Genomic DNA, 144,179 nt, shown 5'->3' with positions numbered 1-144,179 from the left:
ATTATTTTTCATTTTTCTGAAGTATGTTTAATCAACACACACAAATTGTGAGGTAAGTCTTTTAAATAGAAATCACAAAAATAAATTCTAAATATTTAATTTTAAGATATCTTAAAATTTGCTTTCTTGCATTTAATTACATGCAGATAAAAATACCCATTTTAAACTTGTTTTTTTAGTAGAGGTCATCATGCTAAGTATATTTGGCCATTTAAAAAATTACATATAAATAGCTACTCCAAACTCTTTTTGGTAATTTTCTCAAGTCCTATGTCAGATTCTTCCACATCCACTTCAATGTGAATAGTTTTTGAAAAATACCCATTTTGACATTTTTCTTGTTTAAGTGTTGAAAAAGTATTAAGAAACCATTCCATTAAGGGTAAAAGGCTTATACCATCTATGCTAGCATCGCTACTGCATAGATGGTATAAAACACAGATACGAAACCCACATAATGGATACAAGCAATCTTCATAAAAACAAAGTTTACATTCTCCATCATGTGGCTTTCCTTGGTTGAGCAGTTCTCATACACCCTCCCTCACCTCCACCACCCTCAGAAAAAATGAGTATTGACAGGAACCATAAAAGCATTTGTTAGTAGAATATGATACTCTGTTAAGTTTATACTGCTACATGCAATTGTTTATTTTATTAGTCAGATGGTGAAAATACTAAACTTGAGTTCCCAACATCAACTAGGAATTAAAATTTTCCCAGACAAATCAAGGTCCTTGTTTAGGAATACGAGAGCAAATTAAGCATTTTAAGAGAGTTTAAATAAAGGGGACAGGGAATAAAAAAAATTCACACTAATGCAGCTTGATGTTCCCTTTTGACACTGCACTGAAATCAAGCTGTGGCAAGACAGAAGGAAACAAAAACATTTCCCTTTCATCCAGTGGCTTGATTACCTGACTTGAAGCTCGAGTTGTTCTTCAAGGCTCAACCAGAAGTGCAGTACAATGATTTTCTGTAAATAATCTAGGGATCTTTACAGGGTAAATCCTGGGAGAATGTTTCTTCTCATGGAAGACTCTTGGATGAGAGAGCATAATCACAGAATTCAGGAGTGTTGTTCAAGCCTTTGGAATTCTTTAGCCCAAAAAGTACTGGTGATTGAATCCATGAATATATAAAAAGCTCAGATAAATATTGAAATCATTAAGGGAATTAAAAGTTAAAAGGATGAGGACATTCAAGTTGAATTGAGGAATATATTCTCAGCTATGAACTTATTGAATAATGGAGCAGCCTTTAGAAATAATTTGGTAATAACTAGTAATAGGTATTACTTTAATAGTTATAAAATATTTGATAACTATTTAATAGTTATATTTATAACTACTTTAATGGTTATAAAGTACTTTAATAGTTATAGTGAATTTAGTAATAACTATTAAAGTATTTTATTTGCACGGATATAGTGAAAAATTTGACAAAAGAATGAGATTATTGGAAATCTATACGCTGATCCCTCACCTGGCACACCACAGAATGCAGTATTAGTTTCTTGGTCCTGAGAGTAGTAATCTTCACAGCTACATACTGCTTGTACTTTTAAAAAAAAGGTATCTGCTCAGGCTCTGCTGTAGCAGGAACTTGGCACAAACCCCTGGCCTCCAGACACTCCTGCAGCAATGATCTGGTGATATTATTGGCTGAAAGACTTGTGTGGAACTAACTACTGTTGAATGGCTGCGAGGCAGGCTGCTGTTGGAAAGCTGGGGGAGTGGTGCAGCATTGACGTGGAGTTCAGGGCTTCATGCTGCCAAGAATGTTGAGTTCAGGTCATTGTTGGACATTGCAGTTAATTCCTATTTTCTCTCACCATCTCCAGTTGAATGTAATATAATTGGTTGTCTCCCATTTGTTTGGCAGTGCAGCTTACCCCAGCCTACAGTTTTCTCCATATTAACAAACCTAACTACGGTCACTCCAACAATGTTGCCAATGCCAGTAGTCACCATAGCAGTCAAGGGGCATACCTGAGGCCCACATTACATTGTTGTGAGACCACACTGCTCATCAGCCTTCAGAGGCAAGCACTCAGTAGCACACACCAAGCCATACAACAATACAATCACTTTCACGGTTTCACAAGTTCACAGCACAACAGTAGATAGGGCAGGGCTTTATGCCAATACTTGATGCAGCAGAGTTGCCAGTAATGCCTCTCTATATTGAACATTATCATGACTGTTCTTAGCACCGAGCCCACTCACGTTTAGCAAGGTTCCAGTACACAAAACAGATTTGAACACAGAAACATATCCTCAGAAGCAACTTTTTTCTTTGGGAATGCTATGGAGGAGTCAAAAATCCATAAATTAAATTGGTGGCTAAGTAATTCAGACAATTAACAATACTTTCAGGCCACAAATACAATATACCCAGCTCTATCAACACACACAAAATGCTGGAGGAACTCAGCAGGCCAGGCAGCATCTATGGAAAAGAGCAGTCAACGTTTCAGGCAGAGACCCTTCATCAGAACTCAATGCTGCCAAATCTAAATAAGAGTCGGAGTTGTATAGCGTAGAAAAAAAACCTTTTGGCTTAACACGTCCATCCTTACCTATATGGCATTCCCACACCCGGATTAATTTCCTATTTATTTATGCCTCATTCATTCAAGTATCCATCCAGATGCCTCTTAAATACTGTTACTTTTCTCTTCTAGCAGCTCATTTTCACATACAAACTACTCTGAAAAATGTAACCCTCAGATTCCTTTTAAAATTCCTTCCTCTCACCTTAAACAAATGCCCTCTAGTTTTAGAGACCCTCAACCATGGGAAACAGACACTGGTTATCCACACTGTATACACTTCTCATGATTTTATATACCCCTATCATATCACCCTTCAGCCTCATTTGCTCCAAGGAAAACAGACCCAAGCTATCCAATTTTTCCTGATAACTCAAGCACTCTAATCCAGACAACATCCCTGCAATTATTTTCTGCACCCTCTCTAGCCTAATCACATCCTTCTGTGTATTTCAAATGTGGCTTAACCAACATTCCAAAATATCCTCAGCCACATGAAGTTAAATCTGGGACCCAAATTTGTAATTTATAACAATGGCAAAGCCATACAAATCAGGTACAGTAGCAGAAACTTCAGATGAGAGCCAAGTGGACAATTAAAATTTCCTACAGCTACACTAAAACTTATGTGCACACACAGGATGAATGATAGTGAATAAACGGATGTATAATAATGCCATCTATTTCAAAAGATTTGCCACTGCATGGGAGCTCACGGGTGGGGCTGTTGCAGGAAGACCAGCAAATGAAGACAAGAAACACCCCAGAGGCAGATGCAGTACATAGAAACCAGAACAGTTGAAATATTGGTTAGTGGATGGACACAAGTGACATTTGTACAAGAAGCTGAGGTGACCTTTATCAGGACTCGGAGGGGAACTATATGACTTTGGTGTTTGTTTTGGTTTGATGCAAGTATGTGACATGCAACAAGCCAAGAAGTATTTAGACCACATTACCCAGACTTGGACCTTGAAATTCAGGTGCTAGTTTTTAAATTTGATTGTATCAGTGATGACATTTGACCAATAAAACAGGTAAGGCACTTTACCTGCCCTTAGAATAATGTGAAGTTAGCAGTGATATAAATACTTGCAATCATTTGGACCAAGCAGCTTGGAGAGCAGATGTGCCTTTCCTTCCTGGCATATTTCTGGATCGAGGGAGTATATTTGTTTGAGCTTCCCTCTGAGCACATTTGCTCCTGGACTGCATGGACAGGCAAGTGACAGAGCAAATTGATATACATGGTACCATCAGACAGCTCACTTATGATTTCCACTTTGCAATGTGCAGGCATGAATGTAAAAGATATGTTAATATAGGAAGATAATGTAACCAGTGGTTCTCTAAATAATGTTAACTTCACAATCTCCTAATGACTGGTTAAGTGGTACAATTGTATGCTTTAGTCACAGTTCCACTTCCCTTGGTATTACCAGATCAACTCTTATTTATTAACATGTTCGAAACATTTAATCTCCCACACACAACACAATGGGTTGTGTTATATCTGGAAAGCATTAACTACAAGTACAGCTGGGAAATTTTAGGCTGGTCACCTCAAAGAATATTCTGACCTTAAAATCTGAAGCATGCTTGTATTTATGGTCAGACAAAATGATTTGCTAGCACAAAAACTGAAGAAGTTATGAAAAGTGAAGAAGGTTGTAAAAGGATATGGAAAGACAAAGATTAGTTCGAAGGTTGATTTGAACAGTGCCACATGAAATTTAATCCAGAGAAATGCAAGTTAGTGCATTTGGGACATTAAAATTTGACAGAATATATACAGCAAATGGCATGAACTTCAGGAACGGGTGCAAGTTTGTAGTTCCCAAAACTGGCAACACAAAGTACAGTAAGTGCTTATCTTCATAATCAGGGCCTTGAGTGCAAGAGTTGGGATATCATACTGCAGCAGTACAAAACATTGGTCAGACTGAAGTTGTAATAGTGTGTACAGTTCTGGTCAGAATTCTTATAGTAAGGATGTGGTCGGTGTGGAAACAATGTATTAGTACTGTAGCTTCCCAAAATAGATAGCTTTACTAATGAGAGATGGATAAACTGAGTTTATTCTTACCAGAGGTTGAGGGGTGATCTTATACATGTTTTTTTTTAAATGATGGCAAGCATAATTAGTCTTTTGCCTAGGATGGAAGAATCTAAAACTAGAGACATGGGTTTAAAGTGAGAGGAGAGAAATTTAAAGATAGTCAAGATTTTCCCCATACAGAGAATGGTGCTTATATGCAATGTGCTGCCAGTGGAAGAGGCATATACAGAAAAAGGCTTTTGGGCAGGAACTTGGATAGGAAAGTAGAGGGGCATCACAGTCAGCATGAATGAATTTGGCAAGGGAACTGTTTTGTTATGCTGTACAACTCTATCACATTCTATGACCTGACTAATGGGATGGTGCTGTCCAGTTTATCCATCAGTGTACGCCACAAGTTAATTTTGTTTTGTATAATTTTACCCCATTCCAATCTCTGCATTGTTTTTTTTCATGTTTCAACTAAATATTTGCAGCAAATTACTACAGAGCTCATGACCAAACTTGATCAAATTGAGCATAAAAAGACTTCTTTACATTGTTATAATTGAGCTTTTCATTTTTATTCCAACACAACTTTACTTCTTAGTACATTGACCATACACTTCAGAAAATAATCAGTTTAAATGGTGACAATGTGGATATCAGGTGAGTTGAATTGGGTTTTAAACAGGATCATGCTTAAGAATATAAATATCCTCTGCGAGTTGGGAGGTGGGGAAAGAGAGGCAGAGCGGTAGCAGGGGAAGAGAGAAACTGTCAATAGCAGTATTTTCCATAACACAAAGCTAGTTCATCAGTGGCTGTATCACGAAATGCAAACTAATTGAATAAAAATTGTATTTATTTACTCTCCCCTCACAAATTTTGTAAAAGCAAATTTCTATTGGCCAAAGTTACAGTGTCAGAGAACCGGAGACAATGTAGAACAAGTAATAAGCAATTAGTAATTCATGGAGAACTATGTGCAGTACAATTCGGAATCAACTGAAACTTAAGATATTGCAGAATGATAAACTGCCTTGAAAGCAACAAAATATTCAAGTCCAGAAACAACTAAAGCACAGATGAGGCTTTAGAGAAAGGTCAGCTTACATAAGGTGCTATTATAAATTATGGATGTAAATATTCTTAGGGATGGAAGGTTTATTAGGCCAAATAGAATGCCAAGAATGTAAATAGCGTTTAGTTCTGAAAGTGTGGATCTAAAGGATGGATAATGAGTTCGAGATTCATCTAAAGTTAAGTCTTCCTAACCCAAGAAAAATCCTCTCTTCCTCGACTGGGTAATGGTACTACAAAAATTTTTAAGAGTTAAAGGAAAACATAGAAAAATAGAGCTGGTGTTTTGGTAGAATTTTATTCATTTTAGTGGGGTGTACCAACATTTATTCAGCTATCCTAAACTGGCCTTGAGAAGCTAGTGGCATGCCACACATTTTACATTACTTTATCTGCATAAGGCATACCCAATAAAAAAGTTGAGTGAGGAACACCAAGATTTAGAGCCAACAACAATGAATAGGAGTAGCATTTCCAATTCAGGATAGCGTGCAGCTTGTAGGGAACCTGCAAATGGCCCCAAGCACCTGTTGTCACTGTCCTTCTTGGTAGCAGAGGTCACAGATGTATGAGATATTCACCTAAGCTACTCCAATTGCAACTGTTGTGTATTTTTGTAGATACTACATATAGTGTTGTGTTTTGCCTTTGCAATTATTCTTTAGTTACAGATCTTCTACAACATACCAAAATAAAATTATATTAACTCAATAAATTAAAACAATGCCATACCCCACCTGCAAGTTTAATATACTTAATGCAGATGCGGAAAATATAAACACTGCCACGTATAGTTTTTTTCAGTGTAATAGTTTATTTGCCTGTGGAATAAACTGAGTAAAGATGCTACTGCCACACTTCTATAAGCTGTACCAAAACATTCAGTTTATTTATGTAGAATAAGTACTGTAGTCAATGGTACAACTAACTATTTTGTAATACAGAATTGACTGAAAACTTCACTTAATAAGCTTTTGTTGGAATCTATGCAGGACTGCGTCAATAATGCAAAACAGAAATCACAATCAACAAATAGCACCAAGTGCTACAGAAAATGAAACAGCAATATTCTTATCAATTTATACCCGCCCTATTAGACAGAACACTAGTAAACTTTTTGCTACTATTAAGTTTTTTTATAGATCAATCTTTTAATAAGCGATCAACTTCTTAAAATAGTTATTTAAGTTTCATATACTAATTTTTTTTGCCAAAGTATAGGAATTAAGTTTTCCATGACCAGATTTAATCTGTACGTTTTTTTTGCAAGAATCATGTAAACTACACCATGTGAATCTCCAGCAATCCAGCTGCCTGTTTTCCCCTTTCTGTATCAAACAGTAAAAGGATTATTTGTTTCAATTAGTGGCTCATGAGGAAAAGCCTGAACCTTAAATTCACAATCTTAAAAGGATACATCCTAGGGGAAATATCCTAGAAAAAAAACAATCTTTCTCAAAATATAACAGAGATACATGTCAAGTGACTATGAAGTTCAATGCAACTGAAGTTTAACTGTCATCAAAATGTGAACGTGCTTGCGCTAATCAGAAAACCACTGTAACGATGGGCAAAACAAGTCAACAAAACCAATTCGCTTGGTAAAACTTTCACAAATGAGAACTTATTCTGACTTCATGGATTCTGCACCAGAATTAGGTTTCATAAAAGCTTTACAGACTTCCCACACAAAATGCTGGAAGAACTCAGGTCAGACAGCATCTATGGAAATGAATGAACAAAAAGACGTTTTGGGCCAGGACCCCTCTTCAGAACTGAAAAGGAAGGGGAAAGACACCTGAAGAAAATAAGGGGGGGGGGGTGGATAGGAAAAGTTAAGGTCTGCAGAGGAAGGAATCTGAGAGGAGAGTGAGCATTGGAGAACAGGAAGGAGGAGAGGCACCAGAGGAGGTAAGTGATGGGCTGGTGAGAAGAGCTAAGAGGTCAGACTGGGGAATAGAAGGGGGTGGGAATTTTTTTTTAAACCAGAAGGAGATGATGTTGTTCATGCTGTCCGGCTGGAAGCTAACAAAGGAAATTCTGCTTTTGCTGATGGAGCAGAGGTACTCAACAAGCAGTCCCCAATTTACACAGGTCTCACCAATGTAGAGGAAACCACATCAGGAGTACTGGACACAACAGAATACCCTAACAGATTTGCAGGTGAAGTGTTCTCTCACCTGGAAGGACTGTTTGGTGCCCTGAATGTAAGTGAGGGAGGAGGTGAATGGGCAGGTGTACCCCTTTGACCACTTGCAGGGATAAGTGCCAGGAGTGAGATTAGTGGGGAGGCGCAACTGGGGAAGGAAATGACGGAGGAAGCAATCCCTGTGGAAAGCGAAGAGTGGTAAAGTTGCTTGGATCCTATTGGAGATAGCGGAAGTTGGCCAAAAGCAGAACTCCTAGGTGGCCAAACTATTTTAATTCCAATTCCCATTCAGACACATGGGTCCATGGCCTTTTCCTGTGCCACGATGAGGCCACTCTAAGAGTGGAAGTGCAACACCTCATGTCTGGGTAGTCTCCAATGTAATGGCATGAACATTGATTTCTCCTTCTAGTAAAAGAACGTTCCCCCTCTGCTTCTATTCCCCACTCTGGCCTCTAACCTCCTCACCCACCTATCACCTCCCCCGGGACCCCTCCTCCTTCCCTTTCTCCTATGATCCATTCTCCTCTCTTATCAGTTTCCTTCCTCTCCAGTCCTTCACCTTTTCTACCCATCTGGCTTTACCCAGTCACCTTCTAGCTTGTCCTCCTTCCCCCTCCCCTCACCTTTTATTCTGGCGTTTTTCCTTCTTCCTTCCCGGTTCTGAAGAGATTCAACCAGAAACGTCCACTGTCTTCATTTCCATAGATTTTGCCCGAACTGCGGAATTCCTCCAGCATTTTGTGTGTGTTGCTTTGGATTTCCAGCATCGGCAGGTGTGTGTGTGTTTACAAAGACTTTCCCTGTTGCACCCTACCTCCACAGAGCTCTCGTCAACATTTGTCCCTCAATCGGGTGAGAATGCACGTCACGGGCTTTTTTTAAAAGTTGTCCATGGTTTGCTGCTGCACGAAGTGCCCAGATCGGCTGCGGCTCTCGAGTTGCCGCCTCCTCGGGCACTTCACAAAAGCGGCGTTACATTGTTCTGCCGCAGACACCCCGAACCGAGCTCCACTGCGGAGGCTGCAGCGAGGCCAGGGCGCGTTCCTCGAAGACACCATCGAAGCGCGGCACACAAAGAGGCCGAGAAGAAACGTCCTCCCCGCCGCCCCTCCTCCCTCTCCCCCCCAGCCCCCAACTCTCGCTGGCTGCCGCTCGAACCTCACCTCAACTTCACTCGCGCTCGCAACCGCCTCCCCCTCCCGCTAACTGCCGTTCATTCTGCTCGCGCTCCAGCCCCGTCCGCCGGACCGAACACAGCCTGGGGAATAGCAGGAGGCAGCCAGGCATGGATGGTGGGGGGCGTGAAGGAAGGGGTCGCGCTGCATTCCGGGAGATGGAGTTCCCGGCGGTGCCTTTGTTGTCAACTATTCCCAGAGTGCAATAGACAAGCGGCGCGGCGCGGCCAGTCTTGTCCCCTCTTCACATCCTTGTGGGTCTGTGGTTGAAACCGCAAGGGAAGTCTACACCCCTGCAATTGTTTCACTCGGTCGACAATGATTTTGTCATCCTGTGGTTATACGGTTCTCATGAAGATTGGACGGAATTTGTCAACTGCCTTTGTGGCAGCGTTACTGCAGCTGCTGGAAATCTGAAATAATTACGGGATTTTGTTACTCAAAACGAGTTTTCATCGAACAAGACAAATTCGAATGCAAGTGCAGAAGAAGCAGCGCTTGTCCTTGTACTGTACTTCGTTTTCAGCTTGCAGGCACTTTTCGGTGAAACTGCAAGTGCTCATGAGGCGTATTCAACGCTGTGAAAGAGGCAGAATCGGGTTTATTATCACAGACATAATGTCGTGAAATTTCTTGTTTGGTGGCGGCAGTATTACATAATAACAAATTAAAAACTGTAAGTTCCAATAAAAATGTAAAATAAATAGTGCAAAATCCATCGATGCTGTCTGGCCTGCTGAGTTCCTCCTGCATTTTGTGCGTGTTGCAAAATAGTGAGGTTCATGGGTTCATGGACAGTTCAGAGATCTGATGGCAGAGGGGAAGGAACTGTTTCTAAAATATTGAGTACGCATCTTCAGGCTCCTGTACCTTCTTCCTGATGGTAGTAATAAGAAGCTAGCGTGTTCTGGGTGATGACCCCTTAATGATGGATGCTACTTTCTTGAGGCACCACATTTCGAAGATTTCCTCTATGGTGGGGAGGCTCATGATGGAGCTGGCTGAATTTGCAACCCTCTGCAGTTTTCTTCGATTCCGTGAAGTTGCCCCTCCATACCAAACGGTTAGAATACGCACCACAATACATCTGAGTAAATTTGATAGGGTCTTCGGTGACATACCAAATCTCCTCAAACTCCAAATGAAATGTAGCCCCTGATGTGCAGCCTTTGCAATTGCATTAATATGTTGGGCCCAGAATAGACCTGGCTGATGGTCGACATGAACTCAGTTTGTCAAAGGACATATTTCCTTGATATATCTCTCTAGGGCTCTATATGACACCAAGCCTGAATCCATGCGGCATGGACACTTCATTGACTAATCAACTGCAAATGGAAATGGAATTGTTCAATGATCAGTAAATATCCCTGTGCTTGAACAAAAAAAGAAGGGAACATCATTGATCAAACAGATGCAGGTTTGGGTTTATGATATTTCTTTGGGAGACTGTTGCAGTAATATTCTGGATGTGAGATGATTGACATGTAGGATTGTAGCCATTTTCCTTTGCATAAGCTTTGCATCTAGCCAGTGAATAGCACATCAATGCTAAAACCAATTGCCAATGACATCTTCCACCTTTTTAATTATTAACAGTAAGCGATAGGGATGGTAATCTGTTAGTGTGAATTTGTGCTGCATGTTGTGCAGACACCTGTTTTATTGATGCATGGAAACTGCTTGTTGCTGGTACTCATGTCCTTTGTAAAATACAATACAATTGGCTGTTTTTGATATTATGGATTGAGTTGAAATGACAGGAGACTGGTTCCTCTGGTGTTCAATATGTTGGGGAGGCTAAGGTAAATTATCAAGGTGGTACTTCCGTTCTGACAACTGCACCCTTGCCTGTACAAGGATGTATGTACTGCTATTGAGGACAAGCATCTTCATAGAGCTCATTGCCTTGATAGTTATTTAATTGAACTGACAATGATTGTATTAGTACAAAGATGAGAAAACCTGCAGATGCTGGAAATCCAAGCAACAGGCACAAAATGCTGGAGAAACTCAGCAGGCCAGGCAGCATCGATGGCAATGAATAACAGGATGAACAGGATGGTTGAAGGGCCTTTTACCTGAAACGTCAACTGTTTACTCTTTTCCATAGATTTTGCCTGGCTTGCTGTTTCTCCAGCTTTTTGTGTGTGTTAATGATTATATGTTCCACAGCCACAGAGGAATGATGCCATTGCTTGTTTCTGTTCATAGTGAGCTGCCTTTGCAGTTTAGTAAGATTTTGATCCTGTGTTGTAGCATCATAAAATTAGCAACCATTTTTAGGTATGGCTTGCTCTTTCGCACTCCATTTGAAGCAGGATTTATTTCTTAATTTGTAGTAATGTGGAATGGAGATATGCAAGCCAATGAAGTTACAGACCATGATAGACCACAAATTTTCTGCTACCAGTGACCTGCAGTGTGTCATGGGTGTTCTGTTTTGAGAAGAAAATTTGTTTAAATGCACACTTGGATTAGCTAAGTGTATTCCTGACTTATGTTTTATATAGGTTCATTAATTCTAACACTTTTCCCATATATGGATTTGGTATAAAATGCAATCACAGTGTTTACAGAAATAAAAGTACAGAAACTCCTATTAAACCCAAAGAACTAGTTATTTATATTATTAAGTAATTAATGAGAAAGGATCTTGATTTTTGCTTAATGAAAATTAAACTGTTCTTTGGAGACAATATTGGTTTATCAGTAAATATGTTTCATCAGGAATATTATCCCTGTAATACATGATGGATGCTTTTTATGATGGGAAAATAAATTTGCTGATCTTCAAAAGCTTTCTTTATGGTTTCTTTTAAGTATAAAATATAGCTATTTCAGTAAAGTTATACTGAACAAAGATGAATTATGTGATTATTTGTGTAATTAATGGAAGGTATGTAGTGTATAATTAGGATTGAATCACAAATAATTATAGACATTATTCAAATTTTAAAATAGAATCACATGGTTACCAACGCATCTGTAAATAACTTTTCTTTCAATAACTGTAATATAGTTAATTTACTTAATAGACTAAAGTATATAGCTGTAAGTGGTAATCTCAATACACCACGCTACATCCGTAAAGCAAACAGCATTATGAAGGACCCTACGCACCCCTCATACAAACTCTTCTCCTTCCTGCCATCTGGCAAAAGGCACTGAAGCATTCGGGCTCTCACAACCAGACTATGTAACAGTTTCTTCCCCCAAGCCATCGGACTCCTCAATACCCAGAGCCTGGACTGACACCAACCTACTTGCCCTCTACTGTGCCTATTGTCTTGTTTATTGTAATACCTGCCTTGTTTTGTGCACTTTATGCAGTCCTGGGTAGGTCTGTAGTCTAGTGTAGTTTTTGTGTTGGTTTTACGTAGTTCAGTGTAGATTTTGTATTGTTTCATGTAGCACCATGGTCCTGAAAAACGTCTCGTTTTTACTGTGTACTGTACCAGCAGTTATGGTCGAAATGACAATAAAAAGTGACTTGACTTGACTAACACATTACAAAATGGTACTTTGCAATAATTATACAAGACAGGATCGTAAATCAAAATCTGAAAACGTTATAAAACCAGATTGACTACCCCGAGCTCTCTTTCTGGATTGAATCTTAATTCCCAAAAATGGATGGATCGATTCAAAAAAAATCACAGGTTTGTATTCCATCTGATCATGTAGCAAAAAATCTGTTGAAGGAATTGAATTGACAGATCTACCTCATTCCAGTTTTAATGAAGGGGCGAAGAAAAGGTGAAGAATCCAGTACTGAAAAGTGATGTGTCATTTAACTATCATTGCACAAGATCCTGCCTATATTTATATTCAGTAGCTGAGGGATGGAGAGGAGAGCTGAGTCCAAGAAATGAGTGTCTTTATGGCATTACTTTTGACCCAGGAAGAATGCAGTTTTAATTCCACGCTCAACAATCTCCTCTGTAAATTACCATCATCTTTTTAAAAATTTGCCACTTTGCATCTCATGAGGCCAAACCATTCTGATTTCCAACCACCAATCAGCTGCTACCAACTGCAATAGGGGAAATCTCAAATGGGCACTCCCCCACACTGAGGTCAAAGCCTCAGCAATCTTATCCCTATGATAAGAATTTGCATGTTTCCATAATTTGGATTTCTCTCACCCTCCATCTAGACGACATCTGGGATTACCTTCCTCCTGCCCCTCCTCAATCCTTATGGTGGTATTCCCAATATCCATCTTATTCCTATTTGGTTATTAGATGTAACAAAGTAGCAACATCCTAGGCAAAACTTCATTATAAAATTTAGATCTGATTTTGAAGGGTTAAATGATACCATGCATCTCTGAGAAAAGAATCACCTAGCATGATATCTTGTTTAAATTTTGGTAGATTTCATCTATATAATGGTAAAATTCCTGCACAGAAATATTGGTACTGACAGTGAGATTTGACCATTTACACTAAATGCTGCTCACGGCCTTTAGTAATCCAGCTGAATCTCCCATTATTTTGTGGAAGTACCACTAAAGTTAAGCTGCTGAGGTAAGATAAGTGTAAGGGGACAGATACATTCAGAAATATCAGTTGCATTTCCTATATAATTCTTGAAGTTATTTTGGATACATTTTTCTGATGTAGTAATCAAATTTACTCCATCTCAAATATATTTTGCAGTGTTTCGATGTATCAGCTTCTATGAGTGAGATGGCTCATTACATCTTTGCCTTTGTGAGTATCTCAGAATACCTATTATTATGGTGAAATTTCAACAAAGTTCCTAGAACAATTAATGTTGAATTGTTTTAACAACTGGAATTGCGGTCTGTGAAAGAAAATGTTTCCTTACATCAATTTTGCACATCAGTAACACTGTGGAAATGCTTTGATTGTCCACACATCTAAATTTACAAATTCACATCTACAGCCCTTCTAGCATTGCTGCTGCTTTTCGCTAAGGCCATTAGGTGTTGTGTTCACGTAAGAAAAGGACCAAATTATGTGAAGTATCACAAGACCCGAATCACTCTTATTACATCTTCTTTCTTTTACTGCTGGTTTCTCAGAAGGGCTGATTCAATTGATTATAAATGTGAGTTCATGGCAGAAATGTCTCTGTTTCCAAATAAATTTTTCCGTTTTTATTTCTGGTACCAATGAGAAGCTAACTCCTACAAAACAAAAGAGATTGTTAAACACTTCAAATAAAACCAATACAAAGGAAAATTACTGCCATTGCTGGAAGTGTGAAATTAAAAATAGAAAATGCTAACAATTGAGCAGCATCCATGGAGAGAATAGTAGGGTTAATGTTATGGGGTTTTTGACGTAACTTCAACGGACAAACAATGAATGTTGTTTTTTGTACCAATTTGGCATTGCAAACAATGTTGGCAATCAAAACTTTTTCAGTCAAGGACTTTTTGTTTTTCTTTTATAATACCAATACTAATTTTAAACTTGCGGTGTGGCAAGACACTTATTAAGATTATCCTTTCCAACGTATTACTAACAGAATCTTTCAGGACAATCATGAAAACCAAAAGACCTTAGAGAGTTTTATTTAAAGTGATGGCTAATAGAGTTTTTCAAGATTATTCATAACATACAAAATTTAGGGAAATAGAAATCGGCATTATTAGATGACTCAAGTAAAAAATTCAGGTAACAAAAATTTTTGATTAATGTACAGAACTGTTAAAATTATAACCACAATAAATAGTTTAAGTAAAAATCACAGACACTTTAAGGGGAAATTTGAAAAACATAATAAGAGAAAGGAATAGATAGTTTTGTTGGTAAGGTTACATAAGGAAAGGGAGGGAAATGGAACATAAACACCAGTAATGACTCCTTAGGTCAAATGTTGTATAAACAATGTGATTACAATTAGTTCGTCCAGAGTGTGCACCCATGTTTATGCACTATGTTTTACTCTTCTTAGTGTTTAAATAGTCCTGTACTTTTTGAGATAACAATGCCACCACTAGTATTTGCACCATGAGCAATTCCAATATTGTTCTGACTGGTTTCCCAACTTTTTGTCTTTCTCTTCTATCAACTTGAATTTATTTTTGCTTTGCTACCTTGATCTTAATTCACCTCAAGACAAATTACATTAAGCTGCTTTGGCTTCTGTTTGTCAAAATGTAGGTTTAATAATTCACTGTAGATCAACCCTGCACCATCATGTCAATGTAATCTAAAATTATGCTCCAAACCCTTCATTTTTAAAAGCCAGCACCGGTGCTTACAATCCTTTTTTTCAGAGATCAAGCTCTCACTGAGGCCAGGAATTGTACTGTATTCATAATAAAGTTAGATTCACAAAAACTTGGTTGCGGCTAACTGCATTTGCAGATAACTTGCTTTAAGTCATTACTTTTAAAAACAGGAACTACAGAGATAGCATCGAAGAAAATATATTTTCAATGGGAAATTAAAATATACTAAAAATAAAAGTGTTTATTCTGCTTTTGATAAAATACAAATACTGTAACATGAAAGGATGTGTGAACCTTAGGTCCCCGTTACAATCTAGAAGAAATGGCAACCACAATAAAACTTTGGCATCAGTTTTAAAAAGTAGCTCCATGTTGCAGGGAAAAAATGGGAAATGGTGTTGCCGTTAGCAGTAATGATCTCATGCCCCTTTATGTATTTGACAATTCTGTTCAGCTAGATTACTAAGTTAAATACTAGGACTCCAGCCAACTGGTGTTGCCAAAACCTCTTTCAAGTAATACAGATTTCCTGTGTGGCAGTTTGAGCTAAGTATGTTAGCCATCTGTCAACACCAAAGGAATGGGTCTCAAAATAGATCATCTTCCTAATTTAAAATGGGAAAAACATTCAGGTCATTTAAAAATAGAATGAAAGGTTAATCGTTTCTTCAAAAATAACTTTTAGCTGTTTTATTGGTCAGCTCAGACTTACAAAATTTTCAAAGCCGTCTGTAAAGCCAAGTGAAAAGAGTACTATTACTCCCAATACAGAAAGGCTATTTGTTAAAATTGAACATATGTACTGATTTTATTCCAGTATAACATAAAACAATTTACAATTTTCACTGTTGTGATGGTTACAGGATCAGCAAAACTTGGTGTGCCAATTTTACATGTTACTATTGATGTCAGTGGTTGCTTCAGAAATAAACAAGATGGCTTGACTTAAGCTATGTTCATCAGAGCCTAGCTAAAGATGAGTGGGAAATAAAATTGAAACTAGTGGGGGAAGCCATTCTAGAGATCTTTATTGTTGTTCTAAAGAGATAACAAAATATGTGAGAGTGAACACTAGTACAGCAGTGGAGGCCTTGATTTAAAACAAAAATGCTGAAGTGACGGAGAGTAGGTCTGTACCTGCTGGGTTAGGGTCCAATCCAGGTATATGTGAAAACAACAGTAGGAAGAGGCAGACCATGGTGGTGTGAGATAACCTTGCTTATGGTCAAGACCAGAGAATGCATCTTAAAATATTACGTTCCTCTACCTATGCATGCTGGTTATTATGTCAAAGATACTATCACTAGCACATCAATACTTTCTGCCAGTCAAGATTCAGGCCTAACTTTCATATGGTCTATTTTACTATCATACTTTTGCTCCACGTCTTGCACTCAGATCTAACCGTTTACGTGCTCGGCCTGCGATTACCTCCCCCACCTTCCCTCTCAATGCCCCACTGAAGGATGTGTTGACCCCTACTGGGGTGGCCATTACAGAATCTATAGCCATTGGCAGGGCTGAGGCCATAGAAGAAAATGGATTGTTTGTGACTAAAGCATTAGCCACATAAAGAATAAGTCAGCAAATACTACCATGGCCCTGATGAAAGTTCAGGACAAGCTGATGGACGGATGCCAGTCCCTTACATGAAGTGCATTGGTAGAATTTGAATGTACTTTTATCTGTCATCCTACACCAGTCAGAATTTCCTGAATGTCAGAATCCCAGTTGATTTATATGTGAATTCCCACTTTGTGGATTAGAGGTAGAAAGAATAAGTACGCTCTCCTCAACAAGGGCCTTACCTTTGCTCCCCTTCGCCCGCAGCTCAGTGAATTCCACACCTGCCATGACATCAAGCTCTTCTTCCGTTGCCTCATCTCAAGCCCACTTCTTTGGCACCGATGACCCCTTCTTATGTCTAACCCTTCTCGTTTTGGACGTCCTGCTCTGGATCCTTTCATCTGAAATTGCTGATGAGACATCAACCAGCTCAACTTCAGCACTCCTCTCTCCTCACACCTTACCCCCTCTGAACAGATTGCCTTCCATTCTCTCCGCACCAATCCAAATTTTACCTGCAGACCTGCAGACAAAGGGGTTGCTGTTCTAGTGTGGCGGACTGACCTCTACCTTACTGAGGGTAAGTGGCAACTCTCAGACACCTCCTCTTAATTGCCTGTAGAAAAGAACCCCACCCTAGACCATCGGCCTGCTGTCTCCCGCACCATCACTAACGTCATCAACTGGAGACCTCCCATCCATTGTCACCAAACTCAGAGATCCTTTACCCCGCACTGCTCATTTCTACCCCCTACCCAAGATCCACAAGCCTGCCTGCTCCTGCCCCACTGAACCCGCATCCACATACTTTGTCTCCATTCTACCCCCTTCCCACGTACATCTACAACACTTCACATTTGCTCAATCTCCTCAACAGATTTCAATTCCCTAGCCCTGACCACCTCATTTTCATCATGGATATCCAATCCCCATACACTTCTACTCCCCACCAAGAAGACCTTAACGCTCTCTGTTTCTTTCTTGACAAAAGACCCAATTGGTTCCCCTCCATCACCACCCTCCTCCATTTTGGCAGAACTGATCATCTCTCTAAACAATTTCTCCTTCGGCTCCACCCACTGTCTCCCTACTCAAGGGATTGCCATGGGCACCTGCATGGACCCCATCTCTGTCTGCTTTTTAGTTGACTACCTAGAAGTCCATGATACAAGCCTTCCCTGGTAATGCTCCCCAACTCTTCCTGCACTATATTGATGACTGCATTGGTGCTGCTTAATGTATCCACGCTGAGGGCGTTAACTTCATCAACTTTGTCTCCAATATCCACCCTGCCCTTAAATTCACTTGGTCTATTTGTGACACCTCTCTCCCCTTTCTTGATCTCTTTGCCTCCATCTCTGGAGACAAACTGTCTACCAATATCTTTCATAAACCTACTGATTTCCACTGCCATCTTGACTATACCTCTTCCCAAGCTGTCTGCTGTAAAAATGCTTTTCTATTTGCTTAGTTCCTTCATCTCCACCACATATGTTTCCAGGATGAGGTTTTCCTTTCCAGGACATCATTCAAAGAATGGGGTTTTCCTTCCTTCACCATTTCTGCTGCCCATACCCGCACTTCTCCATTTCCTGGACATCTCTCCATATCACATCTTTCCACTTGCTTAACAGGGTAGAGTTCCTCATCCTCACCTAGCATCCCATGAGCCTCTGCATTCAACACTTCATTCTCTGCAACCTCCGTCATCTTCAATGAGATCCTGCACCAAAAACATCTTTACTCTCTGCTTTCTGCAGGGGTTGCTTCATTCATCTTTCCTCACTAATCTCCCTCTTGGCATATATTCCTGCAAGTGACATAAATGCTACATCTGCCCATTTACCTTTCCCCTCACCTCCATTCAGGGCCTCAAACAGTCCTTTCAGGTGAGGCAACACTTCACCTGTGAATACAGAATGTTGGGTGTCTACTGTATTTCTGTGCTCCCAATGCTGCCGCCTCTACACTGGTGAGAACCTTCGTAGAATAGGGCCTGGTTTGTCAAGGACCTTCTGCCAAAACTGGAATTTTCTGGTGGCCAACTATTTTAATTTCTATCCCCATTCCCATTCCAACATGCCATCCATGGCTTCCCCTTATCACACAATGAGGCCACCCTCAGGGCAGAGCAGCAACACCTCGTATTCCATCAAGTAACCTCCAACTTGATAGCATGAACATCAATTCCTCCTTCTGCTAAGTTTTTTTCCTTCTCTTTATCTTTTCCAATCCCCCTTCCCTCTTCTATTCACCACCCTGACCTATTACCACTTCTCCACAGACCCATCACCCCCCCCCCCCGATGCTGTCCTTCATCCCTTTCTCCCATGGTCCATGCCTCTCTGGTCAGATTCCTTCTTCTCCGGCCCTTTTCCCATCCACCTGACTTCAACTATCACCTTCCAGCTTGTCCTCCTTCCCTTCCCCCCACCTCTTTATTCTTCCTTTCCAGTCCTAATGAAGGGTCTCACCACAGAAAGTTGACTGTGTTCATTTCCATAGATGCTGCCTGACCTGCTGAGTTTCTGTAGCACTTGATGTGTGTTGCTGTGGATTTCCAGCATCTGCAGAATCTCTTGTATTTATTTGTTTAATTAATCTCCTATTACTCATTGATGTGTTATTTTAATACATTTTATTTTAAAATTAAAATTTCATTTAAGATATTTGAATAACTTTGAAATGCCTCTGCATTATCAAAACATTTGAAAACCCTTACAAAGTTTATAATCTGTTCCCCATCAAAAGCTGCCATTGGGTTCCGGGAGCTGTGTCACAGTGAAATGCCAGCTGAAGCCAAATAGCTACTAAGATCTCATTATGTCTCACCACTCACTTCTAGGATATCCAGAAGGTCTGGACCTCTGCATTTGTAGCTAGTTACAATGAGAGTAGACTTTGGGGGGGAGGGAGAGAAAAGGGTGACCCCAGGTGGCAGAGCCAATTGAGCACAATTTAGCCTAATATCATATTCATACCAAATATTTTTTCTCAAATCTTACACACCCATTCCACTTTTTTTCTTACTTACAAGCTAAGCTGATAAACCTCATACATCGGGAAATAGGAAAAACATGTAAAAAGGGAAATCTGCGATAATCATGGGAGATTTCAATATGCAGATAGTATGTGAAAATCCAGGTGGCATTGGATCCTAAGAGTGAGAATTTGTAGAATGCCTGCAAGATGGCTTTTTAGAGCAGCTTGTGATTGAGCCCACTAAGTCAAAGCAATTCTGGATTGGGTATTATGTAATGACCCAGAATTGATTAAGAAGCTTAAGGAAAAGGAGCACTTAGGAGATAGTGATTGTGAGATGATAGAATTCACCCTGTAGTTTGAGAAGGAGAAGATAAAATTGAATGTATCGGTATTACAGGGGAGTAAAAGGAACTACAGAGGCGTGAGAGAACAGCTAACCAAAGTTGATTGGAAGGGGACACTATCAGGGATGATGGCAGAACAACAATAGCTGGCGTTTAAGGGAGAAATTCGGAAGTGGGTGTAGCAGCCCCTGTGGACATGATCTGGGTTCATTTTTCTGGACGTAGATGTGACAGGCTGCCACATGTGATTCAACCTCCCCAACTTTGCCCAGCACCAGAACTGCCTCTTGATGAACTCCACCATTCAAGTAATCCCCGGATGTCCTGCAATACGTGAAATGAATTTCTCCCCCACTGGAACATATCTGAACGGGCAGAGTTAGGGGTGAAAAGGTGACCCGGTGGGTTGTTCCCTGGGTCTGCCTCCTGCTGTTGTACTCTGATAATGGTCTCAATCTACCATCAGATCTCTGCCATGAGCTTAGGCTTCAGGAGGATGGTTTCTTGGACAGTAACCAGATCTGATTGTTCAAGCTCCCTGGAGAGGCATCCGGCTTCTGATTAGAAACATAGAAAACCTACAGGCTCTTCGGCCCACAAAGCTGTGCCGAACATGTCCTTATCTTAGAACTACCTAGGCTTACCCATAGCCCTCTATTTTTCTAAACTCCGTGTACCTATCTAGGAGTCTCTTAAAAGATCCTATCGTTTCCGCCTCCACCACCACTGCCAGCAGTCCTTTCCACACATTCACCACTCTCTGCGTAAAAACCTTACCCCTGACATCTCCTCTGTACCTACTTCCACGCAACTTAAAACTGTGCCCTCTCGTGCTAGCCATCTCAGCCCTGACTATCCACACGATCAATGCCTCTCATTATCTTGTACACCTCTATCAGGTCACCTCTCATCCTCCATTGCTCCAAGGAGAAAAGACTGAGTTCACTCAACCTATTCTCATGAGACATGATCCTCAATCCAGGCAACATCCTTGTAAATCTCCTTTGCACCGTCTCTATGGTTTCTATGTCCTTCCTGTAGTGAGGTGACCAGAATTGAGCACAGTACTCCAAGTGAGGTCTGACCAGGGTTCGAAATAGCTGCAACATTACCTGATTCTCTGAACCTGGATGGTAGATTTAAAAAAAGACACCAACAAGCCTGGTGCCAGGTTCTTGTTTCACAAATTGTTGTTTTGCCCCCTTCAGCCAATCTGCGTTCCTTCAAGGCTAATTTGACTTTCAACAGCTCTCATTTCCCTTCTGGGATCCAGCCAAATTGGCCAGAGGTTTCCTTAGTCAGCGCAGTAAGAAGTGCTGCAATGGAACTGAAATTGTGGTAAAAATGAGCAGACGTGAAAAACCACTGGAGCTACTTGATCATGGTGGGTTGTGGCCAATCACTGAAGGACTGGGTCTTGCTAAGGTCCATTTTCAGATTCCTCTTAGAGACAGAAAACCCGAGGAAGGAGACTGTGGAGATGTGGAATTCACTCTTCTCCAGTTTAACAAATAGTTGGTCTAGAGTAAACACTGAAGGACACATCAAACGTGTTGGATGTGTTGGTGGTACAGTAGGTCTTGGAGAAGATGAGAATATCATCCAACTACACGAAGACAAAGTGATTTAGCATCTCTTGGGGAACATTGTTGATAAGGGGTTGGAAGACTGCTGGAGTGTTGACTAATCCAAATGGCATCCCGAGATATCTGTAGTAGCCAGTGGAGGTGTTGAAAGCAGTCTTCTATTTATTACATGTCCCAAATGCAAACCAGGTTGTATGCATTTCAGAGATCCAGTTTAGTAAAGATAGTTGCCTCTTGACCCAACTCGAAAGCCATGGACGTCACTGTCAAGAGGCATCGGTTCTTCCCTGTGATCTTATCGAGGGCTCAATTATCTATACTTGGTCAGAGGCCACCATCATTTTATGCCACAGGGAAGAAACCCGCACCAACAGGGGATATGGGGGGTGTTGGGGGGGGGGAGGGAGGATGAAATCAGATGCCAAAGCAGCAATTGTGCATTCATAGGTTCAATGTGAAAGAAGTGTTGTGGCCTTTTTCTTACCAAGAACCAACAGCAGGTCTGCATACTTGGGAAGGACACAGGTCAGCCCAGGAGAGATGGGTAGACAGGTATTCAGCAACAAGAAGACCACCTGTGAAGTGCACCGGTGGACTAGTCAACTTGGGGTTGTGGAAGGCTAACCAGGGCTGTCCTAAGATCAACGGCAGCTGAGGAGAATGAATAAGGTGAAACTGGATACTCTCGCTATGCTGTTCTAAATGTAGACAGATGGGCATTATGAGGTGGCAGATCCTCCCAGGGTCCGAGATCTTCTGTCCTGAGCCATGGCCAGGGGAACACAGATCTCTTGCTAACCTGAAGTCCATGAAATTCCCTGCACCAGAATCCAGGAATGCTTCAAGTCAACGCTGTTGTTCCCCCCAGGAGATGGAGGTAGATGGCACAACCCAGGATGTAGCAGACCTGGGAGGAATGGTGGAACCAACCACCGACCTCCCTTCTCTGGAAGCATCTGGATATTTTCCCGAGAACGCAGGACAAGCAGAATGGAAATGTCCCACCTCACCACAGTAGAGACAGCATTTCCCCTTCATTTTGATGGCGCTGGGCCTATACTCACTGGAATTCCAAGAATGAGTGGTGACCTCATTGAAACCTGTCAAATGTTGAAAGGCCCGAATAGAGTGGATGTGGAGAGGAGGTTTTCTACGGTGGGGAGTCTAAGACCAGAGGACATGGCATCAAAATAGAGGCGTGTCCTTTTAGAATGGAGATGAGGAGGAATTTCTTTAGCTGGAGAGTGATGAATCTGTGGAATTCATTGCCATGGGTCTTACTAGGTATATTTGGGGTGGAAGTTGATAGATTCTTGATTAGTCAGGGCATGAAAGGATATGGAGAGAAGGCAGTAGATTGGGGCTGAGAGGAAAAAATGGATCAGCCATGATGAAATGTCAGAGCAGACTCGATGGGCCAAATGACCTAATCCTGTTTCTTTATTTTTTGGCGTACTCTCCCACTCTGCTGAGCTGGAGAAGGTTGAGTTCCGTCCAGTTGTATTGGCTCCTCTGGCGAAAGTTGAGGAGAGCTGGGGAGGGGTATGCATGACTGTACCGAGGTCAATAAGACCGGAGGTTTTTGGAGACTGGCAGCCCGGGAGGACTCACTACAGTACTCTCTTCTCCTTTCCTGGAGACGATTGTCAACCCAGATGGAGATATCGAGGAGAGTCTTGAGATCCTCAACTAAGTCTCTAGCTGCCAATTCGTCTTTAATTTCACCTTATTACCTACATTGGAACATGGCAATAAGGGCTTCGGTGTTTTAACCCCTCTCTACCACTAAAGTATGGAACTCGATTGCATAGTCAGCCACACTATGGGTACCCTGACAAAGTAGGAGTCAGTTGGCCACCTCTCATCCACTGACTGACTGCTCAAACACCTTCCTCCTCTCCCTGGTGAAGAAGGATACGTCAGCACAAGTTTTCCCAGAATACCATAGCCCAGTCGAGAGCATTGCCAGAGAGGAGAGAGATAATATCGGCAACTTTGCAGCAGTCAGAGGGGAACATAGTGAGTTGCAATCAAAAATCATGGGAACACTGAGTAAAAAACCCTCTATTGTTCCCTGGGTAGCCATGAAATCACTTAGGTTTGGGAGTTGGGGTGGCAGCAGGCATTTACTGGCACAACCGGATGATCTCAGTGAGAGCCTGCGGGGAGGACGAGATCTGCTGGAGCACACGCTCGTGTCCACTCACTGTGACTTCCTGGCTGGCTAGCACTGATCAGAGATTCTCATACTCTGTTGGGTCCATGTTGTAGCTCAGTTTGGCTGTCATAAGGGGAAACTGTCAGGCTGGGTTTGATCCAGGTTGTTCAGGGGAAATTCCATATCTACAACCAGTGCACTACCAGGAGAGGCTGAGATCAGCTGGACTGAAGCACAGAGGAGACCAGAGATAAGGATGGAGTTGAACAAAGAACCTTTAGTTATTGATTGGTTTATAGAGGACACAGGCTAGAACTCACAAATCACTACACACAGGGTAGATAAACTCAAAATTAAGCAATGACAATAAAATGGGGAACTTAAACAGAAAACCAAGGCAAGGGTGCACTGATAACTAAAACAGGACACAGGTGAAAATAATCAACTAGTAATCAGGGGAGAAGAAGCGTTGGTGCCTGGAGGACTCTGGTGACCAGACTAAAGCATGATGGATGCCTCTTAAATGCTGTTACTGTTCCTGCCTCCAGCAACTCCTTTGGTAACTCATTCCGGGTTCCAACTATTCTTTGTGCTGAAAACTTACCCCTTGGATCCCCTTTAAATCTAATCCATCTCGCCTTAAACCAATGCCCTCCAGTTTTAGACTCTTTGATGTCATCTGTCAGCCTCCTTTGTCCGGGGAAAAGAGAAATACCTGTCATGGCCCCGTCCGGCTATCCCCCATCTCACTCCTATCTCCTTGATTGTGCCTAATTCCCATCGTCTGATTCCCAATTGCTGCTAGTTCAATTAATTACGGCACACCTGGTTTCCATCAGAGAATGCAGGACAAGAACTCTGGCGTCACAGCCATGGGTCGCCAGTTCGTTGGTTGATTCCAGTGAGTGTTAACCTCATTTCCTGATCCCTTAGGGCTGTTGGTTCTAAGATTTGCTCTATTCTCTAGATATTCTATGAAAACCTCATCTTTGAGTCAAGACGCGCCTGGTTACCTGTTCCACGTTCGCGACTGTGCTAGCATCTCTCGACCCTGTCTCCGTGCCTGTGTCCTGCACTTGGGTTTATCCCCAGTCCCTCCCTTACAACACAATGAACCCCGCGGACACAAACCCCCTACAACAGGCCCTCGCCAGCCAGGGGTCCCTACTGGGCTTCCACGATCAACTGCTCAGAGCAGTCATGGAAAACCTGCGGGCCCTGTCTGAGAAAGTAAAGAAGGTCAGTGAGCAGATCGACTGGGTATCCACTCCCCTTACTCCGTCAATTCCGAGAACCCGGTCTGACCAACCTGCAAGCCTGGGATGACAACGCCCTGTGGGTCGGCAACACGATCACCAAGACAGCCGCATGTACCTGAGCTGGAACTGGAAACCTACGCTGGGGACCTAGGGAAATGCTGGACTTTCTTACTGAAATGCTCCTTGGTTTTTGAGCAACAGCCGTGTACGTACACCACCGACAGTTCGAAGATAGCGTACATCATGGGGTTGTTGCGAGGGATGCCTTAGCATAGGCCACTGCGATCTGGGACAACCAGCTAGAGACTGGCTTTTCTTTCTTTGTCTCTGAAATGAGGAAGATTTTTGAACATCCCATTCGCGGTAAGGACGCCACTAAGCACCTAGTGACTCTCCGTCAGGGCTCACTAAATGTAGCCGAATACTCCATAGAGTTCCGGACATTAGCGGCCGACTCGGGGTGGAATGACGAGGCACTACAGGAAGTATTTCAACAGGGTCTCTGTGACAAGATAAAAGACGAGTTAGCGGTAAGGGATGACGTTAACAGCTTAGACTCTATGGTCTCATTAGCCACCAGGCTCGATAACCGATTCCGAGAATGTCAGAGAGAGAAAATTGGTCGCCCCACTCCTCGGGTTCCCCCACAGCCCGTTTTACCATCTTCGACCAGCCCTAACCTCTCTCTCCCTTCCGCTCTTAGCATAGATCTCGCTCCGACTGTTCTGGTGAATCAGATGACACTCCCCTCAGTCCCCCAAACCTGGATGCACATCCAGGCTACTGTGAACTACCACCAACAGTCCCTGTCTCTATCCACCTTGCTGGACTCCGGTGCCGAGGAAAATCTGTAGGATGAGGACATAGCCTCCTGGGCCGGAATTCCTCGGGAACTGTTAAGTACCCCTCTGGAGGCTAGGGCGCTGGACGGGAGACTTCTGGCTCCGGTCACCCACTGTACACCACCCCTGACGATTTTGTCTGGAAACCATCGAGAGCAGGTACAATTTAATCTAATCCATTCTCCTCAAGCCCCTATAGTTCTGGGATACCCCTGGTTGAACCATCACAATCCCCACATTGACTGGTCTGCTGGGAGGATAGCCAGCTGGAGCCCATTTTGCCATGGTACTTGTCTGCAGCTGGCCCTATCCCCTAGGGAGGCTACCGTGACCTCGTCTGTCTTGGAACCCCCCCGACTTGTCCAGAGTTCTAGCAGAATACCACGACCTGGGACAGGTATTCGGCAAACAACGGGCTCTTTCCCTGCCTCCACACCACCCATATGATTGCGCTGTCAACCTTCTCCCCAGGGCCTTGTTACCCACCAGTTGCTTATATAACTTGTCCTGGCCTGAGAGAGAAGCCATGGAGAAATATATCAGTGAGTCTCTCACAGCCCTCATGGTCTCAACCCTCATCCTCCCCGGTGGGCGCAGATTTCTTCTTTGTAGAGAAGAAGGATGGGTTGCTTCGTCCCTGTATTGATTACCGAGGCCTTAACAACATAACCATTAAAAACAGGTACCCACTGCCCCTCATTAACTCTGCGTTTGAACCGCTTCACAGAGTCACCATCTTCTCAAAGTTGGACCTTCAAAGCGCCTGCCATCTGGTCAGGATGAGGGAGGGGGACGAGTGGAAGACGCCTTTAATACGCCACTAGGCCACTTCGAATACTTGGTCATGCCGTTTGGCCTCACCAATGCCCCCGCCATTGACAGGATGGCCTGATTGATGATGCGCTGAGGGACTTTATTAACTGCTTTGTGTCCGGCTGTCTAGATGACATCTTAATATTCTCCAACAGCCTCCAGAAACACATTCATCATATCCGTCAAGTCCTACAGAGACTGTGGGAGATCAAGTTATTCATGAAGGCGGAGAAGTGTGAATTCCACCTCCCCTCGGTCAGTTTCTTAGGTTACATCATCGAAAGTGGATCCCGAGAAGATCCGGGCGGTGGCAGAGTGGCCCAGACCCAAGACCTGTAAGCAGCTCCAGCGATTTCTGGGGTTTGTGGACGTCTATCGCCGGTTTATCAGGGATTACAGTCGGTGGCGGCGCCCCTCACCCGACTTACTTCACCTTCAACACCTTTTCTTTAGGACTCTGAGGCCGACTCAGCATTCGCTTAACTGAAGAGGCCTTTCACGTCCGCTCCCATCCTGGTCCATCCGGACCCATCCTGTCAATTCATTGTGGAGATCGATGCCTCCGACTCTGGGGTAGGAGCAGTCCTGTCCCAACGTTCAGGTCCTGACCAGAAGCTTTTCCCCTGTGCCTTCTTTTCTCACCGGCTGTATCCCGCTGAATGAAATTATGACATGGAGAACCGGGAGCTACTAGCAGTCAAGCTGGTGTTGGAGGAATGGAGGCACTGGCTGGAGGGGGCAGAACACCTGTTTATCATCTGGACTGATCATAAGAACCTCGGATATATCCAGACTGCCAAATGCTTGAACTCCCGCCAAACCCATTGGGCATTATTCTTTGGCCGATTCAAGTTTTCTCTTACCTACCGTTTGGGATCCAAGAACAGGAAATCTGACGTGCTCTCCCACCAATACAATTCCAAGGAGGACATTTCCAGCCCGGAGACCATCAACCCACCGTCCTGTGTGGTGGCGGCCCTCACCTGGGAAATTGAGTCCATAGTAAAAGAGGCCCAACGGGATGACCCTGACCCCAGCAATGGACCCACCAATCGCCTTTCTGTGCCTGATCCTGTCAGGTCTCAGGTCCTCCAGTGGGGGGACACATCTCAGTTCGCCTGCCACCCTAGGAGTGATTGGACACATTTAATGGCCTTCCATGGAGGCGTATACCCATTCTTATGTTTCTGCATGTTCCATCTGTGCCCGCAGAAAAGCCTCCCACCGGCCACCTGCTGGATTACCTCATCTCCTACTTGTCCCTAGTCGTCCTTGGTCACACATAGCCCTAGATTTCATCATGGGACTACCCCCTTCACATGGGAACACTGCCGTACTCACCTTGGTAAACCGTTTCTCCAAGACTGTTCACTTTGTAGCCCTCCCTAAACTTCCTTCTGCTCAGGAGACCGCAGACCCTCTTGTCTGCCACGTCTTCTGCCTCCATGGAATTCCTGTGGATATCATCTCCAATTGGGGTCCACAATTCGTTTTGCAAGTTTGGAATTCCTGATGTCAAGGCCTGGGTGCCTCAGTTAGCCTGTCACCTGGCTTTCATCCACAGACAAACAGGCAAATGGAACGGGTCAACCAGGATTTGGAGGCGGCACTATGTTGCATAACACAACCAACAACCCATCTACCTCGAGCGACCACCTTGCGTGGGTAGAGTATCCCCACAACCCTATGGTCAGTACCGCCACCAGAAGATCTCCTTTTGAATGCTGTCTTGGTTACCAACCCCCCCTGTTTCCTGCTCAAGAAGAAGATATTGCGGTGGCTTCTGTTCAGGCTCATGTCCCCTGGTGCCGCATAGTCTGGGAAGACACACACACGGCCCTGCTCCGATCGTCATTGGACTCCTGCATCTGAGTATTGACCTGGGCAGAAGGTGAGGCTCTCGTCCAAAGACATTCCTCTCAAGAACGAGCCAAAGAAGCTCGCCCCTCACTTCCTGGGACCTTTCGAGGTCGAAAGTATCATCAACCCCACAGCAGTTTGACTTAAACTACCTAAATCTATGCACATCCACCCTACATTTCATGTTTCCCAATTAAAACCAGTTTCTGTCAGTCCCTTGTGTCCTCCGACCGAACCCTCTCTACCCGCCGGAATCATCGATGGCCACCCGGCCTACACCGTACAGCGGCTCCTGGATGTGAGCTTTCAGGGCAGGGGCCTCCAATATCTAGTTGACTGGGAAGGATACAGCCCAGAGGAATGTTCCTGGATTCCCTGCTCCTTCATCCTGGACCGTTCTCTCATCCATGACTTCTATCGGGACCATCCAGACAAGCTTGGAGGATCGCCTGGAGGCTCCTGTTGGGGGTGGGGTACTGTCATGGTCCCATCTGGCTATCCCCCATCTTGCTTCTATCTCCTTGATTATGCCTTAATTCCAGTCATTAGTTCCCAATTGCTGCTAGTTCCATTAATTACGGCACACCTGGTTCCCATCAGAGAATGCAGGGTAAGAACTCTGGTGTCACAGCCATGAGTTGCCAGTTCGTTGGTCGATTCCAGTGAGCGTTAACCTCATTTCCTGATCCCTTAGGACTGTTAGTTCTAAGCTTTGCTCTATTCTCTAGATATTCTACGAAAACCTCATCTTTAAGTCAAGACGCCCCTGGTCATCTGTTCATGTTCGTGTCTGTGCTAACACCTCTCGACCTTGTCTCCGTGCCTGTGTCCTGCACTTGGGTTCATCCCCAGTCACTTCCTTGGAACAATACCATTTCCAATCTCTCCTTATAACTCAAGCCTACCAATTCAGGCAACATCCATGAGTTCCTTTCTGCACACTCTCTGCTTAATCTATATTGTGGTAATTAGAACCAAAGACAATACTGCAAGTGTGGCTTAATCTGCATTTTGTACAACTCTAGCATGATGTCCCAAATCTTGTGAATAATGCCTCAACCAATAAGGACAAGCATGCCATATGCCTTCTTTACTATGCTATCTAACTGCACTGTCAGTTAGAGTTTGGTGGTACCTGAAAACTTACTAAAGATTCCACCTGCATTCTTATCTAAATCATTAATATACATGACAATCACTTCCAGTAAGATGGTAGTGCACTTGGTCTCAGCGCCCTCTGCAGGTCAAACAAATGGTGCAAATATGAGGAAATCTGCAGATGCTGGAAATTCAAGCAACACACACAAAATGCTGGTGGAACACAACACCTATAGGAAGAGGTACAGTCGACGTTTCGGGCCGATACCCTTTGTCAAGACTAACTGAAAGAAGAGATAGTAAGAAATTTGAAAGTGGGAGGGGAAGGGGGAGATCCGAAATGATGGGAGAAGACAGGAGGGGGAGGGATGGAGCCAAGAGCTGGAAAGTTGATTGGCAAAAGAGATACAGAGCTGGAGAAGGGGCAGGATCACGGGACGGGAGGCCTAGGGAGAAAGAAAGGGGGAGGGAAGCCCAGAGGAAGATGGAGGGCAGGCAAGGAGTGATTGTGAGAGGGACAGAGGGAGAAAAAAAAAGGGGAATAATAAATAAATAAATATGGGATGGGGTAAGAAGGGGAGGAGGGGCATTAACGGAAGTTAGCAAAGTCAATGTTCATGCCGTCAGGTTGGAGGCTACCCAGACGGAATATAAGGTGTTGTTCCTCCAACCTGAGTGTGGCTTCATCTTGACAGTAGAGGAGGCCATGGATAGACATATCAGAATGGGAATGGGATGTGGAATTAAAATGTGTGGCCACTGGGAGATCTTGCTTTCTCTGGTGGACAGAGCATAGGTGTTCAGCGAAACGATCTCCCAGCCTGCGTCGGGTCTCGCCAATACATAGAAGGCCACACCGGGAGCACCGGACACAGTATATCACCCCAGCCGACTCACAGGTGAAGTGTTGCCTCACCTGGAAGGACTGTCCGGGGCCCTGAATGGTTGTGGGAGGAAGTGTAAGGGCATGTGTAGCACTTGTTCCGCCTACAAGGGTAAGTGCTGGGAGGGAGATTGGTGGGGAGGGATGGGGGGGACAAATGGACAAGGGAGTCGCGTAGGGAGCGATCCCTGTGGAAAGCAGACGGGGGGAGGATGTGCTTAGTGGTGGGATCCTGTTGGAGGTGGTGGAAGTTACGGAGAATTATATGTTGGACCTGGAGGCTGGTGGGGTGGTAGGTGAGGACAAGGGGAACCCTATCCCTAGTGGGGTGGCGGGAAGATGGGGTTAGAGCAGATGTGTGTGAAATGGGGGAGATGCGTTTGAGAGCAGAGTTGATGGCGGAGGAAGGGAAGCCCCCTTCTTTAAAAAAGGAAGACATCTCCTTTGTCCTGGAATGAAAAGCCTCATCCTGAGAGCAGATGCGGCAGAGACGGAGGAATTGTGAGAAGGGGATGACATTTTTGCAAGAGACAGGGTGGGAAGAGGAATAGTCCAGGTAGCTGTGGGAGTCTGTAGGCTTATAGTAGACATTATTAGATAAGCTGTCTCCAGAGATAGAGACAGAAAGATCAAGAAAAGGGAGGCAGGTGTCAGAAATGGACCAGGTAAATTTGAGGGCAGAGTGAAAGTTGGAGGCAAAGTTAATGAAGTCAATGAGCTCAGCATGCGTGCAGGAAGCAGCGCCAATGCAGTCATCGATGTAGCGAAGGAAAAGTGGGGGATGGATACCAGTATAGGCTTGGAACATGGACTGTTCCACAAAGCCAACAAAAAGGCAGGCATAGCTGGGACCCATACGGGTGCCCATGGCTACACCTTTAGTTTGGAGGAAGTGGGAGGAGCCAAAAGAGAAATTATTGAGAGTAAGGACTAATTCCACCAGAAGGAGCAGAGTGGTGATAGAGGGGAACTGGTTAGGTCTGGAATCCAAAAAGAAGCGGAGAGCTTTGAGACCTTCCTGGTGCGGGATGTAGGTATATAGGGACTGGACATCCATGGTGAAAATAAGTCGGTGGGGGCCAGGGAACTTAAAATCATTGGAAAAATCCGGAGCGTGAGAAGTGTCACGAACATAGGTAGGAAGAGATTGAACAAGGGGGGATAAAACCGTGTCGAGGTATGCAGAAATGAGTTCAGTGGGGCAGGAGCAAGCTGAAACAATGGGTCTACCTGGACAGGCAGGTTTGTGGATCTTGGGTAGGAGGTAGAAACGGGAAGTGGGAGGTGTGGGAACTATGAGGTTGGTGGCAGTGGATGGGAGATTCCCAGAGTTGATAAGGTTGGTGATGGTGTGGGAGAAAATGGCCTGGTGCTCCTTAGTGGGTCATGATCGAGGGGTAAATAAAAGGAGGTATCCGCAAGTTGTCGCTGTGCCTCGGCAAGGTAGAGGTCAGTTCGCCAGACTACAACAGCACCCCGATTATCGACGGGTTTTATAGTATGGTTAGGATTGGTGCGGAGGGAGTGGAGAGCAGAGCGTTCGGAAAGAGTGAGGTTGGAAATTGGAGCAAGGTGTGGTGAAGTCGAGACAGTTGATGTCCGTCAGCAGTTAGCAATAAAGAGATCCAGAGCAGGCAGAAGAGCAGAGCGGGGTGTCCATGAAGAGGAGGAGGGTTGAAGACGGGAGAAGGGGTCATTGGTGGGGGTGGGAGAGTCCTTGCTGAAGAAGTAGGCTCGAAGACGGAGCCGGCTGAAGAAGAGTTCAGTGTCATGGCACACGCGGAACTCGCTGAGGTGTGGGCGAAGGGGGACAAAGGTGAGGCCCTTACTGAGGACAGAGCGCTCTGCCTCCGACAGTTGAAGGTCAGAGGGGATGATAAAGAGCCGGCACGGATGAGAGCTGGGATCAGAGGGGGGAGGGGAGGAAGGCCGGTAGTGTCAGTGGAAAGGGGAGGGTTGGGGTGAGAGGAAGATGGAGCCTCTGAGAATCCAGGAGCTGACGATGGGACCTGAGGGAGACGGGGTTGCAGAGTGGTGGTGGGGGGGGGGGGAAGGGGAGACGGGAGTCACAACAGCAGCATGTGAAGACCCGGCCTGGATTTCCAGGCCGGAGTCGCAGTTGGAGGTTGCACAGTCGCTTTGAAGGTGTCCATGGTCGTTGGAACCCGCATTGATGGTGCTGGAGTCCGGGTTTTGAATATGCCCTGGGATGGTAGAGCTGCCGAGATCGATGGCGGGGGCCACGATCTAAAGTTCATGCCTGCTAGGCTCAGAGCCAGTAGGCTCTGGGGTCTGCAGATGGAAGATCTTGCGATCCTTGCCTAATATGACAAGGTCAAAGAAACGGTGATTGCACGCATGGATCCGTCGGAGGATGAAATAACGGGTAGGTCCATTACAAACGGCGAAAAAAGTGTCCCGGAGGTGTGGAAGGGACTTGGACAGGGACGCCAGGTACCTCCTCATGGCGGAGAGGGTCACCCTCAGAGCTTGATGGGAGAAGCAACGGGAGGCAGAGTCAATTAAATATGAGTACCTGGGATCCTCAGAAGGTCCAAATTGAGAGACTTGAAAACAAATCCTGAAGCCAACTGGAGTAAGTTGGCAGCGGAGACACGTTCCAAGGAAGGATATATGGCTGCAGTAATGAGTCTGGGTCAGGGTGTGGTCAAAAAGTTGAAGGGCTGAAGAAATTATAGATGGGGAGCAGTGAGAGGTAGTTTCACTAAACTCCCGTTGAAGAGAAGATTTAAACTTCTTCAGTGTAGGCATCATTGGAAGAGGCTTCGCAGTAGAGAACTAAAAACTCAAACATGAGAAAATCTGCAGTGCTGGAAATGCAAGCAACACACACAAAATGCTGGTGGAATGCAGCAGGCCAGGCAGCATCTATAGGAAGAGGTACAGTCGACGTTTCGGGCTGAGACCCTTCGTCAGGACTAACTGAAGGAAGAGATAGTAAGAGATTTGAAAGTAGGAGGGGGAGAGGGAGATCCAAAATGATAGGAGAAGACAGGAGGGGGAGAGATGAAGTTAAGAGCTGGAAAGTTGATTGGTGCAAATGTCGTTCTTAGATGTTTTCCTTGTGATTGCAAGATCCTGTTGGACATTGGTAATACAAACTATTGGAAGTCCAGCTCATTGGCGAGACTGCACGGACTCAGTTGTTGTTCAGACCAGGACCTCATGCCGTGCCGTCACCTATTACAGCCACCCAGCAGAAGAGGAGGTGTGAGAGAAAACAGAGGCAAATTGGAATCCATGCAGGTTTGGAGGCTGGCCCCTGCATGCCAGATCTCCTACTGGTGCTGCTCTCCAGTGTTCACTCTCTGGAAGGCAAGCTGGATTACTTTGGTCTACAGCTGACCCAGCCCCAGATGACGAACTGTTCTATGCTTGTTCTTGTAGAAACATGGCTCCAGGACAACATCCCATGCACCATCAATCTTCAGGACGTGCTACTCAGGGTCTTGTGCTAATATTAGTTTGTGACTTTATGTGCTTTTGCAACTACTGTATATATGCTGTTTGTGACTGTATGTACTGTGTTTTGCTCATTGGCCCAGCTTCATTTAGCTGTATACATGTGTATGGTTGACTGACAATTAAACTTGAATTGGAACTTGAACCAAATATGGACCCAGCACTGATCCCTGCAGCAAACTATTAATCACAGGCCTCCAATCCAGAAAGCAACCTTCCACTACTATCCTTCGCTTCTTCCCACCAAGTCAACTTTGTATTGAATTGGCTAGTTCACTCTGGATCCCATGTGTTCTAACCTTTCAGACTAGCATACCATGTAGAACCTCGCCAAAGGCTTTTTCTAATGTCCATGAACATAATGTCTATCTCCCTTCCCTCATTAACCCTCTTGGACACCATTTGAAAACGCTCAATCAAATTTGCAAAAAGCCATGTTGACTATTCCTAATTGGTTCCTGATTTTTCAATTCCAAATACATCTTGCCCTTCAGAATCCCTTCCAATAATTTTCAGCCCCCAACTCAGCGTGGGTGTTTGCTACACCACCTCTGGCATCTCCTATCCTGGACAGGCAAGCACGTGACTTGAGGCCCAGCCCTCACTGCAACTGAGGCCACACAGCTCTCCTGTCATCCGCCTCACCAATAAACAAGGGAAACGGTCTTGCAGTGTTTTACATTACCAATGTCCAACAGGATCTTGCAAGACAATCGCTCACTGTCAGACTGCACACTGCCTTTGTGCACCAACTCTGATACCTTTCTCTAGTGGACAGTGTCACGGTCCACACCAAGTCTATCTCCTCTATCAATGAGCAGCTCTCCGATGGGGTAGACTTGCAGTACTTGAAGTTCAGCATTAATGTCCAGCAATATCTTGCAATCATAAAAAAGATGTTCAAAAAAGACAAAAACACCCTTGGTTGACCCCAGAGAGGCTGCTATGTCTGAACGTACCACCGTCTCACCAAAAACTGGGCCATGGCTTAACCCCGCTGTCCTTCTTAGATAAATAAACAACACCAGTTATCCTCCAGTTTTATGATACCTTACCTACAGCTAATGCCACTATAAAAATTTCTGCCAGGACTCCAGAAAACCCTTCCCTTGTTTCCCAGGAAATTTAGGATACATCTAGTTAGGCCCTGAGGTCTTATCTATCAGTCGCCTCCAGCACATCCTCCTCCATAATGTTGATACAGATAAGAAGCATTCATTTAAAACCACACCCACTTCCCATAACTCCACAGATACTGTAATTAGCATTTGAGCCTTAATGGGACCTATTTTCTTCTTAGCTATCCATTTACTTTGAGTATACTTACAGAATCTTTAAGGATTCTCCTTATTCTTCTCTGCCCCGGATATCTCATGGCTCCTGACTGATCTCCTAATTTCCTTCATGGATGTACTACTACATCCCCCATAGGATTTGAGATACATGGCTAATCCCAGCTGCTCCTTCTTACAGGTCTCCTTCATTTTCCTGACCAGACCCTCAGTAGCTCTCTATCAACCAAAGTTCTCTTACCTTGCCAGTTTTCCCCTTTACTGCAATAGAAACATGATCGTCCTGAACATCCCCTATCTCACTTCTAAAACATTTCCATTTGGCGGGTGTCATTTTACCTGCAAACAACTACTCTCAATCAACTTTTGAGGGTTCCTATCTGATGCCTTTGAAATTATTGTCCCCACTTTAGGGTTATAACATGAACCAGTCCTATCTTTTTTTTCCCTTGACTATCAAGGAACTAACAGAATTAAGGTCCTTGGTCCCAAAGTACTCTCCCACTAATACATCAACCACCTTCCCAGCCTCATTTCTTCAGAGTCGGTTGAGTGTTGCCTCTTCTCAAGTCAGGTCCTCTACCTACCACTTCAGAAAACTTTCCTGTACACACTTAACAAGTTCTGCCCTATCTAATCCATTAGCAGTAAAGCAGTTCTGGTCAATGTTAGGGAAATTACCATAAATCCTATTAAAACCCTGCCATTCCTACACCTATCTGATTTTTCTATATATTGTATATGCTCCTGCAATTCCCACTGCAAGTTGAGGGGGCTTATGTTACTTGTTGGATTGTAAGTACTGCCATGATGTTCTCCCTAAACAAAAATACAAATCCCCTCCTTTCTTCCCTCCACCTGTGTCACTTTGGAAGAATTGGAAGCCTGGAGCATTGAGCTGTCAGTTCTTCTCATCCTTCAATTTTGTTTCAGTAACAGCAGGTAATGTCACAATCCCATGTGCTGATCCATGTTCTAAGTTTATTTGCCTTGACTGTGAGGCTTCTTGTATAAAAGCAATTGCAGTTTAGCCGATCAGGCCTTCCACACTCCATCCTCTCCCTGCCAAGTGTACTTGCTTGCTTTATATTCATCCGATACACTCCTGCATAGTCCCACCTCCCTGCCAGACTAGTTTAAACCTTCCTGAGTAGCATGGGCAAACCTCCCTGTAAGAATATTCTTTCCCTCCACCCCTCTCCAGTTCAGACACAGTCTATTTGTACAGATCACCTCAGTCCCAGAAGAGATCTGGAGGGTCTAAGCAGAACAGGGAACATAGCAGTACAGCAAAGTACAAGCCTTTCAGTCCACGAAGTAGTGCTGACCTACATAAACCTACTTCATCACCAATCTAACCCTTCCCTCCTACATAACCTATGGCCTCTAGTTTTCTTTCATCCATGTGCTTATCTAAGAGTCTCTTAAATGTCCTTAACATACCTGCCTCCATCACCACGACTGGCAATGCATTCCAAGCATTTGCCACTCCCTGAGTAAGAAAAGAAATCTATCTCTGACATCCCCTTTTAACTTTCCTCCACTCACTTGAGGACGATGTCCTCTGGTATTTGACATTTCTGCACTGGGAAGAAGACACTGGCTGTCCACTTGAACTATGCCTCTTATAATCTTATACACCTCTATCAAGTCATTTCTCAAACGCCTTCACTCCAAAGAGAAAACCCCTAGCTCAGTCACCCTTTCCACAGAAGACATGTTCTCTAATCCAGGCAGGTTGGTATAAGACAAAATGGTGTCAGCCTGCAATACGGGAATATTTTGAGAAGATAGTAGAATACTGATAAATCGACTTTAGATAACTGTGAAAAATATGCTTATTTTTGCAAAACCTGCTCTCTCGGTCTTTATGTTATGTGCTTAGGTTGAAGGCAATGAGAGATAAGAATGTACATCACCTAGTGCCATGGAAAAGTACGAGCGTAGGGGTTTTAAGGTTTGTGAAAACAGAATATTTCTTTTTGCAAATTGGAATCTTGGTCTAGGCTGGAGTTGCGGCCAGTGCTAAGAGAGACTAACACAAGGCAGAAAGAGAGAAAACCGTTGGATACCTGGACTTCCCTCTGGCATTGAATAAAGTCAGTTGATTGATTGATTGATAAGTATTCTTTCCTTTGTATTTTGGTGAGGTGGTTAATGAATAGTCTTTATATAATACCAATCATTTTTGATAAGCTCTAACACCTATATAGTGCTTTCTTTGTTTGCAAATACCTCTTGCTGCTGAAACAAGAAAGAAAAAGGAATTTTAAAATATTTTCTATATACACTTGGCATATTTGGCAGGATTCAGCACAATGTTTCTCAAACAACAGGAAATATCCATAGAGATAGAAAACTGAGTTTAGTGTATCAGGAGAGATAGACGTAGTTCTGGAGTGATGGTTAACACATTGTCTGTGTGTTGTCCTCCTATGTTTTGGAGAGCTGATATGTATCCTGGTTATGGTCAGTACTTTACAAATAGGTGAATAAGTGTATGGCCTTATTGAGCTTGCTGTGCTCTGTATAAAGCAGTATTAATTACCAGGTGCAGTGTGATGACGATGTCCCCATGGATAAATAAATAAATAATAATAAGGCATCAGTTAGTCTTGCGAAACCATGGATCTGTGCCTGGAAAGTCTTCACTCTCCAGGGCGCAGGCCTGGGCAAGGTTGTATGGAAGACCAGCAGTTGCCCATGCAAGTCTCCCCTCTCCACAACACCGATGTTGTCCAAGGGAAGGGCATTAGGACCCATACAGCTTGGCACCAGTGTCGTCGCAGAGCACTGTGTGATTAAGTGCCTTGCTCAAGGACACAACACGCTGCTTCGGCTGGGATTCGAACTCACGACCTAAGCAAAAAAATAAACAAACAAATAAATAAGATACATTCATGATACAAGTTAAAAAGTAAACAGTATAACACTATTGGTGCTTCATATGCGATGAGACCTGGGTGGTGGCAGGGAGTTCAGCAGTCTTATGGGTTGGTGGATGAAGCTGTTTCCCATCCTAACAGTTCTTGTCTTAATGCTAAGGTTCTTCTTGCCTGATGGTATGGGGTCAAATGGATTGTTGGATGGATGCTAAGGGACGCAGTGTATGCAGCACTCCTAATAAATATCTCCGATGGGTGGAAGAAAGAACCTAATTGTCCTCTCAGTAGCCCTTGCAATCCTTTGTAGGGCCTTGTGGTCAGATGCCTTGAAATGGCTGTACCAGACGGTGATGCAGCTGGTCAAGACATCCTCGATGGCTGCCAAAGAAGCAGTGGCTCTGGCCCTGAATTTTGCCTCTCACTGACCAGAGTGGCTATTCGAGTTAAAGATATCTGTGCACTGCTGAAACAAAATGGAGTGAACACTTTCCTAGGCTTCTGGTCTCACACCCTGCCTGATAGAGCTGAATGTTTCACAGCCTTTGAAAGGGAATAACAAGTCTGCTACTGGGCGTTAGTGGAGATAGAAACCTCCATAGAGGGCAGTGAGGTCACTTTGAGACTCGACCTTCCAATCATGAAAGGGGTATGCTCAGAGGACTCCACTAACAAGTGTGGAGTACAAGATGGTGCCAAGCTGTGACCTCCATTGAGGTTGTGCCTCAGTTTTAGTTGCTCTTAGTGTTGTTATTGGGTTCATGGAGATCATTTTGGGGACAGAGGGGAAAGTTAGGGGTCAGATTGGGTTTTATAGGCAGGGATGTGGAGGAGTTGGAGGACAGGATCCAGTTAGAGGGCCTTGTTCCTCCTGTCCACCTGGGTTGAACTAAATTGGAGAGGCCAGCGTTTGAGGCCTGTTTGGGGTCTCGTCATCAGTGAGTCTGGAGTTTGAGGCCTGGTGTTCAGTGATCAGCAGGTCCTGGGGTCAATGTTGAGGATCAAGGCCCGGGCTTGAATTGGAAGTCCAGAAGTTGAGGCCTGTTGGCCAGAGCCACAGATCTGTGAGTCCACTGGAATAGTCAAAGGCACAATGTTCGAGTCTGAATCCATATCTGCTGGATAGCCTGTCTTGGGTTTGGAGGACAGTGTATGTGTGTGGGTAGGAGGGAGGAGAGCCCACTGGTACCTCCTAACTCAGTGTCCCCCTCTCCTGTTGTGCAGGGAGACGTAAGAACAGCTGCCTGAAGCAGACAAACGCCACGCCCGGTCTGCAGGCGGCTGCAGTTGCTGGAAAGCTGGTGTACAGGGTGGAAGGCTACTGCACTAAACCCAGCCACAGGAATAACTTCACAGTAACAAAGTTTTAATTTCATACAGGGAGAGGATGGTTCCTGCCAGATAGCTGAGCTGGTGGCGGTGCCTTTGCCAATGCAGCATGAAACAGATTAGCTGCACATATACACAAACTCCTGGGCTGCGGTTAATGATGCTTTATGTATGACGGGCTGGCAGAAAAGGAACTGACATATACAGGGAAAGCCTAGGGGGACAGGCACTCGGGAAACAGACTTGGGAGACAGCTCAATGAATGATTGAATCTAATGTAGACACCCTCCAGAAAGACTCCTTTCCCTCCACTACTTTAAATAATCAAGTTGACCAGCTAGTCTGTGTAAACCAGATTAGTACCCCTGAATACTGTGCAATGGGACAATGGGCACGTATGGCGACTAGCCATCTGGGCGTGCATGGTACTATTGAACAGGCAAAGCAACAAGTTATATGAGTACCAGTGGACACGGCAAAGGAAGATGTTACTGCTGTAATGTTTGCCAACAGGTTAAAAGGAGAGCTCTCCCTGAAAGACTGGTAGCCTGCATTAGAAGGGGGAACGGCCCAGCCTCAGTATGGCATCAGACCCTTGCACAGCAGCAACAGCTTACATCCCCACTGTAGCTGACACATGCTCAGGCCTTTTAATGGCAAATTCCTTTACAAATCTGATCATGACCATACTCTGAAAGGGCTGCAGAAGTTAATCAGTTGTTATGGTGAATACAATCGGATTACCTGTCTCATTTTGCAGGACAAGCCGTGAGAGACTGAGCTGCCAGCAAAGGTATTAATTGGGTGTATTTCATACCCTATTACCGTCAGACTGTGGGGCTGATTGAGAGGATGAATGGAGCCTTGAAGCAACAAATCTGTCTGTTAACACTAACCCACATCCTACATTTGCTGTACTACTTCAAGCAAAGTACTTTATACTTTATTGTCGCCAAACAATTGATACTAGAACGTACAATCATCACAGCGATATTTGATTCTGCGCTTCCCGCTCCCTGGATTACAAATATTAAATATTAAGAATATTAAAAATAGTAAAAATTAGTAAATATTAAAAATTTAAATTATAAATCATAAATAGAAAATACAAAAATGGAAAGTAAGGTAGTGCAAAAAAACCGAGCGGCAGGTCCAGATATTTGGAGGGTACGGCCCAGATCCAGGTCAGGATCCATTCAGCAGTCTTATCACAGTTGGAAAGAAGCTGTTCCCAAATCTGGCCATACGAGTCTTCAGGCTCCTGAGCCTTCTCCCGGAGGGAGGAGGAATGAAAAGTCTGTTGGCTGGGTGGGTCGTGTCCTTGATTATCCTGGCAGCACTGCTCTGACAGCGTGCGGTGTAAAGTGAGTCCACAGACGGAAGATTGGATTGTGTGATGTGCTGTACCGTGTTTGCAATCTTCTGCAGCTTCTTCCGGTCTTGGACAGGACAACTTCCATACCAGGTTGTGATGCGCCCTAGAAGAATGCTTTCTACAGTGCATATATAAAAATTAGTTGGGGTTTTAGGGCACAGGCCAAATTTCTTTAGTTTTCTCAGGAAGTAAAGGAACTGGTGGGCCTTCTTGGCAGTGGACTCTGCTTGGTTGGACCAAGTCAGGTCATTTGTGATATTGACCCCAAGGAACTTAAAGCTTTTGACCTGTTCCACTTGCGCACCACTGATGTAAATTGGGTCGTGCAGTCTGCTACTCCTTCTGAAGTCAACAACCAATTCCTTCGTCTTGCTGACGTTGAGGGATAGGTTATTGTCTTCGCACCATGTCACCAGGTTCTTAATTTCCTCTTTGTACTCAAACTCATCATTACCCGAGATATGGCCTACAATTGTTGTGTTATCAGCAAACTTATATATTGAGTTTGATGGAAACTTGGCTACACAATCATGGGTGTACAGTGAGTACAGCAGGGAGCTGAGTACACAGCCTTGTGGGGCACCGGTGCTCAGAGTGATTGTAGAGGAGAGCTTGTCCCCTATTTTTACAGCCTGGGTCCTGTCTGTGAGGAAGTTGAAGATCCAGCTGCAGATCTGAGTGCTAAGGCCCAGGTTCTGGAGCTTAGGAATCAGTTTATTTGGAATGTTGGCATTAAAGGCAGAGCTGTAGTCAATGAAAAGGAGCCTTACGTATGCGTCTTTATTCTCCAGGTGTTCCAAGGAGGAATGTAGTGCCAGAGAGATGGCATCTGCCGTTGACCTGTTGCTCCGGTAGGCGAATTGCAAAGTGTCGAGGTTGACTGGTAGGCTGTGGTTGATGTGTGCCATAACCAATCTCTCGAAGCACTTCATAGCAATTGATGTCAGAGCCACAGATCAATAGTCATTCAGGCATGCCACCTTGCTCTTCTTCGGCACTGGGATTATCGTTGCCTTCTTAAAACACGAGGGGATCTTAGACTGAAGCAAGGAGCAGTTGAAGATGTCAGCAAACACTCCAGCTGGCTCGCTTGCACAGGCCCGGAGAACCCGTCCTGGGACGCCATCTGGGCCCGTCGCCTTCCCTGGATTTATCTTCAGGAAGGCTTCTAACGTCCTCCTCGGTGACGATGAATCTTGATGCCACCAGGTCCGGTTCATCCGGAGGGAGCGGGACGCTCCTCTTCTGTTCGAATCTTGCGTAGAATACTTTAAGTTCATCAGGAAGAGAACTGCCACAGTTATTGATATTCCCAGCCTTTTCTTTGCACCCAGTGATCTCATTTAGACCCTGCCATAGCCTACCAGCATCCCTCTGGTTAGCCTGGGCTTCCAACTTGGCTCGATATTGCCTCTTGGCGCCCTCAATGGCTTTCTGGAGTTCACGCCTGGATTCCATGTAGCGACTGGTATCCCTGGAACTAAAAACCGCAGCTCTAGACTTTAAAAGGGACTTGACCTCATAATTCATCCAAGGTTTCTGGTTAGGGAATACCCGGATTGTCTTGTGAGACACCAAGTGCATTTCCAAATAAAGTCCATGACTGCTGAGGCATACTCATCGAGGTTAGCTGCCGAGCCCTGGATACTAACCAGTCCACCGATTCAAAGCAGTCATGGAGGACTTCATCCGTTTCCTCCATCCAACGCAACACTACTTTTGACACCGTGACCTCCCACTTCAGTATAATCCGAATAACAGACTCTTACCCCTAGGATCACCTATAGCTGGAATAATGAAGCATACCCTAGCACCTGAGGAGGAAGTAGACCTGTGGAAATAGTTCCTATAGTGTGTGGGAAGGTACGAATGTGCATTCTAAGTTTTCTGGTTTGCAAGGGGAAGATTATGACAAGCGAAGATAGTAACACTTCTTGGGTATCAGTACAAGTGAAAGATAATTTAGTGTGTTTAAACAGGAAGAAATTGATGAAATTAGAGTGATCACGAAATTTCTGAAAAACTGACGACATATTTTTTTTCACTTTGGCAGAATGTGAGCGTTGGACTAACTCTGTCTATGATATGGACCCTCCTTCGGGTAGCGAGTACTGCCTGGATGTGCATGAGGACCTCGCTCCAACGTGAAAAGAGGAGACATCTTCCAATGCAACAACCCCTGCAATAGGATCCTTCTGCATCTTGCTATAATCCCAATATTGGTTAGGTTTGTAGTGCAGTTTATTCTAACTTGCGGCTTTAAGCAAGAGTTTCAGTGGTTGCACCGTCAGGTTTCTCCTGTGTTGTATCATTTATTACCCATATGGAACCTTCATTCTGATAATCCCACTGTTTAATGTAGTGTTTTATTCTTTTCCTTTTATTATAATGTTCTAATGAAGAATCCAGGAGTGGAGAGAAAGGCGAGAATTGAATTTTCCAGAAGCTATATTCCATTTACGCTTAGTATGTGCAAAACTATATAACACACAATGGTGGTTATAAAACAAAATGGTGTTAATGTGGAATGCAGGAATGTTTTGAGAACGTAATAAAGTACTGATATACATGGTGAAAAACATGCTTTTCTACAAAACTTCCCGTTTCTGTCTTTAAGTTATGTACCAAGGCCAAAGGTCCCGAGAGCTAAGAATGTATAGCACTTAGCTCCATGTAAAATTACTAGGGCTGGAGTTTGGAAGGGTATAAGAAGGGGCTACTTTGTGCAAATTGGAATTTTGCTTTGGGATGGAGTCACAATAAATACTGATATAAGACAAGGAGAAGTAGTGAAAAAAACTAAAAGAGACTGTTGGACATCTGAGCTTCCCTCTGGCATTGGATCAGTTCACTGATTGATTGATTGATTGATTGGTAAGTATTCTTTCCTTCTGTATTTTAGTGAAGTGGTTAATGAATAGTCTTTACATAATCCAGATAAAATAGTTTTGATGGTGTTTAACAATGTATTTGTTCCTTCTTTCTTTGGGAATATTTCTTGCTGCGGAATGAGTAAAGAAGAAGAAGAAATTGATTTTGAAATATTTTATTACAGAAACATGCAGTTATGCTTAATTCATCTTTCAGGAGAGACATCGCGTCCAGATACCACAGAAACAGAAACATTTCCAAGGGAACTGCAGCAACTCATTAAAAAAAGTAGCTTCTCTTCAAAGGAATCAATAATGGAGGTGAGGTGAAACTCTTGTTGTCCAGAAGTGGATATGATGAATCAGGGTCAGGGGAAGCACACAAATCAGTTGTCTTTGTTCCCCCTCTGCTAAACCTGAGACTATGCTCAGATGAGTAGCTACTTATTATGCAAAATGCCAGACCTACTAAAGAAGCAACCGGTAATCTTGTTAGACTCTTGTCTGGCTCGCCTCTTTGAACTGGTTTGGACCAGTAAGAGTTGGAAGACACAAACACATACTGTAAGGCTGGGCAGGACCATGATTGTAGCCCTGGACTAGAACTAGTAAGAAGGGGACCATGAGCCAATGGGATGGCAATCCAACAGTTCAACTGATGAGAAACACTGTAAGAGTCAGGAGCTCCAAATACGTAGGGGTGATAATTCTCCAGAAATCAGAGACCAACCATCGTGGATAAGGAGGACCCCACAGACATGTGGAGATCAGAACCACGAAGAATGCCTGGCCAGTGTAGACTCCTTTCCTAGTAATCTCTTTTCTCTTCATTGACTGTTCATGGAGGGTCAGGAATTCCCTTTTGAAGGCTAGAGCTGCGGCTTTTAGGTCCGGGGATACCAGTTGCTACATGGAATCCAGGCGTGAACTCCGGAAAGCCATTAAGGGCACCAAGAGGCAATATCGAGCCAAGCTGGAAGCCCAGGCTAACCAGAGGGGTCCCGGTATGGCAGGGTCTAAATGAGATCACTGGGCGCAAAGAAAACGCTGGGAATATCAATAACTGTGGCGCTTCTCTTCCTGATGAACTTAACATATCCTACGCAAGATTCGAACAGAAGACGAGTGTCCCGCTGCCTCTGGATGAACTGAACCTGGTGGCATCGAGATTCGTCGTCACCGAGGAGGATGTTAGAAGGGCCTTCCTGAAGATAAATCCAAGGAAGGTGACGGGTCCAGATGATGTCCCAGGACGGGTTCTCCAGACCCGTGCAAATGAGCTAGCTGGAGTGTTTGCTGACATCTTCAACTGCTCCTTGCTTCAGTCTAAGATCCCCTCGTGTTTTAAGAAGGCAACGATAATCCCAGTGCTGAAGAAGAGCAAGGTGGCATCCCTGCATGACTATCGACCTGTGGCTCTTATATCAATTGCTATGAAGTGCTTCGAGCGATTGGTTTTGGCACACATCAACCACAGCCTATCGGTCAACCTTGACACTTTGCAATTTGCCTACCGGAGCAACAGGTCAACGGCAGATGCCATCCCTCTGGCCCTACATTCCTCCTTAGAACACCTGGAGAATAAAGATGCATATGTAAGGCTCCTTTTCATTGACTACAGCTCTGCCTTTAATATCATCATTCCATATAAACTGATTCCTAAGCTTCGGAACCTGGGCCTTAGCACTCAGATCTGCAGCTGGCTCTTCAACTTCCTCACAGTCATGACCCAGGCTGTAAACATAGGGGACAAGCTCTCCTCTACAATCACCCTGAGCACCGGTGCCCCACAAGGCTGTGTACTCAGCCCCTGCTGTACTCACTGTACACCCATGATTGTGTAGCCAAGTTTCCATCAAACTCAATATATAAGTTTGCTGATGACACCACAATTGTAGGCCATATCTCGGGTAATGATGAGTTTGAGTACAGAGAGGAAATTAAGAACCTGGTGGTATGGTGCAAAGACTATAACCTATCCCTCAACGTCAATAAGATGAAGGAATTGGTAGTTGACTTCAGATGAGTAGTGGAGCACACAACCCCATTTACATCGGTGGTGTGCAAGTGGAACAGGTAGAAAGCTTTAAGTTCCTCGGGGTCAATATCAGAAATGACCTGACTTGGTCCAACCAAGCAGGGTCCACTGCCAAGAAGGCCCAACAGCACCTTTACTTCCTGAGAGAACTAAAGAAATTTGGCCTGTCTCCTAAAACCCTCACTAATTTTTATAGATGCACCGTAGAAAGCATTCTTCTAAGGTGCATCACAACCTGGTTTGGAAGTTGCCCTGTCCAAGACTGGAAGAAGCTGCCGAAGATCGTGAACACAGCCCAGCACATCATACAAACCAATCTTCCGTCCTTGGACTCACTTTACACCGCACGCTGTTGGAGCAGTGCTGCCAGGATAATCAAGGTCATGACCCACCCAGCCAACACACTTTTCGTCCCTCTTCCCTCTGGGAGAAGGTTGAGGAGCTTGAAGACTCATATGGCCAGATTTGGGAACAGCCCCTTTCCAACTGTGATAAGACTGCTGAACGGATCCTGACCCGGATCTGGGCCGTACCCTCCAAATATCCGGACCTGCCTCTTGGTTTTTTTTGCGCTACCTTACTTTCACTTTTCTATTTTCTATTTATGATTTATAATTTAAATCTTTAATATTTACTATTGATTTCTTCTCCAGGGAGCGCAAAGCGCAGAATCAAATATCGCTGTGATGATTGTATGCTCTAGTATCAATTGTTTGGCGACAATAAAGTATAAAGTATTCTCGTGGTGTGCACACAGGCAGTTAGTTTGTAAACCCATGTGTTTTTTAGCTGAGACAACAAAAGTTACTGTTGGTAAATACAGATTTTCTGTGCCTCACTGATCATTATTACAAGGGTTGGTTCTTGTAACACTCTCTTGGAGAGGAATATTATTATGTTTTGTAACTCCAAAACATTAAACTAACTTTAAGGAAAAGACAGAGAGTCTGAAATGTGAGTTTAACTTAGTTTTACCTTAAGTTAGGAGTACATACGCATCACATGGTAGAGTCATGATATATGCAATTCATTTATTTTTACATCTAAACAGCAATGAATTATTTAAACAAATAAAGAATAGTTAATCAACAACATATTTAAAATATTATTCAATATTTAATATTAATGAGATATTAAGTACACAGCAGTTCCCTGAGTTTATCTCAAGGAATGAGAAAACTGTTCCAGTCATTAATGCAGCCAAAGATCATCTTACTTATCTCCGTGAAGGCAATACATTGGGTGAATAAGTTTACGTGTCTCTTAGTTTACTACTTGGCATTTGAGGGTTCTGTAGGAATTTCCAAAAAACAAATCTTGCAAGGATGTGGTAATTGAAACAAGTTGGGATAGTGCCATTCTTCAAGAAATATATCTCATTGTTTTTCTCCACCAACATAAAATGTGAGGACTTTGACGACAGAGTCTAACTCACCATTAAATTTGCCTGAGGAACTCACAGACAAGGACTTAAAAGATTTGATACCTGCACCCTCTATTGAGACGTATTATTTAAAAGTCAGGTGGCACTGTCAAACACACCATTCAGGAAAATTGGAAGAAGTACAATATCAAGATAGCCGTGGACTATATTAGGACCTCTTGATGTACTGATCAAGATGATGCTGACTTGTGGTCTCCATCGAGATGTGAATTGCATAACACTTTTTTAAACTAAGACAAATATTTTAAGTTTGTAAGGATGGTTTTGGGGATAGAGAAGGGAGTTAAAATAAAGGCTTGTCTTGCTGTTGTTTTGCTGCTTGCTGCGTTCTGTTTTGTGCTCTGTGCTGTTCTGCTGAGTATTGTGGGCACATCATGTTGACGTTGGAATGTGTAGCATCACTTTTGGGCTGTTGCTAGCACATCAATAAGTGTGTTGGCTGTTAACGCAAAAACATCTTTACTGTATGTTTCCATGATAAATGAATCTGAATCTGATCTTGGGATGATGTAGTCCAAGCAATAAATAATGCTTTATGGAGGAAATTATGCTCAGAGTATGTATATCCCCCTGAAGAAATTGTTTAACATGGTTTGAATAACTAAACTAGGATAATATGGAAGCATCACTGGAACCTCATGGTGAAGAGTTTACAAGTGAGGATATGTTTATGTTCGAACAACAGATATTGCAAGAGGACAAGTTCATAGCATCACAACCAACACCAAATAAATCATTAGCAAATCAAATAGCCATTTTCAAAAACAAGATATGGAACAGAACATTAAATGCTGCTACTTCCTAGATGATTTGTGCTTTACTATAAGGAGCTTAATGAATGAAAAAAGTTCCAGATTTCCATTTACTTCTCCTTTCAGCCTCATTCGTCAGCCATTCAGAAACAGTCACAGGAAGATCCATCACCATCAATGTCACAAATTCCATCAAGCTTAGAGTCACAGCCTGCACTAATTAATGGCTCCATCTGTCTAAGTAGACAATGGATGCGCCTTTCGGGGCGCAGACCTGGGTGATGAATGTGGAGATCCTGGGCTACCCAGACATCAAGATCCCCCTCTCAGCCTTGCGGATGTGTTCCAAAGGAATGCGAAGCAGTACATTTGGCATCACCTTGGCTGCAGGAGCTGCCGGGAGGTGACGTGAGGGGCTCTACTCCGGATTTGTGTAGGGTTTTCTCCTTAGCCTTCTCTTCTCCCGAAGATACCCACAGGGCAGTGGGATCCATAACCCTGGATAGAGCCCCATACCGGGTACTGTCAGCCGGAGCCAGCTGAGCTCGGGACTCGTGTAAGGCAAGGTCATCACGCCCTGTAGTAGTGATATATGGACCCACTACCCACTACCCACAGCCTGCACTAAGCCGAGTGATAACCATCTCTTGTCTTCCCTGCTGCCACCTTTATGTGTGAAAATGTGCACTAGAAGCAGGAATATACCAGTTGGTCCCTTGAACCTGTGTCATCTTTCAGTAAGATCATGATTGCTCTGAGCACTACTTCAATGCTGCATTCCTGTCTACTCACAGTACATTTCCATCCCTTCATTGGTTGAGAATCTGTCTAAAAGACAATAATGCTTCAACTAGCCTTTGAGGAAGAGTTCCAAAGGCTCTTTGACAACTATTTTAAAGACATCCACAACATAATAAATTTTAAGTTGTCCCATTCAGGCCTCAAAATTTAATTGCTGTGGAGGATTTCCTACTCTTGTGGGATAGCATCTTTCCTGACAAGAGGGGTCACTCTGCCTGGCAGGTGAATCTTGTGGCTGTGAAACAATCACAGGTTCTTGAGCCTCCTCTGTTTTATTTGGAAGAGTTGACTTGGAGACTGCAAGGAGTGGTTCTGACAGCTCTAGACACCATCCTTCTCTAACAATTGACTCTGCTCTCCTCAACTGATCGATGTATACTCTCCAGATGATATCAGGCATGATCTCCACTGTGTAGGAGAGTGGTCTAGTTTGTTTTTAATCCTTCCAAGTACCCACTTTGATCACCTCTGTAGTCTCTCACCATGACTACTTGTCCAGGAGAGACACATCAACCCTCCTTGGTTTTACACCCCAAACCAGACTCAAAGCCTCTCTATCAATCTGCGCAATGGTAAGGGAATGTGATGCGAGGCTATCGGTTGTTCAGTTCCATCACTCATAACATGTAATATGACTGCATCTATCCATAAGGTGAGGCGTCACAGGCAAGCTTCACTGGGCAATGTGGATCAGAATGTGTGAGTACAATGTCTAATGTGACCATTTCTTTTGCCTTTTGGAAAACCACCTCATACTGCTTTGTCCATTGCCATTTCTTCTGGATCTGCAGTAAACAGATGGAACACAAGTTTAGCAGGAACTTGTTATAGTGATTAACATATCCTAAAAAGGACCACAATAGTGACACATCCTTTGGCCTTGGGGCATCCACCATTGCTTAAATTTTCTCAGCATACCTGTGCATTCTCTGTGTGTTGATGGTGTGACCACAGTAAGTAATGTTTGGTTTAAAGAATTCACACTTGCTGTGTCGTGCTCTGAGTCCATAATTTTCTAATCTTTTGAGAATTGTCTTGAGAATTTGGAGATGTTCCTTGTCATCTTCACCGATAACAATGATGTCATCTAGGTAACACGGACTGCCTGGTGGCCTCACAGCACCTGGTCCATAGCTTTCTGCCAGAGCGCAGGTGCAGATGCCTCTCTAAAAAATAAGCTTATTGTAGTGATAAAGCCCTTTGTAGGTGCTTATGGTGAGAAGCACTTTGAACTCTCCATCCATAGGTAGGCCTCAGTTGTCCACTTTGGTGAAGTGTTGCCTTCCAGAAGGGTTTGCAAAGATATCCTCTATCCTGGGCCGATGGTATTGATCTACTTTCAGTACTGGGTTGACAATGTAATTAAAATCACCACAGATCCTGTCAATCCCATTCTTCTTGGCTACTGGGACCACAGTCATTACCCATGGGTTCCACACAACCTTGGAAAAAATTCTTTCAGCCTCCATGTGATGTAGTTCACTGGCTACTTTATCACAGAATCTTTGTAAAACTTGGGTGTGGCATTTTCATTTAACACTATTTTACCCTTGATATGTTTGTTTTCCAGTGCCATCCTTGAACAATGCTATAGCATCAACCAGTACCTTTCTTAATTCGCTTTCAACTGACTCTTATTACATAGGATGTGGCATGCAAATGGTGCATGGACCTCCAATCAAGTTGTAATTGTCTCAGCTAATCACGACCTCACAACGCTGGCCCTCCTGGTTTTACCACATGCAAGCTCAATGTGCTTTGTTGGTTGTTGTATTTCGCTGATACGAATGTCATTCTCACAGGAGTTATCTTTTCTTCAGTATAAGTTCTTAGTTGGATATCCGTAGGCTTCAGTTCAGTAACTTTGAAATGCCATTCAAACTCATCTTGTGTAATGACTGAAACATTTGGCATTCACTTCTGGTGTAAGCCATATTGCTTTTCTACTTTTAACTTTCATATAGACACTTTTCGTCCCTCTTCCCTCCGGGTGAAGGCTCAGGAGCTTGAAGACTCGTATGGCCAGATTTGGGAACAGCCTCTTTCCAACTGTGATAAGACTGCTGAATGAATCTTGACCCGGATCTGGGCCGTACCCTCCAAATATCTGGACCTGCCTCTCAGTTTTTTTTTTGCATTACCTTACTTTCACTTTTCTATTTTCTATTTATGATTTATAATTTAAGTTTTTAATATTTACTATTGATTTGTAATCCAGGGAGCAGGAAGCGCAGAATCAAATATCGCTGTGATGATTGTACGTTCTAATATCAGTTGTTTGGCGACAATAAAGTATAAAGTATAAGTATAGCAAATCACAAGGCTACCCTGTCCTGTGTCATTCTCATCATTATCAGGTTTTTCATCCACAGCATGCAGGTTAGTGATCTGTTTGAAATTTCAACTTGACTTCTTATATTTTTTCTCTTCACTGTGCAGTCATTTACTTTTGTCTGCCTGGCATGTTCTTTGTATGTGTTTGCATTTTCTGCAAATTTTGTGAATATCTTGAAGGAATATATGTTTTATTATTATGTTAATTTTTAATAAAACGACGTTATTATTTCTGCTTCTTGTGTTGATATATTTTCATGTGTTAGGTTGAGTTGACCAAAATTCTCGAGGTGTGGAATACTGTAAAGGTATTGGGCAATGTGTTTTGAACTTTCACTTAATGAAATGTTTTCTCTTTTGTAAGCTGAGGAGTCCCTGCAATGGAAATAACTCATTCTCGACCATAGCGGGCTGCCTTAGAAAACAGAAGCAGTGCAAGTAGGGCAGAGATAACTATTTTAATAGCATCACAAAGCACTCCAGCACACAACCAGGCCATTCAGCCCATCTAGTCTGTGCCAATCTGTTATTTGGTCTAGTCCCATTGATCCACACATGGATCACAGCCCTCCATTTCCCTCCCATCCACATACTTATCCAAACCTCTCGTAAATTTTGAAGTTGAACCAGTATCCACCTCTCATTCCAGACTTGCACCACCTCTGAAGAAGAAGATTCCCCTCAGGTTCCCCTTAAAAGTTTCACCTTTCATCCCATGACCTCTAATCTCACACAACCTCAGTGCAAAAAGTCTGCTTGCATTAATCCTAGACAGGGAGTTTAAGGTAAAAGAACCCTTAGGAGGCAATGATCATAATATGATAGAATTCACCTTGCAATTTGAAAGAGACAAGCTAAAATCAAATGCAGCAGCAGAATAAAGGGAACTGCAAGGGCATAAAGCAGGAGCTGGACAAAGCTAATTGGGATGGGACACAGCAGGGATAATGGCAGAACAGCAATGGCTTGACTTTCTGGTCTCAAAGAAGAGGAAGAATTCTAAAGAGAGGGTAAGGCAAACATGGTTGACAAATGAAGTCAAAAACAGCATAAAAGCAAAGAGAGGGCATATAATATAGCAAAAATTAGTGGTAAACCAGAGGATTGGGAAACTTTTAAAAACCAACAGAAGGGAACAAAAGAAGTAGTAAGGAGAGAAAAGATGAACTATGAATATAAACTATCCAATAATATAAAAGAGGATACCAAATTCATTTTTGAGATACATAAAGAATAAGAGAGACGTGAGAACGGATATCATTACACTATACTGCAAATGATCTTTGTCAAAAGGCTGAGATACTGTACCGCTGGAAAATGATACAGGGGAGGTTTAATAGATGACAAAAAAGTGGCATACGAACTCAGGAAGTATTTTGCGCCAGTTTTTCACTGTGAAAGGCACCAGCTGTATGCCAGAAATTCAAGAGTGTCAGGGGGCAGAAGTGAATGTAGTCGCTTTCACTAAAGAGAAAGTGCCTGGGAAACTGAAGGTAGATAAGTCATCTGGACCAGATGGATTACACCTTAGAGTTCTGAAAGGGATTGTGCAAACATTAGTAGTGATCTTTCATTCGTACTAAATTCTGAAATGACTCCAGAGGACTGGAAAATTGCAAATATCACCCACTCTTTAAGAATGGAGGGAGACAAAAGACAGGAAATTATAGGCCACTTAGCCTGACATCAGTGGTTGGTAAGAGGTGGAGTCCATTACTAAGGATGAGTTTTTGGGGTACTTGGAAGCATATAATAAAATAGGCTGAAGTCAGTATGGTTTCAACAAGGGGAAATCTTGCCAGACAAATCTGTTGGACTTCTTTGAGGACATAAGAGGCAGGATAGACAAAGGATAGCTAGTGGATGTTGTTTACTTGGATTTTCAGAAGGCTTTTGACAAGGTGCCACAAAGTATAAGAGTCCATGTTATTACAGGGAAGATACTAGCACAGATGGCTGAGGAGTGACTTGGATCCATTCTAATTTGCCTACTGTCATAACAGGTCAACAGCAGATGCCGTTTCATTGGCTCTTCACTCAGCTCTGAACATCTGCATTTATTAGTGGCTCTTCATTGACAAAAGCTCCGTAATTAATACCATCACTCCCTCAAAACTAATCAATAGGCTCCATGACTTAGGCCTTGATACCTCCTTGTGCAACTGGATCCTCAATTTCCTCAGTTGCAGACCCCAATAAGAGTGGATTGGCAACAGTGTCTCCCCCTCAATCACCATCAGCACAAGGGCACCATAGGGTTGTGTGTTTAGCTCTCCCATCTACTCCCTTTATACTTATGACTGTAAGGAAAAGTACAACTCCACTGAGATGTTGACGACACCATTACTGTTGGCTGAATCAAAGTTGGAAATCAATTGACGTATAGGAATGGGATTAAAAATCTTGTTGAATGGTACCACAACAACCACTCACTCAACGTCTGCCAGATCAGAGAGCTGATAATTGATGACAGGATGAGGAAATTGGAGGTCCATGAGTCAGTCCTCATTTGGGGATAGGAGGTGGAGAGAGTTAAATGCCATTTCATAGAAGGCATGGCAGTATTTCTACTTCCTTAGAAGTTTGCGCGGATTTGATGTCATCTAAAACTTATGAGAAACTTCTATAAATGCACAGTAGAGAGTATCCTGACTGGTTGCATCATGGCCTGGTATGGAAACACCAATGCCCAGGAATGGAAAGGTCTGCAAAGAGTGGTGGAAGCAGGCCAGTGCAGTCCATCACAGGAAAAGTCTTCCCCTCCATTGAGCACATCTTCCTGGCACAAGAAAGCAGCATCCATCGTCGGGGATCCCCACCTTCCAAGCTACGCTCTCTTCTTGCTGCTGCCATCAGGAAGGAGGTAGGAACAGGAGCACTAAGTCCCAAACTATCAGGTTCAGGGACAGTTATTACCTTTCAATGATCAGGCTCCTGAAGCAGTGTGGATAACTTCACTCAGCTCTGCACTGAACTGATCACAACATATAGACTCACCTTCAAGCACTCTATAAGTCATGTTCTCAGTATTATTTATTTAATATTATTATTAGTTGCTTTTGTTGTATTTGCACTATTTCCCTTCTTTTGCACATTGGTTGCCTGTCAGTCTTCGTTTATATACAGTTTTACATTGATCCTATTGTATATTTTTGTCCTACTGCAGGTTAGTGTTGGGACTGCTTTTTTCATGTTATATGTCAATTGATGCCTAAGTTTATGGATGATACAAAGACACGTAGAGTGGCAGGTAGTGTTGAGGAAACAGGGAGTGTGCAGAAGGATATAGTCAGATTAGGAGAATGGGCAAAGAAGTGGCAGAGGAAATACAATGTCGGGAAGTGTATGGGCAAGCATTTTGGTAGTAGGAATAAAGGTGTAGATTATTTTCTAAACAGGGAGAAAACTGAGAAATCAGAGTTTAAGGGGTCTTGGGAGCCCTCGAGCAGGATTCCCTAAAGGTGCACTTGAGAACTGAGCCAGTGGTAAGAAAGGCAAATGTTAGTATTCGTTTCAAGAGGACTGGAATATAAAGCAAAGACGTAATGCTGAAGCTTTAGAAGGTGTTGATCAGACCGTGCTTGGAGTATTGTGAACAATTTTGAGTTCTTTATTAAGAAAGGATGTGGTGGCATTCGAGAGCCTCCTGAGCAGGTTCTCAAGAATGATTCTGGAATTGAAAGGTTTAACGTTTGAGGACCATTTAATGGTCCTGGACCTGTACTCACTCCAGGTTGAAGAATGAGGAGAGATTTCATTGAAATCTATTGAATATTGAAAGGACTGAACAGAGTGGATATGGAGAAGAATTTTCCTATATTGGAGTACCAGAGGTCACAGCCTCACAATTCAAGGATATCCCTTTCAACCAGAGATGTGGAAGATTTTTTCTAGCCATATGGTAGTAAATCTGTGGAATTCATTGACACTGATGGCCATGGAGGCCAAGTCATTGGGCATATTTAAAGCAGAGATTGACAGGTTCTTGATTAGTAAGAGTATCAAAGGTTACAGGGATGAGGCAGGAGAATGGGGTGAAGAGGTATAATAAATTAGCCATGACAGAATTGCAGAGCAGACTTGAATTGAATTGAATTGACTTTATTTCTGATATCATTCACATACATGAGGAGTAAAAATCTTCATGTTACATCTCTGTCTGAATGAGCAATGTGCAAATTATAGTAATTTGTAATAAATGATATGTACAGTAAGATAAACAACAGCACAGTCAATATAGCTTAGAAATATAATTGTATCAGTGTGAATTAATCAGTCTGATGGCCTGGTGGAAGAAGCTGTCCCGGAGCCTGTTGGTACTGGCTTTTATGCTGCAGTACTTCCTCCAGCGTGTTGTGAGTGTTGCTTCGATCCCAGCATCTGCAGATTATTTTGTGTGTACTATTTCCCGGATGGTAGTAGCTGCAATAGTTTGTGGTTGGGGTGACTCAGATTCCCAATGATCCATCGGGCACTTTTTCTGCACCTGTCGCTGTAAATGTCCTGAATCATGAGAAGTTCACATCTACAGATGCGCTGGGCTGTCCGCACCACTCTCTGCAGAGTCCTGTGATTAAAGCAAGTAGAGTTCCCATACCAAGCAGTGATGCAGCCAGTCAGAGTGCTCTCAATTGTGCCCCTGTAGAAAGTCCTTAGGATTTGGAGACTCGCGCTGAACTTCGTCAACTGTCTGAGGTGAAAGAGGCGCTGTTGTGCATTTTTCACCACACAGCTGGTATGAATAGATCACTTGAGATCCTCAGTGATTTGTATGTTGAGGAACTTAAAGCTGTTCACCTTCTCAACCCCAGATCCATTGATGTCAATAGAGGTGAGTCTGTCTCCATTCCTCCTGTAGTTCACAACTGGCTCCTTTGTTTTTGCGACATTGAGGGAGAGGTTGTTTTCTTGACACCACTGTGTCAGGGTGAAGACTTCTTCTCTGTAGGCTGCCTCATTATTATTGAGATTAGGCCAATTATTGTAGTATCGCCAGCAAATTTCATTAGCAGATTGGAGCTGTGGGTGGTGACACAGTCATAGGTGTACAGAAAGTGAAGGAGGGGGCTTAGGACAGAGCCCCAGTGGGCTCCCGTGTTGAGCGTCAGAGGGGCAGAGGTGAGAGAGCCCACCCTTACCACCTGCTGGTGATCTGACAGGAAGTCCAGAATCCAGCTGCACAAGGCATGGTGAAAGCTGAGGCCTCTGAGCTTCCTGTCGAGCCTGGATGGAACTATGGTGTTGAATGCTGAACTGTAGTCCAAGAACAGCATTCTCACACAAGCATCTTTCTTCTCCGATTGTGTAAGGATGGTGTGTAGAGCTGTGGCTATTGTGTCATCTGTCGATCGGTTCTGTCGGTAGGTGAATTGCAGACAGTCTAGTTTGGGTGGTAGCATGCTGCAGATGTAATCCTTGACCAGCCTCTCAAAGCATTTACTTATTATTGAGGTGAATGCGACAGGACAGGATGAGTTGAATGGTCTAATTCTGCTTCAAAGCCTTATGGTCTTATCTATATCCTTCACAGTTTGTATTCCTTAATCAAATCTCCCCTTATTATCATATGCTCCAGACAATAAAATCCTAACCTATTCAACTTCAGGTCCCAGCAATATCCTTGTAAATTTTCTCTGTACTTTCAATCTTATTGATATCTTTCTGGTAGTGGGTGACCAGAGCTGCACACACCTGATTTGTCTTTCCAAACTGCAACACCTCACACTTGTCTGCATTAAATTCAGTGTGCCATTTTTCAGCCCGTTTTTCCAACTGGTGCAGATCCTGCTTCAAGCATTGGTAGCCTTCCTCGCTATCAACTACACCCGGATTTGGTATCAGCCACAAATTTGCTGATCTAGTTTACCACAATTTCATCTGGTTTGTTGATATTGGTAACAAACAACAATGGATCCAGTGCCTATCCCTGTGGCACATCACCAGTCACAGGCTTCCTGTCAGAGTGCCAACCATCTGCTCCTGCTCTCTGACTTCTCCTGCCAAGCCAATGTTGAATCCAATTTAATATCTCACTCTGAACACTAAGGGATTCTTCACCAGCCTCCCATGTGGGACTTTGTCAAAGGCCTTGCAGAAGTCCATCTAGACAGCATTCACTGCAACATGCACAAAATGCTGGAGGAACTCAGCAGGCCAGGCAGCATCTATGAAAAAGAGTAAAGAGTAAACAGTTTTGGGCTAAGACCTTTCTTCAGGACTCATCAGCATTTAATGCCTTTCCTTCATCAACTTTCCTGGTAACACCCTAAAAAACACTCTATAAGATTGGTTAGGCACAACTGTGGTCAGATCAAAACAATTTGCACCAGAATTCTCCTGATAATGTAGTATTGTTCCCCTTTAAATCTCTTTCCAGGATGTTGCTTCACTATACTTAAATGTTTTGCTCACAGGTATTCTGTTTGCAAGCATGTGTTCTTCCAGTAAAGTACATTTTCCTTGTATCCACATATTGGAATACTTCGCCAGCAGTAGAAAAGAAGAAAATTGTATCAAATCAATACACAAAGATGTGATAACGATATCCTACGAAAAGCAACACAAATTAATTTTGTTCTAGTGATTATTGGGCAAAAAGTCCGCATTTCTCGAAGTAATTTTAAAGCAAAGGACGTTCAGTTTCCAATTTGAGATGAAGACATACGTCTTCTATGATTGGCTACCTAGTTCCAATGTTGGTGCCAGTTCATTGGATGCCAGTTGTGTCTATCATTTCTCGACCAGCTGCCTGCGTTTTGTTTTGAATTGCAACCATGTCTACTTGCTGGACAGACCGCTTTAATTTCACATTCGTAACTGTCCTTACCCCAACATAAATTGCAGCTGCGCAACAAGCTGTTTTGTTGGCAATCTGCTATTTGTTTATGCAATTGCCTAACCATCCGTCTATTAGATGAAATATAATAAAATATAAACACTTCCTGCAAAAATACAACTTACCGGATTTCTATTTTGACACCTCTTTTCGTGCATTTCAAACGCATATTCTTTATAGGAAAGTGAGTATACATATAATAAATTTAATAATGAGATACAAATCCGACAGTCTTTTCTGGTTTGAAGTACAGTAATATAAATCGCACACGTGGTTAAATCTCCTCCTATTATGTCGGTGACCAAGATAGATGTGGTTGACGTCAGAGTGCGGGCAGTTTTTCTGTAAGGTAGTGGACGCTGCCTCGTCCGATCCAGAGGGGGTGAATACAGACATTGTGAATCCGATTCTGGGTACGATTTTAAATATATACATATATATTTAAATTTATTCTGCAGCTGAACTCGGAAATACTTTTTGTTCATGGATGTGGATGTTATTTGGGCGTCTGGCGGTAACCAAGCTGATTATATAGTTTAGTGGAACAAAATCTAAGATACTGTCTCTTGCCCGTACTACTTGTTTATTAACTGGTGTTATTGAACTTCCTTTCTTATATTGCCTGTTCCTTTTCCAGAACATACGGTTTCTCGCGTGAACTACGTGAAGTAGCTTCTGACTCTGCACGGCAAGAATTTGGTAAGAAAGGAGTTAGAATGGACCTTGAAGATTTACCCAGCGCATGATAAGTACTTGTGGATGTTTGCATTTTTCTATGCTGCAGGACAGAGTTCTTTGGGGGAAAAATGTTTGTGCAGCCTGATGTTTAAAGTGTGTCAGTTTGTGCAACCTTCTGCAGGTTTACTGGTGATTTCTGCGGATCGGGTTTCCGCCCGTGCAGGTTGGGAGTCTCTGGAGTATATCTTTTGTTACAACATTCAGAAATTCGCGGTCTGTGTTTGATGTCATCTGTATGTTACGAGATGCACCCTACCCTGGCTCAGGCTTCGTTGACTTGTGGATAAGCAGATACTGTAGTATTCAGATGCGAGGAGGTGGGTAGTCTGGTATGGTATTGAAAATAAGTGCCATAGCAGTACAGAACTAGTTAATGTGTATAAATAACTTTACTGAGGAACAATTAAGCTGCAGCCAGTATTTGCCCGTTTCTCAAAGTTTTGGGTAACGGAGTAACAGTGAATGTCCATAACTTAGAAATTTATGGCGTGGAAGTGGGAGCCTCAAGTTGCTGGATTGCCTCTCCTATCTTATATTTGCTTTGAATAATCAATGGCTAATTAAGGAGCCTGTGAGAAAATAAATCAGTGTTTGAAAGTGGTTATTTTGCTGAAGGATATGCATGCAATGATTCCCTTCGAGATGTTTTATGTAGCTGCCAGAGAGCAGACAGCTGAAACTTAATTTTTAGTGGGAGAGGACGAGGGCTTTCTCTCTGTTTAAGCAACATTTCTATTTTAATTCAGCCGGTTTCTTTCTATATTCTTAAAAATGTGTCATTTACCACGGATCACATAATTCTCCCAATGACCCTATTGGTTGTTGACTTTATGGCAGTGGAGGCTCTTGACCAAGTGCAAGTTGTACAAAAGTGGTTGTTGGGTGAGAAGAAAAATCTAATGTGGATCTTTGTTGGAGAAAAATGCAGCTTGCATTTCTCAAATGGTATGTCCCAAGGTGCTTCATAGTGGAATGTCTTTTTTTCCCAAAGGTTGCGGGGGGCAGCAAGAAATAGATGAAGCAGAATCACGAAGAGGAGGGAGATGCTGAGAAAGACATTTAGAACATGGATGAGGGGAAGAAGTGATATATTGGTTGAGTTCTGAGGATGCAAAGCTGGAGGATCTAATGGAAAGTTCAAGAGCATTAAAGATATTTAGTAGCACACACAATATGCTGGAGGAACTCAGGCAGCATCTATGGAAATTAACAAATAGTCGATGTTTCAGGCCAAGACCCTTCTTCAGGACCGGGAAGGGGGAATACACTAGAATAGAAAGGGAGGGGGAGTGGAAGGTGATCGGTGAGCAGGAAAGGTAAAGGGCTGGAGAAGAAGGAATCTGATGGGAGAGGAGAGTGGATCACTGAAGAAAGGGAAGGAAGAGGAGACCAAGAGGGAGGTGAAAGGCAGCTGAGAATCAGTAAGAGGCCAAAGTGTGGAATAGAAGAAGTGGAGAGGGGGAGGGAATTTTTTTTTACCAGAGGGAGAAGTTCATACCATCAGGTTGCAGGCTACCCAGATGTGTTGCTTCTCCACCCTGAGGGTGGCTTCATCGTGGCACAAGTGGGGGTCACGGACCAACAATGTGGGAATGGAAATCTGAATTAAGGTGCTTGGCCACATGAAGTTCTGCTTTTGGTGGATGGAATGGAGGTGCTCGATGAAGCTGTCCATCAAATTATGACGGATCTCACCAGCGTAGAGGAGGCCACATCGGGAGCACCAGCCGCATCTTTAGATTAGAGGACCAGAACTGGATGAGTGAGTTTTCTTTTGCTTTTGCAGCATAAAGTTGTGAGCAGCAGAGCATCGGATACAATAGATGCAAGACTGATTATGGAACATTGAACTTAGACCATGTCAATAGAAGAATTTGTAATTGAATAAGACATGGGCAAGAGTTTCAGCAACACTGTGACTGAGGTGGGGAGATGAGAGATGTGGAAGTGGGTGGTGTTTTTGTGTAGAGAAACAGAAATGGATTTGGTAGCTTCATTCAGGTGCAGTAAGAGTCTATGAGGATGGTGGTGTGATTTTGGCAGAGGACAAACAAAATTTGTTTTGAATATATGAGTGAAAGAATTTTAAACCTAATATGTTGGATATTTTAGACATAAATGTGGGTCGGGATGATGTTTTCAGGGGGAAGACTGGTTAGGTGGAGGGAAGCTGATATGGCACTGGGTTAAATTTCTGCTTGAAAAGTAGTGGAAACTGTTATTAGTAATGCCTGTAATTAGCTGCTGCTTACAAATCTGTATAAAATGTGCACTTTTATAAAGTATATGCCTGCCTATGTCTGCATTTAAAAAGGGCTAGCGGTTTTAGTTGTAATTCTATATAATCTTTACTAATAGCGCTTAGTCATTCAGATATAAATAAAGGATGTTCTTAAGTAATTTTCTAGTTTCCCACCCCACTCTTTAGTTTATATAAAATATTTTCAGTTGCAAAAATTATCAGTGAGTTGGGCTGACTTGAAATCCATGTGGTATAAATTGGAACAGATATGAGTACAAATGATGCTAACTTGCAATTCCGGCATGTTTGTCACTTGATATGTATTAATGAGATTTAATGTAAAAATGTTTTGCTTTTAAGTTTCGTGTTTTCTTTGGGAAGGGCAGAGAAATTTAAAATTACAGTTTTAAAAAAAGAAATTCCTTGGGAAACTTGTTGGAATCCCTCCTCCATCCGCCTACCACCTCTCCTCACCTGGATCCACCTTGGCAGCTCATTGTCCACCCGTTTTCCCCCCTTTCTACTGACTTCTCCCTCTACCTTTCAGTCAACTGTCCATTTCCTCGGACAAAAACTGACCCACTGAGTTCTTCCAGCAGCTTGTTTTTTGTGCTCCTGATGCCAGCATCTGTAGTCTCTTGTTTTGGTGAATTAAACAACTACAGGTGCACATTCCTTTATCTGAAATCCAAGAAGCTCCAAAAACTGAAGTTTTTTCACCAACAGCTGATGTCACTAAGGTGTGACGTGGCAGCACTAACAGAGGCCACCAGATGTCAGTTGTGGCTCACTGGTTACACGTGCTTTTGCTGTTCGCTGATATTTTGTGTTCACTGTTGACTTTGTGTTTAATTTCACTGTGGAAAATGTCAAAAAGAGCTGCAGATACCCCTATGGGTAACAATGAGAAAAAGAGAAGGGATCTTCTCTATCAACGACGCAGAAAGTGGAGTTATTGCAGAAGCTTGATTGTGACGTGTCTCTGCAGCATCTTACTGAAGAAAATAGTGTCAGAACTACCGCTGTATGTGATTTAAATAAACAGAAAGACAAGTTACTGAAGTTTTATAGTGACAGTGACATTCTACATTTATTCCAATAAGTCATTTACCATGTATTTGATTCGGTTCGTTTGAAGCTGTATATTTTTATGTTTTATTGAATGTTTTTGTCGGAAATAAAATTTCTTCTTGTCATTATTCCCTAAACAATCCAGTATAACAATTATTTACATAGCATTTATATTGTATTAGATATTATAAGTAATCTAGAGATGATTTAAAGTATATGGGAGGATGTGTGTAGATTTGGTGCGCTGCTGGGTCCTAACATCCACCGCACTGAGACAGGTTAAATAAGGGGCTTGAGCATACGTGTTTTTTGGTGTTGGGGTGGGGGAGGGGGTGTCTGAAATCTGAAATGCAGCTGGCCCAAAGGATTTCGGATAAGAGATTGTGGACCTGTACTTGGTCTTTGAGGAAGCATTGCAGCATAAAATTATTAGAAATATCAGAGAATGAATGGTTTCACAAAAATAAAGTGAAGGTATTGGTATTTAAGGTATTGGTGAAAATAAAAGCCAATGACTTGTATCACAGTATTTCAGAAATGTTGCTTGTAGAGAAACTAAATGCTCTGTTGCCCTCTTCCAAGATGTATATATTGGAATTGTTCCACTGGATTAAGGATACCACTTTTTTATAAGAAGAGATAGGGAGAAAACTTGGAATTACCAATATGGTTCGCTAAAATCAGTAGTAAGGAAAGACCTGAAGCTGAGAATGAAAGAAGCAATTAGATTAGATGATTAGATTAGGTTAGGTTATGAGGACACGCAGCCCTCTTATTGTCATTTAGTAATACATGCATTAAGAGATGATGCAATGTTTTTCCAGAATGATATTGTAGAAACACATGACAAACCGACTGGAAAAAGTGACAAAAACCACATAATTATAAACATATAGTTACAACAATGCAAAGCAATACCGTAATTTGATAAGAACAGACCATGGGCACGGTAAAAGTCTCAAAGTCTCTTTCAAGTCTTGAATATAACAATATATTGAAAAGAATAATGATGATGAACTGAGGCGGTAGGTTATAAATAAACTTACGAACTCCGCAACTCAGCAGCATCCGCCACAAGCCAAACTTCCAGGTGGCCAAACATTGTAATTATGATTCCCATTCCGATATGTCGGCCATGGCCTCCTCTTGTGCCAAGGTGAAGCCACCCTCAGGGCAGAGCTGCAACACCTTGTATTCCATCTGGGTAGCCTCTAACCTGATGGCATGAATATCGATTTCTCCTTCTGATAAACACATTTGGGACGATCCTCTGTCAGTCCGGATCGGGAGCAGCATCTCCCACACCATCACACTGAGCACGGGGGCCCCCCAGGGCTGTGTGCTCAGTCCACTGCTGTTCACTCTGCTGACCCACGACTGTGCAGCAATACACCGCTCAAAGTGCATCATTAAGTTCGCCAATGACACGACCATGGTGGGTCTAATCAGCAAGAACGATGAGTCAACATACAGAGAGGAGGTGCAGTGGCTAACAGACTGGTGCCGACCCAACAACCTGTCTCTGAATGTGAACAAAACAAAAGAGATGGTTGTTGACTTCAGGAGGACATGGAATGACCACTCTCCCCTGAACACCGGCTCCTCTGTAGAGATCGTTAAGAGCACCAAATTTCTTGGTGTTCACCTGGCGGAGAATCTCACCTGGTCCCTTAACACCAGCTCCATAGCAAAGAAAGCCCAGCAGCATCTCTACTTTCTGTGAAGGCTGAGAAAAGTCCATCTCCCACCCTCCATCCTCACCACATTCTGCAGAGGTTGTATTGAGAGCATCCTGAGTGGCTGCATCACAGCCTGGTTCGGAAATTGCACCGTCTTGGATCGCAAGACCCTCACAACACGCTGGAGGAACTCAGCAGGTCAGGCAGCATCAGTGGAAAAGATCGGTCGACTGATCTTTTCCACTGATGCTGCCCGACCTGCTGAGTTCCTCCAGCGTGTTGTGAGTGTTGCTTTGACCCCAGCATCTGCAGAGTATTTTGTGTTTACGATCGCAGGACTCTGCAGCGGATAGTGAGGTCAGCTGAGAAGATCATCGGGGTCTCTCTTCCCACTATTACAGACACTTACACCACATGCTGCATCCGTAAAGCAAACAGCATTATGAAGGACCCCACACACCCCTCATACAAACTCTTCTCCTCCCTGCCATCTGGCAAAAGGTACTGAAGTATTTGGGCTCTGACGACCAGACTGTGCAACAGTTTCTTCCCCCAAGCCATCAGACTCCTCAATACTCAGAGTCTAGACTGACATCTACATCATTTATTATTTTATTGTAATTTGTCTTCTACTGTGCCAATTGTCTTGTTTATTAATTATTGTACTGTCCTGCACTGTTTTGTGCACTTTATATAGTCCTTTGTAGGTATGTAGGTAGGTATGTGCAGTTTTTATGTTTGTTTTACGTAGTCTAGTGTAGCCTTGTGCTGTCTCACATAGTCTAGTGTAGTTTTGTGTTGTTTCATGTAGCACCATGGTCCTGGAGGAACGTTGTTTTGTTTTTACTGTGAACTGTACCAGCAGCTTATGGTCGAAGTGACAATAAACTTGACTTGACTTGATTTCCACCCCCCTTCCTCTATTCCCTACTCTGATCTTTACCTCTTCTCACCTGCCTGTAACTTCCCCCTGGGTCCTCTCCTCCTTCCCTTTCACCTATTGCCCACCTTCCTCTCCTATCAGATGCTTATTTTCTTCAGCCCTTGGCCTTTCTCACCCATCTGGCTTCACCTATCACCTTCCAGCTAGCCTCTTTCCCCTCCACCCCATCTTTTTATCCTGGCATCTTTCCCTCTTCCTTCTGAAGAAAGGTCTCGGTCCGAAACGATGGCTGCCTGACCTGTTGAGTTCCTCCAGCATGCTGTGTGTGTTGCTTTGGATTTCCAGTATCTGCAGTCTTTCTTGAATGTCAACTAAAAGTTAGTAGTAAGGAAGGAGCTGAAGTTGATCGCGAAAGACGAAATACTGTAGCAAAACATTAAAAATAATAGCAATGAACGGAGTTTGTGGGTTTATGAAATAAAATGTTGTTTTGAGCAACCTACTGGAGTTCTTTGTGAATATGATCCATAACAAGGAGGTGATGTGATATACTGTATTTAGATTTTTAAGGGTTTTAAATGAAGTCAAGCAGGAGATTGGTTGAATGAGGTTAGAGTACATGGAGTTAGTGTGCTGACTTGAATTGAGAATTGGTTGACAGAAATTAGAGTGGGAATCAATATCTTTGGTACCCATGGATCAATGCTTCATACCAACAATTCATAATCCATATCAGTGAAAGAACCAAAAGGACCAAGTGTCAACTTTCCAAGTTTCCTGCGATAGCAGGTTAAATAGACCATGCCTGTACTCCTGAGCTGAGAAGAATCATTGAAGCTTTTATAAACACTCTTGCAATGCATTAATGGGCTGAATGTAAGGAGAATATTCCCTTTAGCTGATAATTCTAGAACCAGGTGTTGATCTCAAGTGAAACCTAGATAATTTCTGTACTTAGAAGGTAGAACATTCTTGTAATTAGGGGTTCCCGAACTTTTTTATGCTATGGATCCCTACCATTAACTGAGAGGTCTGTGAACCTCAGGTTGAAAACCCCTTTCCACAAAAGGTGCAGTCATTGAATTAATTTTAAATACAGATTTCTGGAGATTAAGTGTATCAGACAATACAGGAATAGTGTAAGCAGATGTCTGAACTTTCACCTCTGCCATGATGGGGATGAATGGTGGGGCAGGTTCGAAGGGCCAGTCAGTTTGGACCATTCATTGAAGCTTTTGACTCCTGTGGTAAGGCAGATACAGGGAAGCTGTGGCCACAGTTGGATCACAACCTCAATCATGGTTTGGGCAGTGAGCAGAGATGACAGGAAATACTTCGCATTCAGCCTGCGAGCCTTTGGAAATCTGTACACCACTAGAGCCTTTGAGTACATTATGTATACTTTAACTCAGTTTTTTCTATATTTATCGTGTATTGCATTGTACTTCTACTGCGACGTTAACAAATCTCACAACACATTCCGGTGATATTGAACGTGATTCTGATTTGGAAAAGGTAAGTGGTTTGTTATTGCTACATGCATGCCATCTGTATACATAGTACCAAGACATGTACATTGAGGTAGTACAAAGGGAAAGACGGCAACGGGATGCACACTATAGTGTTAGAGGTAATATTGCAGAGGAAGTGTGGTGCAGGTAGACAAATAAAGTGCAAACACGAGAAAATCTGCAGATGCTGGAAATGCAAGCAACACACACAAAAATGCTGGAGAAACTGAGCAGAACTTGCAAGAGATCTGTCCAAAAGCCTTAACAGTGGGATAGAAGCTGTCCTTGAGCCTGGTAGTACATGTTTTCAAGCTTTTATATCTTCTGCTGAATGGAAGGGGAGTGGAGGGAGGATGACCAGGAAGGGAGGGTCTTTGATGTTGGTTGATGGACTGTTATCAACTCTAATTTCTCGTGGTCTTGGACAGATCAGTTGCCTTTACCTTGGTGGGTTGAAAACAAATAATCAACCATGATTTCATTGAATGGCCTCCTGCCAGTTAGTTCAGGGTTGATGGCATTGGTAATACTTAAGAGGGATGGGGTTACTTCTGGGGTTTAAAAGAAACCCAGCATGGGAATGTGCCATTTGGCTCAGAGTCCAAGGTGACCATCAGAGAATTATTTATAACTATTCTGCATTCACCCAATTTTGTTCTAAATTCTCTCTGCATTCTCAACATCAAATTGGGAATAATTCCTTTTCCCCCCACCTCAATAGTGGCCATTTACAGGGGATAATTAATTTACCATCCTGCGGGTCTTTGAGATGTGGGAGGAAAACGCATATGTTCACAACAAGAATATGCAAACTATATGCTGACTGTAGTATTGAATCTGGCATCATTACTTGTGCCACTTTTACAAGAGTTTGCTTAAGAATTCCCAGTGATTTGCTTAGTATATTTGTATTTCAGCTTAAGAAATAAGGACTCCGTCCCAGTTGTCGCTGTCTGTTCCCCCCCAGCGTTGAAGTCGCCCAAGGTGACGAGTTCATCGCTGGGGGGGGGGTTGTCTGAATAGTCTGGTCCAGGTCCTCGTCGAAACTTTCATTGTCTTCGGCTGGACTCACGAGATTTGGTGCATAGACACTGACAATGGTGATATACCGGGACTTGCTGAGAGGAAAGTGGAACTTCATGGTGCATTCATTTATTCCAGTGGGTAGAGTAAGGATGTTCTTCAGCAGAGCGGTTTTGATCGCAAAACCTACTCCGTGGATCTTGTCATCCGTCTGTGGTTTCCCTTTCCAAAAGAACGTATATTCATTCACTGCTTCCTGTAATGAACCCTTGTCTGCAAGCCTGGTCTCACTGAGTACAGCATTGTCAATGTGATAACGGCGAAGTTTGGCCGCTATGAGTGCTGTTCGTCTTTCAGGCCTTGCCACCTTGTCTCTGTCCAGCAAGGTGTGGACGTTCCAGGCTCCAAAGCTGAGTTTTCTTTGATTTGTTTTTCTTGATGCATGTCGACCGCTAGCTGATCCGCCAGCTGCGGTTAGCTAGCCAGATGTTGTGGGGCAGGCAATGATTAGGGTACCTTTTCTAACCCCCTCCCTCATGCGAGGGTGGGCAGTGCTGTCCTAAAAAGGGCTGCCCAGTCGCCCTGGATGCTGCCAGACATCTCTGCTGCCCCGGGTACAGAGATGAACAACCACTGGTCCAAAGGCCGCCTACGTGCGGGTTTGTGACTACAATTGCCAGTGGTCATCGCCACCTGTTGCTTTGCCACTCCCCCATCGCCGCAGGGCTTGACGAGTCGAGCTTGGACTGAGATGAATTGCACAACAGAAACCTGTGTGTGATGGAGTTTTCAGTAGAACAGCCGTTGCACAGGGGCAATCGCACTCTCTCAGCAGAAAAGACCTTGATCCAGTGGCATGGACAACCGTTATGGCTGGAGACCTCTCCTGCTGCAGTGGATGTCCAAGACATCTAAGTGCCTTGTCGTGCTCTTAGCGCTCCACGACGCCTGCTGGGGCTGCCTTCTTGACCGTTGGACCATTAATTGGTCTCCTCTGCTCAATCTGCCAGGGCCAGACTTCACACACTGGGATAGGCAGATTCCCTACCTCACTGAGGGTCAAAGACCCGTCAGCTAACCTCACCTGGTTTGGCCTGTCTGCCGAGATGGTTTACTGGGGTGTGGCCGCTGCGTGTATTACAGCTACTTAGAGCCACAGGTGAGAGCTGAGCGCCAGGTGGGGACCAAAGGTGGACGAGCTGCCCTGAAAAGGGCACGGTGGCCCCCCCCCCCACCAGAGGTGCTACCCCTCCCATACACCTGGGGACAGACAACGACAACTGGGGCGGAGTCCTTGAGAGACATGGGGTGGGAAAGCTAACAGTAGCAGCCTGCTGCTTCTGAGCAAATGTGCTGAGCACAACCTGTGCATCACTAACCCGATGTTCAGACTTGCAAACAAGTACAAAACAACCTGGATGCATCCCAGGTCCAGACACTGGCACCTACTCAACTATGTCAGTGCGCCAGTGTGACCTTCAAGATGACATCATCACCCGGGCCACGTGAGTTGCTGAGTGTTGGACAGATCACAGGCTGGTTCGGTCGGTCCTCAACCTGCACATAGCCCCTTTGCATCGTCAGCAACCAAAGACTGTCAGGGTGTCATTCAACATCTGCAGTCTGCAAGACCCAGGTCAAGTCCAACGTTTTCAAGATGTACTTAATGAAAAACTCTCCGGCAATTCCCCGCTTGTGGGAACCTGTTCTGAAAAGTGGATGCAGTTTAAAGATGTCATCACGCAGACTGCAACAACTGTACTCGGACTGAAAACCCGAGTGCATCAAGACTGGTCTGATTAAAAACCACGAGACCATCTCAGCAGCACTTCAGGCCAAGAACAAGGCCTATGCAGCCTGGCAGAATGACCCGCCATCTACCTCAAAGAAAGACAAGTTTAAACACCTGCAGTCCAAAGTACAGGCAGAACTGTGAGAAATGCAGGACGAGTGGTGGCAGAGAAAGGCTGAGCAGGTGGATTGCTATGCAGACATGCATGCCACCAGAGCGTTCTTCAGCGCCATAAAGTCAGTTTATGGTCCTTCTAAATCAGGAAGCTCCCCCTTGCTGTCATCTGACGGGTCGAGCGTGATCAAAGACCTGGAAGGACTGAAAAACCACTGGGCTGAACACTTTTCCAACCTACTCAATAGGCCGTCCACGGTTGATCCTGATGTCTTACAGCAGATCCCTGTTACGTAGCCCATAACTGGGTTGCCAAACCAGCAGAAATAGATCACTCAGTTGGAGTCTGGATTACTAGAACTAAGAAAGTTTTATTAAAGAAACAAGCAACACAGTACTCTAATCAAAAGGATAATAAGTGCAACAGTTCAGCAATGATAAACACACATGTACACAGAATTAAGATACCAGGATCAATCAAGATCTATCGTCGTCTAGGGGTAAATGACCAGTTTCAAAGTGACGCAAAGTTTAGTTCAGTTCGCAGTAATCGCTGCTGTGGGAGATGGACAGTGTGGGGGGAAGGAGAGAGAGAGCAAAACAAATGAATATTCAAACAGCTTCCACACACAGACCTTCGCAGTCAGCTTTTGGGCGAGTCCTTTGTGATGTCATCTGAGGTCACCGACCGTGACCCCTCCATTTCCAGATACGATCGTTTCCCTGCAGTGAACCTGGCACCCAGGCAAGGGTGGACACGCACCAGGTTCCCGCCGATCGTGCCTTTCCACCCTGTGCGTCTATGGCCTGGTCCCGCAACTGGCCTTCCAAAACTTTCCACCGACTTGTGAGAGACGCACCGCTTCCAGGGTCTCGTTACCTCGGGTGTCGTGTGTCCTGCCTTAGCGAACCTGTCCCTTTTTATCCCCCTGCTGGGGTATCGCCTGTCCATCACTTCAAACAGTTCAGGGTTCAAAGGGGGAGCCAATCTTGGCAGCTCTCCTTCCGTTACTCTCTCCCATCCCTTCATTAACAACTCCAAATGCTGCTCCATTGTTTTCCCTATCTCTCTTTCTCCTGAAGCCAGGTGGCAGACCAACTGCTGATCCCACTGGTGCCAGCACAGGACAGCTAACATCTTAATTTATGTGTATTCTTGTCACACTTCCCCCCCTTTAAGGATTTTTACCAGGGTAAAAATTACAAACATGAATACATTATTTGATACGCACAAATATACATCTTTATCAGCTATTTGGCTAATACAGCGAATTTGAAGTTGTCAACACCTTGACAGACAGTCAGCAATCACATTTTCTGTCCCTTTTATATGTGTAATTTTGATATCAAATTCCTGTAGCACCAGGTTCCAACCTAGCAATCTTTTGTTTTTATCTTTCGTATTGGCCAAAAACACTAATGGGTTGTGGTCGCTGTAAATTACCAGTGGTTTCCGTGCCGGGCAAATATAAACTTCAAAATGTTGCAATGCTAGTATGATGGCCAGTAACTCCTTTTCCACAGTGGAATAATTTCTCTGATGGGTATTAAATTTCTTGGAGAAGTAAGCGACTTGGTGCTCAACCCCCTCTTTGTCGGTCTGCAACAGCACCGCCCTGGCAGCTTCGTCGCTAGCATCTGTTGCTAGGGAGAAGGGTCTTGAAAAATCAGGTGCATTTAGCACAGGATGGTGACACAGAATCGCCTTCAGACTCTCGAAGGCTTGTTGGCAAAGGTCATTCCATACAAACCGCATTCTTTGGCAAAAGCTTAGTGAGAGGGAGGGAAATATCTGCAAAGTTTTTGCAAAATTTCCTACAGTACCCCACCATCCCCAAGAACCTTCTCAGGGCTCTCTTATCTGTCGGGGTGGGGACCTCCGAGATAGCCCGCACCTTAGCCTGCATCGGAGCCAGCTGCCCCTGTCCTACCACATACCCCAGATAAGTGACCTTCGTGTGGCCGAACTCACTTTTTGCGAGGTTCACTGTCAGGGTGGCTTCGGGCAGCCGTTTAAATAGCTCCTCTACCGCCACAATGTGCTCCTCCCACGTGTCACTCCAGACCACCAAATCATCAATATATGCTTCTGTGTTCCTTAGTCCCTTTATTACTGAATTAATCATCCCCTGGAAGGTCCCTGGGGCGTTTTTCATGCCAAAAGGTAGACCATTATACTCATAGAAACCGGAGGGGGTGACAAATGCCGAGATTTCTCTAGCCCGGTCGGTTAAAGGAACATGCCAGTACCCTTTCAGCAAATCGATCTTGGTGATGTACGTAGCTCTCCCCACTTTATCGATGCAATCGTCTACCCTGGGGATGGGGTATGCATCAGTTTTCGTGATAGCATTCACCTTTCTGTAATCTGTACAGAATCGGATGCTCCGATCGGCTTTCGGGACAACCACACAGAGGGATGCCCATTCCGACTTGGATGGCCTAATAATATCTGTGGCTAGCATGTGTTCAATTTCTTTCTCCACTAGCTTGCCCTTCTCCAAGTTCATCCTATAGGGGTGTTGTTTAATAGGCTGGTCTGAGGTGACCACAACATCATGTACCGTCCCCTTGCATCGCCTCGGGACATCGGGACATACATCTGCGTGCTGGTGAATTAGCTTTATCAATGGCCCGCTTTGTTCGGGGGTTAGGTGAGAGACCTTATCAGCAAACTTAGCCAGAACAATAGAGTTCTCCATTCGGGTTGGCACCATATTCATCTTCTCGAGATGGGTTTTCCCCGTCTCATTCGACACCCCAGCCTCATTAATTTCCGTGATAACACTAACCGGGTTTTCTTTCTGATCGTGGTAGGCTTTTAACATGTTAATGTGTACCAACTGTGTGGGTTTGCGCCTGTCCGGCGTTTCGATAACATAATTCAAAGGGTCTATCTTTTTAATTACCTTGTACGGACCGTGGAATCTCGCCTGGAGGGGGTTGGCTACCAATGGGAACAGAACTAAGACCCGATCGCCCACTTGGAACACTTTTTCACGGGCACGCCTATCATACCATTTTTTCATTTTAGTCTGGGAGTGTTGCAGATTTTCTTTGCCAAGGTCACAGATCCTTTCAAGCCTCTCACAGAATTTTAAAACGTAATCAATCACATTAACCTGGACTGCCGGACTGGACCATTGCTCTTTCAGTAAGGTCGGGTCCTCTGTGCCGATGACCAAAGACGAGCTCGAATGGGCTGAACCCCAATGACTCTTGAACTGTGTCCCTCATGCAAATAAGAGGAGGGGCAAAGCATCATCCCAGCTCCTAGCGTTTTCTTGACAGTAAATTTTAATCATGGTCTTTAATGTGGCGTGGAATCGTTCCAACGCCCCTTGTGACTCAGGGTGGTAGGTGGAGGCCAAAATCTGCTTTGCTCCCATCTCATCCAACATCCGTCGGAATGTGTGAGATGTGAAGACACTCCCCTGATCCGACTGGATTTCCCTGGGCAGCCCCACCGTAGTGAAAAATTTCACAAGCGCCTTTACCACTGCGGGAGCCTTTACGCTGACCAGGGGCACCGCCTCCGGAAACCTGGTGGCGGCGCACATCATGGTCATCACGTACCCCCGCCCACTCGCAGTTCTGGGCAGGGGACCGACAAAATCCACAATTACTCGAGAAAAAGGTTCCCCGAAAGCGGGTATCGGTCGAAGGGGCGCCTTAGGCAGGACCTGATTTGGTTTTCCCACCACCTGACATAAATGACATCGCCTACAATATTCAACAATATCTTTCCTCATATTCGGCCAGTAAAACTCTTTCATAATTCTGTCGACTGTCTTCCTCACCCCAAAATGTCCACCGAGGGGTACTTTGTGGGCCAGGTTAAAAATCTCGCCCCTATAAATTTTCGGCACTACCACCTGGTGTACAACTCCCCACTCCTCATCTGCGGGCACAGTACGTGGTCTCCATTTCCTCATTAGTACTCCCTCCTTTACATAATAGCCGACTGGCTCCCTTTTCAATTCTGCGTCAGAGAGAGCTGTCTCTGCCAAATCCATCAGCTCCTTGTCTTGCTCTTGTGCCTGTATAAAGTCCTTCCTGGCTAATGCTAAGTCTGCCTCAGCCCCCTCACCTCCTCTTGTTCCACCACGCTCCTCCTTTTCACTTTCTACCCCCTCCTCGTACAAGGCTGGCAGAAACGTCTCAGCTAGCTGTATCTCAGCCATTGAAGCCTTCCTCGACATCCGTCCATGGGCGGGGCCTCAATGCTGGCAGGCTGACTTGTCAATCTCACGGCTGGGAACACGATTCCCCCAGAGGGGTCATTACTGAGCAAGACTTCCACGCCTTTCATCGGTAATTCGGGCCTCACCCCGATCGTGACTAGTCCAGAGACCAAATTACTTTGTAGGTGTATCTGTTGCAAAGGCACGGCTTCCTTCCCTTTTCCAATGCCTTTGATCACGCTGACCTCCCCAGTCTCGGTCTCTGAACTAAAATCTAAAACACTCCTCAAGATCAGTGACTGACAAGCTCCCGTGTCTCTCCAGATCCGTACTGGAACTGGGTTTAACCCCTCCTTCACCGACACCAATCCGGCCGAGATAAACCTCTCGCGCCCTTCCTGAACCTTATCGGACCTCCCCTCTCCTGGAGGTTGGTTTGCCGGCTCAATACAGCCAGTCGGATCCCCCATTTTTTCCTTTTACCGTCTCCTTCTTTGGGGCAAAGCACCTGGACGCAAAGTGTCCAACTTTTCCACAATTATAACAGACGACCCCCGGAGACTTCCTACCAGACTGCTCCCGGTCTACCTTATCCTTCTCACGAGTCCCCGACTTACTTACTGACTTTTCTGGCGGACTCTCCCCGCCGTCCTGACGACTCTTCTGGTAGCCTTTACTCGGCGCAAACTTCATTTTATGCGTCAACGCGTACTCATCCGCCAACTTAGCAGTTGCGGCTAATGTGGCTGCCTCTTTCTCATCTAGGTAGGATCTCATACCCTCAGGGACACAACCTTTAAACTGCTCAATCAGGATCAGCTGTAGCAGTCTGTCATAATCCCCCTCTACCCCCTTCGAGGCGCACCAACGCTCACAATATGTCTGCATCTCACGGGCAAACTCTAAATACGTGCGGTCCCACTGCTTCCTCGCATTCCGGAACCTCTGCCGGTATGCTTCTGGGACCATCTCATAAATCCTCTTTCACCACCTCATACCTCTGGGCATCTTCCGCGGACAAAGCTGAGTAAGCTTGTTGGGCTTTCCCTTTCAGTACACTCTGAAGCAAAACAGCCGACTTATCCCTCGGCCAGTCCTGACTGGTAGCAACTTTTTCGAAATGGAGAAAGTACCGATCCACGTCGGTATCGTCAAATGGGGGAACCAGCCTAACCTCCTGGGTCGCCCGGAACCCTCCACCTTGGTTTGGCACGGGCCCCTGCTCTGCCCTTATCCTTAACTTCTCCAACTCGAATTCCCCTTCCCTCTGTTTCTCCTCTCACTCCAACTGTCTCTCTCTCTCCTGCCTTTCTAACTGTTTCTCTTTCTCCCGCCTTTCTATCTCTCCCTCTCCCTCTCCCTCTCCCTCTCCCTCTCCCTCTCCCTCTCCCTCTCCCTCTCCCTCTCCCTCTCCCTCTCCCTCTCCCTCTCCCTCTCCCTCTCCCTCTCCCTCTCCCTCTCCCTCTCCCTCTCCCTCCTCTTCTCGCTCCAACTGTCGTACCCGGAACTCGTGCTCGAGTCTCAGTTTTTCAAGCTGCACCTGTACCGCGTCTCCAGCAGGTTTTTCAATAGACACCACCTCCAGCTCGCCTTGGGGAAACACACCTTTAGATACATAGTGCTCTACGATAGCTCTGTGTATCTCCTCTCTCCTCATTGTCGACTTCCCCTTAGCAAGATTCAACCATTTGGCCACAGCTACCAATTCCGATTTCCTGGCATCCTCTAATGCCTCCAAGGTCGGCGCCTTTATAAATTCCTCAGCCTCCATTTCTGCTGTTTGTCTTTTCTTTCTTTCGGGAATTTTAACCAAATCAATTTACTCCGTCCCAAATTTAACGTTCAAAATCGCGGATGAGAACCCCACTTATGTTACGTACCCCGTAACTGGGTTGCCAAACCAGCAGAAATGGATCACTCAGTTGGAGTCTGGATTACTTGAACTAAGAAAGTTTTATTAAAGAAACAAGCAACACAGTACTCTAATCAAAAGGATAATAAATGCAACAGTTCAGCAATGATAAACACACATGTACACAGAATTAAGATAACAGGATCAATCAAGCTCTATCGTCGTCTAGGGGTAAATGACCAGTTTCAAAGTGACGCAAAGTTCAGTTCAATTTAGTTCAGTTCAGTTCGCAGTAATCGCTGCCGTGGGAAATGGACAGTGTGGGGGGAAGGAGAGGGAGAGCAAAACGAATGAATATTCAAACAGCTTCCACACACAGACCTTCGCAGTCAGCTTTCGGGCGAGTCCTTTGTGATGTCATCTGAGGTCACTGACCGTGACCCCCTCTGTTTCCAGATACGATCGTTTCTCTGTGGTGAACCCGGCACCCAGGCAAGGGTGGACACACACCAAGTTCCCGCCAATCGTGCCTTTCCACCCTGTGCGTCTATGGCCTGGTCCCGCAACCGGCCTTCCAAAACTTCCCACCGACTTGTGAGAGACACACCGCTTCCAGGGTCTCGTTACCTCGGGTGTCGTGTGTCCTGCCTTAGCGAACCTGTCCCTTTTTATCCCCCTGCTGGGGTATCGCCTGTCCATCACTTCAAACAGTTCAGGGTTCAAAGGAGGAGCCGATCTTGACAGCTCTCCTTCCGTTACTCTCTCCCGTCCCTTCATTAACATCTCCAAATGCTGCTCCATTGTTTTCCTTATCTCTCTCCCTCCTGAAGCCAGGTGGCAGACCAACTGCTGATCCCACTGGTGCTAGCACAGGACAGCTAACATCTTAATCTATGTGTATTCTTGTCACATCCCTCAGCAGCCAGTCCTGAATGACGTAGACCTGCCGCCCTCCACTGATGAGATCAAGAAAGCGATTTGCAGATGAACGCAAATATAGCAACAGGGCAGGATGGTATTCCTGCCGAGATAGTCATAGTCATACTTTATTGATCCCGGGGGAAATTGGTTTTCATTACAGTTGCACCATAAATAATAAATAGTAATAGAATCATAAATAGTTAAATAGCAATATGTAGATTATGCCAGTAAATTATGAAATAAGTCCAGGACCAGCCTATTGGCTCAGGGTGTCTGACCCTCCAAGGGAGGAGTTGTAAAGTTTGATCGCCACAGACAGGAATGACTTCCTATGACGCTCTGTGCTGCATCTCGGTGGAATGAGTCTCTGGCTGAATGTACTCCTGTGCCCACCCAGTACATTATGTAGTGGATGGGAGACATTGACCACGATGGCATGCAACTTAGACAGCATCCTCTTTTCAGACACCACCGTCAGAGAGTCCAGTTCCATCCCCACAACATCACTGGCCTTACGAGTGAGTTTGTTGATTCTGTTGGTGTCTGCTGCCCCAGCACACAACAGCAAACATGATAGCACTGGCCATCACAGACTCGTAGAACATCCTCAGCATCGTCCGGCAGATGTTAAAGGACCTCAGTCTCCTCAGGAAATAGAGACGGCTCTGACCCTTCTTGTAGTCAGCCTCAATGTTCTTTGACCAGTCCAGTTGACCAGACCAGATCTACAAATCATTAGGCCCAAACGCCTTACAGTCGTCCCAAGATATCCTGGAAGACATCTGGATCACAGTGGAGATGCCTGAGGACTGCCGTGATGCCCTCATCGTGGTTCTCTACAAAAACAAGGGAAGCAAATCAGACTGTGGGAACTACAGGGGTATTTCACTGCCGTCCATTGCAGGCAAGATTTTTGCCCATATTCTCCTGAATAGACTTGTCACTGTCTCGGAAAGGAACCTCCCGGAGGTGCAGTGTAGCTTTTGGCCAGAACGGGGTACAGTAGACATGATATTTGCCATGAGGCAAGTCCAGGAGAAATGCATCGAGCAGAACAAGCCTCTTTACGCTGTCTTCATTGACCTGACAAAGGGCATTTGACACTATAAACAGGGAGACTCTCTGGATCATCCTGAGACGTTACGGATGACCGAGAAAATTCGTGAAGATGATTCAGCTGCTCCACGACGGAATAACAGGACAGGTCCTTTGCGGTGGTGATATGTCAGCTGCATTTGCCATTTCCAATGGGGTGAAGCAGGGCTGTGTACTAGCCCCAGTCCTGTTCAATCTGTTCTTCACTTGCATGTTGTCATGTGCTGTCCAAGGTGTGAAGCAGGGAGTGTACATCAGGTACTGATTGGACGGCTCTCTCTTTGACCTTCACAGCTTGAATGCACGGACGAAGTGCCTCCATACAGTCACTCAAGAAACCCTCTTTGCTGATGACTGTGCGCTGCTGGCGCACAAAGACAATGATCTACAGTTGATGCTGAACAAATTCTCAGACGCTGCTACGTCCTTTGGCCTGAATATCAGCCTGAACAAGACTGAAGTACTTCACCAGCCCGTGCCAGACTCCAACCCCATAGAACCAAAAATCACTGTTGACGACATCCAGCTGACAAATGTAAACAGCTTCAAATACTTGGGAAGCATCATCTCGAGTGATGGGTGTTTGGACGAAGAAATTGACTCCAGGATCAGCAAGGCCAGCCAGGCTCTGGGGAGGCTGCGTACCAGAGTGCTCAATCGACACAACGTCCGCATCTCCCCAGAGCTGAAAGTCTACAGAGCTGTGGTCATCCCTTCTCTCCTATATGGATGTGAGTCGTGGACTCTGTACTGACAACATATCAAACAACTGGAGAAATTCCACACGCGCGCCCTGCACTCCATCCTTGGCATTCGTTGGCAAGACCGTGTCTCCAACCTGGAGGTCTTGGATCGTGCAGAGTCCACCAGCATTGAGTCCCTGATCATCAGAGCCCAGACGCGGTGGGTGGGACACGTCATCAGAATGGACGACCACCATATGCCTCGCCAGCTGCTCTATGGTGAACTGGAGACTGGAAAGAGACCTCAAGGTCGTACATGCAAGTGCTACAAAGACGCTGTGAAGGAAACCCTACGCTACTGTGACATCCGGCCAAGGGATGCTGCGGCTGCTGACAGAGCCCATTGGCGGACCCTGTGCTATGAAGCCTACACCGGTTTTGAAGACAGGCGCTGCTAAAAACTGATGGAAAACCGTGAGCGGTGTCACGGAACAGCAGCCACAATTATTACAACAATGGACTTCCAGTGCCCCCATTGTGCTAGACTCTGCGCTTCCAGACTGGGACTGCAGAGCCACCTCCGTGTCCACAGATGAACTGCACAACAGCGTGTCTTTTTCCAATCCGAAGAACTACCATTAAACTGAGAAATAATTTAATTATTTCAGTTTGCTTCTCTTCCATGAGCCAAGTCTTCTGAATGATTAAAAATGTATTTAGTGACATCAGTTTTTAATCTGGTGCCCATAGCAGGGAATACATTGTTAATGTCTGTATTGTTAAAAACAATCTATATAAGAAAAGCCAAGCACAATTAAGTTGTGTTTAGTTAGTAATAAGGATTATTTCCTTCTGCCCATGAAAGTGCAGAAAAGATCTATCTAAAATTTGCATTTAAATCACCTGAGCCGTGATAAGAAGGGAAAGAAGACATTTTAAAACTTCAATTGGTGAGCTATCAGTGCTGTTTGTGGGCTTTGAGATTAAGTTTACAGAAGCCTATAAATTTAATGATTTGTCTCTTGCTTCTCAGTTGTTTGGACATCAGGATGTATTCTGGACAATGGGCCAGTTGTTAAGAGCAACATTCACTGACTCACACATGTGACTGATCTTTGACAGAAATGCATTGAGGGTTTGGTGATCTCTGAAGTTCGTATTAGTAATTTGTTTTGTTGTGTGGGTCGAAGTTCTTAAGTACCACTGTGACATTTGTGTGTGTGCGAGGGGTGGCATTTGAAATTGAAAGTAAATATTCTGTGATATCTTTATTGTGCAGTCAATATATTGACTAAAATAACCTGTTCCAATTTATTTATTCTTTTGTTTTGCAAACAGCACATTGTTCTCAAAAGGGTTTGTAGGTATTTATCAAAATTTGGCATGTGCCCATCTTGCACCATGCGTAGCAATGCAATGATCAAAAGAGGATTGCGTAACTATTCCTTTCACGCAGAATTGAACGGTTGGAAAGGCAGTATCGACTGGTTCAAGTTCAAAGTAAATTTGTTGTCGAACTACATGTATGTCACTATGCACAATATTTTCTTGTGGGCATACTCAATAAATCTATAATCAAACAATAGCGTTAATAGAACCAATGAAAGAGCACACCAACCTGGGTGTTCAACCGGTGTGTAAAAGACTACAAACTCTGCGAATACATAAAGAGAGAAATGATAATAATAAATAAATAAGCAATAACTGTGGAGAACATGAGATGAAGAGTCGTTGAAAGTGAGTCTATTGGTTGCGGGAAAATTCCCGTGGTGGGGCAAGCGAAGTTATCCCCTTTAGCTCAAGAGTGTGATGGTTGAGGTTTCCTCCTCCTCAAGTCAATAATCAGCTCCTTGTTCTTGCTGACATTGAGTATGAGATTGTTGTTGTGGCACCACTCAAGCCGAACTTTTAATCTCCATCCTATTTTGCTGTTTCATCACCACCTTTGATTTGGCCTACGGCTGTTGTGTTGTCAGCAAACTTGAATATTGCATTGGGCCTGTGCTGAGCCACATAGTCACACAGTGACTGTAAAGTGAAAAGAGCAGGGGGCTAAGCCATCAGCCTTGTGGTACACCTGTGCTAAGAGAGATTATGGAGGAGATGTTGCCCATCTGAACTGCCTGGGGTCTTCAGGTGAGGAAATTGAGGATCCAATTGCATTAGGAGGTATTGAAGCCAAGGTCTTGAAGCTTATTGATTAGTTTTGAGGGGATGATGGCATTGAATGCTGAGCTGTAGTGGATAAGAGCATCCTGTTGTATAGATCTTTGCTGTCCAGGTGTTCCAGAGTTGAATGGTGGAGGAATAGAAAAAGATTTGGAAAATAAATATGTTTTTGGCTGTTAAGTGGGTAAATATATTGTAAGGTGCAACGTAACATCATAGATATATTTAAGTTACTTGGGTGATTTCTGTACTCCAATCTCAATGCTATCAGTGACCGCATTCTGTTCCAGAGCTTTTACTGGACCAGAAGTTTCCCTTCATTCAGTAGTCTCAAAGGCAAAAGAGCCCTGCATGATCCCTGGAACTGGAGGTTGCTCACTTCATGGAGAGAACAGGAAAACCAGGAAGATCTGATCTCCAGAAGCTGGGTCTCAATGAAAGATTACTGTTTGGGGAAATTAGGACAGTGGTTAGGTGATCAGCAAGCACGGCAGACTTGTACAGCACAGTAATGTTTCGTTTGGTCCATGGCCATGCTGACAATCTACAAACTGCCAGCACTCTACACCATGATGATTTATCAAGGCCTCTGCGGAGCTGCCAGTCTTCTCAGCTGAACTGCTGTTTAATGCCACTTATAACTGCGGTCTGGGTACTCTGGATTATAATGGATGACATTAATGTAGATGATATTGTTGAAATTGAAGATGGTTATCAGAATTTAACAGAGACATTTTGTTCAGCTGGGTAAATGTCGGTAGAGCTTAATTCAGGTAAGTGCAAGCGGTTTTTTTTTGTGAAGACAAATGAGGGTAGGACTTTTACAGTTAATGGTAGCTCCCTGTGCTGCATTATAGAACAGAGAAATTAGGAGTACAGATACATGTTTCCTTGAAAGTGGCACTGCAAGTTGGTAGGTAAAGAAAGATTTTGGCATCTGGTCTTCAAAGTTCAAAGTAAATTTTATTATCAAAGTACATATGAGTCACCATATACAAGCCTGAGATTCATTTTCCTGTGGGCATACGCAACAAATCTATAGAATAGTAACTATAACAGGATCAATGAAAGATCAACTAAAGTGCAGAAGACGACAAACTGTGCAAATGCAAATATAAATAACTAGCAATAAATAATGAGAACATGAGATAACAAGTTGAAGACTCCTTAAAGTGAAACCATTGGTTGTGGGAACATTTCAATGGTTGGGAAAATGAGTGTGGTTATTCACTTTGTTCAAGAACCTGATGGATGAGGGCTAGTAACTATTCTTGAACCTGGTGGTGCAAGTTCTGAGGCTCTTCTACCTTCTACCTGATAGCAACTGTGAGAGAAGAACATGGCTTTCAGAGGTAAGGATCTCTGATGATGGAATCTGCTTTCCTATGACTGTTTTGTGTTGATGTGCTCAATTGTTGGAAGCGCTTTACCGATGATGTTCATCAGTCAGAGCGTTGAATACAGCAGTTATGATGTGTTGCAATTGGACAAGACATTGAACGCATTTGGAGTATTTTATTCAGTTTTGGTCACCTTATTAGATTTGGAGATGATGTTGACAGGGTGGTCGGATGCTGTGGGGATTTGCACAGGTGTAGTTTTATTTTCTTACATGGTTCATTTGTGGAGTGAAGCATCACTGGCATTTCACCTTATGGGAAGTAATGGCATTCAAATGCTGCCAAAGAGGTTGTGCATCCAGTTCTCTTTGTAGCTTCACTGGGATTTGACTTTTTGCTCTTCCAATTGCCTTCTGTAGGTCGTAGTAGATGAGTTGTTGGATTCTGGATCAAAAGGCTTGAATGTCATAGATCTAGCTCTCAACAGACTGTGAAACTCCAGGTTCATCCATGGTGTCTGGTTTTGGCACGTTTTGAATGCACTCTCTCATTCACAGTGATGAAGTTGGTGATGGATGTGGCTTATTCAGATCTGAAAATGAATTCCTGAATATGATCTAGTCCACTATTTCAAGTTCATGTTTAATTGTCATTCAACCACACACGAATATCCATGAATACAGCCAAACGAAACAGTGTTATTCTATTGCCAAGTTGCAAAACACAGTACCAACAGTCACACACAGCACAAGGCACATAGAAGGTATCAGTAAAATACAATTCCACACAAAAATAGTCCAAGACCCTGAATTCCTGAATCAATGTAACACTGTGGCTTGTCTTCTGCCGAGTGAACACTGGGGGCAGCGCTGCGCCACAGCGCCTCCAGTGGATTGCAGCAGCTCTGCCTCTCTCCTGAGCAGCTGTAAGCAGGTGGCACCATGGCTTGTGGCCTAGTCCTGGCTATGACCGAAGCCACGCAACTCCCATGTCGTCTGCCGATAAATCAGTGAATTGTTTTGTAGCATTCCGCATTAGTGGTGCCCAACTGGCTCTTGTGATCACAAGAAAAGCGACTCAGACCGTCACTCGCTGTTAGACTGCACGATGCCTCCGATGCTGCTCTGACGCAGGCGGCAGCACGATCCAAACCAAATCCAACTCCTTCACTTTCTCCATCAATGAATAACTCGCTGATGGGGTACACCTGCATGGTCTTACAACAGTAAAAAAAAAATACATTTTAAGTCAATAACACTTTTGACTCCGTAGAAGCCGCTGTGCTCAAAGTGTGCTGCCATCTTACTGAAAGATCTGGATCCGTTCAAGGTAGTCCTGTAAATGCACCTCCACCTCCCTTGACCATACTTTGATGCCCTCACAACTGGTGCTGCAGTCTTCAGTCTCTGCCTATATGTCTGGAGGAGAACTATAGCCAGGTGACCAGAGTTGCCTAATGTGGTGGAAGTTGTGTAACAGTGATTGAGTGTTTCGGCCCATTAGTTCTGGGTGTACTGCGTTGATGATAGCTGGTCAGAGACTTCTTTAATCTAGCCTTTTTGAAGCCAGGGGGATGATACAGAGGGTTTGGCCGTGGAATATTTCTGCTGGTACTATCCATGAGTGAACTGTTTGGGACACGTTGATTCATTCAGTACTTTCAGAAATTTTGGAAATGATTGAAGGTAATGCCACTGGGGGAGGTATATATGCATTTTCGGGCATTGTATATTGTGAGATACCACTTTTTGGAAGAATTTGAGATCTATGGGGAGTACATTGAATCAATTTAGTTCACAAATGCAACAGGTTTCATGATTGCACTGTTGGTAGGTGGCTGTTTGTACCAGCCGTTTGTGATTGACAAATGGAACGTTGGCTTAGTTTTGTTACAAATCCAGAGAAAGATTTACCAGGCGAACCACCTGCAATTTCCTTTGCTCTTTTTTTCATCCCATAAGGGTTTAGGAGATTGTATCCCTCCAGGTTAGATTCTGTGTGGTGTTATGCTATACTTGTCGTATTTAAATATTGTTCTGGCCTGTAGATGCACAGTTCATTTCGTATGAACACTTCTTCCTATACACAAGCTGTTTTTTTTAAAATAAAATTTCATATGCAGGTTAATTTTGAAATGTATGCTGGGAAGACGTACTGTACATCTTGAAGCATTCTTAACCTTGAACTAGCGACATCTTTTCTCAATTAAAGAAATCGCATTTAAAAAATAAACCTCTAGGAAAGCTTCTGTCTTGGGTGAATTTTGAATAGTTGTTTAGCTCGCTGCATAATTGTGTCCTTACGCACAGTGCGGACAGTAAAGTGAAAAGATAATTTGTCTTCAGAGGCAGAAATGTGAAATGACCCTAATTATATGCTCTCAATTTCCGGTAACACATCATACAAAGAGAGGTTTGCTGCAAAAGCATGGAAATCAACAAAACTAAAGTAGAAAACTCTAATGTGAACCCCAGCAGACAATACCCTGTCCGTAAGAAACCTCAGCCCTTAAAATGCAGAGGATTCAGAGAAAGGTTGCTCAGAGACCAAAGGTACTTTCTAAAAGGGCACTTTATATGCTTCAAATGTTGTGCTTCAATAGTACACAAGCAAAAGACTGTAAAGCTATCATACACTGCTGTGAGCGCAACAGTGACCAGCATATATCAACACTTCATTCAGGGCCAGCACCTGGGTTCCAGCACACCTGCACAGAGCATGGTGGGCAGCCAGCTGAGCGTCCATCAGACTTAGCTACTTCCTCACGCATAGAGGTCTGCGGAAAGGCTTCCAAAGCAAATCCTGCTCTTAAATATGTCCAGTCAACATCTTACTGAAAGAAAATCCTGCTTTAAAAAAAGGCGCATGTGATATTAGATGATCAGAGCAATGTGTCATTGTTAAAATCAACATTCTTAGATATATTCAACACTTAAAGTTCTGTTTCCCCATACACTCCAAGGACATGCTCTGGAACATCAGATGTTGGCAGAGGAAGTTAGTGGATTTGTTGTGACGATAGGAGGGGAGGTCTGCTATCCTTGCCAACCCCTCATTGAGTGTGACCATATTCCCAACACCAGGGTTGGAATCCCAACTCCTGAAACTGCATGCAGCCATTCACCTCTTAAGGCCACAGCCTGACAAGGTCCCTCCACTTGACTCTTTTGCCGAGGTTCTCCTGTTGCTTGGCAGAAACACTGTCTGTGCACGAAGGTACAGGACCAGCGCAGTGGTTGGCATGATGCACCTTATGCTCAATGACGAGACCTGGGTTGGGTGAAGTCTGCCTTGATGGTGTTCATCAGCCGAGTGCCAGCACACTTAAGAGTAATGTCTTGGAGAACGGGCGCCCAAGTAATTTCAGACCCTCTGAAAGCAGAATCCGTATGACAGACAAGATTGTAAGTCAGCAAACCAAGTGTCCTGGCATACCTGCCTCTGCTGAATCGTATTTGGACAAGCTGGTCTTCTGTCACCCGGAAGATGATTGAGCTGGCAAGTTCCATTGAAAGCAAGGTCTTCCTTCGAATCATGAACAAAGAGTTTAGCAAAGAGGGGTCAAAGAGTTGGGTATCTCCCTTTCTTTTCTGCTCTCCATGACAAACCCTACCAAACAACACAGAGCTGGTCCTTATTTGACTCGTGCCTCAGTCGCACATTGAGAAGGAAACCAGAAATGAAAGATCATTACGTGGTTTTAATGGAGAGACTCTTCAGGAACAATCATGCTGAGCTAGCTGCTCCACCAGATCCCAACAAAGAAAACCGGTATTTGCCCAACTTTGGTGTTTACCAACCCCAGATACCTGTACAAATGAGAATTGTCTTTCATTCAAGTGCACAGTTCAAAGGTATAGCACTGAACAGTATGCTGTTGTGAGCTTAACGTCAATTATAGTCTACTTGGGATCCTCATGCACTTCCAAACTGAGTCCAATGTTCCACAACTTCATAGTAAGACAGAATCATTGATACTAGCTCAGATTTTTGTGGTTTTGTGATCACCAACTGGACAACGGGATTCTGAGATCCAGCTTGAGAATTCATGTATTTGGTAACTGTCTCTTGTCAGCTGTGGCAGTCTGTGACTTTGAGAGGGCAGTTATTGAGAAGGAATTTGGGACTGAAGCATGGAATTACATACAAGGCATTTCTGTGTTGATGTCCAATCACAAACAAGAGAAAGTCTGCAGATGCTGGAAATCCAAGCAACACAGACAAAATGCTGGAGGAACTTAGCAGGTCAGGCAGCATCTGTGGAAAAGAGTACAGTTCACATTTCGACTGCGACCCTTCTCCAGTCCTGCTGAAGGGTCTCAGCCTGAAACATCGACTGTACTCATTTCCACAGATGCTGCTTGGCCTGTTGAGTTCCTCCAGCATTTTGTGTGTTGGCTGTGTTGATCTTTGTCTTTTTTAGTGCAGATGAAGCAGTCAGCATACGTAATAGGATCCACCGTACCAGGAGATCAACTCAGAGTAGCCAATGGAACTATGTTGCTACTGATCTCAACCTGGCTGATCATGCTGCAAGGGGGCTCCAAGCTAATCAGCATGCCCTCTCCCCTTGGTTAACTGGCCTAGTATTTCTTGCTGATCCTCAATGGGAACATAGCAGGAAACTTTTGACTTGGCCACCCCTGAGGCACATGTAGAAATACGTCCTCAAGTGTTGACCAGCGTTACTTATTTATTGCCGCTTTGACTTGATAGAGCACGCTTTGAGTGTTTTTCAAGGTGGAAGTCGCTTACGGGAACAATTGCCCGACTCTCACATACTGCTAATTCCTGTGCAAGAGTAGCCAAAGGCAGCATTTGCAGTGGTTGGGACATTTGTAGGCAACCTTAGTGCAGAGCAACTGAATCGGGCAAAGGTTAGAATTCTTCTTCTTGTTCAAAGACAGGCCTATGCAGAGGAAGTGCAGTGTATCACAAAGCAGGAGTCTCTCTCAAAACAAAGTTTCCGTAGTAGAGTTCCCTTTCTTAACTCTGAGGGGTACAGCATGTTGTAGGAACTGTTAAGCACACATCACTTCAGTGGAAACTCACGCAATTCTCATTTTGGGTAAGGACCATGTCACCTCTCTGCTAATCAGACGTTACCACGAGCAAGTATGTCATCATTTTCAGAGAATGGTTAAAGACAGTGTAGTACGATTGTTTTCAAGACCAGTCTCTGAGACTGTCCTTCTTTTACCAAAGTCTTCATGAAGTTATCATTTGACCTTTAGTTTCAGTAGTTAAGTTTGCCATCTTATGGATGCCAGGCAGGGAGTGTCCTGTCCTCTAGAGGTGCAGTTCGTTTTTTATCAACATCACTTCCTATAGGTAAACTTCTTTTTGTGTCCTCTCTTGTGAGGGTTTGTTTTGATACGATTTGAAGCATATAACACATCTCCCTCCACTCTTTATTTGCCCTTGAACGGCATTATCAATCAGTCTTAAGTTTTTTGTTAACGTTAGGAAGCATTTAGTAGACATATTTTGAAGGAAGTATTATATTTAAGTTTATAGTTGGACTATGAGTTTACTCTTGTTTACACTGTGTTTATGGAGTGTTGTGTATGTGAATTACCTTGGTTAACACCACTTGTGAGAATAATCAACACTATTAGTATATTCAGGCGTGTGATTCTGTATTGAATGTAATTTATATTTTACTAGCTCTCTGCAGTTTCATAAGCAAAGAGATCTCATTTAAAAACCCTGAAGAAAGTGCTGTCTTGGGTGATCTTTTTTGAGAATTTATTTAGCTTTCTGCATAGTTGTGTACAGTGCACAGTGAGAACAGTAGAAATACCCTTCATTACCAAAGTATATTTCCAAAAATAAAATGAATTTGAATATTTGAGAGGCAGATTGGGGCACTTTTCTCACGCTATAGGCTTAGCACATTAGGTGGGTAGGAAGGGTGTACTTACAAAACTGTAGCTATAGTGGGGTCTAAGTAGAAGTTAGTTTTGTGTGTGGCAGCTCTATTCACTTCCTAACTCATGACAGACCACGTTGTAGATTGGGCAGATTGAAGTCGAAATTGCTATTAAATGTTAAGTGCTGCAGACTCTCTGCATTCCAAACTTGAATTACTCTTTTTCTTTTAAAAAAAACACTTGCCGTGTATTTAGCATCTATTTTTATTCTGTATCATTGACTCTGAAATTCAATGGAAACTTTGCCTTGTTAATTAAAGGCTGTAGTGTATAGAAATGGAACATAACTATAGAGTATAATCCAGTTTGGAATGCATGTACAGTATATAAATATGTATATTGGCGTGTAGGACAGAGGTACTACAGAGTGCTTTGTGAGGGTGAGGGAGAAGAATCAAAACTGAAAGGTAAGTGGGCAGCATAATGGCATAGCCACTCCCTTGGGCAAGGGTCTCAGGTTCAATTGTAACCCCTGGTACTCTGTGATGTTTGCACATTCTCTCTGAGTACATCGGTTTCCTCAGCATCCCATAGGTGTGCGGGTTAGTAGGTTAATCAGCCATTGTGAGTGATCACCACTGTTTAGTTGAAGTAAAATCTACCAGAAGTTGATGAGAATGTATTTAGAACAATAAAAGATTATGTAAAAATTAGGATTGAAGGTTGGTGAGGACTCGGTGCGCCGAAGGACCTGTTTCCAGGCTCTGTTTCAATTGCTCTCAGTGGCATGTATTGACATGGATGGTTTTATCTCCCTAATCTGCTCTGTGGTGGTTTGGAGATAGCCAAACCCATTTCCTACTGGGTTTGTTTGTCTGTGAAGATGTGCTGATTCTATTTCAGTTCTGCCATTCTAAATTGGTGATAAGGTGGTGTGTGAGAACTGCACGCTTGCTCACACGTGGGGCACAAAATGTTGGATAGAAAAATCAGGAAGGTAATTTGTGATGGTGTTTTTTTCCATTTCTGCTAGCTGTCTGAATGCTCCCAGAAAATGGTTTTGAAACTCTCCATATCATCCCAATTTATTCCTCTTCGTGTGCATGTGTGTGTGTGTGTGTGTGTGTGTGTGTGTATGTACATTGTTTCCCAGGGCTCCTTTGGGGATATTACATTTCAAAATGGCTTTGAGAATATTGGGCGTGTGAAACAGGTAGCCTGCCCAATATAACCAGCCGATTAGGGGCTCAACACTTGAGAATTTAGCTTGGGAAAGGACCCTGACATTATTTCACAAACCTTTCCAACAAACTTGGAGAATTTTATGGAGACTGCTCCTGGTAATCTCTTTCTGGTGGATTGAGGTGTCTGTTGTAGATAGTCCAGGGCTGCAGCGTGTTTTAGAGGCAGAGACTGAGTTTTGTGACAGGTCTGTTGTCTTGATCTTCAGATATTCATCCACAATTGACTGAATGTTTTGCTGGTGCATTGATAGAATAAACAATTGATGTGTGCTTTTGTGGAAAATGCTTTCTTGACTTGAGAAGTGGTCCATGTTTCTGGTGTTATCATTCCTAGTCAGAGGCAGTGTTGTTCACCAGGGTAGGTTGCAGAGCTCCTTTTCTCTCCCAGTTCTGGAGTGAAAGGTCCATGTTCTTGAACACTTCAGTAAACAGGTTGACGATGGTTTGAAATTCTGTTCGCAGGTTTATTCATGTATGACATGAAAATAGTTGTTGCTTAAGGAGCCCTTGATCCTAAATGGTTTCTTCTGCTTTCAGCATTGGCTCCATTAGCTCCAGAGCAATTTGAAGATATCCTCAACAATAGCTCTATCCAAGAGAAGGATTCTTTAAGTTTGGCCCACAGCAGCTGATTCAGTTGAGCCTTGTCACCACTACTGAAGTTGAAATGGCCATAGTCCCAACTTAATAGCAAATACTCAAACGGGTTCTATCTCCATGAAACTCCAGAACTCAGCAGTGAAGATTTTCAGTTGCGAATCTTGTCTTCATCTGGAGAGAGAGGGGGATGTACCAGGGCATTGCTTGCTGCGGCAATGGCAATTGCTGAAGGCTGTGTTAATTGTGGTAGGTTCTCCATCTGTTACAAGGAAAGCCACTGGTAGAATCTTCTTCAATTGCCTCTACTGATGACAAGTGTTACTCTCTCAGTTGCAGTGTGTCTTCTAAACAGTACAGTAGGTGTGAACTGCAAGAACTCCAAGAGGTGTGAACTGCAAGAACTCCAAGAGGCATGCAGGGGAAGTAGCACTAGCCATTACACAAAAAGTGCTGGAGGAGCTCAGTAGGTCAGGCAGCATCCATGGAAATGAATAAACAGTTGACATTTCAGACTGGGACTCTTCTTCAGGAATAAACAAACAGAAATGGCGACTGTTTGTTCATTTCCAATGGATGCTGCCTGACCTGTTTAGTTCCTCCAGCATTTTGTGTGTGTTGCTTTGGATTTCCAACATCGGCAGATTTTCTAGTTTATGGCTTACTCAACCTTATTTGACTCTTAAACCTGAAGGGACTGTGCACTGTCCTCGAGTATGGTTGCCCTCCAGAAACTTGCCTCCATCCAATGCTTGTTCATGATGGCATGCAGACCATAATCTTAATCAGTATGTCCACAGTAGAACCAGTCTCAGTAAAGACCAGTCCTAAACCAAAAAGATTAATTGTACCAATCAGAGTTTGTTTCTAGCTGCTTCGTTACAGTGCCAGCAAGCTTCCCACAGAAGGTAGTCAACATTGTTCTGATCTGGTCAATAAGCCCTGATAAAGGGTTTTGACTGGCAGACAATTCCCACCTTCATATATGTCCTGCTTGACCCAAATTCTCAACTCCCTAGATTTCTCCCGTATTCTCAAACTCCCCTATCTGGCTATGTGAAACTTGCAGTAGTTAATTAAGTTACCAGATCCACAGGTCTTTGGGATATGGGAGAACACCAGAGCACCTTGAAAAAGCTGACGAGATCACGAGGAAAACATATCAACTCTCTCCAGAGAGCGCTTGGGTTGGGATTGAACCTCTATTTTGGGCACTGGGAAGCTGGAGCTGTACTCGTCCCCAAAAGGCATTTTCGGAGTGGTGATGCAAAGATGTCATCTAGGCACAGATTTGTATGACAGAGTGTCTTACAAATTTGTCCCTATAAAACTTGTAAATCACTATCAAAAATTTGAGATGGGGAACTTGTGTGAAAAAGCAAACATAAGATGTATATAGAGAACTGAACAAGTTTACCAAAGACAATGATCACCAGCTGCCAGTTCACAGCAGAAAACTCCTTGTGATTTATTTTGGAAACTGACAAGACAATATGACTCACTGATAATTGTATAATGGAACGTGATCAAACAACGAGGCACCAATTGAAACTAGATCTCTTTCTCTTCTGCCTACAAGACAGTTAGATTTCCCTTGCCTCTAGAATCCCCAAATTAATAAAACTTGGGGTTGTACACGGGAGAGGAAGCCAGTTCTGCTGTTTGTAGGGACAAACTATGTAAATGTTGACTTTTGAATTTATTGATCTACTGGGCGATCATTCATGTGTCCTGGTGTTTGTAAGTTAGGCATTTGTAACTGGGGACAAACTATATGGCTAAACCCTCTCCACAGATGCTGCCTGGTCTGATTTTTATTTGCATTTTCAAATTTCAGATTTGTAGTTCCTGAAGTTTTTTCTTATTGATTAATACAATCACTTTTTTTAAAAAAAAAGACTTCAAACAAAGTGAAAACAGGACTTGTTAACGATCTATTGGTAGTCTTTTAAAGGTGAATGGTTAACATTAGCAATTATATCATATTTCCTGTTGTAGCGCTACTATTTTTAAAAACGCTGGAGTACAACGTCCAAACTCTGACACCCAAGCTGCCTGTCCTTAACTGAATGTCTGTTCTGATCATTTATTATATTAATTAAATGCATTACTCTGGTTTGTGAACAAGTTTCCCATTTTAGTTGTCACTTCTATGATATCTGCAAGGCCAATTATTCCTGAGAACCCTTCTCCTGTGTGTTCTGAATGTGAGAGGGCAAATTATAAGAATGCAGGCTATGAATGCCAGGATTGTTCTGAGTTGTAAAAGGTCACGGAAAGTGTTATTTCAATTTAAAAGGACAACTTGGTGCGCAACAGATGGCATGGAATGACGGTGGTTCTGGTCTGTACCCCTGACCACGCTTCTTCAGGGTTTTCCCTTTCACACTATTTTTACGGGTACACTCATGTCCACCCCTCCCCCCTTTGAAACACCTTAATCTCAGCTGTGTGCTCTACTGGCAAAGCTTTGATAAATTTCCCCCAAACACCGGTGTAAAAGAAAATTTGTTTTCTGTTCTATGTGATATTTGCACAAGGTTGTAGTGTGAACGTTGACCTCTATTTACAACTCTGGTGCAACTGGATTTCAGAAGCAAAGTGAAATCTACAATTTGGGTGTTTTAACCCATACGAAAATATGATATAGGTAGGAGACATCCAGTCAAGATGGTGCCAGTGAACAATGATTCCCCAGGCGACATCTTCAGATAGCTAATCTCTTCAATTACTTCACTTTTTCTAGGCTTTCTGCTTTTTTTTTTGCTGTGTTTGTGTTATGGAAACTGTTGGAGCCTGTGATGAGCGGTTTGGAATTTGATCCAATGACCTAGTGCGGCCTTGTGGAGAAAACCAGACACTGTGTCCTGAAAAGGACCAAGAACACGAGCTGATCTATATGGAAAACCATGGTCACCAAACTCCGCATCGGATATGGTACCTAGACAGATAGACAGGCAGACAGAAGTTTAACTGTATTGCAACATTTCTGAAGATCTACAGTATTCTTGGCCCAACATATTGATGCAATTACACAAGAAAGCACACCCACAGTTATATTTCATTTGGAGTTTGAGGAGATTCGAAAGACTCCAGCAAATTTCTACAGATGTACCATGGAGACCATTCTGACTGCTTGCATCACCATCTAGCACGAAGGCGCCAATGCACAGGATTGGAAAACATTGCAGAGGGCTATAAACTCTTAATTCTGTGGGTGCTGGCCTCCACAACATGGAGGACATCTTGAAAAGGCAGTGCCTGTAGAAAGCTGCATCCATCATAAAGAACCCTCTTCATCCAGGATATGCCTCCTTCTTGTTAGTACCATCAGAAGGGAAGCACAGAAGCCTGATGGCACTCACTCAGCATTCCCCATTCCCATTTCCCTCATCTCCTTACCTGCCCATCACCTCCCTCTGGTGCGCCTCCCCCTTCCTTTTCTTCCATGGCCTTCAGTCCTCTCCTATCAGATTCCCCCTTCTCCAGCCCTTATCCTTTTCACCGATCGACTTCCCAGCTCTTTACTTCACCCTCCCCCTTTCCCAGTTTCTCCTATCTCCTAATATTTCTTTCTGCTCTCCTTCAGCTTACTGTTTTTTCCCTCTAGTCCTGAAGAAGTGTTTCAGCCGAAATGTCGACTGCTCTTTTCCATAGATAATGCAGGGCCCGCTGAGTTCCACCAGCATGTTGTGTGTGTTGCTCAACGTTTCAAGAACAGATTCTTCCTCTCTGCCATCAGAATCATTACCTCACAATTTTACTCTGTTTCCATTACTTCATTACTGTCTTGTTTCCATTACTTGCATTTATTGTAATTGTAGTAATATATTTTTATTTATTGCACTGTACTGCTGTCACAAAACAACTTACTTCACAAATGTCAAGTATAATAAACTTGATTCTGAAAATGATTGATCTAAATATTAACTGCTTCTCTCTCCACAAATGCTGCCTGATCTGTTGGATATGCCTGGAATTTTTCTACTTTTTTTTCTTTTATATGATTTGAACATGCTAGAGCTTATTTGAATATTGGCATTCTGACTGGAGATGTGATAAACTTGGATTTTGGTATGGCATTTGATTTAAAAACTACATCTTCCACCACCCCTCCCAGGAAAAAAAAACAAACAACTATAAGGCTGTGGAAATTAGCATTTTTGCCGTTAACAAAAAACAAACAAATGACTTGTTCCTTCAGTGTAATGAAGAAGGCCGGTAACTTTGCTATGTTTGGTAGAAACGTGTCCTACTTTTGAAGAAAGGAGTTTCTGTGAACAAGATTCCCAAATGGATTTGCTGGCTCCCAGGGTCAGAAACATCTTGGATTGAGTCCACCATCATTCCAATTAAACTGATTCCTAAGCTCCAAAACCTGGGCCTTAGCACTCAGGTCTGCAGCTGGATCTTCAACTTCCTCACAGACAGGACCCAAGCTGTAAAGATGGGGGGCAAGCTCTCTACAATCACTCTGAGCACCGGTGCCCCATAAGGCTGTGTACTCAGCCCCCTGCTGTACTCACTGTACACCAATGATTGTGTAGCCAAGTTTCCATCAAATTCAATATATAAGTTTGCTGATGACACAACAATTGCAGGCCGTATCTCGGGTAATGATGAGTTTGAGTACAGAGAGGAAATTAAGAACCTGATGGCATGGTGCGAGACGAAGGAATTGGTGTTGTTGACTTCAGAAGAAGTAGCGGACCGCACGGCCCCATTTGCATTGGTGGTGCGCAAGTGGAACAGGTCAAAAGCTTTAAGTTCCTTGGGGTCAATATCAGAAATGACCTGACTTGGTCCAGCCAAGCAGAGTTCACTGCCAAGAAGGCCCACCAGCGCCTTTACTTCCTGAGAAAGCAAAAGAAATTTGGCCTGTCCCCTAAAACCCTCACTAATTTTTATAGATTCACCATAGAAAGCATTCTTCTAGGGTGCATCACAACCTGGTATGGAAGTTGTCCTGTCCAAGACCAGGAGAAGCTGCAGAAGGTCGTGAACACGGAGCAGCACATCACACAAACCAATCTTCCGTCCTTGGACTCACTTTACACTGCACGCTGTCGGAGCGGTGCTGCCAGGATAATCAAGGACATGACCTACCCAGCCAACACACTTTTCGTCCCTCTTCCCTCTGGGAGAAGGCGAAGGAGCTTGAAGACTCGTATGGCCAGATTTGGGAACAGCTTCTTTCCAACTGTGATAAAACTGCTAAACAGATTCTGACCCGGATCTTGGCCGTACCCTCCAAATATCCGGACCTGCCTCTTGGTTTTTTTGCACTACCTTATTTTCCATTTTTGTATTTTCTATTTATGATTTATAATTTAAATTTTTAATATTTACTATTTTTAATATTTTTAATATTGTAATCCAGGGAGTGGAAAGCGCAGAATCAAGTATCGCTGTGATGATTGTACGTTCTAGTATCAACTGTTTGGCGACAATGAAGTATAAAGTATATCCGTAAATGGGAGGTTGAGCAGCTGGAGTCGTAGTACAAGTCAGTGCCAGTGACATGGGTGGGGTGGATGACAAGGTCCAGCGAAGACCTCCAGGGTTATGATCTCAGGATTGCTGCCTGTGGCACCTCCTAGTGAGGCCAGAAATGGGAAGATCTTACAGTGTAACATGTGACTAAGGAGTTGGTGCAAGAGGGAAGGCTTCAGATTTTTGCATCATTGGGCTCTCTGCAAGGGAAGGTGGGACCTGTATAGAAGGGATGGTTTGCACCTGAAATGAAGGGGGACTAATATCCCAGTGGGAAGGTTTGCTGGTTCTGCATGGGGGTTCAGGTTGCAGGGGAATGGGAGCCAGAGAGCCAGAATAGACAGGAGAGTGGTGGTGGAGATAAATGTTGTTAAGCCTGCGCACAAGGTCAGGAATGAAAAGGTTGAGCTTGGTGGGACTACTGTTCTGAGCTGTGTATATTTCCATGCAATGAGTATTGTAGGAAATGTGAGTGAGCGTGGGTAAAGAGGTGGAATTATGACATTGTAGTCATTAGTCAGACCGATTGCAGGATTGCAGCTCAATGTTCTGGGGTTCTATTGTTTTAAACTTAAGAGGGAGGAATACATTAATAGTCAGGGACAATGTCACAGCAGTGCTCAGTCAGGATAGGCAACACTCACAACACACTGGAGGAACTCAGCAGGTCGGACAGCATCCATGGAAATGATCAGTCGACATTTCGGGCCGGAACCCTTCATCGGGATTGAAGAGGGAGGGGGCAGAGGCCCTATAAAGAAGGTGGGGGGAGGGTAGGAAAGAGAAGGCTGGTAGGTTCCAGGTGAAAAACCAGTAAGGGGAAAGATAAGGGGGTGGGGGAGGGGGAGCAAGGAGGTGATAGGCAGGAAAGGTGACGAAGGAATAGGGGAAAACACAATGGATAGTAGAAGGAGGCGGAACCATAAGGAGGTAGTAGGCAGCTGGCGGAGGGGGCAGAGTGAAACTGGGATGGGGAAGGGAGGGGGAAGGAACTACCGGAAGTTGGAGAATTCGATGTTCATACCAAGGGGCTGGAGACTACTTAGACGGTATATGAGGTGTTGCTCCTCCAACCTGAGTTTAGCCTCATCATGGCGATAGAGGAGGCCATGTATGGACATTTCTAAATGGGAATGTGAAACAGAGTTGAAGTGGGTGGCAACCGGGAGATCCTGTCTGTTTTGGCGGACGGAGCGGAGGTGCTCGACGAAGCGGTCCCCCAATTTGCGTCGGGTCTCACCGATGTAGAGGAGGCTGCACTGGGAGCACCAGATGCAATAGATGACCCCAATAGACTCACAAGTGAAGTGTTGCCTCACCTGGAAGGACTGTTTGGGGCCCTAAATGGTGGCAAGAGAGGAGGTATAGGGAGCTGTACGCTTACAGGGCTAAGTGCCAGGTGGGAGATCCGTGGGGAGGGACGTGTGGACCAGGGAGTCGCAGAGGGAACGATCTCTGTGGAAAGCGGAGAGGGGTGGAGAGGGAAGGATGTGCTTAGTGGTGGGGTCCTGTTGAAGGTGGCGGAAGTTGCGGAGGATAATGTGCTGGATCCGGAGGCTGGTGGGGTGATAGGTGAGAACAAGGGTAACTCTGTCCCTGTTGTGGTGGTGGGAAGATGGGGTGAGGGCCGAAGTGAGGGAAATGGAGGAGGTGCAGGTGAGGGCATCATTGATCACGGCAGAAGGGAAACCACGATCCTTAAAGAAGGAGGACATTTGAGATGTCCTGGAATGGAAAACCACATCCTGGGAGCAGATGCGGCAGAGATGGAGGAACTGGGAATAGGGAATGGCATTTTTGCATGTGGCAGGGTGGGAAGGGGTATAGTTGAGGTAGTTATGAGAGTCAGTGGGTTTGTAGAAGATGTCAGTGGACAGTCTAATTTCCAGAGATGGAGACTGAGAGATCGAGAAAGGGGAGAGAAGTGCCCGAGATGGACCAAATGAATTTGAGGGCTGGGTGGACGTTTGAAGTAAAGTCGTTGAAATTGATGAGCTCAGCATGGGTGCAGGAAGCAGTACCAATGTAGTTGTCAATGTAGTGAAGGAAAAGTTGGGGAGCAGTACCAGTATAGGTTTGGAGCACAGACTGTTCCACATAATCAATGAAGAGGCGGGCATAGCTGGGGCACATGCAAGTTCCCATAGCTACACCCTTAGTCTGAAGAAAGTGGAAAGAGCCAAAAGAGAAGTTATTAAGTGTGAGTACTAGTTCCGCGAACCGAAGGAGAGTGGTGGTCGTGGGGAACTGGTGAGGTCTATTGTCCAAAAAGTAGCGGAGGGCTTTGAGGCCTTCTTGATGGGGAATGGAAGTGTATAAGGATTGGACGTCCATAGTGAAGATGAAGTGGTCGGGACTGGGAAACTGGAAGTTATTGAAGAGGTGGAGGGCATGAGATGTATCCCGGATGTAGGTGGGGAGGGACTGAACTATGGGTGACAAAATGGAGTCCAGGTAGGCAGATACAAGTTTGGTGGGACAGGAGCAGGCAGAAATTATGGGTCTACTGGGACAGTCAGGCTTGTGGATCTTGGGGAGGAGGTAAAACCGAACGGTGTGTGGTGTGGGAATTATGAGTTTAGTGGCTGAGGATGGAAGGTCTCCGGAGTTGATAAGGGCGGTGATGGTACGGGAGACAATGGTTTGATGTTTTTTGGTGGGGTCCTGTTCCAGTCAGGATAGACTGGAGAGCTCATTTAGTGAGGCTTTATGGGTAAACTGAAGAATAAGAAACATAACCATATTAATGAGATTATATTGTAGACTACCCAACAGTCTGTAGGACTGTAGAGAGACTACAGACTGATGCAGGAAACACAAGTGGGATCTGAAACTACTAGAAAAATGGGCTAGAAAATGGCAGTTGGAATTTAGTGCAGACAAGTGTGAGGCGTTGCACTTCGAGAGGACCACGCAGGGTGGGTCTTACATAGTGACTGATAGGGCACCGAGAAATGGGATAGAAAAGAGGGATCTGGGAATAGAGATCCATAATTACTTGAAAGTGGCGTTAAAGGTAGATAGAGTTGTAAAGAAAGCTTTTGGCACATTGGCCTTCATAGATCCAAGCATTGAGTACAGGAGTTGGAATGTTATGTTGAAAGTGTATAAGACATTGATGGGGCCTAATTTGGGGTATTGTTTGTAGTTGTGGTCATGTTGAGGACCTGAGTTATTGGAAAAGGTTGAAATGGTTCGGGCTTTATGCTCTAGACCGTAGAAGAATAAGGGGAAATTGGATTGAGAAATTCAAAATTATGAGTGGTATAAATAGGGTAAATGCCAGCAGGCTTTTCCCACTGAGGTTGGGTGAGTCTAGAGCTAGATGTCAGGGGTTAAGGGTGAAAGGTGAAATGTTTAAGGGGAAGATGAGGGGAACTGCACTGAGAGGATAGTGAGTGTGGATCGAGCTGCCATCTGAAGTTGTGGATGCATGTTTGATTTCAACATTTAAGAGGAGTTTGGATAGGTACGTGGATGGGAGGGTTATGGAGGCCATGGTTAGGCTGCAGGTCGATGGGACGAGGCAGATTAATAGTTTGGCACTTGCTTGATGATCCATTGGGGAAGAGGAGATGGGCTCAGGTAGAACTTCTGCCCTGTCTCTGGTGAGATGGTTGAGGAAATCCAGGGTTGGTGCTTTTTATACCAGGACGATGGATTGTGGCTTCATTCTAGTTGAATGTTTAAATGTGTTCTTGTACATTTATATCTTTAATGATAAGGAAATAGAAAAAAAGGTTAATAAATGCTTAAAATATTTAGGTATGCTTATTAAATTATGGTTTCCCAATTATTTTCTCCTTTGTTTTCAGAGGCCATTTTGGGTTGCAAGGAGTGCATGATATGGCTGCTCAAGGTAAGTTCACGGTTATCAAGTAATACTTTTAAATGTAGCTACTAAAACAATGGAGACGCTTATGGAAAATTCGTAACAAAATACACTTTATGCAAAGACTTTGGTTAATCACACAATAACTGTAGTGAAAAGATGCTTTTAATCTGTCAGATAGAATACACTGTTACCTCATTTCACTTTTTGGTGATTTGGCCATGCTAGAAAGTTGTAACAATGCGGAATGGACCCTGAGCCAGCTTGGGTTGAGAGTTATGTTCTAACTAATTGTTCATTAACAGTTTTGAGTAAGCTGTCTAACCTTAACTTCCTTTTTGATCGAGGGGGAGCTGTAATCAGTGTTGTGGTCTTATCCACAGGAAAACCAATTCAGAGATTAATGTGGAATATTGTTAATCTTGACTATCACCTCACTTCACAAGGAAAAGGTATTTCAGCTTGGTGGGGCTGGGATTGGTGGTGGTGTGTTTTCACACACACGACACACACACCATTATTGCACACAATAAGCTCTAGCTTCCAGTAGAGCTCATCTTTGTCCCATTTCCCTGCTGATCCAGCACCATTTTTGAAAGCCCAGGTTAAATGTGTTTCCACCGCCCTTGTAGTGAGTGAGTTCCAGATAATGGCCTTTTTATGAAATGATTTTTTTCACATTCTTCTGCATCTTTTAACCATCACTTCAAACTAATGCTTCCTGTTCCTTGACATCTAATAGATTGGCTTCTTTCAATTTATTATACCTGAACCCAACTTGGTCTCATTCCTCTTTTTGGGAAAGGAATCTTTTCTAGTTTTCTGACAGTGTAGAAAGCATTGGGGGAAAGAATTTGATACTTTTAATTAAAAAAATGCTTTCAAAGTCAGCAACAGCAGTTTATCTTCAATGTTCATGAAAACTTCAGTCGCATTCACATCACATCAAGTTGCTGTCCTCATTCCAGATCTTCCACGCATGTGACTTCCTGCGATTGCTTTACTTCATCAGACTGCTGATGATGTTCTGTCAGACCTGACTGGTGCTCCACCACATCAATTTCATGCAGACAGTGAACAGGGCCTGCAGATGAGGGACTGTATTTGTGCTGTCTCAGAATTAGCACTTGCTTCAAATCCACTGGCCAGAGTTTCATTTAAGTTATTAAAGTTAGCAATTTGAGTATTCATTTCAAAGCACCATCTCTGAGCTAGCATGTTGTTGAGACATGGTGATTGATTCTGGATGTCTCAATTTGTTTTTCAGCAAACTACTTGTAAATTAGAACTGCTCCATTGTTATATTCTGGTAGATTAACTCTTAACATTACTTTGGTTATAAGCTGTCCTTTTTCAGAGATGATAAATCATTTGAATACTAAACTAAAGTTGGTGTCCATTTGGTTTAGTTTTCAAACCATCTAATGCAATTTATTTTCCCTCCCAAGGTCATTCGTATCCTGCTTATGAGCCCAGTGCTCCTCCGTATCCACCAGTCCAATCTCAGCAAGGTCCTTACCCACCGCCTCCACATCATTATGGGGCTCCTCCACCTGTTTCTTTTGGTACCTAATTTTATTTACCTTGTATTGGTGAATTGAAGATCAAAGATGGAGAAGGCTACCTTGTTTTCAACTTCATAAATCTTGTGCAAGTTAAATTTGGGGCATTCTAAAAGTACAAATAATCTGGAATAACATTTGTATTTTTCATATTCCAAATGATTATCGGCAGTGAATTCAGTATGGTCACTGTTGTACAGACAAGTAGAGCAGCAAACTTTTCAACAGGGTCATTCTAAGACAGCGGAATGATTAATAACCAGGTAATCAGTTGGTTAATGAGTTAAATATTAGTCTTGAAGGCTCCCCTTTACTACTTTGAACTATTCAGTATTATAAATTTGAATATATCATATCTATTCCCCTTACTGAGCAGCTTTGTCCCCTGGTTTGTGACTCTCCCACTGGTGAAAATGTTACAACATCTGTGCTGTCAAACTCCCTTGCGATTTTATATGTTTGAATGATGTCACCCTTTATTCTTCTAAGCTGCACGGAATATAGACCCAAACTGTCTTCCCTGTCTTGAAGGAATGATAGTCTCTTGGGAATTGGCCTCGTGAATATCTTTTGGATTGGCTCTGGTGACGTCATTCTTTTAGGTTAGGGGGCTAAAGCTGTGCCCAGTATTCCAGGTGTAACCTCAACTCTCCATGGAAAGTGTATTCTCAAACTCCAACCCCTTTGCAATGAAGGGCAATGTGAAATTTGCCTTGCTAACTACTTGTTGGACCTACCTGCTAGCATTTTGTAATCCATGTAATAGAACACGTATTACAAAACCCTGAACTTCACTTATTTAGAATGTCCCTCCATATACATGACCTTTGATTCCACTTATCAATTGATTACGTCACACTTGCTGAATCTATCTGTTTCCATTGCTGTAACAATGTAGCTTATCACAACACCTACTTCTACATGATTGGCAAACTTGCAAACCTTGCCTTTCGTTCCCTGTCAGACCATAAATTAAAATCTTAAAACCTTTGAGAGCCACAGCTAATCTCATGAGTGATGTTCCTACGGCCTGAAAAGGAACCATTGATTCTAACCTTTTATTTTTGTGACAGCCGGTTTGTACTCCATGGTAATACACTTCCTCCAACACCTGAGTGTGAAAGCAACATAAAGAAAAGAGCTCCAAAACTTCTCACAGGCTATAACCTTGGTGCTGCAATTCACCTGATTTGATTTTTGGGTTTACAGCTACATTTCATGCAACTTCATCAAAGGGATGGTGCTGTTAATCCAGTTCTTTTTCAAAATGGAAGTTTCCAGCCATTTTTGTTTCTGATGACCTGAGCAGCTGCATCTTTACTAGCCATTTTTTTCTACCAAGTAATGTAAAGATTAGTACTAGGTGCCGAAATTTCTCTGAAGATCTTGTGTCACACTTGAGAATTAACAACTTAAAATAGGATTAATAGTATTAATAGAGCTTTGTTTTGCTTTCTTGAGTCATAGAAAAGTACATCACAGAAGCAGACCCTTTGGCCCATCTAGCCCATGCTGAAACCATTTAAGCTGCCTACTCCCATTGTCCTGCACCAGAACCATAGCCCTCCATACCCCTACCATCCATGTACCTATCCATACATCACTTAAAGGTTGAAATCAAGCTTGCAAGCACCACTTGTGCTGCCAGCTCATTCCGCACTCTCATGATCTTCTGAGTGAAGAAGTTTTCCCTCATGGTACCCTAAACTTTTCACCTTTCACCCTTAACCTATGACCTCTGGTTGCAGTCCCACCTATCCTCAGTGGAAAAAGCTTGAAGAGAAATGACAGCTTTTAAGTTACTTAGTCCAATGAAACCCAGAAGGGAGCACCTTCAAGAAGGATCTGCGTGCTTTCCAGAACTGGTGTGAAAACTTAAATATGTCAGTGTGTTTCCATTAGTTCAAGGAAGACTGCAACCATGGACCTACAAATCTTAGAATAAAAGTGTTCCCTATAAGTTACATAATGTGAAACTTGTTGCCTCAAAAAACACATTATGCAACATGCACAAACAACTGGGAGAAAAAATTGCAGCAACATTTTCAGTGATATGATCGAAAAAGAATGCAGTTTTTTTTTGCGGTGCTTTCCTCCTTCTGTCTCACAAAAGATATCCTTATCAACCAGAACAGATTCAACATTCAGGAAGTTGTGCAGTTTAATTATGGCTCCATGTAACTTGACTGTAATTTAGTAAGTTCAGCAGTACAGAGCAAAATGTGTCCAATCAAGTGGTGACCATAAGACGCAGGAGCAGAGTTAGGGCATTTGGCTCTTCAAGTCTGCTGCACAATAACTCACGGCTGAGTTATTACCCCTGTTAATCTTATTCAAAGGTTCAAAGTACACTTATTATCGTCGGCCTTCTCCTCATAAACTTTGATGCCCTTACTAATCAGAAACTTATCAACCACCACCTTAAATCTACCCAATGACTTGGCCTCCACAGCTGTCTGTAACAATGAATTCCACAGGTTTACTACCCTCTGGTTATAAAAATTCCTCCTCATCTCTGTTCTAAATGGACGTCATATATTCTGGGTCCTTGCCCTCTTGTCCAAGACAACCCCACTGTAGGAAAAATTCTCTCCACATCCACTCTATCTAGGCTTTTCAGTATTTGATAGGTTTCAGTGAGGTTCTTCTCTTGATCTTCTAAACTCCAGCTAGTACAGGCCTAGAGCCACCAAATAATTATACGTTCACCCTTTCATTCCCGGTAACCTCCTCTAACCCCGGATGATTTTGAAGAGTCATTGGAAAATAAAGGAAGTTCAAAAGGTTGTTACTTTAAACTGTGATAAAACTGGAGATGATGTGTTCAGAAGATTTTGCAGAAGCCAAGAATGAGATACTAATCTTATAGACACTGCCATTTAAAAAAACATTGTTCATCAGAGTACAGGTCAGATAGTGTCAGCATATGACAACAAGGGATGGCAAATAAATTAAGTAATGAAGAATTTGTCCTCGTGCTCTTCCCTTGTTCTGTAAACTAGACTGAAAATGCAGACAAACAGTTGTCACGCAAACATTATAAGCAAGTGCAAAGAAAATTAAAACTACAAAAATACACAAGAAAACAATAATCTGGACCCCAATCCAATAGCTGTAGGAGTAGGACAACAAAAAAGAATGTTTGGGACTGATTTTTTTTTTATTTTGAAAACCGTTCACATGAGAGTTGATCAGGACATGAAATGTATTTTCAAACAAGTTTTAAAGACTAAACTTCAAATAATTTAGGAATTAATGAAGGAAACATATGCTTCTAGATGAATACATAACAATGTCCTTAGCAAACTTGCTTATCTTTAATTATTATGTGCACTATTCCTGGTAGAGTATTCCAAACCCATGGATAATGGAGATATCAGCCTTAAAGTTGCTCGATATTCCAGCATCATTTGAGCACTATATGAGATCTATAAATTGAGCAAAACTGAAGTTTGTTCTATTTTTCATCCTCTATTGACTGTTCTTTTTTGTTGGCCAGTGAAGTCTTGGGTAGTTTTTATAGCAAAGATAGTCTTAAGTCCTTAAAACAATAGGATTACTAATTGTACAATTCTATTAAGGATTCTTCAGTACCATGCAGAATTTGTATTTGCTTTTTATTTTGATTTGTGTGCTTGGAAAGACATTGGAGTTAACAGTGCTAATGTGCTAAGTAGCAGCAGCACTGCACTGTACTCTCCTTCAGAGCTTCTGTTAATATTCCAATTTGGAGAAAATGGGCATTTCACCTTTGCATCCCTCTGCAGGAGAAAGCTATTAGGAAATATGAAGTAACTTTTTATTGTGATTGGAAATTTATTTTTGTTTCTATATTTCTGTCCTGTGTATATATAGCAGGTCCTTATGCAGCTCAACCCAGTTATGTTGTCTATCATGGCAGTTCTCCCATGGTAAGTCACCAGACAGGTGTATCAACACAACCCCAGGCACAGTGGATGCAAGCACCAACTCCTATTCCTAACTGTCCATCAGGATTAGAGTACCTTACATTGGTGAGTGAGCATGTTATTCCTTCACGTTACAACCTGGAAGAGCCAACAACAACATATCTTTCAATGTCTTTCAGTAGATCATTATCTATGCTTTATAAAATATAATGAATGTTAGAGCGATACTTTGATAGTGCTAGATGACTTTGACCTTGTGTTTCCTTGAATGGAATCTTGGCTGAAAACCAGTCTGACTGCTGGCGTAGTGTGTCTTCCAGTTCCAATGACCTTCTGGTCAATACTTTTTAGTAGCTGGAATTGATCCTGTTCTAATTGGCATGAATTTCCCAAAATGGATCCCCACTTGGCAATTTTGGCCAGAAGTCACTTGTAGCTGTTCTAATAAGGGAGTGGTTTTGGAACTGGGATGAGAGCTCCTGCTTAGGTCAGAGTAGAGTATATTTGATTCATTTCCTGTCATTGCTTCACATGGCAGAGCTTGGTACCACTATTACCTGAAATGGATGTTACCTAGACACGCCATTTCCACCAGCAGTTCCTTTAGTTCGAGACTCCAGCATCAGTTTACTGTCTAGATATCCCCCAGCACCACAGTCCTTCAATTAATTAGAATTATTTAGAAACTAAGATGTTATGGAGAATTTGAAGAATATGAACTTTCTGTATTTTGTTGTGACACTTATCCTTTGTCTCAAAAGATGCATTGCATTGAGAGCTTGTTTTTAAAATATTGATGTAATTTATTGAACAGTAGTAGTGATAGGAAATGGTGCAATGTGTTGTCATCTTGTGATTGTTATTAAGTTTTTATTTGACATAGAATATAGTGCTTGTGCTGAAAAGTTTATTTTAAGATAACTCAAGTATTGAACTGGTATATTCTGCCCTTCACAGATAGACCAGTTACTTGTTCATCAGGTTACTGAGCTTATTGAAGGTGAGTGTAATTTGATTGAGTTTTTATTTAAATTATTGTGCTGAATAGATATTAGTTCTGCATTGATAATGTTTTTATATAGTTATATCATTGAAATGGATTTGTATAGAAATTTTTAGAAATTGGAACATTTTAAAGGTATTTGACATCCATCAGATCTTGAATTGGCATCTAATATGTTTGCAAAATAATTTGAATCCTAACAGAATTAATTAAAACATTATAAAATGGATTACTTAAGGTTGAGTAGACAGTTGTCTATTCCATGATGGATGCATCACGCCTTTTTGATATATCTGCTAAGACCCTGCTACATGGGATTGAAGTTTAATATTAAGTGTTTAACTAAAAATGAGAGCTTGATTTCAGGAACCATTTTAATTTTGAACTTGTTTAAAATAGTAATTAAATAGTGACTAAAAAATGTTCTTTTTCAGGAGGGAGAAGATGAGTTTACGTTTTGCCCTTCTGATTTCTGTCAATATTGGCTAGTTAGTTTGAATGGGAAAATTTATTATGCCATTAAAGAACTCTGAAGAATTCTTGAATGCATGTGATTAATTGTCTTTGCCATTCTCCCTCAGTCATTTTGTTCCATTCAAATGAATGGTTCCATGTTCCTGTCAAAGGTTCAGCAGGCATATTTTTCAGTGTCTTTTTTCCCATTAACTGACAATGCAAGGCATCTAAATGTTGGTGTCTAATTAGGAAATCACTATTGTGGGGATTGGTGGCCTTCAAGTTTGTAAGCAAATTCTGAACCTTTGCATTTAGAGGGTATGTGGACCTCTCAGCCTTTCTGTGGAGGATTATGTCCTTTAAAGTTCAAAATATGTTTACGTATACAACTTTGAGATTCATCTCCTTACAGGCAGCTACAAAACAAAGAAACCCAAAATAACCCATTTAGAAAAAAGACCGTCAAACATCCAATGTGCAGAGACAAACAACAAATCAGCAAACTATAAAAAGCAACCAAATAGTGCCTTTTGTTTATGTTCTCATGATTTCCAGGCTTATCTGTTTGGAACAAAGTTAAAATGAGGGCAAAAGACAGCTGCTGTTATGAGCCGCTTAACTTAATCTACGGGCTTTACTACAATGGGCCAGTGTCCTCAGCACAACTGTCCACAGATGCCTTGTACTGACTTTCCCACATTCTTAAGGTCAGAAGTGAGAGTGCTTGCTGTGTTCAGTTCTGTTCAGAAGTCCTCTGGTGAAGCAAAACCCGATGAGCACCCAGCATTGGTCTGTCTGTCTGTATCTATCCAATCAGCTGTCTATCTATCTATCTATCCAATCTAATCTATCCCATGTGGAATAGGCCCTCTGGCCCTGCGAGCCGTGCTCCCAAGCAACCCCAGACAACCCCAAATTAAGCCTAATCAATTTATAATGACCAGTCTCTGGTCAATTTACAATGACCAGAACTTCCAACGCTCTGAGTTGTAACAGTGTCGCAGTAACCGCTGCACCATTGTTACACTGTTGCAAGTTTTGTTTGCGCAAACAGGTGCTAGGCAATATCCATCTCGACTGAGAGATAGTCCAACTAGGTCTTGGCAGTTGGTGGCAGTATTTATTTTAAATCCCAAAATAATGAGAACTTGAGGTTGTTTGTTGACCAAAGATGTAACTTAACCAACACAGATACATTGCTGCTTGAGGTTGTTAGAGGAATAATCGTCTTGTGATGGTCAACTTTTACCTTCAATTAGAGTATAAAGAGACAATGTTCATTTGCCAGGTGAGATTAGCACCAACAATACACAAGACTCTTGACAGCATCTGGGTCTGTGACTTTCTGAGCTGACATTCCATACACCAGTTTACTTACTAAGATTTCTTCCTGGCATCCCCCCGCGAACATGTTTTGTCTACCATTAGAGGGTCAGTGGTAGCAAGCACATAGATGCAAGCCTCCCTCCAAACTTCACTGCTTGGGCACAGTGCTGGAACTGGATATGTGACTCCAGCTGTTTCTGAAGGTGCCTCTCTTGTCACCCTTTAAAGGGCCAATACTGTGTATATTAGCCTTGTGAGCAGTGTTCATAGCCTGGCGAGGGTAAATGATAATTTTCATAATTGAGCTACCTTTGATCTGTCTTTTGAAGTGTGGTATTTTGTTTTTCAGCCTTAATAGGGTATGAGACCAAAAACAAGTATGAAGTAAAAAATGGCTTGGGGCAGAGAGTTTATTACGCAGTTGAAGACAGCGAATTGTGTAATCGAATATGTTGTGGATCTAATAGGGCATTTATCATAAAGATTTTGGATAACATGGGACAAACCGTCATGCACCTTGTGCGCCCTTTAGGATGTGGATCTTGTTGCTGCCCTTGTTGCTTACATCAGGTGAGTGTACAATAAAATAGAGGTGATGGTTGTATCTGAAGCTGTTTCTGTTCACTTCTCTTCATCTGTTTTATTTTTAAACATGCCCTCTTTAGTGATCCACTGCCCTTTTTTTTGTTTCCTACCAAAGTCCAGATGCTTTTGAAAATTTTATGTACTGGAGTCCTTTATTCTGAGGAATCAGTTTTTAATACCAGCTGAAATCTTGAAATGGAGTTTAGCTATAACAATTCAATCATGATTTTTCAGGGTTAGGTGGTGCAGGAGATTCTTGAAGATTCTTCCCATAGAATACATAATTTAATTTCAATGTTGCTTTACCCCTGAAAATTCATTGGCCTGAAATCTTTCTACCTGTTTAAAAACTCATGAGTGCACAGAAGAATTACTACAATTCCAGTAGGCAATTATACCAAACACTGGGGTCATTCTGAAAAATATCACAAAGTTAACCAGTTTCTCAAACAACTCAATATTTCAAAGTAACACACACAAAATGCCTGAGGAACTCAGAAGGTCAGGCAGCGTGTATGGAAACGAATAGATGGCCGACGTTTCGCGCTGGCTGAGAAAGGAGGGGTGAAGATGCCAGAGTAAAAATGTGTGGGGGGGGAGGTTGGGGAAGGAGACTAGCTGGAACGTAATAGGGGTGAAGTGGATGGAAAAGGTCAAGGGCTAGAGAAGAATGAATATGTCAGGTGAGGAGAATGGACCGTGGCAGAAAGGGAAGAAGGAGAGGACCGGGGTGAGTTTGGTGAGAAGAGGTAAAAGTTTAAGTGGGGAATAAAGGGGAGGGGGGGAATTTGTTTACTGAAAGGAGAAATCTATATTCATGCCATCAGGTTGGGGGCTACCCAGATGGAATATAAGGCATTGCTCCTCCACCCTTAGGATGGCCTCATTTTGGCTCAAGAGGAGGCCATGGATTGACATGTCGGTCCATATATTTCAAATATGGATCCCTTGTTGAAACTAAACTTAGTGACAGAGTCAACATTAAGAATACTCTATTGTACTAAGTGCTCTTCAAGGAAGATAGTGCTGTCTTTGAATGACTAGTAAGTTTTTTGAAGCTGAAGTTTATAAACTCCAGGTGCAGAATATTTTGATGAAGAGGTGTGGTGGTGTTTGTTTCTCCACTCTGTTTACTATACAGCTTTGTGTTAACCAGATAATCGGGTGACTGTTCCAAAGGAAAGAAACTCAAAGTTGTGACAGAGGAAGATTGTGAAGTTCGAATAACTGCAGCATCATGATTCACAAAGTTCCTCTGTCCAAAATTGGTTACAGAAATCTGTCTGAGAACCAAATAAATGAGTTAAATAATATATATTATCCTGACCAATTCAGGGGAACACATTCCTTTCCTATTCTCAACATCAGTCAAAACTGCTACTATTAGACTCATCGTACACTTTGGCCAGGTAGTAAGTGCGGTCATATTATAGAAAATAAAATGCCTCAGGAAGAGACTTTTAAGCCCACAATATATGTGTCAACCATGATGACAAATTAAACTAATTCCAGCTGCCTGCACATGTTCTGTATCCCTCCATTTCCTGCCTAATTGCCTCTTGGAATGTTGCAATTATATCTGTTTAGACCATCTCCCTTGGCAACATGGTCCAGGCATCAACCACATTGTGCATTAAAAAAATCAAACTGGAGACAGCAGAAACAGAATAGTGAGGCCACACTTGGAGAATTGTGTGCAGCTTTAAATGCCTGGCAATAGGAAGAATGTCATTGAGCTAGAAGCAGTGCAGAAAAGATTCAGTGACTGTTGCTGGGACTGGAGGACATGGATAATCAGAGACTTGATAGGATGGAGCTTTTTGTCTTGGTACCTGGGAGACTGAGGACTTTAGAAGTCTGTAAAATTCGATTAGCGTGGATCAGGTGAAGGGCCACAGTATTTCTCTCAGGTTAGAGTAGTCTAAAACTGCAGAACACGGATTTAAGATAAGAATGGAAAGATTTGAAGACAACCTGAGGAGCAACCTTTTCCACACTGAGATGGTTATATGGAGTGAGGTGCTACAGAAAGTGGCAATTGCATGCTTATAAGATATTTGGATATGGGCAGAAAAAGGGATTTAGACTAGAGGAATATAGGCCAAATATGTTAATAATTAATGAAGACAACTTGGTCAGCATGGAGAGTTGGGGTGAAGGGCCTGTCTTCATGCTGTATAACTCTGTGATGCTATGACATTAAAGTTGCCCACTGCAATAACCCTGTTGATCTTTACATCTTTCCCTGATCTTCCTATGTATTTATTTCACTAGCTCTTGCTGACTGTTGTGTGGCGTGTAGCGATGTAATCCCATCTTTCTGATTGCACCTTTCTTGTTTCTGACCTCTTACCAATATTGCCACCCTGGTTGACTTCTCTGGGATGTCCTCACTAAGCTGTGATGTTCCCCTGTCAGTGTTGCAGTTCCCCCACTTCTCTCTCTGTTGTGTCTGAAATTCAGTTTAAAAAAAAATAACAACCAAAACCAGGCAGTCATCCACCTCTTTCCTGAAACAGAATTGTGACCTTCGTTATTGTCTGGAAACCTGTTCCAGAGCTCAATGGGCAAATGTCCTTCATTTTGATGAAGGATCAAATGATCTGAGGAAAGGCCTCCAACATCCCATGGACAAGAGCTGGGTTAATTGGCTAAGCAAGTGGAGGGAAGTAGTAAAAGAACCGGACGGGAGTTGATAGGCACAGGAAAGGGAAGAGGTAGTGTCCTTGGGAAATAAAGAGGAAATGGGACTGCTGTGATTGCTCTTCTGGGAACACGGATGGACCAGATAGAATGATGCTTAATAAGGACAGATTTCAATGTCTAAATGTTTTGGATGACATTCTGGAATTGATGCTTATTATGAACAGAAGGAAACAATTGCTTGAATTTGCCTGGTGGCCAGTTTCCCCCTTCATCTTCATCTAGATCAGGGGTTCCCAACCTTTTCTATGCCATGGACCAACACTATTAAGCTAGTTGGGAACCCCTGAACTAGATCAATAATATGGATTCCAGAACATGGGATGCTTAGACTATCATTTCTCATGGTGACAGTGTCTCATACTTACTTAAAAAAATACTTGCAATTAGTCAGTCACACTGTTTAATGAAAATGGACTTGTCACCCACAAACTGAAATAAGACCTGGAAATTGTAATGGTCTCACCTGCACTGAGCTTAGAATCAGAATCAGGCTGTGAAAGTTGTTGTCTTTGCAGCAGCAGTACAATGTAATACGTAATAATGGAGAAAAAAATCTGCGAATTACAGTAACTATATATAACATAGTTAAATAAGTAGTGCAAAATTCAAAAAAATAGTGATTAGTGTTCATGGGTTCAATTGTCCATTCAGAAATTGGATGGCAGAGGGGAAGAAGGTGTTCTTGATTCATTGAGTGTGTGCCTTCCAGCTCCTGTACCTCTTCTCTGGTAACAATGAGAAAAGGGACCATCAGAGAAAAATTACCATCATGAAATAAAGAATGAGATAAATACATGGGATTGAGTTGAAAGCTAAAATAACATAAATTTAAATAGCATTTTCAAAATGCTCTTCATTCTGAGGGAATGGCAACTCGCGTATAAGAATGGGATTTTCTACTCCCAGCTAATTATGCCTAAGTAACCACTGCATGTCGCCCAGTAAACTGCATGCTTAAAGTTGCTGGATGACTGTACCACTTTCATAGACTCCTAGCAAAACAAAATAAGTTTGAGGGTAGTCCTTGGGCATCAAAATAGGAAGGGTGCTAGGCAGAGGGAGGGATAAAGGAGTCAATGTGTAGGATGCTGAAACCATTGGTCAGTAGGTTAAACATGTGAGAATTGAGTCTGGTGACTCAGTTCGCAAGAGTTGCAGAATACCAAATAATAAATGTTGGTGTTACCTGGCTAGGTATGAGGAGTGACCCCATGGGTGTGTCACAGTGACCGAAAATCCCACATGTTTGTAGATGTGCTAGACAGTGTACAACTGAAAGCATCTGTTCTCAGTGTGTCACATTTTCGGAGTCCTTGTGATAAGTTTTTGGGAAGTAGTGTTTCTGTTCCACATCCCAGAGCGTCCTACTTATTTTGATGCATGCAAAAGACTGCAGACTTCAGAAGCAATATGCTATCAACATATTCAATATTATTAAATATTTAATAAAATTAATATTTGGAATAATGTTTTGTGAACTGAAGCTTCTCATTATTTCTTTGTAATTTGCATAAGCAAATACAAATGTCTGAAGAAAGATCGAGGAAATTAAGAATTCCTACTCTTGACAAAGAAATGATTCTAATATGTGTTCAGCATGAGCAACAAGGTGGAAAATTGGTTGGGATATTTGGAGCTTAGGTCAAGTTTCAAGGAAATGTTATAATATCAGTAGAACTCAGAGCTGAGTCAGATTATGGTTGGAAATAACCAGAGAAGATGGACTGTAAATCTGAGTATTTAATTGGTGCAAATGTAGTTGCATCTAATCATGGGTATGAGAACATTTGTTTTTCGTATTAAGTTTATTAATCTTTGTACTCCTGCATAATTAATATTTTAATATTCAGCAGTGATTAAGTGATATTTTCTCTTGCAGATGGAGGTTCAAGCACCACCAGGAAAAGCTATTGGCTACATTGTCCAGGAATGGCATCCTTTTATACCCAAAATGAGCGTCCTGAATGAAAGGCGTGAAACAGTATTGAAAATTAGAGGTCCCTGCTTGACAATGAGTTGTTTTGGTGATGTAAACTTTGAAGTAAGTTCATGTACTGTATAAGATCCCTTCTCGTTCCTTTAATGAGGATATGTTCAACTATCTCAACCTTCAATCACCAACCCTTCATCCAGAACTTAGCTTCTGAATCTTCTCTACAATGTTTCCAATGCAAGTATATCCTTAAATAGGGTGACCAAAACTTTGTGCAATATTCTAGTTATGCTTTCATTCTAGATTCCTGTACAGTTGCATCAAAGTATCTATCTTTTGTACTACTTGCAACAAAGTCTGACATCTAACAGAACCCCCATGTCCTTCACTGTCCACAGTGAGTGCCACTTAAAACCCAGTCCTGATGCCAGACCATAAACTGCTGGAGCCTGGTGTATCTTTCTCCATGTCATCCAAACTTTTAATCTAATTTTAATGTGTAATTGTACCAATTGGTGCTTGGGGTTCTGGCATTATAACACACCGTACTCCGTCCTCTTCCTTGTTGACCTCTACTGCCATCTTATTTTTCTCTTGGTTGTACTGATGGAAAGGAGATGACAAAATAATGAGGCGGGTGGTGGATGTGGGTGTTCTTTCCCAATACTTTGCCAAGATCAGGCTGACTGGAGGTCCATGTACTGTATGATATGAATCATATTCAAGGAAATGTAGCAGTGTTTGGATTAATAAAGATGCGTACTCTTCACAAAAGGAAATATTAAATGCACTTGAAAAATACAATGAGTGTGGCTGACCGGTTTCATATATCCTCTGAGATGTCTGCCTTCGTGGTTCCTCTGCCATTGGAGCAGTGGTTGGTCTCCAGCCAGGTGAGGTGCTTCAGTTAAGGGTCTCTCACGTGGGTCAATTTCTGTCTGGGTGAATGGTCTCTGCCTGAAATGTCAGCCGTTTATTCCCCTCCATAGATGTTGCTTGACCTGCTGAGTTCCTCCAGCAATTAGCGTTTGCTCTGCAGAATCTCTTGTGTTTACAAGCAGATTTCTTTATTGCTGTCTAGGGCTGAATGAAGGACCTGTTCCTCATCCTACATTTAGAGGGATATGTGTTTGTGATTTTTGTGCTTTCATCACTTGTCTTGACATATTTTGAAGTTGCTATATGTCTTGTGGTGCTGCTCCAATATGCTGGGTTAGCACTGCTGAAGATTATTTAGGCCACTGAATTCTAGGTTCTTGTGTTGTCTTTTGGCTCCCTGCACACAGGACTTCCGCTGATGTTCATTTCACTGACAACTTCAGTACCTTTTTGCAAATTGTAGAGGTGCTTCTTTTTTCCTGCTCTCTGGCAGGTATCTACCTCTGATAACCAAGGATGTAATTGTAACCGCTCAACATTAGGATGTGAACTGTGATCGGATATTGCCAATTTAATGCCAGTAACATAAGAATCAATGAAAGTTGGCAGGGAGCAATTGATAGTTATTCTTACATTGGGAATGAAATTATTTTGTTGTTTCCTCATAGGTTGTAAGCCCGGATGAGGCCACTGTTGTTGGAAAGATATCGAAGCAATGGTCAGGTCTTGTACGTGAATACTTCACAGATACTGATAACTTTGGAATTCAGTTTCCTATGGATTTGGATGTTAAAATTAAAGCTGTTCTCCTTGGAGCAAGCATATTTGTGGTAAGTGGAAATAACAAAAGAGTTGAGGAGGGAGGAGTGGTAAGTGAGATTCATCCCCCTTAGCTTGATAATGCTAATATTTCTGGGATGAGATATGTCAGTAATTTTGGGTGAGAGTATGCATCTATGTCAGTAGATTTAAGTTGCATGATTTCAATCTTTTCCAGACCTGTTATAGTACAGGAGGTTACCACTTGGCCATTCATCTGTGTGGGCTAGTATAATAGATCAAACCCATCAGCCACATTTCTCTCTTCTCCCACCCCCACCACTGTTTCTCCCAAACTGTGTAAAATATCCGCTCTAATTACCCATCAGATTTTTATGAAGGTGTAGATCAATAATGTTTTACTCGGCACTTAGAAGCAGTAAACTTCAGGATGTACACGGATGGTGTTTTTCAAAAAAAAAATCATCATTGCATCCTGTTTGTATCTTCTGTCCATAATTATGGGAAAACTTTCCTCTATTTAGCTTTTATCTAAACCATTTGCAATTTTGTATGGCTCTATTCAATATCCTTTAAACCTTCTTTGATTCACAGAGCATAGGTGTAGTTTCTCCATGCTGGCATAGCTAATATCCATTACAAACTGGTGAATATTTACTTCATCCTTTCCGGGATTGACCAGAAGCCTTCCTATCTGATACCAGCGTCCTGCACTAGCTCAAAATGTTTGCTCTGCTTTTGTAGTCTGTGCCTTCTGTTTAAGGTTCTCAGGATCCCCTATACTTGAACCATTTTCTCAAAGTGTCAATTTAAAGGATTTGTACACCCAAGTCCTGCTGTTCCTGCACAACTTTCAAAGCTCTGCCATGCAGTATATATTGTCTCTTACTGCTTTTTCTGCCAATGTATTTCAGTTTACTCTGGCTAAATTACATGTAGTGCTTGAATACACTTCCAGCCAGTTTATATGTGCTGCCTTGCAGCTGATTATGACTTTCCTCACTGTTTACCACACACCAAAGCTGCATTTCACCCATTAATTCATGGCCATGTCTAAGTTATTAAAGTAATCTTTCTTTCAAAAATACTCGGGTGTAGCGCTGAAACTTAACGACCGGCATTTATTGTCTGAAAAAACAATTGTTCTCTGCTCTGGGTTACCACTTAGTTTTAGTGGGCCCACAAAGATCAAATATGATTACTTCCACTGGTTTTGTGGGTTTCAAGGTGGCCGTTGAGACCAGTATGGTAACTGGGGACTCCTTTACAAATGGGGAAGGTGGTGACTGATGGGGGTGAGAGGAGATGAGATGGATCACTTCTGCAGCTTGTTCTGGGCCTTTATGCTCCCTGTATGTGGCCTTGAGACTCCTAATGCTTCTCAAATGGGCCTCCTCCCCTGTAAGTGATCATGTGCTAGGAATTCCCCAGAGCTATGAGTGATGTTGCATTGCTTCAGGGAACTTTTAAGTGCATCTTTGAGTCATTTTCTGTCCGTGTCTTGCAACCTCTTTCTATGGTGGAGCTCTGAATAATATGTGTTTCAGGATTCTGGTGTTGAACATGAAAGGAATGCAGCCATGTTGGCAGGTGAGTATAATTATGGAATCAAAAATAAGATATCAGTCTAGGAGAGGACACACTTGTGGTTTTCCTTATCCTTCTAGTGAATTTTAAGGATTTTGTGTATGAATGCTGTTTTTCTGGAGACTTGACATGCCTGCCTGTTGTGCTCAGCAGTGGATAGTGGTGGGGATCACTGCTGCCAAGTAGACCTGGTTTAAGTCAGTTTTCTATCAATACAGCTGGTAACCTTTAATTTCCAGCCATGTGAGGTTGTTGGGAAAGGGAGGATCGGGGTAAATTTTATCAAACTTTTCATTGAAAATGTGCAGAGGTATGTTCTCCGGAATTCCTTTCTTCCTCTTTGTGACATTAGCAAAAGAAAATTAATGCTGAACAATTTACCTTAAAACTGTGCTGGTGCTCCTTTATCAACGCAAATCTTTTCGACTAACTGTTATTGTTTGTCCTGATTTATTGTTTTGAAAAGTTTTGCCACAACTGAGATTAAACTGGATGGCAAGAAGTTGCCATTCATGTACATAAAGGTTCGCAAGGACAAGTGTGATATATGTGCCACTTTCCAGTCCTTTGGCACATGTCCCACATCCGACGTCCAAGGAGGAACTGAAAGTTATTGTAAGATCTTCAGCAGTATATATTTGCACATCACCAGGCAAACTAGGATGCATTCCATTCACATCTACTGATGTTGCTTTAAGCACAGCCAGCCCCTGTGCCTCCTTATCAGTTTGCACTGAACAAGTCATTTCTACTTCCTCCCCTTCTACTGAGATCTAGGCAGCATCCTGTCTCTCAGAAAAGAGAGATACAAAGTATTCATTTAGTACTTCAGTTGTATCTTCAGTTTAAATATTGAACTTTCTTTTTGTTGGTCTCAGCCACCACGTAACTAAGGGGAACTTTTTCAGAGTTTATTTTTGATTTGAACTTATTCTGTTCCTTGATCTTTACTCATTTTATCTTGGTTCTCACTTCCCTTCTTATTATACTCCTGCAGTCACAGAACACAGAAGCAGGTCTTCAGTCCACACAAACTACTAAGAACACATTCACACTACAGGTTCTCTCCTAGGTTATGAATGCCTGACTTCTTCATGCTTACACAATGTCCATAAGACCATAAGACAAAGGAGCAGAAGTCGGTCATTCGGCCCATTGAGTCTGCTCCGCCATTTTATCATGAGCTGATCCATTCTCCCATTTAGTCCCACTCCCCCGCCTTCTCACCATAACCTTTGATGCCCTGGCTACTCAGATACCTATCAATCTCTGCCTTAAATACATTCAATGACTTGGCCTCCACTGCCGCCTGTGGCAACAAATTCGATAGATTCACCACCCTCTGACTAAAAAATTTCTTCACATTTCTGTTCTGAATGGGCACCCTTCAATCCTTAAGTCATGCCCTCTCGTACTAGACTCCCCCATCATGGGAAACAACTTTGCCACATCCACTCTGTCCATGCCTTTCAACATTCGAAATGTTTCTATGAGGTCTCCCCTCGCTCTTCTAAACTCCAAGGAATACAGTCCAAGAGCGGACAAACATTCCCATTCCCAGAATCATTCTAGTGAATCTTCTCTGTACCCTCTCCAACGTCTGCACATCACTTCTTAAATAAGGAGACCAAAACTGCCAACAGTACTCCAAGTGAGGTCTCACCAGCGCCTTATAGAGCCTCAACAGCACATCCCTGCTCCTATACTCTATTCCTCTAGAAATGAATGCCAACATTGCATTCGCCTTCTTCACTACCAACTCAACCTGGAGGTTAACCTTAAGGGTATCCTGTACGAGGACTCCCAAGTTCCGTTGCATCTCAGAACTTTGAATTCTTTCCCCATTTAAATAATAGTCTGCCTGTTTATTTCTTCTGCCAAAATGCATAACCATACACTTTCCAACATTGTATTTCATTTGCCACTTCTTTGCCCATTCTTCCAATCTATCCAAGTCTCTCTGCAGGCTCTCCGTTTCCTCAGCACTACCAGCCCTTCCACCTATCTTCGTATCGTCAGCAAACTTAGCCACAAAGCCGTCTATTCCATAATCCAGATCGTTGATGTACAATGTAAAAAGAAGCGGCCCCAACGCGGACCCCTGTGGAACACCACTGGTAACTGGCACCCAACCAGAATAGGATCCCTTTATTCCCACTCTCTGTTTCCTGCCAATCAGCCAATGCTCTATCCACGTATGTGACTTTCCCGTAATTCCATGGGCTCTTATCTTGTTAAGTAGCCTCATGTGTGGCACCTTGTCAAAGGCCTTCTGAAAATCCAAATATACAACATCCACTGCATCTCCCTTGTCTAGCCTACTTGTAATTTCCTCAAAAAAATTATTATAGGTTTGTCACGTAGGATTTTCCTTTAAGGAATCCATGCTGGGTTCTGCCTATCTTGTCATATGCCTCCAGGTATTCTGTAACCTCATCCTTGACAATCGACTGCAACAACCTCCCAACCACCGGTATCAAGCTAACAGGTCTATAATTTCCTTTTTGCTTCCTTGCCCCCTTCTTAAATAGCGGAGTGACATTTGCAATCTTCCAGTCCTCCGGAACCATGCCAGAATCTATCGACTTTTGAAAGATCATCGCTAACGCCTCCGCAATCTCCACAGCTACTTCCTTCAGAACACGAGGGTGCATTCCATCTGGTCCAGGAGATTTATCTACCTTTAGACTACTCAGCTTTCTGAGTACTTCCTCTGTCGTAATTGTGACTGCGCACACTTCTCTTCCCTGCCACCCTTGAGTGTCCGGTATACTGCTGATGTCTTCCTCAGTGAAGACTGATGCAAAATACTCGTTCAGTTCCTCCACCATCTCCCTATCTCCCATTACAATTTCTCCAGCATCATTTTCTATCGGTCCTATATCTACTCTCACCTGTCTTTTACTCTTTATATACTTGAAAAAGCTTTTAGTATCCTCTTAGTTTCCTTTTGTAGGGTTTTAACAACTTCCCAACCCTCTGTCTTCTTACTAATTTTTGCTTCCTTGTATGCCCTCTCCTTTGCTTTAACTTTGGCTTTGACCTCTCGTCATCCACGGTTGCATCCTTTTTCCACTCGAAATTTCTTCTTTTTTGGAATATACCTGTCTTGCACCTTCCTCACTTCTTGCATAAACTTCAGCCACTGCTGTTCTGCCGTCTTTCCAGCCAGTGTCCCCTTCCAGTCAACTTTGGCCAGTTCCTCTCTCATGCCACTGTAATTTCCTTTACTCCACTGAAATATCGACACATCAGATTTAGGCTTCTCTTTTTCAAATTTCATAGTGAACTCAATCATGTTATGATCATTGCCTCCTAAGGGTTCCTTCACCTCAATCTCTCTAATCACCTTTGGTTCATTACACAATGCCCAATCCAGTACAGCCGGTCCCCTAGTGTGCTCAACAACAAGCTGTTCTAAATGTCCATAAATAATTTTTAGGGAAGCCGCCCTATAGATACTTTCAGCCGGGTAGGAGCAGGGATTTTCAATGTGCCTTCTTTCCCTAACCCACTAACTACAACGATTGGGGGCTGGTCAAACAGAACTGGAACCATTGGGTGGACTTGCTCACTCACTCGATCAGATGTTGGCTGGCTGCCTGCTTCCAGGTTTTCTAATTGTTTCTTTACAGACTTACATTGACTTTGCCAGGCATTCTTGTAAAACAAAGTTTCTACTTTTAGTTTTTTCCATTACTAACCTAATTCTCATGATCTGCTGATTGCTGCCGTCTCACCGATAATTTGCTCACTTCCCCCACTTCTCTCTCCTCCGCCCCCCCCCCCCCCCCCATAAAACCTATCCAGTACAGCTTCTTGCCTTATTGGGTCAGAAACATCTGAGGTGTTTCTACCGGCACATTCAGAAAGTCAACCTCTCCTTTGTTCTTTTTTTAAATATTGTTCCAGTCATATTGGAGTAAGTGAAAATTAATCCAGTAACATCAATCAGCCATTCTTACATGTCTGTCATTCCCCTGAGTTTTTTCACCTCCTTGTTATGCACCTCCCTCCCCAAATCACTCCCTCCCCGAATCACTCCCTCATCCAGAAGTTCCTCCTTTCCATGTTGCTTGAGTGCTTTTTTCCTCGTCTAATGGAACGTATTCTATTTTATACTCATAAGGTCTGTTTGGAGGGGAACCTGATCCTTAGGGATTCATGACAAAATTTTAAAAAATCTGTTATCCTTAACCACTGAAAATACCACACCATATTTTTATCTTTCTGCTTTCCTTTTGCATCCCATATTGGGCAGCCCCAATATATTTTGTCTACAGTTAAGTTATGTATAAAGTAAAGCAATACACACAGAATGATGGAGGAACCCAGTACGTCAGGCAGCATCCATGGAAATGAACAAACAGTTGACACTTTGGGTTGAGATCCTTCTTCAGGACTGGAATGGAAGGGGGAAGGTGCCAGAATAAAAAAAAAAAGTGAGGAGGGGAAGGAGGGTAGCTGGAAGGTGATAGGTGAAACCATGTGGCTAGGAAAGGTGTAGAGCTAGAGAGAGAAATCTGATTGGAAAGCAAGGACAGCAGAAAGGGAAGGACAGGCATGGTGGGGAGGTGATAGGCAGGTGAGAAGAGGTAAGAGGCCTGTGTATGAAATAGACGAAGGGAAGGGGAGAGAATTGTTTTTACGAGAAGAAGAAATTGATGTTCATGCCTTCAGGTTGGAGGTTACCCAGATGGACTATAAGGTGCTGCTCCTCCACCATGAGTATGCCATCATCATAGCTCAAGAGGAGGCAATGGACCAACACTCCTGGGAAGTTCTGCTTTTGCTGGATGGAGTGGAGGTGCTCGATGAAGCAGTCCACCAATTTATGATGACACAATAGAGGATCCCAGCAGATGTGCGTGTGAAGTGTTGCCTCACCTGAAAGGACTGTTTAGGGCCCTGAATGGAGGTGAGGGTGGAGGTGAAGGGCAGGTGTAGCAGTCTGACCGCTTGCATGGATCTGTCGTGCTCCCTTTGGGCAATGTGAACGTTCCGGAGTTATAATTGGCATCAAGTTTCCAAAAGTGTACAGCAACCTAAAATAAATCCCTTTAAATAGCTATAGAATGTGAACTTCTGGTTAGTCTGGTGTTTAGTAAGTAGGTTAACTAGCAGCTGAATGTGGCGGTGAGGCATATCTGAATTCGAATCCAGTCTACATCAGAAAAGGCAGGACGCTAAGTAATGCTTCCAGCTTCAAGTGTAATCTCAGCATGTTCTCCTAATGCCAGCGGAACTGCATTTAACCTTGCATCAGAAAACAGATAACAGATATTCATAGTCATAGTAGTAGTAATAGTCATACTTTATTGATCCCAGGGGGAAATTGGTTTTTGTTACAGTTGCACCATAAATAATAAATAGTAATAGAACCATAAATAGTTAAATAGTAATATGTAAATTATGCCAGTAAATTATGAAATAAGTCCAGGACCAGTCTAACGGCACAGGGTGTCTGACCCTCCAAGGGAGGAGTTTTTGATGGCCACAGGCAGGAATGACTTCCTATGACGCTCTGTGCTGCATCTCGGAGGAATGAGTCTCTAGCTGAATGTACTCCTGTGCCCACCCAGTACATTATATAGTGGATGGGAGACATTGACCAAGATGGCATGCAACTTAGACAGCATCCTCTTTTCAGACACCACCGTGAGAGTGTCCAGTTCCATCCCCACAACATCACTGGCCTTACGAATGAGTTTGTTGATTCTGTTTGTGTCTGCTACCCTCAGCCTGCTGCCCCAGCATACAACAGCAAACATGATAGCACTGGCCACCACAGACTTGTAGAACATCCTCAGCATTGCCCGGCAGATGTTAAAGGACCTCAGTCTCCTCAGAAAATAGAGACGGCTCTGACCCTTCTTGTAGACAGCCTCAGTGTTCTTTGACCAGTTTATTGTCAGTTCGTATCCCCAGGTATTTGTAATCCTCTACCATGTCCACACTGACCCCCTGAATGGAAACAGGGGTCACCGGTACCTTAGCTCTCAGGTCTACCACCAGCTCCCTAGTCTTTTTTATCACCGGAGTGGCCGCTGCGCGCTGCGTCGCGTCGCCATCTTCTCCTCTTCTATGTACAGTGGAAGGTAGAAGTTTACATACACCTTAGCCAAATACATTTAAACTCAGTCTTTCACAATTCCTGACATTTAATCCTAGAAAACTTTCCCTGTTTTAGGTCAGTTAGGATCACTACTTTATCTTAAGAATGCGAAATGTCAGAATAATAGTAAAGAGAGAATGATTTATTTCAGCTTTTATTTCTTTCATCACTTTCCCAGTGGGTCAGAAGTTTACATACACTTTGTTAGTATTTGGTAGCATTGCCTTTAAAGCTGAAATAAATCATTCTGTCTACTATTATTCTGACATTTCACATTCATAAAATAAAGTAGTGATCCTAAGACAGGGAATGTTTTCTAGGATTAAATGTCAGGAATTGTGAAAAACCTGAGTTTAAATGTATTTGGCTAAGGTGTATGTAAACTTCTGACTTCAACTGTATGTATATGTAATATATGTGTGTGTGTATATATACACACAGAAATAATATATATTTTAAAAAGTGAGGTAGTGTTCATGGGTTTAATGTCCATTTAAGAATCATGTGGCAGAGGGGAAGAAACTGTTCCTGAATCACTGAGTGTGTGCCGTCAGGCTTCTGTACCTCCTTCCTGATGGTAACAATGAGAAGAGGGCATGTCCTGGGTGATGGGGGTCCTTAATAATGGACATTGCCTTTCTGAGGTACTGGTCCTTGAAGATGTCTTGGGTACTATGGAGGCTAGGTGGAAGTGACTAATTTTACAACCTTCTGTAGCTTTCAGTCCTGTGCAGTTGCACCCCCGCCCCCCATTACCAGAAAGTGATGCGGACTGTCAGAATGCTGTCCACAGTACAGCTATGGAAGTTTTCAAGTGCTTTAGTTGACAAGCCAAATCTCTCCAAACTCCTAATGAAATGTAGCTGCTGTCTTGCCTTCTTTAGACATCAAGATGCTCTTTATCGACTATAGCTTGGCATTTAATACCATCATCCCCTCAAAACTAATCAATAAACTTCAAGACCTTGGCCTTAATATCTCCCTGTGCAATTGAATCCTTGCAGATCCCAGTTCGGAATGGCAACAAACTTCCTTCACAATCTCTATCAGCACATGTGCACAAGGCTATGTGCATAGACCCTGATCTACTCACTTATACTGAGGGTTGTGTGGCTAAGCACAGCTCCAATGCCATATTCAACTTTGCTGATGACACCACTGTCCTTAGCTGAATCAGAGGTGGTGATGAATCAGCATATAGGAGGGAGATTGAAAATCTGGCTGAGTAATGCCACAACAACAACCTCTTAATGTCAGCAAGATCAGGGAGCTGATTATTGACTTCAGGAGGAGGAAGCTAGAGGTCCATGAGCCAGTCCTCATCAGGTGATCAGAGATGGAGAGAGTCGGAAACTTTAAATAGCTCAGTGTTATCATTTTGGTGAACCTGTTCTGGGCACAGCACTTAAGCACAATTATGAAGAAAGCACGACAGACCCTCTGCTTCCTTAGGAGTTTCCGAAGATCCAGCATGACATCTTAAACTTTGACAAACTTCTATAGATGTGTAGTTTGGAGAGTATATTGACTGGCTGCATCTTAGCCTGGAATGGAAACACCAATGCCCTTGAATGGAAGATCCCACTAAAAGTAATGGATGCGGCCCGGTCCATCACTCCCCACCATCGAGCACATCTAAACGTAGGATTGTCGCAGGGAAGCAGAATAAAATCCATCATCAGGGACCCCCACTATCTCTTCTTTCAGTTAGTCCTGACATAGAACATAGAATAGTACAGCACAGTACAGGCCCTTCAGCCCACAATGTGCCAACCCTCAAACCCTGCCTCCCATATAAGCCCCCACCTTAAATTCCTCCATATACTTGTCTAGTAGTCTCTTAAACTTCACGAGTGTATCTGCCTCCACCACTGACTCAGGCAGTGCATTCCACGCACCAACCACTCTCTGAGTAAAAAACCTTCCTCTAATATCCCCCTTGAACTTCCCACCTTAAAGCCACGTCCTCTTGTATTGAGCAGTGGTGCCCTGGGGAAGAGGCGCTGGCTATCCACTCTATCTATACCTCTTATTATCTTGTACACCTCTATCATGTCTCCTCTCATCCTCCTCCTCTCCAAAGAGTAAAGCCCTAGCTCTCTTCTCGCTGCTGCCATCAGGAAGAAGGTACAGGAGCCTCAGGACTCTCACCACAAGGTTCAGGAACAGTTATTACCCCTCAGCCATCAGGCTCTTGAACCAGAGAGGATAACATCACTTAACTTCACTTGCCCCATCACTGAAATGTTCCCACAACCAAAGGATTCATTTTCAAGACTCTTCACGTCATGTTCTCGATATTTATTGCTTTTTATTTATGATTTTTTTTCTTTTTGTATTTGCACAGTTGTCTTTTGCACAGTGGTTGAACATCAAAGATGGTGTGGTCTTTCATTGATTCTATTATAGTTATTGCTGCACTTTGGATTTATTGAGTATGCCTGCAAGACAATTTTGAGAATAAATTTACTTTGAACTTTGGAATCTATGTGCCAAAAGTGATTGTTTCAGGATTTGTACGGCTTGAACCCAGTAGACTCTGGGCATTCTGTTTAAAATTTGATTTAAATTACTATTCATTCTTCAGATCATGATGAATTACTTTAAACTTTGCATTTAATTCTATCTGCCTCATTTTCCCCATGTTCAACTCTGCTATTATCTTTGTTGTTTATAAACTTATCATTAACTGCAAACTTTGAAGTGACATAGTCATGACTAAAGTTGTTCCCTGAGATTCATGGCTGTACATATCATTTCAGTTTATAAAAAGCAGTGGTTCACCATCAGAAACCTTCACCTTCAATTTGTCAACCACAGCCTTCTAATTCCATGTGGTTCAATTTTCCACTGATTTATGTGGTTGCCTTTTGAAAGCCCGTTGGCAAAACATCGATTACACAGTCCTCATTCTTATCAAGCCTCTCTGTTACTTTAAAACAATCATCAAGTATGATTCACTTTAATAATCCTGTCATTTAATTTCCCATTATGATATGTGATGGAAGACATTTTTATGGACTGCGACCACTTTTTTCCACTCAGATCCCAGTTCTTCACCTGACAACTAATTTTCCACTCTTGAAGCTTCGGTGTTTCCTCATATATTGTGGTGCTAGAAAGTTTGTGAATCCTGTAGAATTTTCTCGATTTCTGCATAAATATGACATAATAAGTAAACTGATCTTCATGCAAGTCCTAAAACTAGATAGCGAACCCAATTAAATAAATAACACAAAAACATTCTACTTGTTCATTTACTTATTAAGAAAAATTATCAATATTACATATTTGTTGAAAAAAAGTGTGTGAACCTTTGCTTTCAGTAACTGGTGTGACCCCCTTGTCCAGCAATAACTTCAGCCAAACTTTTCCGGTAAATGTTGATCAGCCTTGCACATTGGCTTGGAAGAATTTTAGGTCATTCTTCCTTACAAAACTGTTGGTGGGCTTCCTTGCATGAATTGCTTGCTTCAGGTTCTTCACAACAACTCTAAAGGATTAAGGTCATGACTTTGACTCGGCTATTGTAAAACACGAGTTTTCTTCATTTTAAACCATTCTGTTGATTTACTCTTGTGTTTTGGATCATTGTCTTGTCGCATTATCCAACTTCTAGTAAGCTTGAGTTGATAGACTGCTATCCTGACATTCTCCTGTAAAATGTCTTGATACAATTTTGAATTAATTGGTACCTCAACGATTGCAAGCTGACCAGGTCCTGAGGCAGCAAAGCAGCTCCAAACCATGATGCTCCTTTAGTCATGGTTCACAGTTGGGATGAGGTTTTGGTGTTGGCAGGCAGTGCCTTTTTTCCTCCAAACATAGCAGTGTGCATCTCTACCAAACTTTAACTTCTGTCTCATCTGCCCACAGAACATTGTTCCGGAAGCATTGTAGAACATCCAGGTGGTCATTTGCAAACTTGAGATGGGCAGCCATGATTTTTTTTTTTGGAGAGCAGCAGTTTCCTCTGTGGTGTCCTTCCATGAACACCAATCTTGTTCAGTGCTTTTTCTTATAGTGGACACATGAACAAAGACTTTAGCAAGTTCTCGAGATTTCTGCAGGTCTTTTGCTGTTACCCTTGGGTTCTTTTTCACCTCCTTCAGCATTGCATGTTGTGCTCTTGGTGTGATCGCTGCAGGGGTCCCACTCTTAGGGAGAGTAGCAACAGTACTGAGTTTCCCCCATTGTAGACAATTTCTCTTACCGTGTACTGATAAACACTCAGGTCTTGAGAAATGCTTTCGTTGCTTTTTCCAGCTTCATGCATCTCTACAATTCTTTTTCTTCTAATATCCTCAAAGTTGTTTTGATCGAGGCATAGTGCACATAAACAGATCTTTCTGGAGAAAAGCAAGCTCTGTCAGTAACCTGACTTTGTGTGTCGTTTTTTATAGGGCAGGGCACCTCTACCACCCACACGTCCAATCTCATCTCATTGATTGGAACACCTGACTCCCAATAGCTTTTATAGAAGACATTACCACACAGATTCATATACTTTTTCTAACAAGTACATTTAATATTGGATCAATTTTCTCAATAAATAAATGAGCAGGTATAATTTTTTTGTTATTTATCTAGTTTTAGCACGTGTTGAAGATCTGATCAAGTTTTAAGTCAAATTTATGCAGAAATAGAGAAAATTCTACAGGGTTCACAAACTTTCTAGCACTGTATACCATGCTAATTTTATTAATATATCTTTGTCTTTTTTTATTTCACTACTGCATTCAATGCTGTGTTTGTCCTAAGCTACTGTAAATTGTGATTATTTTTTTTTGGTCGTCCAGGGACCTCGGTGACTTTTGATATCTTTTTCCATCAGTATCAACCCTCATACTTTCTGAAGACTGTCCTTGGGAGTATTAAGTATACATTGCTTCCCATGCTTGATTATTTTCATTTACTAGCATCAATACATTATCTTAGTTTTTTTTCATCTTTAATTACCACAATCTGTGTCCTTGCACAAATAGTCATTTTAGCCTGTTTGGCATTATTTCTCAAGCACTAATATCTTTATTCTTTTGCTTTACCTCTTTTGTGCACTCCTTTCTAACACTGCTTAAACTCTTCAAATTAATTTAACCCCTCCAATGCACTAGTTAACCAGCCTTTGAAGACATTTCATTTTGTGGCATTCTCCACAGGTTCTCCTTCTGAAAGTACTGATCTGAATCCCATGTGTATCTGAAGCCCTTCATCTTCCATCATTTGAGTCATGCATAATACTGGTAAACTAAGTGAGCATTGTGTGATATTGGATGGCAGTTTGCATGCTAATCCTATGATCACTTGACATTCAGACTTGTACATTTAAACAAGGTCCATTGATTTTATTCGGAAGAATGGAATCTCACTGTTAACCACGTATTCTTGCTTTGTCCCAGGCATTGAGTGTTGCTTTCTCCCTGATGTAATTGGACAGTGGACTTGAGATTAAAAGTGGTGTAATCTACTTCTCTATTTAGACAGAATTTTAATGGCAATGTTAATGACAAAGGTTTCTGTCTTTGAAACTTTTCTAAAGATTGCCAGTAATGTAACAATTGAACTGTAAACATTGACAATTTTTCTTCAGGATTTTATGTACTTCGAGCAAAATTCTGGAGCGGGACCTGGTAGAGTTTGGCAGATGTGAGCCACAGAATAATGGAGTTTAGCCAGAGTATTATGGTAAGATTTAGAAGCTTTATCATGTTTTGTGTTGAATGAATCCTGCTTGTGATGAATTAAGGTTTTCATAGATTGAAACAAAATTAATTTACTTGTGTTGCTATCATTTTAAATGTGTCTTTTAATGTTGTTGCCAGAGGAATTTTGAAGTTTAAGAAGTTTTAAATAAATTAATTCTTTAGTCTGTGAGCCTAAAAGAATATAATTTGGGGTCATGATGCCTGCTGTAAGTTTTGCACCTATTTTCTCCTTTGTTAAACAAAAAAAATGTATGGCACAGAGGAGTTGGTTGAGAAATTGAAGAAGATTAAAATAGAAATCAGAATAAAATGTTGGCTGTGGTCAAAGAATCTAATATTGAATAATAGTCAGCTATTTACCTGATTGGCAAATTTTATTACTTCTAACTAAATTTTGAAGTTGAATAAATCTCATAGGAATATTTTCTTGTACTTGGCTCCATTCAGCAATGACAGTATCCACTGTCCCTGCCACCGTTAGACTGGATTCTTGCTTCTGGCAGACTTGGATCCAATAGCCCGAGTGCGTCTCAACTGAGTAGTATAACCCAATACTAGGAAGCCAATGTCTTGGTTGGAAAAGGTGGAACCTTTCCTTGTGGTACCTTGGCTAAAATATCCAAAACACATGTGTGCACATACCACTGGGATATTAGATGAATTTTATAATTTCACTGTTTCTGTTTTGCACTTGCAGAGCCCAGGGACACACAACAATCTGAAATACCCTACAGTAGACTGCTGCCATCATCCAGTATAGTTGAGACCAGAAATCAAACTATTCTAGTCTGGGAAATAGGTTGTCATGTCACATTGTATTCATAGCCACTGAAGCAACCAAATCATCTTTTTGCAACTGCAGGTCTATTATTGTTACTTAGAATAATTAGGTTAATGCGCACAATGCTTTCTACGCTGTTGGCTATCTCAGACACACTAAAATGCATTCTCTGTTATCTTTTGTCATACAGGTGCATCAGAAAGGTTAAAAATGATCTGCGCAGACAGTGTCGATGTTTAGTTATGTGCCTAAATTCAGCATGGATCCACAGGAATGAAGAGGATTCACTGGTGTTCCTTTGAGAGCTTGCAGTTATTCACCTGCAGCACATTATGATTAATAGAATGGTATGTTTTGTGTCATTTTTGAAATGTAGATTAATTTAAAAATGTTTTTATATCACAAGTTTGTGATTTATCAATGTATACTTTACTGCCTGTTAAGATTAAAGAAAATGTACAGTTACCACAATAAGCTATAGTAGTATTCTGGGAATTTCCTTGCATCTGTCCTTTATAATGTTATAATTTCAGTGGAAAGCCATGTATTGTAGATCACAAGGGATTCTGACACTTTTGGTCACTGATGTTCAGTGGGACCAGACCCAAGCTAATTCAAAGCATTACGTTGTGATTGCTCTGTTTTCATATTCAGTTGTAGCCAGTATGTTCATTTGCATCAGACCACACCTCCACAGTGTAGAATTTTAGCATCAATGTTTGATTTCATTAATTATGTAATACATAACTTTTTAATTTTGATGTTCTTGCATACATAAGTGTTATCCAAATGTATGGTAAGCAATTAAATCTGCATTGTTCAAAGAATTGTGGCTGTGTTCCTTTCTGTATCATTTTATAATCTGGGACTAAAGTGGGATTTTAATACATTATTTTTAACTGGACTTTTTTTTGATAATGGTTATATTATAGACTCTGTAAATGTTGTAGTGAGTTGGTTGTTTACTCAACCTGAATGGTAGGGCTGAAGTAGAAGCCTAGTAGGAAGAGGGTATTGGTATCACTCAGCTGAGGAATTGGTGATGGAGAATATGGGAGGCCTGCAAATGCATTTGGCTTATGCAAAAGGACACCAATCAAAGAGCAAAGAACAATACAATACCAGCTCGAGGACAATAGTGGGGACAGTTGGTAGAGTTGTATGTGCATGATGGTGTCTGGGATCCTCCAATGGGACCCTTCAAATGGGTTCTCCATTTTGAGTAGTCTCAGATTAGGAATTCCCTTCAGGGTTTTACATCTTTTCATGGATGAATTATAAACGCTGTGTTTCTGCTCTCCTGGAACTCAGTAGAATTCACTTTCTGGAAGCGTCGTGTCTACAGAGCTGTTGAAGGTACGCAGAGCTGAAATGCTGGGGTATCGGCGAGGGAGCAAATGCAGATGTTTGCTTGCCTACATTTCCAGAGGATCTAGAGAATTTTACTGAGACAGTTGTAGTGATACCCTCCATGTCGATTGTGTTGCCCTATTCCTCTCACACTTCAGTAATGGAGTCAGCTATTAGAGGAAAAGACTTAACAGAATGGTTCTAAGGATAAGGGTTTTGCACTAAATAAGAAACTGGGGTGATTCACTTCGGAGCAGAAGGGAATTGATAAGGCATATAAGAAGGTTACTGGTTTGCCACTTGCAGGTGGTTCCATCAACAGGGGACATGGGGTTGAAATTTGGAGCCAACATGAATGGAGTTGTGATCTGGAACTCGCCACCAGTATTAATCATTGAAACAAGATCAAAGCCGCAATTGGATATGCACACGTGGAGAAATTATTTGCAAATCCATAAAGAGAGGCTGAAGAATAGGATTGAGTACTTTGATGTGGTGGGAGCTGGGATACACTTAATGGTCTGAATGGCTTCTTACTGTGCTAGAATAATTCTGTAATTATATGCATCGATTCAGAGTCCTGCAGAGAGGAAGTTGTCATCTTATTCTCAACAAATATACTCTCACCAATAGTACAAGATTTTGTCTGAAATGTGATCATTGAATATTTAATTATTTGGCATTTGAAGAATGGATCGTCATTGTTAGCTACAGATGAACAGGAGATGGAATCCTTATTCACTTGCCACTGATCGAACTCTTGTCATTATTTTTATCTCGCTCTTAATTCCATTGCAGTGAAAGTACAGGAGCTGGTGGCTAGCAGGGTTAGAGAGAGATGGTGAATAGTGCATCCCTAACTCCTGTCATGCCTAAAAGAGTAGAAGAACTTTGGATGTGATGTTCTTGACAGTGCTTCAGGTTCAGTATCCAACACGACAGACTTATGGTTTCATTCCTGTGAAATGAGTAATTGGGGTGGGTGTTGTGTGGGACAGAGGAGCAGAAATTAGAAATCTTGCACTGTTGAGGTTGTCCAATTCTTGCTGGTTTCTCTGCTATGACAACGGGAAACTGAAGCTTGTGTTCTTTTGCCCTCATCAATTAAACTAAATGTATTATTAATGAAATATTTGGTCAGTCCCTTTACAGGATTTATAGCATGGATAATAGATACAACATCACCAAAGCTGCTCACATTTAAAGAATAAATATGTAAAGTTACTATATAAATCCTTACATGAATATTACTCTTGCCCTGCTCCTACACTTCACTTTCAACTAAAAAAAAACTGATTAAATTCATTCACACTGTTAACTCAATGATTGGAGGCGAATATTTCCATTACAGGGGTCTTCACATGCTCCTGTGGCTTTCTCTTATCTCTAGCACTGCGTGAAGCTGATGTTACGACTTAAAATTAAGTCACTGCTTGTAGTCAATGTATTAAAATAATAATTATGATGTGTAGATGATTGAGAGCTTCAGTTTCTCAGTGTGAATGTGACCGACAGTTTATCCTGATCCAGCCATTTGGGCGCTATGGCCAAGAAAGCACATCAATGTTTCTGCTGCTTCAGAAGGTTAAGGAAATTTGTCATGCACTCTGACTCTATGAACTATAAACCTATGGACTCACTTTTAAGGACACTTCATCTCATGGTCTTGATTAATTGCAGATTGTTGTCTATTGCACATTACTTGTGTGTGGGTTTTCATTGATACTATTGTGTTTCTTTGTATTTACTGTGAAGGCCTGCAAGAAAATGAATCTCAGGGTAGTATATGGTGACATGTTTGTACTTTGATTACAAACTTGCATCGAACTCTTTAACTCATCAATTTTTACAGAGATACCAGAGAAAATATCCTGTCTGGATACATAACAACTTGATTATGGCAACTGCTCTACCCTAGAGCACAAGAAATTGCAGAAGTTTGTGAAAGTGGCCCAGTCCATCATGTAAACCAGCTTCCCTTCCATTAAAGTCTACAATTTCTGCTATTGTGAGAGAACAATCAACCTAGTGAAGGACCATTGCTTTACCACCTCAGCTCATTCTCTCTTCTCCCCTGTCCCCTACATGGATGTGGTCTGACGTGCTGAGTTCTGCCAGCATTTGGTGTGTGGCTCTGAATTTCCAGCATCTGCAGAATCTCTTGTGTTTACAATCAATATACAACTTGCTTGCAATCATAAATAAGAACTTGTAGCAGCAAAATAGGCACCGTTAGAAGAAGATCAGGGAGAGTGTAGAGCAAGTCTGTCTATGCATTATTGACTTTTTTATGTGTCTGCCCAAGACTGATTTTCACTTGATACACTCAAAATAATCACAGGGACAATGGATTAAAGGTATTCTCACTACAAACATAAATGATTTATAAGTTAATATATAAATGATGAATATTTTAAATTTTAAAATATTTATTTTCTGATCCTTGTGGAATACTATAATAGTTTTGCTTGCATTTCCTGCTGCTGTCTGTAAGGAGTTTGTATGTTCTCTCCTTGGCCACGTGATTTTCCTCTGCCTGCTCCAGCTTCCAAATTGAATTGACTTTATTTCTTACATCCTTCACTTACATGAGTAAAATCTTTATGTTACACCTCCATGTAAATGTGTCATGTGCAATCATAGTAATTTATAATAATTTGTAATAAATAGAACAGTCAATGTAATATAGAGTACACTCAAATCAGCGTGAGTTCATCAGTCTGTTGGCCTGGTGGAAGAAGCTGTCATGGATCCTGTTGGTCCTGGCTTTTAGGCTGGGGTACTGCTTCCCAGAGGGTAGCAACTGGAGTAGATTGTGGTTGGGATAACTTGGGTCATTAATGATCCTAAAGGCCCTTTTTACACACCTGTCCTTATAAATGTCCTGAAATATGGGAAGTTCACAACTACAGATGTGCTGGGTTGTTCACTCCACTCTCTGCAGAATCCTGTCATTAAGGGAGGTACAGTTCCCATACCAGCCAGTGATGCAGCCAGTCAGGATGCTCTCAATTCACCCTGTAGAAAGTTCTTAAGATGTGGGGGTCCATACCAAACTTCCTCAACCATCTTGAGTTGAAAGAGGCACTGTTGTGCCTTTTTCACCACACAGCTGGTGTGTACAGACCACGTGAGGTTCTTGGTGATGTGGATGTCGAGGAACTTGAAGCCGTTTACCCTCTCAACCCCAGATCCATTCATGTCAATAGGGGTTAGCCTGTCTCCATTCCTCCTGTAACCCACAACCAACTCCTTTGTTTTTGTGACATTGAGGGAGAGGTTGTTTTCTTGACACCACTGTGTCAGAGAGATGACTTTTTCCCTGTAGGCCACCTCGTTATCATTTGAGATAAGGTCAATCAATGTGTCGTTGGCAAATTTAATTAGCACTTTCCTTCCACATTCTAAAGATGTACAGGTTAGTAAGTTAATTAGTCACGTGGGTGGAATGGGGCTGCTTGAGCACCTTGGGCTAGGTGGGCCTGATACTGTGATGTAGCTCTAAATAATAAAGTAAATAATCAGTGCCCTTGCTTTTTCATTGTGTCATTCTAGAAGGATTACTGTTGTACTCTTCAGTAGTTCAACTATCCAGCCATCAGTGGGGAGAGATAAATTTCTGACTTCTTGGACTGAGACCCTGCATCAGGAAAAGATTCAAGAATTTGCTCTAATCCTCAGAACTGCAGAATCTCCACTGGCTCTTTGAAATCCCTGGTCCATGACTGCTCAAAATGGCAGATAAATATTGAGTATAATATTGTGAACTGTGACAAATATCGACAGCATAACAAAGCCTTGAGTATGTGCAGAAAAAAATGGGCCATCGCAAAACTGAAAGGTCTGCAGTTTCCATATTAGCCTCATTAACCACTTCAGAACACACAAAGCTTGAGTAGAGACAAATTGTCCTCAAACCCAGGGAACGGCTTAAGATAGTGTAAGACAACAATAAACACAAAATAATCTGCAGATGCTGGGGTCAAAGCAACACTCACAGCGTCCTGACGAAGGGTTCCGGCCCGAAACGTCGACCGATCTTTTCCACGGATGCTGCCCGACCTGCTGAGTTCCTCCAGCGCGTTGTGAGACACAACAATAACAATTGCTGGCAAGGTTACAGCTCTGCAAATGACCCCTGACATATTGTGAATCTGACTTATCATTATTAAGCTGGGATGACTGCACATTTAGAAACTGCGAGTGCCATGCCGATATGGAAGTTGTACCATGCAATGACAGCCTGTTGAGGTAGCAGCTGAACTTGTGATCTAACATTTTCAGATGCAGCATCAGGGACATTGAAAATTGTCTCTAAGAGCCCATCCAGTGCATCCGATCAAAGTAGTTGCCCAGCACTAAAGAATTATATGCCTACAATTTCCATTAATCTATTTCTACAGTATATATGCCTGCACTGTGCTTAAGACCAACTTACATTCAGCATTATGAGTAGGTTGGAAGCTTTTATTTGTACAGCAAAATTCCATTAATCTGGCATGTGCTGGAATTTACTAGCTCTTAATGAGATGTACTGTTCCTTCAGCTAGCAGTGCTGATATAGTGGGCTCGGCCCACGCTTGACATGAACTCTCACGATTCCTATCACGTGTCATTTTTCCTAAATATGTATTGCAAAACAACTGATCTACAAACGTTTGTACATAGAGATATTTTAAGGCACAATTTTCATATTAATTGACTTAAATGCAGCTGAAAGTTACAACTTATAACTATTAATGCAAGTACAGTATCTTAATAAATGATAATTGCTAATTCAATTACTTTAAATCTCTTCAAATACCAAGTGGCATACTTCAAATATTTCTTCAGCACAGAGATCATTAGGGGTAATCCAGGACTGTGCAAACATAATAAAGTAGTCACTGAATGCCCCTGAACTGAAAATTAAGTACCTCTTGTACATAATGAAGTGGCTACTGAGTGTATGTTCATGCTCTTCTGTTGCTGTAATCCATCTACATCAAGGTTTGACATGTTATGCATTCAGAGATGCTCTTCTACACACCACTGTTGGAATGTGTGATTATTTGAGTTACTGTCACCTTCCTGTCAGCTTGAATCAGTCTGGCCATTCTCCTCTGACCTCTCATTACCAACGGAGGTGCTGCTCATAGGATATTTTTGATTTTCACACAATTCTCTATAAACTCTCGAGACAGTTGTGTGTGAAAATCCCGGAAGTTCAGCTGTTATACTCAAGTCACCCCATTTGGCACCAACAATCATTCCACAGTTAAAGATGCTTATATCATATTTCTTCCCCATTCTGCAGTTTGGTTTGAACAACTGAACCTCTTGACCATGTCTGTGTGCATTGAGTTATTGCCACATGATTGGCCGATGATATTTGCATTGACGAGCAGATGTACCTAATGAAGTGGCCACTGAGTGTGTGTTGAATGATCAACTGGTATTTACATCATAAACTGCAAATCCAGGAAATGCTCAGCAGGCCAGGCAACATTGTGAAGTGAAATAGCTAAAACTCTAGGTCTGGGATTCTTCATCACAACTGAAAATTAAGAGAAACAATTTATAGTTGAATTCATTATCACCTGTCAGGCCCAGCTGCATTTTTTTCTGATTTTCATTTAACGATATTAGTGCTTTTCATTGCACAGCTAATACCACAAGTTTCAAAAGTTTAAAAAATAATTGAGGCTTCAAATCTGAATTAAAGCAGAATATGTTAGAAACACATGGTAGATTAGTCAGTGTTTGTAGAGAGAGACCTGTCATCAAAAGTGGAAGAAAAAAGGGGGGCAGAAGGAAAACAAGAAGTGGTCTGCAATGGATCAAGGATCAAAGGCAAGAGAGATTAAATGACAAAAACATGAATTGTTCTTAATGATTACTGTCATTTCCTCCCTTAACTTTTCTTTCTCTTTTTAAATTAATTTAATTTTATTTTCGCCTTTCCCTTAAGCTTCTATTTCTTTCTCATCTTTGAATCTCTTTGGTTAACACCTACCTGCTTGGTATCATCTCTCACTGACATCTTGGATGTCATTGTTGCCCCACTAAACTATCATTCGCTTGCATTTCCACCAATTGGTAATGCAAGTTATACTCCAACCATGGATTAGACTCACTTCATTGCTGTATTTGTATTCAATTGTGTTCTACAGGTAGCTCAAGAGTTCCTATTCAACTGCTGTTTTAAATACCGATGATCAGGTTTGCAAAAGGATGAAATGATTCTTTGTGAACAGCCTTGAATGACTTACTCCTGTTCCAAACTAATCTTTTAAAAACGATGACACTTTTATATTGATGCAGGCCCTGATTTATAATGGAGTTTAGATTAGATTAGATTATGAGGACACACAGTCCTCTTTTATTGTCATTTAGTAATGCATGCATTAAGAAATGATACAATATTCCTCTGGTATGATATCACAGAAACACAGGACAGACCAAGACTGAAAAAATAACAAAACCACATAATTATAACATATAGTTACAACAGTGCAACAATACCATAACCTGATGAAGAACAGTCCATGGCACAGTGAAAAAGTTCAAAGTCTCTCAAAAGTCCCACATCTCACGCAGACGGGAGAAGGAAGAAAACTCTCCTTGCCATGCCCGACCACAGTCCGACTCTGAGTCGTCCGAAAACTTCGAGCTCTGATCAGCCCTCCGTCACCGAGTACCGAGCACCACCTCTATCCGAACGCTTCGACCTCAGCCTCGGTTGCCAGCAGCAGGCAAAGCTGGGGATTTTGGAGTTTGCTATTGTACTAGCTTTCAACTTTAAAGTATTCCATATGATTAACTATTACCGATAAAGTATTGTTTTTTTTTAATGGAACCGAAGGAGTGTAATGTAGTTGCATGGCCTTTTGAATAAATGGTATTTATGTCTGTCTGCCAGCAGGGGGAAATCAAACTCACAACTTGCTTCTCATGCCACAGTTTAACATAACAATGTAAAACTAGTAAATGAGATATTTCATATTGAAAATGGTAGAAGTATTTCTGAAAACAATTGATTCAGAGGTATTGAAAATTAAAACAAGCTTTGCAGGAATCTAAATCTTATACTGAAATATTCTTGCTGCTTGACAATACCTTTGCTGCAAAGAGAGGAGACCCAGAAATATGTGTAATGGGATATACCTGTTATTTCAGTCAGTGGTCTTGCTAAAGGGAATCTATGAAATTCCGGGGAGCTGTTGCCTCCTGAAGAGCACTTGTCTTCATATCCCTCTCCATCCCCCTCTATGGATTTAACCATGGTTGGACCAGTTCTTGCTGGCATGGAATGTTGTAGAGAATGCGGCACATGGTACCAATTCAGATTCTGTAGAATATAAAATTACTGGAAATCTTGAGCAAAGCATACAAAATGCTGGAGGAACCCAGCAAGTCAGGCAGCATCTACGGAGGAGAATAAAGAGTTGACATTCTTGGCAGGGATATAAAAAGCCGGAAACCTGTAGCATTTGGTGTTTGTTGCACCTGGTAGCAATTCTGGCCTAGCCAGCTGGTTCGTACTGAAGGGTCTTGTCCCGCGGGGTGAAGTGACCGACAATATTTAAAAGTATAATTACGGGTCAAGTCTATCAGGCGGTCGAGTCTGTCGCTGTGATCTACGTAGCAGCGGTAGTAATTGCACCGGCGACGGCGGTTGTGCTGGCTCCGGCCTGACTTGAGGTGCCAGCACGTTAGGTGTTGGTAATCCCTCGTGCGTGTGCGTCGCGCCCAGTATGGGAGTGTCGTGTGGTGTCTGTGTAGGGCTTGGAGTGCATAGTGTCTCGTGGGTACATACATCAGTGGATACGGGGTCAATAGTCACCATGGAGTGTTCAGGGTAGGGGCCTGGTGCTCCTGCGGGCGCCAGGTCGCGGATGGAGACTGTGTCCTCCCGCCCATCAGGTAAAACCACATAGGCATACTTGGGGTTCGCATGAAGTAAGTGAACCCTCTCAACCATCGGGGAGTACTTATTGTTCCTTGCATGTTTCCGGAGCAGCACTGGCCCCGGGGACGTCAGCCAAGTTGGTAGAGTGGTCCCAGTGGTCGACTTTCTAGGAAAAGAAAAGAGCCGCTCATGAGGGGTGGCATTGGTGGACGTGCATAACAGAGAGCGGATGGAGTGGAGTGCCTCGGGAAGGACCTCCTGCCAGCGAGAGACTGGCAATCCCTTTGACCTGAGGGCTAAGAGTGTGGCCTTCCACACCGTGCCATTCTCCTCTCTACCTGTCCATTCCCCCGGGGATTATAGCTCGTGGTCCTACTGGTTGCAATTCCCCTAGCCAGTAGGTATTGGCGCAGCTCGTCACACATAAATGAGGACCCTCTGTCACTGTGGATATAGCTTGGGTATCCGAACAGAGTGAACAGCTTGTGCAGGGCTTTTATAACTGATGTGTTAGTGGTGTCAGGGCTGGGGACGGCAAAAGGGAACCGCGAGTACTTGTTGATAACATTAAGAAAGTACACATTGCGGTCGGTGGAGGGAAGGGTGGCCCTTAAAGTCAACACTCAGTCATTTAAAGGGGCGGGTGGCCTTGATTAGTTGTGCCTTTTCGGGTCGGTAGAAGTGCGGTTTGCACTCTGCGCAGACTTGGCAGTCCCTGGCCATCTTCCTGATCTCCTCAAGGGAGTAAGGCAGGTTCCGGGCTTTCACGAAGTGGAAAAGCCGGGTGACCCCCGGGTGGCAAAGATCTACATGTAGGGTGTATAGCTGGTCGATCCGCGCGCTGGCGCACTTTCCCCGGGATAGGGCATCGGAGGGCTCGTTGAGCTTCCCAGGCCTGTACATGATGTCATAGTTGTAGGTGGAGAGTTCGATTCTCCACCTCAGAATTTTATCATTTTCGATTTTGCCCCGATGTTGGTTACTAAACATGAATGCGACTGAGCACTGGTCAGTTAGCAGGGTGAACCTTTTGCCAGCAAGATAGTGCCTCCAGTGCCTAATAGCTTCCACTATGGCCTGGGCCTTTTTCTCCACCGCGGCGTGCTGAAGTTCAGGGCCTTGAAGGGTACAGGAGAAGAACGCCACTGGTCTTCCCGCCTGGTTGAGGGTAGCAGCCAGTGCAAAGTCGGAGGCGTCACTCTCTACTTGGAAGGGAATGGCCTCATCCACCGCATGCATTGCTGCTTTGGCAATGTCCCCTTTTATGCGGCTGAAGGCCAAGCGGGCCTCGGCTGAGAGGGGAAATGTGATGGACTTGACCAGGGGGCAGGCCTTGTCTGCATAGTTAGAGACCCTTTGGGCGTAATATGAAAAGAAGACCAGGCACCTTTTGAGGGCTCTGAGGGTATTGGGAAGAGGGAGTTCCAACAGGGGGCGCATGCGGTCAGGGTCAGGGCCAATGACTCCATTCTCCACGACACACCCAAGGATAGCAAGTCGGGTGGTCCCAAATACACACTTGTCCTTGTTATAGGTGAGGTTGAAAGATTTGGTCACTTGGAGAAATTTTTGGAGGTTGCTGTTGTGATCCTGCCAGTCATGACTGCAGATGGTGATGTTATCCAGATATGGGAACGTGGCCTTCAGTTGGCATTGGTCCACCATCTGGTCCATTGCCCTCTGGAAGACAGATACACCATTTGTGACACCAAAGGGGACGCGCAGGAATTGATAAACCCTGCTGTCCGCTTCGAAGGCAGTGTAAGGGTGGTCCTCCCGGTGGATGGGACACTGATGGTAAGCAGATTTTAGGTCTATGGTCGAGTACACCTTGTACTGTGCTATCTGATTGATCATATCCGCGATGCGGGGTAGAGGGTACGCGTCGAGCTGCGAGAACCTATTGATGGTCTGGCTATAGTCCATGACCATCCTATTCTTCTCCTCATTCTGAACAATGACCACCTGCGCCCTCCAAGGACTTGTGCTTGCCTCAATGACCCCCTCCCTGAGCAGCCGCTGCACCTCCGACTTAATGAAAGCTCTGTCCCCCGCGTTGCACCTCCTGCTTTTAGTTGCAACAGGTTTACAGTTGGGGGTCAGGTTGGCGAACAGCGGAGGGGGAGGGATCTTGAGGGTGGAGAGGCCGCAAGTGCTGTCGGTAGTGCGGCAGTTGGCATGGTGTTGGGTGGGATGTGTGGGTCGGTGTGTGTGTGTGGTCAATAGCGGGGTATGTGACGTATTCCTACAAAACTGAGGATCTACGACAGCAATTGGTGGGAGGGACCCATCATACTCCATTGTCACACTTTTCAGGTGGCTCTGGAAGTCGAGCCCCAATAGCACAGGGGCACACAGTTGAGGCACGACCAGTAAAGTAAAGTCTCGGTATTCTGTTCCCTGCACCACTAGCATCGCTACACAACCCCCCCGGATGTCTGTTGTATGTGACCCGGAAGCCATGGTGACCCTCTGACTTACCAGCCGTATCGCGAGTCCGCAATGCTGCACCGTGTCCGGGTGGATAAAACTCTCCGTGCTGCCTGAGTCAAACTGGCAGCTTGTCTTGCGCCCCTCCACCAGGATGTCCATCATTGACCTTGTGAGCTGGTGGGGAGCGCTTTGCTCGAGGGTCACAGAGGCCAGGGTTGAGTCGTTGTCTTGGTCCGGCGTGGTGGGGTGCCCCATGAGCACCTGTTGGTCGTAGGCGGTGGGAGGGGGGCCGACCAAGATGGCTGCTCCCATGTCTCGCACGTGGTGGCAGTGTGCAGGCAAGATGGTAGCCCCCATGTCTCGCACGCGGCGCTGCTCGATCCCGCTCGCGGTTTGGACTTACAGACCTTGGCGAAGTGGCCCTTCTTTCCGCAGCTGGAGCAGGGAGCTTGTTGAGCCGGGCAGAGTTTCCAGGGGTGCTTTTCGAGTCCGCAGAAGTAGCATTTCGCGGACTTGTAACTGGCGGCAGCCGAGGTTGATTCGCCGGCGGGTTGCAGGGTCTGTGGCGCCCACGAGGCCACCTGGGGATCACGTGCCTGGAGAGCCTCTGATTTGTGCAGAGCGGCCTCCAGCTTGTCGGCCAGCTCAATCTCTGAACTTAAGGTAAAATCGGCTTTTTCCAACAGCTGCTGGCGCACATAAACTGACCTGGTCCCTGTGACGAAGACATCTCTCACAAGGAATTCTGCATGCTGCACTGCCGTCAGCTCCTGGCAATTGCAGGCTCACACGAGTGTCTGTAGGGCTCGGGTGAACTCCGCACTTGATTCCCCGGGGCGTTGTTACCGTGTTGCTAAGTGATGTCGAGCATAGACGCTGTTTATCGACCGCAGGTATTGGCCTTTGAGGGCGCTCATCATGCCGTCATAGCTCGGCTGGTCTCTGATCAGCAAATAGACCCGTGGACTGACTCTGGAGAGTAGGACTCTGCGCTTCACTACGGGGTCAGTTGCTTTAATCTCCTGCTTCGACACAGGCCAGCCAGAGTTCGAAAGCGTTTCCAGCTTCAGGCGTTTGCGGATCGAGGTCTAACTTGTCGGGTCTCAGAACATGTTCCATGCTTTAAAATTCACAGCGAATAAAATTAAAGCACCTTCAATAACTCCAAAAGACTGAAGTTGCATAAAATATTGAAAGGCTTTTATTCACTGTACAATAAGATCTCCATGGTGAGTGTCTGCCCCGGACTGAGGGGGAGGGGCAAGGCGAAACACCTTTATACAGGACTCTGTGGGAGGAGCCACAGGGGCAGTCAGCAGAGGGGCGTGTCCAGACAGTTAACCCAATTACAACATAAATATGGTTTACCACAGGTCTCAGCAGCTTTGTGTGTCCCTGTAGCATCTGTTTGGTGTATTGCGTCTTGCTCAGTAACCCACCAGCTGCCACTGCAGTGATATTGATTCAGCTCATCATGGATGTCTTCACCTGAGTTGGAAGGAATCACCTTTATCACCTAACCAATTCCTCTGAAGTCTGCTTGCTGGTACAAAAAGGCTAAGGAATTGGAATTGTTACGGGCCAATGGCATCAAAGTGGCTTCCTTTGAGTAGAATACCTTGTCAATAGCAGACAAATAGTCAGTAGCCCACCTGAGACATTATTCAGATCCTGGACAGATCTACAACAGAGCCCTAGTAATCCAGTACCTTTATAACTACTGGTCATCTTAAATGCCGATCACGTCTTTGCAGTATCTGCTTTCTTTCTTTCACCTCTACTTTATGCAATCCTTTTTATGTTCATACTCTGTTTCCTGATCCTCTGCTGCTTCCCTTTCCTCTACCACCTGTTCTGCTCTCCCCCTTGTTCCTGTCTTCCCCTTTCAGCTGCTTCACCCACTCCTGCTGCTCCCTTCTTTTCTAATGACCCTCTCTATTGTTCCCCACTCCATTCCTCTCAACTTCATACTGTTTCACATTCTCATGACCACCTCCTGGTCACTTTCCATCGCAGAAACAATGCAAAGATTGAGTTCTTTGCCTTCATTTCTTAATTTATAAGTGACTCTTCAGAGCTTTTCTTTTATTGTAAGAAAGTCCTTAAGCTCCGTATTCCTTTTTTCCTAGTTATCTGCACTAGTTCCATGGTTCTTCTTTGTTTCATGACTGTCTGTGGGAAAGACGAATTTCAGGTTCATATATTGCATACATACTTTGATAATAAATGTACTTTAAATCTTTGAAGCTAGTCATATGCCAGAGTTTACAGTTTCACAGCTAATCAAGATGTGACTTGGAAACTTCCCATTTATAATTATGTATATAAATGAATAGGTGAATCAATGACTTGTCAACTCCGACAGTGTTGTCAGAAGACAATGATACAGTAACAACACCCTTTTAAATAAATGAGATATTCAAAAATCTTTCCTGTTTGAGCACCGAGCTGGGAGAAAATGATGTTCAATTGAAATTGCTTGTCACATAAAATTATAGCAACATTTCTGAACCATCTTTTAAAATGTGTTATTTCCTTTTACAGATTTGCTCAATTGGTTTAAAATAATGGATGTATATTGCCTTGAGTTTATGACAGTTTCTAATCTTTTCCTTTCTAATTTGACCCTGAGAGAATATTTGTTGTCATTCAGAATTACAGAAAGACATTAATAATGGTAATGGTTTCCTTTTGTCAATAGCAGTTTCAGACACCTTTATGAAATTCCTGCTATGGTGATCGGGTGGTTAGGACTGAGATCATCCTCCTCCTCCTCCTCCTCCTCTTCTTCTTTTCTTCCCTCTGCAGGATGTATAATTAATTATAGAACTTCAAGGAACTCAAATTCTTGAATACAACCTAGTCTCACGTATAAACTGAATAATAAACTCTTCAATCAGATGTTAATTCTCTTGATGGCCAAACAATGCTTTAATAGAAAACCAAAATGAATTTAGGCCAGATAGCCTCTTGAAGAACATGCTTCTTTCAAATTTGTATTGATTACAGCTCAGCAAAACATGCTGGACTGTCTCTGGACAACCACAGTCACATAATCCAGTAGGATGTTTTCCTATTATCTTTAAATAATAGTTTAACCCACAATACCCCAACCTAAGTCTTGTAAATTTCACCATATCTCTACGACTTAAAAGGTAACAGTCTGAGACCCTTTTAACTAGTGGGTGACTAGAAAAATAATGCCTGCCCCTTAATTCATTTTTCCAATCCTCCTGCCACTTCTTCTCTATACCTTTTTGAATCCTACTTCTCAATTCTGCTCTGCCTAGGAGAACACTAATTTCTACTTGCCTGCTCTGTAAGGAAGGCTTCATTTCCCTCCAGCCCAGCATGCCCAGGTATCCACGAAAATCTAACTGCACAACCCATCTTCCCTACTCTAAATAACACTAAGAGAATCTCAATAACTATGTCAGGACGAGCTCACAGGCACGTGTTTAAGCAATGCCGGCTAGAATGCCATTCCGAGTCCGGGGCAGAGCGGCTGCTCGGGGCGCGCGCTGCCTTTTTTTGTCACAGTGAAAACACCTTCTGTTAGCAAAAACAGGTAACTAATGTAGGTCTTTCGTAACAGTGAGGTTTCATAAAGCGAACGTTCGAAAAGCAGGGGACACCTGTATCCCTCTTTACATTTTCAATTACTCTCCTTGCTACCGCCCTTTCCTTTTTATACTCCATAACATTATCTAACACTGGGTACTTTCTTAATTTCCTGTAAGCTCTATTTCTGTTTCTTACTGCTATATCACAACCTTTAATTCCACAACGGAACTAGTGCTCGAGCCTTAGGAACTGAGCAACTTTATGAATTATAGAAGAGGGATTCATTCCAATCGTCTATGGAGCCCTCACTATTAATCTCTTCTATTATATGGGCTTCACAGCTCTACAGGTGAGAAGACAGCTGAAACGTCTCAACCCAAGCAAGGCTGCAGGACCAGATGGTGTCAGTACCAGGGTGCTCAAAGCCTGTGCCCCTCAGCTATGTGGAGTACTTTGCCATGTTTTCAACCTGAGCCTGAGGCTCCGGAGGGTTCCTGTATTGTGGAAGACATCCTGCCTCGTCCCTGTGCTGAAGATGCCACGCCCCAGTGGCCTCAATGACTACAGACCGGTGGCATTAACCTCCCACATCATGAAGACCCTGGAGAGACTTGTTCTGGAGCTGCTCCAGCCTATGGTCAGGCCACATTTAGATCCCCTCCAGTTCGCCTACCAACCCCGACTAGGAGTTGAGGATGCCATCGTCTTCCTGCCCATGTCTACGCCCACCTGGACAAGCCAGCGAGCACTGTGGGGGTCATATTTTTTGACTTCTCCAGTATGTTCAACACCATCTGCCCTGATCTGCCGGGGGAGAAGCTGACAGCGATGCAGGTCGATGCTTTCCTGCTGTCATGGATTCTTGATTACCTGACTGGCAGACCACAGTACATCTGCTTGCAACACTGTGTGTCCGACAGAGTGATCAGCAGCCCTGGGGCTCCACAGGGGACTGTCTTGTCTCCCTTTCTCTTCACCATTTACACCTTGGACTTCAACTACTGCACAGAGTCTTGTCATCTTCAGAAGTTTTCGGTTGACTCTGCCATAGTTGGATGCATCAGCAAGGGAGATGAGGCTGAGTTCAGGGCTATGGTAGGAAACTTCGTCACATGGTGTGAGCAGAATTATCTGCAGCTTAACGTGAAAAAGACTAAGGAGCTGATGGTAGACTTGAGGAGAGCTAAGGTACCGGTGACCCCTGTTTCCATCCAGGGGGTCAGTGTGGACATGGTGG

At 43.2% G+C, this 144,179-nt stretch overlaps 2 protein-coding genes across 8 annotated transcripts in view; one reads left to right on the top strand and one right to left on the bottom strand.

The window, feature by feature from the left end:
- The window catches only part of LOC140200309 (neurite extension and migration factor-like), a 23,219-nt gene extending 14,106 nt beyond the window's left edge, over positions 1–9,113 (bottom strand). For 4 of the 6 annotated variants that reach the window (XM_072263447.1, XM_072263444.1, XM_072263449.1 and 1 more), the window contains exon 1: positions 8,451–8,872. The gene's annotated coding sequence lies outside the window, so the exon portion shown is untranslated. Of the gene's footprint in view, positions 1–8,450; positions 8,873–8,990 lie in introns of those variants that run through there. The other 2 variants (XM_072263445.1, XM_072263446.1) reach the window with 2 other exon arrangements.
- A 49,251-nt stretch (positions 9,114–58,364) lies between these two features.
- LOC140200308 (phospholipid scramblase 2-like) lies at positions 58,365–128,494 on the top strand. Of its 2 annotated transcripts, XM_072263442.1 has the most exons (12): positions 58,365–58,455; positions 58,680–58,741; positions 98,362–98,405; positions 99,827–99,943; positions 103,796–103,953; positions 104,806–104,848; positions 106,983–107,203; positions 111,804–111,965; positions 113,405–113,566; positions 115,064–115,106; positions 126,809–126,903; positions 127,895–128,494. In XM_072263442.1, the coding sequence occupies exons 3-11, from the start codon at positions 98,393–98,395 to the stop codon at positions 126,850–126,852; spliced, it is 963 nt and encodes a 320-aa protein (XP_072119543.1). In that variant the 5' UTR covers positions 58,365–58,455; positions 58,680–58,741; positions 98,362–98,392; the 3' UTR covers positions 126,853–126,903; positions 127,895–128,494. The 2 variants fall into 2 exon arrangements, with proteins under 2 accessions (XP_072119543.1, XP_072119544.1); XM_072263443.1 differs by lacking the exon at positions 115,064–115,106.
- The last annotated feature ends 15,685 nt before the right edge of the window (positions 128,495–144,179 follow it).

Source organism: Mobula birostris, chromosome 7, assembly GCF_030028105.1.
Source record: "Mobula birostris isolate sMobBir1 chromosome 7, sMobBir1.hap1, whole genome shotgun sequence".
Lineage (NCBI taxonomy): Eukaryota > Metazoa > Chordata > Chondrichthyes > Myliobatiformes > Myliobatidae > Mobula > Mobula birostris.
Note: the sequence above shows the minus strand (reverse complement) of the source record. Positions and strands in the feature narration are given on the sequence as shown.

Bases quoted from the DNA above. Each gene is read 5' to 3' on its own strand.
- LOC140200308 (XM_072263442.1), top strand. The intron at 107,204-111,803 runs GTGAGTGTACAA...TTTCTCTTGCAG, and splicing joins GCCCTTGTTGCTTACATCAG to ATGGAGGTTCAAGCACCACC. The intron at 115,107-126,808 runs GTGAGTATAATT...ATTTTTCTTCAG, and splicing joins GAATGCAGCCATGTTGGCAG to GATTTTATGTACTTCGAGCA.